Source organism: Sitophilus oryzae, unplaced genomic scaffold (genome assembly GCF_002938485.1).
Source record: "Sitophilus oryzae breed Bouriz unplaced genomic scaffold, Soryzae_2.0 scaffold_1111_pilon_pilon, whole genome shotgun sequence".
In the NCBI taxonomy this organism is placed as follows: domain Eukaryota; kingdom Metazoa; phylum Arthropoda; class Insecta; order Coleoptera; family Curculionidae; genus Sitophilus; species Sitophilus oryzae.
In genome coordinates this window covers 1,869,746-2,013,924 of record NW_022145740.1, presented here as the reverse complement: position 1 = coordinate 2,013,924, position 144,179 = coordinate 1,869,746, and the positions used below count along the sequence as shown (strand labels likewise).

Sequence of the window (144,179 nt, the reverse complement as noted above, 5' to 3'; positions counted from 1 at the left end):
AGTTACTACTGAGTGAAAAAAAAAAATAAAAAACCAAACCAAGCTTCACATCCCAGAATCTCTCGAAACTAAGCATTTTAGGGAATGTCATTGATTGTCATCGAATACTTTAAATACAACAAATGCTCATTTTTTAATTTGAAATCTAACACAAAATAATATACAGGGTGTTCCATTAAAAAAACTAAGAAAAATATTTTATATTTTTAAGAAAATTTGGCCTAGAATTTTGAACATACAGACCAACTATAGTATATTTATATATATATATATATTTACATATATTTTATATTTATTTTTTTTAAATTAAAAAAGGCTAAACAAATATTTTATGTATTTACTTATTAATATCTCTGAAACTATCAAAATAAATTTAACAATGTCTTAGGACAAGGTTAAAGTTATCCAGAAAAGGACAATAAATAGATTTGGCTTTAGTAAAGTGTGCGCAACTTTACTGAATTTTAACCATATATTTTTTATTTCTTACAAATAATAATTTTAGAGGGGTTTGAAGACAGAAACCAAAAGTCGTTTTTCACTCATGATGGAGAGTCCCCAAATGGAATCTTTTATAAAACATTTAGGTAAAAATAATGCAAATGTTTGTGATTTTATTTTCCATAAAAATTATATTCTTGTAGGCGGTAGCGTGGTAGACTCTGTGACCACTTGGCAGCAGTCCTCGTGACAGAACATGTGAAGAGATCACAAAAGTTACTGTGCGCTGTTGGATCGGGTAAACCGATTTGTTCGCCAAAGTGGATAATAGCATCAAAAAAGCTCACGAATTTCTTGGTAAGAATGATAATTAACTTTTGTGTGTTTTACAATTATTAATTTCTGTATGTATTTAATATGCATTTCCTGAAGACTTCTTTTTATTCAAGAAAGAAGATATTGTTATGATATACAAAAGACGTACTGACCTATAGTTCATATCAAATAAACTTTTGAAGATCACGTGATTAAGCTTGACCAGCACAGCGTTGCCCACTTTTACATATTTTCTTTTAATCAAAGTATTTTAGGAAACAAAATAAATTAATTATAAATATTTAAACAGTTGTTATCCTCTTGGAAAATTTATTATTCTTGAACCTTGTTTCTAAAATTCCGTTTTTTTATTTTCTTGGCATTTAGGTTCGGAAAACTCTGATTAAATTTATTTGGTTTTTCATATTTCATTTTTAAAGGAAAAAACAAGCGTTTCGGCCAACATTACAGCCTTCATCAATGTAGTGTCAAATCAAAAAAAAACAGTGTCGATTAGTTTATTAATTAATTTGTAGTAAACATTTTGTTGTGTGTGTTTGTAACATTTTGTGGCGTAATTTTTGGATTATGTTCAACACTGTTTTTTTTGATTTGACATTAAACATTATGTTGTGTATGTTTATTGAATACGTTTGTATGATTTTTGGATTATGTTCGACTTTGTTGATTTGGCCTGAAAAACTTTAATGTCCCTTTAAGGCTATGTGTTGGCAAATATCAAATTTGTTTAAACAAAAAATCAATCGAGCTATTATTTACATCAACAAAACTCACCTTCTTAATAGCATTTAGGGGAGATAAAGGCCCATTACCACCGCTTTCTCGTTCAAAATATTCTAATAAAGTTGCGATGAGTGGGCTATTAAGCTGTCTTGTACACTTCGCTGTATAAGAGGTTCTAAAAGGAACAAATGTTTGACTGCAGGGTCCGCTAGTAAAAATGTTTAAGCTTAAAAGTATCACAACATGATTCATTTAAACCAAAAACTCGTAGTATAAAACTAGTGTTAAAACGAATGACAATGTCAGGAAATAAATAAATAAATCTGGCAAGTTGACATTTTTACAGCAGAGCTACCACCTGAATCCCCAGGGAAATTTAAATTCAGTTAGTCAGCCCGGCACTGAATATGTCCGTTGGCAACGCTTGGCAACAATGAATTTAAAAATCGCGCCCTCGATTCTCAATAACTAAAAGTTTAATTGGTATCAAATATATGTTAAATTTTATTAAAGAGTCTCCCTGTATATAAAAGAATATAATTTGTCTTTTTAATCATTATAATTATTGTTTACGTCGATGGCATTTTCAGATCGCGGGATTACATTCTCTACATGATTCAGAGGCAAAAAGAAATGGAAATTTTCTTTAAAAGAATCGTTGAACAAGAGCAAAGATCACAAGTTTACTAGAAAACCATCATTTCCTTTATTCAGTTATCACAGCGGTAGATGTTTTAAGAGGTAAGATGATATAACTCTATGAATTTTATTCCATTATGTGAATTAAAGGCTGTATTCCGTTGAAAACCAGGCGAACCAGACCGGTAAACTACGGTAAAGAGCGGTTCCTGAAAAACATCGGTTTGATACGGAACGGTTTGGTAAAATACTGGAAACGTCAAATGTTGACGTTTTCTAAATTCCAATACCTCTATTATAAATTTTATCTTTTATGCATTTTTAATGTACCTATTCTCTGCTTCTTTTCAATGGAGTTTAATATTAATAAAAGTACTTTATTAATAAACTGTTAAACTCGTTAGACAGCTCAAGTGAAGATTTGCAGATCCAATATTAAAACAGATCAATAATAAATAAACAAATCTAATGAATATTTATATTTTTAGAGCTTACAAAACATTCACGATTACTTGTCTTGTTTTTCATGTTTTCTTTAAATGTTCCTGACTTTAAGAAACAATGGCTGCGTGATAAGTTTAAATGGTCCTAAAAAGTCATTATATTTAGTTAATGAAATTTATTTACCTTTACTGCCTACCTCCATTGTTTTTGGATGTAAATACAAAATATTATTACAAATTTTAGAAATTAAATGAGAATTTCACTCGAACTTCCAATATTTGCTTTATTTCTGTCACATAAATGACATTGATTGACAAACAAAATCAGAAAAACCAGCCTTCTCGCGCTGGTTAGTTTGGTGACAGTTATAACCAGATTTTTTCAGGAACCGTGTTCGGTGGTAAAAAACTTTCAGGAAACCGGCTAGAAACGGGAACATAAAATAACCGAGGTAAGCAACGGAATACACCCGTAATATCCTTTGAAACTGAAGTGACATTTCGCGTGTCTTTATCAGCATGCCATCTTATGGTATAGCGAATTAAATTAATCGCTTTGAAATATTATTGAAATGGTGGGTATGTCATAATATTTAAGTATTTTGGTTTTACTACTGCACTTATTGAAAGTAAAATTCTCAGGTACAAAGTTCGTGTGGATGCACGCTGTTTCAGGGCAGTAAAATTAAGTGAAAAAAGAATACGACCTGGCATGAAAATCCACCTTTAGTGTGGGTTTACATGCATCTGTAATGCGTCGTCGCGTTGTTGATTTTATGCAATTTCATTGGTTTATATAAAATGATTGCTCATACCTGGAATGATTGGGTGATGTAATAAGATACCTTATAAAAAGTATCTCAAATCAAGTTACAAGATACTTCTAAACAAAGTATTTGAGATGTTACAGTATCACTTTTTGGAAAAAGGTATTTGAAATACTAGATAAAATACAATACACTTTTCTAAATACTTTTTGAAAAGAAAACATTTTATTTTTATTTTAAAGTTTTTAACTTATTACATTATAGTTCAGTCATTAGGGATCAAAAAAGGGTCTGCTTGGAAAAAAAGTCCGGAAGTTTGAAACTTTGCAGGTTTATAGGTTTGGGGGTCCCTAACTAAAATCAAGCAAATGCACATTTCCAGACTTGTTGCCGCATATATCTTGCCAAGATGGCGCCCAGAAACTCATGTATTTTGTAAATATTCGAAAACTATGCATTTTCGCAAAAAATTTGAAGATAAAATTAAGAGAATTGTTCTGAACTGTCATGAAACAGTCGAAAATGTTCATAGAATCTTTTTTATAGAAAATTTTATTCTCTTTAATTTTGCTCCCCTCAAATTTTTGCGAAAAACGCATAGTTTTCGAGATATTTACAAAATACTGATTTTGGGCGCCATCTTGGCAAGATGGTGGCGCCGGCGGCAAGTCTGGAAATGTGCATTTTATGGATTTTAGTTAGGGACCCCAAAACCTATAAACCTGCAAAGTTGCAAAACTTTCGGACTTTTTTCCAAGCAAAAATCCCCAATGACTGAACTATTAATAATAATTATGAACAAGAATCGTGTAAATCTGAAAATTTATTTTATTACTTAAATATTGCAGTGTTTCGCAACACAGGAATCAGAGTCCTCTAAAAACATGTAATAGGATTGGTTTTTGTCTTTCTTTTTAAAAATTCCCCATTGTTGTTTAAAGTGTCCAATTTTTGTTTTTCATACCAATTAGTTTTACCTGTTTCAGTCCAGATAAGGTCTTTGACAAGTTCTTTGAATAATTTTGGCACCCATTTAATTTTAAGGAATGAAATGGGTGCTTATCTTTAATCCATTCGTTACTATTATTAGATAGATACAGAAGAATTAAAATTAGTGATGGGAAAAACCGATTAATTTCAATAATCGAGTACTCGAGTATCAAGCGATTGCAATAACCGCGATTGCTGGAGCGAAATATCGCTCGTATTTAAAAATACGGTTTTTCGTCCGTCGCTCGTTGTAAGTACTCGTTAACGGCAAGCGACAAGCAGTAAGTTGCGTGCGCAGGGCACATATTCTTTCGGAGATGAATGGCAAGTAGCAAGCGACGAGCGATTCGCTTGATCGCTTGATTTAGTTTATTTCAAACCATTGTCGATGTAGGTCGTAAGAGTTTGTCCCTCAGATACGCAACAGATAAATTTGCTACCTGCAATGTATGTAGAATGTCGAAATAGTAAATAGGTAACAATTAGTAAAAGTATTTTAGCAAACTATGTATTTATAAAATACTAAGATTCAAAAAAATTGAAAAGATGAAATTATAAAAGGTATTTCAAATATAAAATGAAAATACGTATTTTGGATCTTATATCTGTATTTCAAATACTTGTATTTGATATAAGTCACAACTCTGCGGACGACGCATTACGGATGCATATAAACTCGCCTTTAACTCGTCAGTTATTTAAATATCTTTGATATTTTAGGCGCCATTGAAGCTTGCGGTGGGAAATGTATAGCGAAAATACCTTCATCGCCTTTAAATAATACTTATGTTATTTCGTCACCTGAAAACCAAACCAAATATAAGAGAATCTTAAAACAGCATGCCAGTGTTAAAGTAATTGAAGCAGAGGCCATTTTTGATGGAGTTTTGAGGCAGGAGCTCAGATTCTCAAATCACTTTTTAACCTGAAAATAGTAGTAGATTTAGTGTAGATATATTGTACCACTGTGTTTATAAGTATAAGCTGTGGTTACTTATAGTACTTTATCTTATTATATATGTATAAATAAAATTTTATTTTATAACTCAAATTGTTATTTTGTTTATCTACATAACATACTGTATGTTCAAAAAAAAAGCGGCGTCAAAAAAAATCCATATAGGCTTTTTAATAACTCATTATCTAATAAATATATTCGTTGTGCACTTTTCGGCACACCCTGTAATTTTAGGAGATAAGCATTAAATGTGCAGGACGTGGCCACATTTCCAAATCTATTTAGTGGCCCTTATTCACTAAAAGGGATGCAAATACAGAAAAAAATCCGGTGGCTCTCGTTTTTTTTTAAATAAATAAATTGTTTTAAAATTTTCTTTTGAACTTGAATAGCTCAGTTATTTTGGATTTATCTGAAAAACGGTAAAGAAAAAATATAGTTCATACCAAATAAATTTTTAGTCACGTGCTTAAGTTTGACCGGCACAGCGTTGCCCATTTTTATATATCTTATTTTCTTTCTGTTCTTTTAATCAAAATATTTTAGGGAACAAAAATAAATTAATTATAAATGCAGGGTGGTCCGAACTGTATTCCGGAAACTTCGGCAGCATATCTTGCAGATAAAAATAAGTAAAAAGTTCGTATAAACGTATGTCCTAAAATGCTTAGATTCGGAGATACAGGGTGTAGAAGTTTCATTTTTTATTTCGATTTTTTCGGAAATAATTTCTGAAGTAACGTCAATATTTAAATGAAAATTGGTGTTTGGGAGTTTTTTTGACATGAGAAATTTGATTTTGATGTCAATATGACTCCTAGTTGTAGAGGCGCCACCTACTGATTTTTTAACTGGTTTGAAGAGTAATAAATTTTCGTCCGCACCTGTATAGAACTAGTGAGTAAAAAATATACATTTACGGCATTTTTTACGTAAAAAGATCTCGGTAAAATCGCTACGTGTAATGGTTCTCGAGATATTTAGAATCGAAATTATCAATACCTGTCATCATTGACATAAATTAAACATGTTGATTAAGTAGTTATTAGACTGAAATCATAAATTTGAAACGATTTTGTGTCAAAAGTTCAACAGAGATTGTTTAATCATCATTTTTTCGAAGAAAAATTTATGATTAATTTAAAAAAAATAAAAAGTGCCAAAATTTATCATTTCGGTCAAATAACTATCTACTCAACATGTTATTTTTTACCAATAATGACATATAATGACTACTTCCATTCTAAATATCTTGAGAACGGTTGCTCGTAGCGATTTTTATCATGAGACATTTTTTACGTAAAAAATCACGGAAATGTATATTTTTTCACTCAGTAGTTTTATACAGGTACGGACGAAAAGTTATTACTCTTACACAAACTGTTTAAACATATGTAGGTGGCGCCCCCTACAAATAGGAGTCATATTGACACATCAAAATTAAATTTCTTATGTCAAAAAACTCCCAGGCATCAATTTTCATCCATATATTGACGTTATTTTGGAAATTATTTGGAAAAAAACGAAATAAAAATAAAACTTCTACACCCTGTATCTCCGAAACTAAGCATTTTAGGACGTACATTTATACGAACTTTTTTACTTAGATTTATCTGCAGAATATGCCGTTGAAGTTTCCGGAATACAGTTCGGACCACCCTGTATATAAACAGTTATTTACATCAACAAAACTCACCTTTTTAACAGCACTTTTAAGGGGCATAAAATACTATTACTACCGTTTTCCCGTTCAAAGTATTCTAATAAAGTTGCGATGAGTTTTTTACGGCTATTAAGTTGTCTTGTACATTTCGCACTAAAAGAGGTACTAAAAAGAACAGTGTTCGACTGCAACGTCTGCTAGTAAAAACTTTTAAGCTTAAAATATCACAACACAATTAATTTAAACCAAAAACTCGTAATACAAAACTACAGTGTCAAAACGAACGACAATGTCGGTAAATAAATAAATAAATATGGCAACTTGACATTTTTTACAGTATAGATACCACCTGAATCCCCAGCGGTAAATTTAAATTCCAGTTAGTCAGCCCGGCGCCGAATATGTCCATGGTCGGCAACAATCAATTTAAAAATCGCGCCCTCGATTACGTTAACTAAAAGCTTAATTGGTATCGAATATAGATATTTATATTTTATCAGATTTTTTTAAGTGACCACACACCTTGATGTCTGCAGAAATATACATGCCCGAATTATTATTCTTATTAATATAACAATTGCTTTCTATAAGTTATCTGCTTGTAGATCCGCAATGTAACAGGAAAAAAATAAACATATTTTCGGATAGTCAAGTCGCGTTGAAAGCGCTTGAAGCATCGAAATGCACATCCTTGACGGATTCTTCACTGTAAAAAACTACTCAATTTACTACGATACAGGGTTGGCAAATATCATATTTATATAAATATCATAATATCGGATATATATCATGGACATATATCATATCTGATATTTTGTTCCTGGGTAATACAAAATACCTTTATTTCAGTAAAAACAAAAATTAAACTTTAGTTTCAAATCACAAAAAACAAGACAAAAAAATAATATTTTTCCTAAAATATATAATGAAAAAACTTGTCGTTTGATAAATGTTTAAGTAACTAAAAATGGGGCAACAGGAATATCATCGTCACTATTATCTTCACTTAAAGCAACTAGTTCATCATTTGACAAGATCCCGTTCAAGCTTTTGGCTTTTTTTATAGGTAATTTGATTTAAACATTTAAAAATAAATACCAGTTTACTAGCTTTTTCGTTGCCTATTTCTTAATTTAGACCGAATTATTCTTCGCTCGAAAAAAATCTTTCTAAACCATTTGTTGCCGCTATTGCAGTGAATAACTGCTCACATAGTTGTAAGAATAATTCTTTTTTAACCACTCTGAGTCAGGAATTACAACCGATTTCCATCAAATCATTGGATTTGTTTGGAATTGTGCAGAAAATAAATACTTTAGAAATGGATAACACTTCGTAGAAAGAGCCATTACAAGCGGAACAAATTCGGGGTTTAATGAATTTAGAATTAAGATCAAAAGCTTGTTGTTTTTGAAACTGTGTTAAATTTTGTCCTAAGAATCTGTGATGATATATATCATGATATATATCAATCAATAAATATCAGATATATATCGTGATATGTATCATGATATATATCACTATATAAGAGTTTCTTGCCTTGAACTGCTAATATAGAAATTAATTCCACGCTGTGTTCGACATAATGTGGATCAACCTGCTCTCACTACCGGTTTCGGGGCCCTACCCCATCATCAGGTGAGCTTAGGTCGTTTCCACAATATGTCGAGCACAGCCCAGAGTATAAACACGACTTGTCGTAAAGTAGCGGTATGATATTAAGCCCCGTATCGCGAGATAGCGGCCTACGTGCAATGGTAGTACTTTCGTACCACCGAGGCACAACTGTCGATAGTAAATAAAGGCTTTTTTTGGCTATCCCAAATTATATAATGGAAAATAAATTTCTTGCAGTTTTTAGGTATATAATAAAATTATATAAGAGTTTCTTGCCTTGAACTGCTGATAATTAATTCTACGCTGTGTTCGACATAATGTGGATCAACCTGCTCTCACTTACCGGTTTGTGGGCCCGACCCCATCATCAAATTGAGCTTGGGCCGTTTCCACTGGTTCATCGGCCCCACCACAATATACGAGCAGGATGACTTGTCGCAGCAGCGGTAAGATATTAAGTCCCGCATCGCGAGATAGCGGCCTGCGTGCAATGGTAGTACTTTCGTACCACACCGAGGCACAACTATCGATATTAGTAAATAAAGGCTTTTTTTTTCGGCTAGCCCAAATTATATAATGGAAAATAAACTATCGATAGTTGTGCTCGGTGGTACGAAAGTACTACCATTGCACGCAGGCGTGCTATACTCTGCGATGTGACTCGAATATCTACCGCTACTTTGACAAGGCGTGTTTATAGCTTGTGAAGCTGTGCTCGACATGCGATCAGAAACGAATTCCAAGCTCACCTGATGATTGGGTAGGCCCCGAAACCGGTAGTGAGAGCAGGTTGATGCACATTATGTCGAACACAGCGTCGAATTCACTTTTATATCAGCAGTTCAAGATATATATATATATATATATATATATATATATATATATCAATCAATCAATTATATCAGATATATATCGTGATATGTATCATGATATATATCACTCGATATATATCCGCCAACCCTGCTAGGATATAGTAGGTCCGCAGTGGAAGGTGCTATCAAGGACACACTCTTAATAAACACAAAAAAGTTATTACAATTTTAAGTAAAATAGTTAAAAAAAATAAAATTTATTAACTAAGGCGTAATTCAAGTACAAAAAATAAATAATGAATGTTTGCTAAAATGAAAACAGCACAAAGTAAATAATAACAAATATTTTTTTATCAACACTTATCATTTGTAATTGTTATTTTTTTTATTTCTTTGACAAAAACTTAAGTTGACAATCTAATTTCTCCAATAGCGTAGGTCTTAGTCTAAACAATATCTTTTGTTTTCTAAAAATCAAGGTTTATTCTAGATAATATTTATACAGGGTGAGTCTTAAATAAGTGCAAATATTTTCAGGGCTGGTAGATCCTGATTGTCACCACTAACACAAACTACACTTACGGCGTTTTTCTCGCGAACAAATACAGTTCTGTCCCAATTTCCAGACGCGACTGAGCAATATGTCATTATTTTTTCAACGACCGCCTAGGAACATGTGGAATTTGAAGACGACGCAACTGCCATCTAGCGGTAACGAGTGGTAGTACAGTTTTGTCATTATTTTACCATATATATTGAACATTTTAAAAGTGAATGATGAAGTTAACTCAATTTTTTAAAATTTTGCAGTTCGGTCACTATTCTACCGGAACAGCGACATGGTGTCACTGATGACGTGCACCCAAAGTTGTTTTAATTTCCCTTTATCTATGTTGCCATATTATGAAGATATATTATGCTTTTTAATTAAAAATTAAAAAAAATACTAATTTTCACAGTTTTTTTTTCGCGAAAAAAAACATAGACCTGTTTCTGGGGTCGAATATACTACCCCTAAAAAATATTTGCACTTATTTAAGACACCCTGTATTATTAATATTTTCTATTATATCATTTTTATAAAATCACTTCCCGTCAATAATATAATAAAGCTATTAATATAAATAAATATAACTTTTATAGATGTAAATTTCAATATGTTACATTTTACCACGATTTTTAAGTAAAATTTTGTGGGCAGATATTTACCTGGAATAACAGAACACACAATAATTGTCCTTGTAACTTATTTACTTAAATCTTATTAACTCCCTGTGCAACGAATAACATTTCCACCCATTGGGACCGGCACAATGTTGAACTGGACCTAAAAAAATCAACAATAGATATTTTTGTTTGAAGGTGACTTGGTTTGAAGGTTTGCTGGCAACTCTTACTTTTGGGTCGATATTTAGATGTGTGGAAGTAAACCACATACGGATCTTATTAAGTCAGAGTGAGAGAAATGCGACGGTGTGCTCTTGCGGCGTTGCCACATTTCTCCGGTACGCCTTTCACTATCAAGTAAAGTAAAATCACCATTTTTTGGAAAAGTTAACTAAATAAAATTATTAGATGTGTTTTTGAGTATCTGAAATGGAATTATAAGGATATCGTTAGGGTGTCCTTTTTTTATAACGAGAAAACGTCAGTAATCGGGATAATTTAAAAACTCAATTTTTAACATATAACAGGCGATAACTCAAGAACTACTTTAGATATTGAAACTTCTTTTTATTTTGAAGGTCAGATCGTTTACAAGATGTTTAAATAAGAAAAATTTGATAGGCTTGTTTTTTTCCATTCAAAAATTTAAAAAAAAACCGTACATTTACTTTTAGTGCATTGCAATTTTCAGCAATAATGATGTAACTTTTTTATTTATAAATATTTTCACGTATTGTCTGCGAATAAAATATAGCAGAAATATTAAGAAAGTTTTTGAAAAAAACTATAATCAATTATTCCTAATAGATTTCGAGCTATCGATTTTTTAATTCTAATAGCGCGACCACTGTCAAACACCAACTCAATTCCACTTATTTTTACCGAAAGTGCAAGTGTTTCTAATTTGCACTTAAAATTTTACAAGCTATAGGGAAAATTACGACTGTTAATAAATAAACAAATAAAGTAACAGGAGACGTAATAAATCGTGAAGCTGAACGCATGAATACACTCTTCCCGAGAATATAAAGTACTGATTGGGTCTTGGGCCGACCGCGACGAATCTGCTATATCCGCTTCCACGTCTCTTAGCAATGTGCAATAGTTTTTCGGTTTATTTCATATGTTTGGCAATGTTTTTACCTGTTCTGTCTCGTTGTTTAGTACATTAATAAACGCATTGTACTCGTCTTACATACGGAAATCTTGACCCAAGACTAACCTTTACCAGCCCTTAGTATTTGATTGGTAAACTAAATTTATGTATTCTACCTTTGCTAGAGCCTCTACAACAAATATAGCTGTCTTCGTGTGTAGGGTTATTTCGCCAACTCTTACACTTGAAGGCCCTTTCGCTATCGCCATCAGTATAATGATTTGATCTTGACTATATTCGTCCACACAGGCACCTTCTTCTATTGAGTTTAGCAGTTTTAAAGCAGCCTTTATACCCGTTTCTTCCGATTTCACATCTCTTTTGCCTAGCGCAGAAGATCCTAATATGCAACCTGTGTCAGTTTCAGCTACTAAACTGAAAATAAAAATAAATGCTGTCATACTAAGCTAGGGAGAATTACTCTAATCGTAGAAACTAAAAATGCAATAATATACAGAGTATTCCGTTTAAGAAAGTACAATATTGATATTTTTTATTTATTTGGAACACTCTGTACCTTGTCAAAATAATTTTAGATTGCATCTTTAGTAATCTTTTAGTACAATAGTTTGATAAATAAGTATTCATCATTTTATTAAGAAAAATAAAGCAGTATCTGCTGGCGGAACGAATGGATATGTTACTAGTGATTTTATTTTGTGAGGAAAATTACTTCTTGGCCTCAAGGGCTTATGCTCAAAGATATCCAAATAGGAATCTTTCTGATAAGCGTACCTTTGAAAAACTACTTGTCCTATTTCGCCAGAGCTGGTAGTATAATTTATAAAAAAAACCCTATTAGGCAGAAACCTGTCATTGGAAATGAAGAAAATGAATTTGCTGTAATTGGCTCTTTTATAGCAAATCCATATATCTACAAGTCATCGTAAAATAAATCAAAGAACTACTACTTCGTTTGTATTGATAGAATAATAGATACATATTTAATAAATATTATTTATTAAAATATTGTAGGTAAGTTAAATAAAAGTAAACTGGTATAGATTCAAAAAAAAAGTCCATAAATTAATTTCGATTTTGAAAATAAGTACTAACTGTCGCTAGAAACTTGCCATGAAGATACTAGCCCTCTTGGCTGCCATTTGACGTAGCCATTGCCATTGAAAAATCGCTCTTTATTCAAAATCTGAGCTAGATAGGTATAGGAAACCCTTAACCCCTAAGGAAACCCCTAACTTACTAATATAGTTTGAAAGGAGCATTTGAATCTGCTTTGATTTATTTTAAAAATTTTTCAGTAAAGTTTATTTCCACCACCCTGTATATATCTCTGAAGCTATCAAAACATATTTAATAATATCTTAGGATTATGTAAAGTGACTAAAAAGAAAGTCAAAAATGCAATAATGTACAGTGTTCCATTTAAAAAAAATCATCCCGATCCCCTCACACTATTTTCAGTCACTCTGTCAAAGTTAAAATATTTTCCTGAAATACATCCTAGTACTTACTTTAGGTATGCACTTAAACAAAATACCTATATTTTTTATTATAGGATCTACAGATGCCTGACGTACTGTTGAAGAAGCCTGTATGTAACAAAGTAAGTTTAAATTTTAAATGTTAAAATTATTTAGATTGCCACAGCTAGCATATAATATGTTGCCTGTAGTTTGCATACCTAATTTTATTTTTGAATACACCATTAGTAAGAGTATAGCAAAGGTGTATATTAATAAAAAAAACTCTTTAGGTTAAACTTACATTATCCCGGCACAATTATCAGGAGCGATTTCTCTGTCCTCTTTGTAGCATTCAATATGGACATTTTTGTATTTCTTAAAAGCACCTTTTGCCCCGTTTGCTGTCCTGTGAGCTAAGCTAACAGGTAAAGATCCAGCCGTATAGCTCCAACCCTGGATGGATGTTATTTGTCCTTGCTCAATTAAATTAACTCCATTTAACTGACTCACTGGTTTCACCGTAACACGTATTTCACCTCCTCCTTTTGGGAAATATCCCCTTCGAACAAGTTCGAAATCAAATGTTCCACCGAATTTTTCTAATATACCTCGAAACACCTCCGTTGTATAATCTATTTGGGGTGCCATTTCGGCATTTGTCCCTCCTTTTAATGTCATTGTTACCTCCGAGTCCGCAAATAAAGCACAAGGAAGAGCAACTTGGAGTAGCAAGCTTACACTACCAGCTGTATGAATATGTGATTTGAAAAAACCACCCCTTATATGACCGGGGTAAAAGGTGATTTCCGTTGAGCCTTTCTGGGCGCCAATTACCGTTGCTGAACACATGTCCCTAACAAGTTCAACTCCTACAAGAAAAAAACATTATATAGGTATTTTATATACCTACGTAATTACAAAAGAATGGCTAATACCTTTTAAATGTTGTTCCATTAAACCTGGTTTACCTCTTTTGGCTCTAATATTAAATATTCGTATTGGAATTTTCTTTAAACAACTTAATGTAAGAGCAACTCGTAGTATTTGTCCTCCCTAAAAATTAGAATATAAAGAAACGATAACAAAAAGAATAAAATGTAATAACCCCTTCTAGAAGAGAACCGTCGATTTCAAGGGGAGTGGACATGGTTTAAATAAATATATTAATATATTTCGAATTTTGTTATTTAAAAATAATAAAAATCCGTCCTATAAAAGTTGGCAAATTATTAAGGTTAATGAATCTTCTTCAGTGTTGCCAGCAGCAATTTTTTTTTCGTACCATATTTCGTAAATTTTCGTAATAGATCCTGATGTTTCGTAATAAATCTTTTCAAATATTATGTTTGCGTGGAGTTGGCCACGTAGCCATAGCCATGCCATAGCTACAGCTAAAAGTGATGAGGTATTTTCTGGCGGCGCAATTCTTCAAACCTGTTCAAAAAATTGCAGTCAGAAAATGACTTAGGTCTTTTTTTTTGTTAAAAATAGCTGATTAATACCTCACAATTAACATTTTAATTACTTTCAAAGACGTAAGAAAACTGCCAGTAACTTGTAGATTATTGTGATGTATTTCCTTTCAATATAAACCAAATAAACAAGAAAATTCAACTAGAAATTTTAATGCCAATGAACAGGGCCGTAACAGAGGCCGTAAACTGAAAAACTACAGCTAAAGAAACTAAAATTGCTATTGCCATAGCTATAGCAACATAAATAGCTTACAAAACATAGATATTATGTAAAATACATATTTACAATTTTTTTTTTACAAAATATCACGTTTCAGGAGAAATCCACAGAAGAAATATGTGGTCAACTTCAAATAATAATCTGCACACACCCGTTTTTTCACAGCATCAGCCAGCAGTCTCATCAGTCAACTTAAAACTAACGAAATAAATATCAGGTTAAAATATAACTTTTTTTCACAGCATCAACAGTCTTAAATTAGTAAAATATATAAGTATTACAACATAGTATCATTTTTATACTGAACCTTTTTTTTTCAAAAGATTGGTGTCTGGTACCCAAGTGTGGCAAGAATAACCTTTCAAAAGATCTTTTGATTGTAATATTGAATCACAAGTGTCAATGTTTAAACGATTTCGAACTTTGGTTTTGATTAAATTATATTGGGAAAATTGTCTCTCTGCAGTTGCAGATGAATGAGGAAGACACATTATGCCTTTGACTAAGATGGATAAATTTGGAAATAACAATTCATCCATACTATTTTTCATTCGAAATATTTTTTCCCAAAATTCTTCAAAATCTAAATCTTTAATACTCTGTACTTCTTCGGAATCTGCTGACAGTCTCCATCAGTGTTGTTACAATAGGTACAATTGTACTATTTTGGGTACATTTGATAGTCAAGGAGTACATAGGTACAATTGCAAGAAAAAATGTACAATTCTTACTTCTCAAACCCAAACTTAAACCCACGTACATATTTTTAGACGAACGGTGATACGCGATGCGTGGATTTGAAATGCAGGTTGCTAGGAGCAGAGGCACAGAATTATACATCACTTGAAATGCTGTTCAAGCCGCACGGATGTCAAACGTAAGTTTGATATCCGTGCGGTGAGTAGGAGGGGGGCTAATCACTGCGACCTTAGAGATCTATTGTGTCCCGATGTCAAACGTGACGTCACGCAATTAGTTCCCATTTAACCAATGCTATTCAAAGCTCTTTGTAGCTTCTGTATTGCTGTCCTCTATTTGCGAATTTCAAGTTCCAAAGCTTTACGCCCTGGGCTGCTCAGAAGGTTCTGAAAGGAGCTGTGCGAGATAGCCTGGTGCCTCCATATGGCGCGGAACCAGTTCTGAACTTTATGACTCAATTGAATGGAGGGAGAGTATTGCGTTCTTGAACAGTTCAGAGCTGCTCAACTGCGTGAAAGGAGGACAGCATGTGGTGTATAATTCTGTGAGGGTGCATCCACATTATCCTAAAAAAAGCGGATCGGCGTAACGACCTTGAATCGATTTCCAGCAATTCTATTGGCTGAAAAATTCATCTGTCAGAAATTTTATCTGTCAAATTCACCTGGCAAAAATTTCAGCCAATAGAATTGCAGGAAATCGATTCAAGGTCGTTAAGCCAGTACGCCGTTCCGCTGTTTTTAGGATAGTGTGCATGCACCCTACGTACCAAAACTTGGTAAAAAGGTAAATAGAGAGATCACATGACCCCACATTTTTGCACCAAAAATGTACAATCCCACTTAAAAAAGTACAATTTCGACACCATTTATAGTACAAAATTTTTTGCCCTTGTAACAACGCTGGTCTCCATTCAAAATCCAATTTTTCAATGTCAGTAACTAATTGTGGAAAATACTGAATGCTCTTAGCAGCAATAGAGTTTATATTTCCACTTACTACAGTCAAAGGATTAAATATTTTACAGAAATTCAAAATTGGATCATTGAATGAAAATCTTTTCTGAATTTGGGAGCATAGCTCAATATAAAAATCAAGACATCTTAGTCTAAAATTGTTGACAGAATTATTATTTTCCTCTGAGGATAACATTACCTGGACCCTAGCGCCAAAATAAACTTCTTCAATTGGTAAAAAATTTCTGGGATTTTTTACGTCTATTCTTTCTAAACTAGTTTGGTCAAGGTAATGTTTTTTTTAAATAATTCCTTAATATCGTCTTGTATAAGGCACTAACTCTGTCACCTTAATAAATATATCTTACATTTCTCACTTTGGAATTCAAGATTTAACTGATTCACAATTTCTAAAACATAAGATAAAAATAAAAAGTACAACTTGTACATAGGATCATTGAGGTTATTTAAAGTTGTTTGGAAACTTTGTAAATTTTCTGCTAAAACTGCATCCTGAAACACTAGTTTTAGGGAATTCCAGTGCAGTAAAATTCTATTTACTACCTCCTAAAAAATAATCTAATTATTGTTATTTAAGATAACTGTAATCAGATTACCTGTAAGGACAGCCACCTTGTCTGACTTGGATGCAGCATTTATGGGGCTTCTCATCTAAAAAAGCTTTGGCATTCATTCAAAAAACGAAGGCGTTTGCTACTGTTTGAGAAAAAATTATATACTCCCCTAGCGAATTCTTCGAGTGTATTCGGTAATTTAATTGCTGCTGCGGACGCACACAGGTGGAATGTGTGGCAAATACATCCCATAACAAATAATGATGGGACATCCTGTCTAAAAAGTGCTTGTACACCTTTAATGTTTCCCATCATCACTGCCGCATTGTCAGCAGCTAGTCCAATCATTTTTGTTAGGGGTATATTATTATTTTTCAAATGGTTTATTGTGGTTTGATCAATTTCATTTGACGTACCTTGATGTATTTCTAAAAGACCAAAAAAGTGGTCTGTCACCTTTTCATCATAAAATCTTATCACTACAACTAATGACTTTTGTGTTGCCACATCAGTGGTTTCATCCATTATCAAACTATAAGCAACTGATTTGTCAACTTTTTAAGCAATATTCTCTAAAGCGGAGGATGTAAAACAATGTTTAGTAATTAGGGTGGCTTTCGTCCTAGATATTTTAAGGTCTGCTGCAATATTTGAGTCTGGACACACTGATCCTATAAATTTTGGGAGGTGGTCCATCAATAAAAAGGGTAAATTAGTTCGTGAAGAAACATAACACATCTTAACTCTGCTGCTTTCACTTTAATGGAATGTAATTCTTTGTTAGGATTGATCGACAGCAGCTCTTGAATTTTTGGTGTTTTTTCTGCTTTCTTTATTTTTTTTATGTAGTAACGTTATACTGTGCCTTTTTATATGAGTAATTCCTCCAATTATTTTTTTGTCACAAACAGTACAGAATGCTGAACTTCCATCCGATGATGATTTGCACCAATTTGCATATCTTTTATCTTCACACCATTTATCCCGAAATTTTTGTTTATAACTGGTTGTAGTTACTTTTCGCCTTTTTAAAACAGCTTTTGTGCCAGTGGATTCATCACTACTAGAATCCGAGTCTGTAATACTGGAATGCCGCCTCCCACTAGGGCCTGGTACAGGAGAATCTGGCTGACTGCTGGAGTTTTGTATAGGGGAATCTGGCTGGCTTCTAGAGCCTGCTATACGAGAGTCTGAACAGCTACTATGTTCTGATGTAGGACGAACAGAAGCAGTAATAATGGGAGGATCTACAGATTTTGCAGCATCTATTTTGGAAACACCAGATGTAGATAACCACCTACAAATTTAATTAATTTGATATAAACATAATTAAGTTAAGTAAACTATTAGGTAGATAGGTAGGTATAAAATATAAAGTTTATTCTGTAACTTACTTCTTCATCATAATAAAACTTTCTAAAATACTTAAGTTCACAACAAAACTTACTTTGGTGGTTAGTGGTTACTGGTTAGTGATTCCCCGTTTTAGTGTTCCCCCCGTTTCCCGCTTTCCAAGGTTCCTTCCATAGACAAAGAAATAAATAATTTTGTTTCTTTGTCTATGGTTCTTTCTTGTAAAATGTTAGGTTGTACCAGAGATATAAGGTTATAATACTCACAGCAGACGGCAGTGGCTCCAATTCGGTCAACGTGCAATAATTAATTTATTATACACAAAATGTGGAATGAACATTTTAAAAGCCAGTTTATCATCTTTTTTTTTTATAGTTGAATTTTTAAATAGTTGGATTGGCTGTATCGTAAAAACGTAATAGATTGGTGAGCGGCGTAACAACGTAACAGATTTTTTTTTCCGTAATAGATTTATTACGAACGTAATAGGGCTGGCAACACTGATCTTCTTCCTCTTAAAAGTTCAAATTGGTGTTTACTGTTTAATGTCTCTCTGAGGTTAATCTAAATAGAGTCTACTTTGTTTACGCAGAATCCGAACCGCGGTCCTCGGCTATATCATTGTCAATTTTTAAGTCAATATGGCCTACTGACTTGGTGAGTTAAAATCAGGAGACTTGGTCTAATAATAAATCGACTCTTACTCACCAGATATCCGCTCTCCTCTGGCCTCGAACCAGCGTAAATGAGGGTAATAATTCTGGTCGAGGACCGCGGTTTGGATTCTGTGTAAACAAAGTAGGCCAGATTAGCCTTAACAGCAAAAAAGATGTTAACTTAAAATACTAATTTCTTGACAAAATGGTGACTGAAATTTTTAAATCAAAAATTTATTATCTGTTTATTTTAATAATAACTGCAGCTATTATTATTTATTATTTAAGGCGGGCCAGTGTATGAACAAGACCTTGAGTATTTACCCAAATTTCAATATACTGGGTGTTTGCCCGTCACTGGTCCCTGCTAAGGCCTAAGTATCTTTCGAATTTCAGAATAATTATAATTTAATAATTAATTAATTTTAATTCCTTTTATTTCTTGTTTAACATCAGAGATATATTATCTCGTTTGTAGTTATTCTAAAAATTAACCGTTTTATTTTATGTGGTTTTCGCCTCATTTGTACCTACAATAAATTAATAATATAGATAATAGTAATAATAAGGAAATAAGATACACAGTGTCCAAAATAAATAAAAAATATGAAAGTTGATTTTTTTAAATGGAACACCCTGTATATTCTTACATTTTTAGTTTTTATGATTAAAATAATTGAATTTGATTAAGGTTTAAAATTTACAATCTTGTGAAAATGCAGTAACAACTAACAACTTTAATGCTTCATTTCTCTAGGCGCATTTAAGTTTTTAAAACCAAATGTAATGAAGTTTTTCTATTTGCTAAATATTGTGTTGCAATGATACAAATTAATCTACCTTATAACGAGTGTCTAAACATTTATATTAAATAATTATTACTAGCTTTAAACGGCAATACAAATCTACTTGTCTATCAAATTGTATATAATCTTACTTGTCTATCAAATTGTATTATACCATTTTTACCCATCTTTTCAAGTTTTCGTAGAAAATGCATTTGCTTATAATTTAGACCTCATTTATCAATATACCGATGGAATATTGACATTTTAGATTTTTTTAAAAAAATGTACATAATGCACAGGTGCTGAAAACGACAAATATTGCTAGCTCGATTTGTTTAAATATTTGTAAAATAAAAAAAAAATAAAATATTTGTAAAAGAATATAATAATTAAATATGCCACTATTATTTCCGCCCAAATATTAATTAATTACCTACATACTTAATTATGTCAGTTAATAAATTATTCTTAATAAATGTGGATTTGAATCAGAAATCAATATAATAATAAGTTATGAATGTAAACGTCTCTGTTGTTATAAATAAGCATTCGTCAAAAAATGAAATAAAATTTACAAGGTGTTACTTTTTATCACACTGTTTAATACACATACAAAATTCAGTTTTTTAGTATTTGGAGCAATTATTAATCGACGCAAACAGTCCATTAATATAAATATTTCGAATACTGGCATCATATTAATTGGTCTTCTTTTACAAATTTATATAAACAGTTTTTTTTAATTTTAACGAAATAAACAAACCATATCGACAATATTAGTATACAGAAACTTGGGAATTTTGTTTAAGTACAAACCTAAAGTATCTACTAGGATATGTATTTCAGGAAATAATTTTAACTTCTATAGGGTGGCTCAAAAAGTGTGAGTGGATCAGGATGATTTTTTTTAATGGAACATCATGTATATTATTGCATTTGGCTTCCTTTCAGATCACCCTACATTATCCTAAGATATGAGTAACTATATTTCGATAGTTTCAGAGATATTAAAAAATATATATATTTTTCAGTTTTTCTTAAAAAAATATTAAAAATACAAGAACTGTCCTGAAATCCAAACTATATTAGGTATTTACTTTAGATAGTCTGCACTTACTTTGCTATAAATATCGTAATCTTAAATCATACAGGATGTTCAAAATTTTATGCCAAACTTTCTAATATTTAAATAATTTTGCTTCGTTTTTTAAATGGAACACCCTGTATATTATTCAAGAGTATTTCAGAATTTTTAACGGTTTCACAGATATTCGTGGTTTCATATTTCAAGTGGCATTTTCCACAGTAAATTTTTATCAAAGCCACCCAAAATGATTTTTCTTTCGTATTTTACCGTTGAAAGAGCCATAATATGAAATAATATTGAGTGTATCTGCGAAACAATTAAACATTTTGAAATACTTTAAATATAAAAAATGTTGATTTCTTAACTCTCCATGTAATAAAAAAAAGATACAGGGTGTTCCATTTAAAAAAATAAAGAAAAATTATTTTATATTTTAGAAAGTTTGGCGTAGAATTTTCAACACCCTGTATGATTTAAGATTACGATATTTAGAGTAAAGCAAGTATAGACTATGTAAAGTAAATACCTAATATAGTTTTGATTTTGGGACAGTTCTTGTATTTGTACCAATATTTTAAGGAAGGTTGAAAATTATATTTTTTATTTATTTATTCATATCTCTGAAATTATCGAAACATACTTACTCATATCTTAGGATTATGTAAAGTGATCTGAAAGGAAGCCAAAAATGCAATAATATAGAGGGTGTTCAATTTAAAAAAAATTATCCCGGTCCACTCACACTTTTTTGAGTCACTCTATAGAAGTTAAAATATTTTCCAGAAATACATCCTAGTACATACTTTAGGTTTGCACTTAAACAAAATTCCCAAGTTATTTATTCTAGGAGCTGCAGATGCCCGACGCACTATTGTCGAACCCTGTACAAAATTCATTTTTTTAAAGTATTTGGAGCAATAATTATTAATCATAACAAACAGTCAATTAATATATTTCGAATATTGGGATCATATATTGATTGGTCCTCTTTTACAAATATTTAAAAATTACACCTTTAAAACTAATCGAAATATGTGTCAGGACGTCAGGTCTCCAAGAAAGAAATGTTTTTGCAAACCAGTGTTTTTGATAGTAAATATTTAAAATAAATTCGTCCGGTAGTTCCGTTTATTTAATTTCGAATTAGAACCAAAAAACCGGTACGACTCACGGTTGCGCGACGTTAATATTCCATCTCTCGCCGTCTTCAGAGGAGAAGACCGTTATCAGCGGACCGGATGGACAGCGTCCAGCATCTTCGGCCGGCCCGGTCATTCCCAGCATCTCGTCGTTGATGACCGGCGGGGTCACGCAAAGGGTTCGCTACTACCGGTTCCGTTCGAATTCGCTCTCGCATCTCGGCGCTATAATTCCTTTTATTCGCCGCTTTATTAATCGGACGGTGGTGGATGCTGCATTAATTCGGAGGGGACTAGATACATAGATCTCGTTCTGTGGCTGGGCTAGTTTTAGGGAGGTTAAAGGGCAGTAACGATCTAATCTAGTCTAGTCCGGGCCATGGGAGATTTTTTTCAAGGATAACTTTATATTAATTAAGTTATTGACATACATTAAATTAATACAAATTAGTATTTTATTTTTTTTACCACGTTGTCTTCTAGCAAGCCAATAGAATGTGGAGTACCACAAGGCTCAGTAGTAGGCCCTATTTTGTTTCTTCTTTTATTAACGACATTGCTAACATAAACATCAGTGGCAAAATATGTCTTTTGTGGACGACACTAGCTTCACTTGGAGCAACAAGGACGTCACGGCACCTCATAGGATTATATCAAATGACTTAAGGTTGCCGCCCACTAGACCGCGGCGCGACGCGGCGCGGCGCCATGTGGAAATTTCTTTGTCTGCTTGCCATGTATTTAAATGGACCAACGCACATTAGAGCGCGCAGCGCAGAAGCGCGCCGCGCGATGTCCGTCAAGAAGTCGGAAGACTTCTCTAGCAACTTTTTCCGTCTCCCGCGTTTCGGCGCGTTGCAGTGTGCGTACTCACAACGGAAATAATTTTGCATTCGAGTCTTTTCAGTTGGATTTTTGACTAGGAACTAGTGATACGTATCAATGGTAGAATTGTATTTTTAAAGGTAAATTAGGCAAATCGATTTTCATAAAGGAATATGATATTTTTTTTTAGTCTTCCCTCACTAGAGACAGATGGACGAAATGCCTTTCTATCAAAGATTTAATATAATTGAGAGGTGTAGAGGTAAAACCGACAATCTCCACTTTTTAACAAAAGTGACAATCTCCAATTTTTAAATTCTAATTACCTAAATATATAAAAAAGATCAGGGTTTTTTCACCACATAACTAATATACACAGCAGAATAAATAAGAATTATCAAAAGTATTAGTAATTTGTCTCTTCTGAAAAAATATGATGAGTAGAGATATCCGGTGTTTTGCTTCTAAAACCCTCAATTGAGGAGTGCGTAAAATGTTTCCTTTATATTTTGTAATACTGAAAAAAATGCTCTTGTCTTTTATTAAATCTGGAAAATGATGGTAAAATTCTCCAAACTTCTTTCTTTTTTTGTTAATCGTATGAGTCCAAACTTTTCCTTTTCTTCTTCATCCCCTCTTCCTCTGTTAGAAGAGCACAAAAAATACGATTTCGTCCGTACTTGAACTCATTGCTTTAAAAACTAAACTACAGTAAGTAAAACACTTCGACTATAACTAAATAGCGTTTCCGCGTTTCAAAAGCGCGCTATAGTGGGCGCAGTCCCTTCGCAGCCGGAAAAAATTGTCTTCCCAGCGCCGCGCCGCGCCGCGGTCTAGTGGGCGACAACCTTTAATCGCCATTAAATCTTGGTGCGATTCGAACCTCCTCAACACGAATTTCAACATTTGTAAAACTAAAGCTTTGTCGTATAAAAACTCGCTGCAGCCTTTTGTACTTAACAACACCACCATTGACGTCGTAAAATCTGTAAAATTCTTAGGGCTTGTTGTAGACAATTCCCTGAAATGGGACATACATATCGAAGCTTTGCCGAAAAAATTGAGCTCTGCCTGTTTTGCATTAAGATCTATTTCTAAGGAGCTTAACTTGTCAGTGGCTAGAACTGTATGTTATGCACTTTTTGAGTCGCACCTCAGGTATTCCATTCTGGGGTACGTGTTGTGCGACTCAATTTGACCGCATTTTCAAGCTCCAGAAGAGAGCTGTTCGATATTCACTGGGACTAAACAGCAGAACTCATTGCCAGGACTTTTTTAAAAAATTAAAAATATTGACCCTTCCTTCCTTGTTTATATTTGAATCCGTTTGCCTAATATGTAAGCATGTATCAGCTTCTCAAGAAAGGCCATCTCACACTTATCCCCTCAGGAACGCGGAGCAAGATCTTTATCTACCTACCCCACGCTCAGAGTTAGTTAAAAGTGGTTAAAAGTTCAAAACTATACAACTCGAAAAAAATGCACAATCACCTGCCATTTGAAATCGAATCCATAACATAATGTTTTTCATTTCGCAAAGCATTGAACTCTTATTTACTAGACAAGGCTTTCTACGCCGTAAATGAATTATATTTTGAAAATCGAATTTGATCTTGTAAACACTGGTCTAATGTTTGCTATTGCTATATTTACTAATGACATCGAAATAAATTTATTTAGAGGCCATTGATATTTACTATAAACCAACTAAATATTTTTGAATATTATTTTTATTTTTTTGTTCTTTGACATTGTAAACATTTATAAATGTTTATTTTTAAAGAATAAGACTGACAATATTATTTGTATAATGTTTTGTATTATCTTTTGTTTGTTTGTTTAGTTTACCTTTGTCTACAAATTGAAAATTTTTTTGACAATAAAGGCATTTATTTATTTATTTTATTTATTTACATCGGACAACAAATTTTAGTTTATTTGTGGTATTTTGTATAAAAAGTACATTGCTTAGCCAATGTTTGAGTGCTGAATACGACAATAAGGAGGAAATTAAAAACTTAGTTGTAGTTTTCAAGAACAAGATTTATTTTAATTTTATTTCTGACAAAATAAGGGAAAATTAAACACTTCTATTTTTGGAGTTACTAAATGCATTTTTTTTTCAATCTTCTTGTGAACTGTTTTTGGAGGTTTTTGAAGGATCCAACTTCTCTGGGACCTTTCCTCCATTGTTAGCTGACTGGTGAGTTGGTGCAACTTGTAAAAGTGAATATCTTTGGAGCTTACTCAAACAGGTCTCGCAATGCAAAATCACCTCAAATATCCATTTAGTTGATCATTGGTAAGCAGACTCTCGTTATACATGAAAATAACAAAACAAACATTTACAGCTCTGAATAAAATAAGTAATTTAATACTAAAACTACTCTAGCCACTCACATTCTATTCAATATGTCATACCATATCTTATCTATCTCATTCAACTATAATTCGGATCTATTGATTATATTGATTATAAAATTGGTAGCTATCTAGAGTCACCTGAAATAGTTTGGGCTTCCCCGGACGTATAACTACCAACTCAAAATTCATATCAGCACAAAACTACAGAATACTAACTCTGACAACACTACTACTACTACTACCATTACTCGCTGGCGAGTATTTGAAATGCACCAGAAGATGGTTACGCAAGGCGTTTTCTTCCATGAGCTTTTCTGTGACTCAAAAGCGTGATGTTATCTGTCTTCTGCACTCGCAGGACATTCAAAAATCTCATTATTTTGTTGCCTCTTTACTTTTTGGTTGTCGCTGTTAACTGAGTTTATAATTCTTCTCCATTGCGTTCTATTATGCGCTGCTTTTTCCCATACAGCCACGGTACGTACTATGTACGTACCTGGTACGTAATGTTGGGACGAACGTCAGATCCCTGGTACGTACAAGTACGTACAGGTATGTATCGTATGATCGAATAATTTTTTTTTTTCGATCATACGGTACTATGTACGTACTAGAGACGTACATTTTCCAACCCTTTGTACGTCCCCGGTACGTCCTTGGGATGTGGTAAAGTACTTATTATGTACGTTGCATGTACGTACATTCAAGGTACGTACATTTTATGTTTTGTTCCGGACCAAAACTGGATGTAAAATGATCGAAAGTACGTACAATCTACGTACTATGGACGTACATTTTTCAACGACGTATACGACCTAGGAATTTAATTAGAAATAATTTAATGGAAGTCTAAAGGAAAAATATTTATTAATATAAAAACTCAGATACAGGGTCATTCCTTATGTCTTAATACACCCGTGAGTCTGGCTTCAGTCCGGCAACTACATCCTTAGCGCACTCTGTGCGTTTTATTGGATGTTGATAGATATTTCATTTCTTTTTATTGTCGAACTGCTTCTAACTAAAAAATACAAAAAGAAAACTAAGTATTCAAATATCTAATTCTTGAATCTGTTTTGAAAAAATTGAATGAGCCGATTCTCAATCATTCGAGGTTGTGACTGTGCTAGGTGAAATAATCACATTAGATGTGGCAGTGTCATGTAATTCATTTGATGATTCCCCACTATGAGATACACAACATAAGTTATCTCGAGGGTGATCTGTTTCAGTTTCGCTAATGTTAAGATGTGGCAGCGAATCTTCAGACTAAAACATCTGATGTGCTATGTCGATCATTACAAGATTGAAGGCAAGACGCCTGATTAAATGAAGCAGGCTGTCTATTTTGTTCGGAGCCTCTTGAAGAGCTCTTTCAAACCGCTTAATTTGAACTTTTGCCCTTTTGTAATATTTGCTAGAAGTATCTGTGCGCCACATTAACATTATATTTTATTAAACTATAACTTACCTTGAAACAACGAGCAACGAAGGCAACGACAAAAAAAAACAAACAGAACAACCTACGGCCACCATGACACCCACTCACACCTTGCACTCACACAACACAATCGAAAACTGGATCGGAGTAGGTGCGCACATGGGTGCGCACTCTGTGTATTGTTGTTTTTATTGTTTGACGTTGATTAATAAAAGATGGTGAGTGCGCACGTGCGCACTAGCTCTGCCAATCGAAAACGCCATTAGAAAACGCCCGACTTCCGATTCCGACAAGACTCGAATGTGAACGAATAACTTAAACTTAAATTTAAACATAGGACTGCATAATTTTCCTGTTAGGCTTGATTGCATAATATATTGCATTTTTAACTCATCAGATTTATTCAAAGGCTGTCATGCATTATGGTCATTGGATAATTTAGGAAATCATTTTTATAGCGGTCGGGTTAGATTTATTAATAAATGAAGTAGAGGTAGGTTAGAGTGACTTGAATTAACGTTAGCCTAGAAAAGATCCACTGATCCAGTCCATTCATTATTATTAGGTATATCTGACCAAAATAATCCAGTCATGATATTAAAATTAAATAACATTTTGTAATGCGTTGTAAAAATTTTCAAGATACGTACGTAGTACGTTCTCGCATGTACGTCCGTAGTGAAGTCCTACAAGGTACGTAAATAGTACATACATGGGGCACGTACTATGACGTACACTTTTGTACGTACATAGTACATCCCTAATTGGTCCCGGGACGTACAGACGTAAAATGGACATAAAATGTACGTCCCTGGGACGAAGTGTGCTGTATGGGTCGGATCGATCCTGAAAAGTGCGGCGTCATATGGCTCTGAGGTATGGCAGTTAAGCGAAAGCCATAAAAAGGAGTTGTCGACCGAAATGGACTTCTGGCGAAGATCAGGTCTAATCTTCCGTTTATACAGAATTCGAAAGGGAGAATAAGACAAAAATGAAAGTGGAAGGTAACATAGTGTACAAGAAAAATAACTGAAGTGTCATGTACAACGAATGGCTGATGAGAAAATACCAAAACAAGTGATGCAGTGGACATCTACAGATTGGCAGAATAATATAATCAAGGAATAGATAGAGCCATGTCTGAAAGGAACCAGAGGAATAACTAGAGGAGATTGGGACAACATTCTTAATCTAAGGGGACAACAGACAGAGGTGGAGCATGGCTACCGGAAGGACTATGGAGGACGCTATAAAAGAAAACGGATATACATACTATGGAGTATAGATGTAAGGAGAAATATCTTCGTGCATTAAAAATGGTTATAAAAAAGGGAAGACTTAAGATGGCTAGCAAAAACCTAAAATTTAAAATTGCGCCGAATATTTTTAGAACAGGAAATGTTAAAAGAGACTGATGACTAAAGAGATAAATATTTGACGTGAAGGTGCGAGTTTCAAAAAAATACAAATTTTATTTTCATGACACATGAAATAAATTATCGATTTTTATTCAGCAGAAATAGACTGGGCCTCTAATACATAAAAATAATTGTTTTATATTCCAATTTTTTTTGGGGTATCAAAGATTTTTGGGTAATCTTTGGTTACGTTATTTTTATTCTCTTATCTATGGTTACTTTTCATTTTTTAGATTTATGCGTCATTAGCGCCACTGTGGTAATTTTGTGAACCGTTATTCTTCCCATTTTTCTGACCACTTTTCAACTGTTTACGACTGTAACGAACTTATATTTTCCAAGTTTAACATATTTTAATTTCTTTCTATCGACCGTTACACTCGAAATTAACTCTAAGCACCCGATCCCAAAATACTCGACCACCGAGATACCCTCCTAAAACAACAACCCTCCAGCCTGCGTAAAAAACCCAATGACCAACACCGGACACCGCTATCCGCCACCCCGTGCGTGGCCCTTCGAGCGTCCCTAATTTCGGCGGCCCCACGTCCGTCATCCCTACACGGGCCGCACGTAGTGGGGACTCGGCGCTTCTACACTGGGGTCCCGTCCGAGACGCGCTCTTCGCCGTCCTCAGTCTGCCGCAACACCACCGATCGCCGAGGTTAAACCTAACCGCCTTTTTAGAGGTATCATCGCTCTCGAGAGAAAGACCGCTAAATACGTGCAACAGGTGATTTCGGGGATTTGTCGGACATGTTGGCAACGGCGGCGTTGTTTCAGCGTCGCGCCAAACGCAAATCTTCCTCTCCGGATGCGGAAGAGAAAAACAACAACACCGGCGCGTCGTCTAATAAAAAAACGCGCCTTTTGGACACCGGTAAAAATGAAATGTTGCAAACGTACCAGCCGTGGGTGGTGCGAACTTACGGCGACTTAGCTAAGACAAAAACAGTGACACTGAGGAAGTACGCGCGGATTATTAGAACGCTGAGGGGGGAGGAGGTGGCCAGTGCGGACACCAGCAAGTTTCGTTTTTGGGTGAAGGCTAAAGGGTTCAGGGTGGGCAAGCCGGAGGGGTACGAGGCAAAACCAGCTGACGGGATTGCCGGAAGGTTCAGTGTGTGTGACGTGGACGAGGGGATTGAACCAGTAGAGGGGGGTAAGGAGGGATCGGCGAGGGACCCGGCGTTGTACGTGCCCAATGTAGGAGCAAAGGTAAGAGTGAATTTTTTTTTTATTTTTTGTTTAATTAAATAAAAAAAAATCCAGCAGCGATAGTTTTTAGAAGAGCCAATTAGCTATCTTTTAGTAAAAAAAGCAACTTTCTAGAGCAAGTCGTTACTTCAGTAGAGACGACACAGATAAACATTAGCATTTTATATATGTAGATGATACCAGCGGAGAAGCTTCCATCGATGCGACTGATGCATCGCATCCCTTCAAAATATTGTAATACGTTTTTATTTAAAAAAACTCACTCAGATCTCCTAAGTATAATAAATTAAAATTCTCAGTAAATTTATTCAAATAATTAAATTCAATTTCAATTATTTAATGTGTGTATTGGTCGAGCTTTATAGGTAACGCTAAGATCTACGCTAAACGCTAAAAATAAAAATATCTCCACAGCGCAATGATGCGACTGTCTTCGTTAAGGTAGTGACTTACGCACCATTAAATCTTGGTGCGATTCTAATCTCCTATGCCTCAACCTATCAAAAACTAAAGTTTTGTCAAATAAAAGTACTATACAACCTTTTTGTACTTAATAACACCACTATTGACGTCGTGGACTCTGTGAAATTCTTAGGACTTGTTGTAGACAACTCGTTAAAATGGGACTTTCACATCGAAGCTCTATCAAAGAAACTAAGCTCTGCCTGTTTTGTGCTAAGATCAGTTTCTAAGGAACTTAACTTATCAACGTCTAGAATAGCCTATTGCGCCCTTTTTGAATCACATCTTCGTTATGCCCTACCATTCTGGGGTACTTGCTGCGCAACAAAATTTGATCGTATTTTCAGACTTCAAAAGAGAGCAGTTCGATATTTATTGGGACTGAACAGTAGAACTCACTGCCAAGATTTCTTTAAAAGTTTGAAAATACTGACTCTTCCTTCTTTATTCATTTTTTGAATCCGTTTTGCTTAATCCGCAAGCACATATCGCGCTCTGCTATTCCCGAGAGGCCATCTCGCAACTATCCACTCAGAATGCAGACATGATCTTTATCTGCCAACCACGAGCTCAGAACTAGTAAAGTTCAATACTGTACAAGAAATGCCCAGTAGCCTGATATCTGCCTTTGAATATCAAGTCGCTTTCATTCTTTCCCGCATTTCGTAAAGCTCACAATCCATACTTACTGAAGAGAGTCCTATATGCGGTGAACGACTTTTTTGTTGATGTTTAATCATGAACAATTTTAATTTTAAAATTTTGATCATCTCACACACTGGCCAAGGTCAAATATTTAATATTTTATAACTCTTAAGATTGTATACTATTTTTGAATATTATTTTTATTTTTTTGTTCTTTGACATTGTAAACATTTATAAATGTTTATTTTAAACAATAACACTGACAATATTATTTGTATAATGTTTTGTATTATCTTTTGTTTGTTTGTTTGTGTACCTTGTTTGTTTACTTTGTTTGTTTAGTTTACCTTTGTCTACAAATTGATTTTTTTTTCAATCTTCTTGTGAACTGTTTTTGGAGGTTTTTGAAGGATTCCAACTTCTCTGGGACTTTTCCTCCATTGTTAGCTGACTGGTGAGTTGGTGCAACTTGTAAAAGTGAATATCTTTGGAGATTACTCAAACAGGTCTCGCTATGCAAATTCACCTCAAATATCCATTTAGTTGATCATTGGTAAGCAGACTCTCGTTATACATGAAAATAACAAAACAAACATTTACAACTCTGAATAATATAAGTAATTAAATACTAAAACTACTCTAGCCACTCACATTCTATTCAACATGTCATACCATATCTTATCTATCTCATTCAACTATAATTCGGATCTATTGATTATATTGATTATAAAATTGGTAGCTATCTAGAGTCACCTGAAATAGTTTGGGCTTCCCCGGACGTATAATATATCACATTAGATGTGGCAGTGTCATGTAATTCATCTGATGATTCCCCACTATGAGATACACAACATAAGTTATCTCGAGGGTTATCTGTTTCAGTTTCGCTAATGTTAAGATGTGGCAGAGCATCTTCAGACTGTAAATCAAGAACTGAAACATCTGATGTGCTATGTTGATCATTACAAGATTGAAGGCAAGACGCCTGATTAAATGAAGCAGGCTGTCTATTTTGTTCGGAGCCTCTTGAAGAGCTCTTTCAAACCGCTTAATTTGAACTTTTGCCCTTTTGTAATATTTGCTAGAAGTATCTGTGCGCCACATTAATATTATATATTATTAAACTATAACTTACCTTGAAACAACAAGCAACGAAGGCAACGACAAAAAAAACAAACAGAACAACCTACGGCCACCATGACACCCACTCATACCTTGCACTCACACAACACAATCGAAAACTGGATCGGAGTAGGTGCGCACATGGGTGCGCACTCAGTGTATTGTTGTTTTTATTGTTTGACGTTGATTAATAAAAGATGTGGTGGAGTGCGCACGTGCGCACTAGCTCTGCCAATCTAAAACGCCATTAGAAAACGACTTCCGATTCCGACAAGACTCGAATGTGAACGAATAACTTAAACTTAAATTTAAACATAGGACTGCATAATTTTCCTGTTAGGCTTGATTGCATAATATATTGCATTTTTAACTCATCAGATTTCTTCAAAGGCTGTCATGCATTATGGTCATTGGATAATTTAGGAAATCATTTGTATAGCGGTCGGGTTAGATTTATTAATAAATGAAGTAGAGGTAGGTTAGAGTGACTTGAATTAACGTTAGCCTAGAAAAGATCCACTGATCCAGTCCATTCATTATTATTAGGTATATCTGACCAAAATAATCCAGTCATGATATTAAAATTAAATAACATTTTGTAATGCGTTGTAAAAATTTTCGTAAAATGGACATAAAATGTACGTCCCTGGGACGTAGTGTGCTGTATGGGTCGGATCGATCCTGAAAAGTGCGGTGTCATATGGCTCTGAGGTATGGCAGTTAAGCGAAAGCCATAAAAAGGAGTTGTCGACCGAAATGGACTTCTGGCGAAGATCAGGTCTAATCTTCCGTTTATACAGAATTCGAAACGGGAGAATAAGACAAAAATGAAAGTGGAAGGTAACATAGTGTACAAGAAAAATAACTGAAGTGTCATGTACAACGAATGGCTGATGAGAAAATACCAAAACAAGTGATGCAGTGGACATCTACAGATTGGCAGAATAATATAATCAAGGAATAGATAGAGCCATGTCTGAAAGGAACCAGAGGAATAAATAGAGGAGGTTGGGACAACATTCTTAATCACACCGGACACCGGAAGGACTATGGAGGACGCTATAAAAAAAGGGATATACATACTATGGAGTGTAGACGTAAGGAGAAATATCTTCGTGCATTAAAAATAGTCATAAAAAAGGGAAGACTTAAGATGGCTAGCAAAAATCTAAAATTTAAAATATGCGCCGAATATTTTTAGAACAGGAAATGATAAAAGAGACTGATGATTAAAGAGATAAATATTTGACGTGAAGGTGCGAGTTTCAAAAAAATACAAATTTTATTTTCATGACACATGAAATAAATTATCGATTTTTATTCAGCAGCAATAGACTGGGCCTCTAATACATAAAAATAATTGTTTTATATTCCAATTTTTTTTGGGGTATCAAAGCTTTTTTGGGTAATCTTTGGTTACGTTATTTTTATTCTCTTATCTATGGTTACTTTTCATTTTTTAGATTTATGCGTCATTAGCGCCACTGTGGTAATTTTGTGAACCGTTATTCTTCCCATTTTTCTGACCACTTTTTCAACTGTTTACGACTGTAACGAACTTATATTTTCCAAGTTTAACATACTTTAATTTCTTTCTATCGACCGTTACACTCGAAATTAACTCTAAGCACCCGATCCCAAAATACTCGACCACCGAGATACCCTCCTAAAACAACAACCTTCCAGCCTGCGTAAAAAAACCCAATGACCAACACCGGACACCGCTATCCGCCACCCCGTGCGTGGCCCTTCGAGCGTTCCTAATTTCGGCGGCCCCACGTCCGTCATCCCTACACGGGCCGCACGTAGTGGGGGACTCGGCGCTTCCTACATTGGGGTCCCGTCCCGAGACGCGCTCTTCGCCGTCCTCAGTCTGCCGCAACACCACCGATCGCCGAGGTTAAAACCTAACCGCCTTTTTAGAGGTATCATCGCTCTCGAGAGAAAGACCGCTAAATACGTGCAACAGGTGATTTCGGGGATTTTTCGGACATGTTGGCAACGGCGGCGTCGTTTCAGCGTCGCGCCAAACGCAAATCTTCCTCTCCGGATACGGAAGAGAAAAACAACAACACCGGCGCGTCGTCTAATAAAAAAACGCGCCTTTTGGACACCGGTAAAAATGAAATGTTACAAACGTACCAGCCGTGGGTGGTGCGAACTTATGGTGATCTAGCTAAGACAAAAACGGTAACGTTAAGGAAGTACGCGCGGATTATTAGGACGCTGAGGGGGGAGGAGGTGGCCAGCGCGGACACCAGCAAGTTTAGGTTTTGGGTGAAGGCTAAAGGGTTCAGGGTGGGCAAGCCGGAGGGGTACGAGGCGAAACCAGCTGACGGGATTGCGGGAAGGTTCAGTGTGTGTGACGTGGACGAGGGGATTGAACCAGTGGAGGGGGGTAACGAGGGATCGGCGAGGGACCCGGCGTTGTACGTGCCCAATGTAGGAGCTAAGGTAAGTGTGATTTTTTTTTTGTTTTTATTTTTTGTTTAATTAAATGATTAAAAAAATCCAGCAGCGACAGTTTCTAGAAGAGCCAATTAGCTATCTTTTAGTAAAAAAAGCAACTTTCTAGAGCAAGTCGTTACTTCAGTAAAGACGACACAGATAAACATTAGCATTTTATATATGTAGATGATACCAGCGGAGAAGCTTCCATTGATGCGACTGATGCATCGCATCCCTTCAAAATATTGTAATACGTTTTTATTTAAAAAACTCACTCAGATCTCCTAAGTATAATAAATTAAAATTCTCAGGAAATTTATTCAAATAATTAAATTCAGTTTCAATTATTTAATTATTATTATTATTTTATTATTTTTTTTTGTGTGTATTGGTCGAGCTTTATAGGTAACGCTAAGATCTACGTTAAACGCTAAAAAACGCTAAAAAAAAACGTCTTCGTTAAGGTAGTGACTTACGCACCATTAAATCTTGGTGCGATTCTAATCTCCTATGCCTCAACCTATCAAAAACTAAAGTTTTGTCAAATAAAAGTACTATACAACCTTTTTGTACTTAATAACACCACTATTGACGTCGTGGACTCTGTGAAATTCTTAGGACTTGTTGTAGACAACTCGTTAAAATGGGACTTTCACATCGAAGCTCTATCAAAGAAACTAAGCGCTGCCTGTTTTGCGCTAAGATCAGTTTCTAAGGAACTTAACTTATCAACGTCTAGAATAGCCTATTGCACCCTTTTTGAATCACATCTTCGTTATGCCTTACCATTCTGAGGTACTTGCTGCGCAACAAAATTTGATCGTATTTTCAGACTTCAAAAGAGAGCAGTTCGATATTTATTGGGACTGAACAGTAGAACTCACTGCCAAGATTTCTTTAAAAGTTTGAAAATACTGACTCTTCCTTCTTTATTCATTTTTGAATCCGTTTGCTTAATCCGCAAGCACATATCTTTTGATATCTGCTATTCCCGAGAGGTCATCTCATAACTATCCACTCAGGAATGCGGAGCACGATCTTTATCTGCCAACCACGAGCTCAGAACTAGTTAAAAGTTCAATACTGTACAATGCCAAAAAATGTACAATCATCTGCCTTTGAATATCAAGTCGCTTTCATTCTTTCCCGCATTTCGTAAAGCTCTGAAGTCATACTTACTGGAGAGAGTCCTATATGCGGTGAACGACTTTTTTGTTGATGTTTAATCATGAACAATTTTGAATTTTAAAATTTTGATCATCTCACACACTGGTCAAAGGTCAAGTATTTAATATTTTATAACTCTTAAGATTGTATCTATTTACAATCTTCCTATTGTAAAATTTTATTGATGCGCCTTTTTTTTTGTGCTCTGAAATAATTGTCTATTTATGTTCTATATGTCATTTTGATGACTTAATATTTTTTTTGAATTGTATGATTTGTATTGTGTATTTTTTATTATTTGTATGTTTTTTGTGCTTTTGTTTGTTGTGTAAATGCTTTGTCGATAAAGCTATTTTGGCTTTTTGCACAATAAAGCGTTATTTATTATTTATTATTTTATTACAAAAGCCAAAGCAATAACACTCGAAGTCTCGGTCTCAACATTATAATTATGATTAGTATTAAGACCGAGACTTAAGAGATTTATTGCTTTGGCGTTTGTGTTTATAAACCAGGTCTTTTTGGAATTAATGGACGCCGTTTTTAAGTTCCATTATTGAAGATGTTATGTCTATTAGTGCACGTTATAGCTTTAATATATTAAGAGGTTGTTGTTTACAAAGATATCTAAATGGGTAGACAGAACACTACATTCATACAACTCAATTTTTTAGAATCATACATGGTTTGACACTTTTGTGAGAGTTAAAAAGAGATGGGTACATAAATATGACAACACGGTTGAGTTTCGTCTATCTTTCTGTCATTTGGTTCTATCAGTGGCGCGATGTATTTTTTATCAAAAATTTATGAATTTTATCAAAAATTGATTGGGATTGCCTCAGACCAATTTTCCATTATAACTAGTTTTGCCTGAGGTCTAACTGAGGGTAACTCAAATTTTACAATCGAAAGCGCTAACAAATAAGAAAATACACGTGACTCGGTTGGCTAGATTTTGCCACGCCCACTCGGGGCCCACTGAGCGAGTATATAAACGCTCACCTTGTAGATTGTACTTTAGTTTATAATCATCTGCTGATGATGCTAACATGGTTAGCGAAACGCGCGTCCAGTGTAAAAGTAAAAGTGTTTTGGTGTATTGTGGTGATTTAGTGTTTTTATTAAACTATGCACTGACGAACCATCGTAGATAGTTAAAAACTATAGTTTTTAACTAAAAAAAATTGTTTTCTTTTCAATAAAAACTAATAATTATTAGAAAGTTGTTCAAAAGCTACAAAAACTACCGCAGAAAACTCACAACCACGCGCTGTCAAATATAAGTTGAATGAAAACAAAGATGAAAACAAATGAAAACGTCAAATGTCAGCGTAATTCCTACAGATTTCGACAATTTCGTAGTAAAGATGAATCCACAGCGATGCCGCTAGTTGTCATTGTAATTTCCCTAATATAATTTAATAAGAAAACTAAAGGTATAATCCTGGCACAATCTATGTATATTAATTAAAGTTATAGGTATACCTATACAAATATTTAGTTTAACGTTTCTATAGGTACCCAAAAAAACATTAATCACAATGATAACATTTGGAACTCGAACAGTATTCTATCACATACCGCGTAAATCTGTCATTATCGATTTTTGCCGATCACGGTTCGTGATCGCGATAAAATGTAAATTGTTTTGTCTCCCTTTATTTAGATGTCTTTGGTTGTTTACCCATCCCTGTCGAAACCATTCGACAATTTAAATACATTCGTAAAATTGACCGCGGGCACTTAAGGCAATAACAATATTTTTAAGCGCCGCCAAGCCCGAATTTGTGTCTGCCTGGGCCAGCCAGAGAGCCCGAAGCAGTTCGGCGTCCGGGTCGAGCCCATTAAGCCCAACCCGTCCTGTCCCATCGGCTGCAGGCCATCCGTTACGCGTTTCGACTTCCTGCCGCTACGTCATTGTCCCGTTCCGAGCCATTTTCATGCCGGTTTTTGCGACACGGAGATGGTTTCAAGTATCCGGGGCCGAGACACTTCCAGATAATAATGATTGTAATTTAATTAGATGTATAGTTTCTCTGAAGTCAGTTGGAATGGATTAGAACTCTTAACCTTTCGGAGGTTGCGCTTTATTTGTTACATGATAGGCCGCGCGCGGACTCTGAGTCCGCATGCTAAATTCAAGAGGTCTTAAGCGTTGCTCGTGGTGTAAAGACATAAAATAATATGATAATCAAAATAACAATGATTTATTGACTTGCTTCATTACAAATAGCAAACATAAACATAAAATATATAACATAAAACACTCAAAAAAACAAATTAATAAATACTATTCAAAAACAAAAATAATTAATAATAATGAAAAAATCAATCTGTATAACAGTGATTACAGAATATTTGCGTGTACTCAAAACATACGAAATTGTGACCCTGTACAAAGCGTAATGAGTTGGTCTGTTTTTTCCGCCTATCACAATTCTGTAGTGCCGATGCTCTGGTAATACTGTATTCGGTGCTTCACACTCTGACATTTATTTTTCAGTATCAGGATTTATTTTGGGCCCTCGGCGCCCTCGCCTTTCTATATCCACTATCCACTTCCGGTTCTTCCTTTTCATCGTCATGTTCAGTAGTTAATTCGTCATCTTCGTTCAAACAGTCCTTCATGAGCTGTTGCAATCTTTCTTGCAGAGTACATGTAGAATGTAGAATGTTTAGCACGGGAGTTAATCACCGCGACCTTATAGATTTATTGTGTGTTCCCCTTTCTTGAGTTATAACGAGTTATAACTCATCATACAGTCTCAGGGCTTTAACAAAAGCCAGTATCTGAGACGGCTCCACAGAGGCCAGCTCTCCATCCTCGACAGCAGACGTACCAAAGTTCATGGCACGAATGGTCGTCGTCTCGGCGCACTCAGTGATAAGGTGTTCTGGTGTTTCCCCATTTTCACAACAAAATCTGCATTCGCCGTTGTTTCTCAGTTTCAGCCTGCTGAGGTGTTCGTCGAGGAGACCGTGTCTTGTTAAAAACCCCGTGACAATACGAAGACGGTTCTTATTTAAATCAAGGAAAGCCTTTGATTTTTCTCGGTCGTAAGTTCTGAGGAAGTTTTTCGAGTGTCTTAGACCGTTGGAGGACACCCATTCCAAGTTACGGATGGAGTCTTTCAGATTCTTCAGTTCCGCTTTTAGTTGGTTCCCGTTTGGAAAACCGAACGGTTCTGGTCCAGTTAGTGGAGTGTTCGCTCCTTTTCTAGCTAGATCATTTGCTTTTTCATTGCCTTCTATCCCTTGGTGAGCAGGCATCCAGAGTAGGAGGACTTTATTTTCTTTGCCTAATTTGTTGTAGGTTAGGATAATGTTCAGTAGTTAATTCGTCATCTTCGTTCAAACAGTCTTTCATGAGCTGTTGCAATCTTTCTTGCAGAGTACATATAAACATTATTACTTATTTAATAAAGTCAATTTTATTAAAAAATCTGTCAAAAGTCAATTTTGACAGATATGACGCCATCATGTTTTTTTTAAATGGGACCCCCCACATATTTTAGAATGTTCCGGTAGACATATTTTAGTTAATTTCAAAAATATAAGTTTAGTATACTTTGCATTTACCCTTATCGATATACAGTGGATTTAAGAATGAAACCTTCTAGAATTATTTTAAGCGATTCATCTAGTTTACACGAGTTACTAGTTTACGAAAATCGGACACCTTAAAATATTCACGTGATTAAAAGTTTTATATGTTGTGTTCTAGTGGACCGGTTTTGATGATCTTTTAAGCAATTTGTAACTAAATTATTAGAGTTTTTAGTATCTCTTTCCAAATTAAAAATCAATGTTTCCATCTGTCAATTATACGAGGCAGAACAAAATGTTGTTATTTTGGTGAAAGTTTGGAACACCCTGTGGAATATGTTAAAAAAGCAAGGAATTCGAAAATCATTTTATCATCTAGGCGAATCTTTTCTTGATAGTCTATTTTTTGGTTCATCTCAATAGCTTTATTTTTTTTGGAGATATTCGCTTTTGAAGAAGACACTAACATTTTTTTGTAATTTCTACATTAATACGTGTTAATACCATGTCTTTGCTTTTGGTCCCAGTCAAGGTTAGAGTGGAACAAGCAGTGGATACATCTATATTGATTGATAATAATAAATTAATACTGTATTAGTTTTATTTTGTTATCTACGATCAATCTATTATAGAGCAAACTCTAATCGTACCCCCCAAAAAATTGAGGAAAGAAATAAAAAATGTCACGATCCCTTAGCATGCATTTCTATCGCCCTCGCACTTATACCAGCCGGTGTGGCGTCGATCTCTTTTCCACATCCTCGCCCCTCGCCTCCCTTATTTGCCATCCCCCCTCCGTTTTACCCTTCGACAGCCCGCATCCTGTTAGCAGGGACCGTAGCAGGGCCCGGGACCCTACCGCAGGAAGCAGCCGTAGGCCTGAAACGCTGAGGGTGGGTTGCAGGAACGGGCAAAGGATGGGAATAAAGAAGGGTGGTTTGGTTTGGAGTCGGTTGTGGCTGATGAGAATAGGTTGTCGAGCGGTAGTTTGGGAACATTTTGAGAATTTAGTGTGCTAGGAGTTGTCAAAAATATGTATTTTCTTCAAAATAATGAGAGGTATTGATAATTAACCGTATACTAAAGTTTGGAAAACAAATTGATGAAAATAATTTTATGTGTTACGTGTTACTATCTTTAAAAAATATTTTTATTAAGTAAGAAAAAATTATACAGGGTGGCTTTTCTACGATGTTCTCTATGGGTAACTCGGAAACCACTGGAGATAGAGAGTCGGTTAAATGGGGAAAGAATTGCAGTTTTGTGGGGTCATAAATATGCGTCTTTCGGATTTTTGAAGAAGTTCATGGCTTACTACACTTTTCGAAGAAAAAAAAAACAAATTTCGGCTATTTTAAAAATGGCCCAATTCAATTATATACATACATACTGCCATTACTCGCTGACGAGTATTTGACACGCATCAGAAGATGGTCACGGAAGGCGTTTTCTTTCATGAACTTTTCTGTGACTGAAAAGCCCGATACGTGATGTTATCTGCCTACCGCACTCCGGACATTCAAAAATCTCATTGCTTTGTTACTTCTTTACTTTTTGGTTGTCGCTGTTAACTGAGTTTACAAATCTTCTCCATTGAGTTCTATTGTGAGCTGTTTCTTCCCACTCATTCTGCACGTTAATCCTCTTTAAGTTTTCGATCCTTTTCCTAAAAGATCATTTTGAAAAGACAACTATTTTATGCAGTTAACAGGAAAGGAAGCATTTTGAGCATTTGATTTGTTCTAGCTAATTTTTATCACATAATTATAGGTTTATATCTAGTTTTAATTCTGTAATAATTAAAATATGTTTTGAACTTTTATCTTTTTATTATCTTTGAGTATTTTACTTTACAATCTTTAATTTTTGTTAAATTAACAAAAGGTAAGTCACACAGCCACTTAGATTTTTTCAAATAATAAAGATTTACTTACGCAAAATCATAAAAATTATAATATCTAGGAAAATCTTTGTCTGAGGGGTAGGAAACCTTAATAATATTTTGAAGATATATAAATTCCCTATTGAACATACAAAAAATATACTGGGTGTTCCATTTAAAATAAAGGAGTAACTTGCTTTAAAAAGTGACTGATGTTCCATATTAATTATGTTTCACCCTGTGTAACTTTTCGGGTCAAATTTCAGTTTGGTTTAACATACAATGGTTACTGTAATTAAATATTAGGCTATAAAAGGTCAACTAAAATTTAGGTAGCTGTTATCGAAATTTAAAATTTACTCTTTATTTTCACAAAATGTGAAATATGTCAAAATCCTTAGATTTTAGGTATATGCTTCTTTAATAAAACTCACCCTTATATTTTTGTTAGAATCCGAAACGTCACAACTTTGACGTGTAACTTTTTTTGGGGACACCCTGTATAATTCTATATATTTTTATAAAATTCTTTCAGTTAACCTACATACATAGCATAGGCTACATATATACATATAGCCAAAATTTCATTCCGATATAAACTACCGTTCTCCTTGGAGCTTCGCGGCGTATGAGGGGCGCCACCCTGTATAGAGAACATCGTAGAAAACTCACCCTGTATAGTTGAGTTGATCAATTTTTTAACATATATTTTTCTCCAGTTTTTACTAGTACCATCGAAAATGATGACGGTTCTACCCGAACGATTTTTTCTATCACCCCATCATTCGTTCTCTTCCACCCTTTTTTCTCCCTGATCCGCTCCCCATGTTACCGAAACCGTTAACCGTCGTCGTTCCGGACGACGCCCGCAGGCGTCTCGGCGCTCCCATCCCACGAACCTTTTTCACCGTCAAACGCCTAAGACCCACCCCCACCCTCTGTCGGCCCTTTTTAGTCATCGCCAGGGATGGGTAAAAGTTATAAGTAAGCGATTTTTTAAAATGTTGTTTTTCGTTCTATTTAATAAATTTACTGTCTTTTAAAGGATTTTTTGAAATACCTACTTATTATAAATACAATTTAGGTTTTAATTTTTGATATACAGGGTGGCGCCCCTAATACGCCGCGGTAGTTTCTATCGAAATGAAATTTGGGCAGCATATGTAGGTTAACTTAAAACATTTTATAAAAATATATAGAATTATACAGGGTGTCCCCAAAAAAAGTTACACATCAAAGTTGCGTTTTTTCTAATGGAACACCCTATATATTAATTGATTTTCGGATTCTACGGAAAAAATAAAGGTGAGTTTTATTAAAGAAGCATATACCTAAAATCTAAGGTTTTTGACATATTTCACATTTTGTGAAAATGAAGAGTAAATTTTAAATTTCGATAACAACTACCTAAATTTTAGTTGACCTTGTAAAGCTTAATTACAGTAACCATTGTATGTTAAACCAAATTGAAATTTGACCCGAAAAGTTATACAGGGTGAGACAAAATTAATATGGAACATTAGTCGCATTTAAAAGCAAGTTACGCCTTTATTTTAAATGGAACACCCAGTATATTATTCCGATGTTCAATGAAGAATTTATATATCTTCAAAATATTGTTAAGGTTGCCTACCCCTCAGACAAAGATTTTCCTAGATATTTTAATTTTTATGATTTTGCGTCAGTAGATCATTATTATTTGAAAAAAATCTAGGGGGTATAAATCTATGATCTGTGATATACCTAATTAAAGAAGTAGTAAAATACTCAACGGTAATAAAAAGATATACGTTTTAAACATATTTTAATTATTACACAATTAAAACTAGATCTAAACTTATAATTATGTAACAAAAATTAGCTAGATGAAATCAAATGCTCAAAATTATTCCTTTCCTGTTAACAGCATAAAATGATTGTCTTTTCAAAAGGATCTTTTCATTTTAAAAGGCATAATATGGAGTTCTCTTCCATTTCTCTCATGTTGTCGACAATAGTTGGTTGAGTTTTGTAAACACTGTCTTTAACATATTCACTTAAAAAATCCAGACTAGATAAAATCAGAAGCATTTAAGTATTCTATTAATTGGTATTATTCTATTAATTGGTATTCTATTAATTGGCCAAACGAAACCAAACTAATAGAATCATATCAATTCTCTCTGATGTAGGATAAGTTTGCATTTTCGGCAAATTTCTGAGAATTTTGTTTAAACTGAGAACTAATTGTTAAAGTTGGACATTAGTCCAACTTTAACAATTTACTTATTTTACACTTTTACTAATTATAGACAGCTATGTTGAAGTAACGTCAGACATATCACAACCACTTAGATTTTATCAAATAATAAAGATCTACTCAGATCAAATAATGTAAATGAATATATCTAGGAAAATCTTTGTTTGAGGGGTAGGCAACCTTAATAGTATTTTAAAGAGACATACATTCTCCATAGAATATCGGAATAATAGTGTTCTATTTAAAATAAAAGAGTAACATGCTTTTAAAGGTGACCAATGTTCAATATTATTTTTTTCTCACCCTGTATAATTTTTTGAATCAAGTTTTAATTTGATTTAAAGTACAATAGTTAATTTAACTACATATTAGGCTATACTGGATAAATTCCAATTTAGGCAGCTTTTATTGTACTTAATTTAAAAGTTGTTCTTCATTTTTAGAAAATCTTAAATATGTCATATACTTCTCTCATAAAACTCACCTTTATTTTTCTCTCAGAATCCGAAAATCAATTAATATATAGGGTGTTCCATTACAAAAAACACAACTTTGATATGTAACTCTTTTGGAGACTCTCTATATTTGTAAAAAGTGCTCTGAATTAACCTACGTAAGCTCACAAAATTTCATTTCAATACAAACAGTCGTTCTCCTTGGAGCCTCCGCGGCGTATGAGAGGCGCCACCCTGTATATAATGATAGTTTTTTGCGGATTTTGCTGACGATGTTTCGTTTTAACACGTAGAACAAAATTGCAAACATTTAAATAAAACAATTAACTGTTGGTTTTCGACTATTCGCTTTATTTAAACCTGTTATTAAATTGGATGTAAAACTAAACACACAAAACCAAAATAGATAGAAATGTTTATAAATTTTACCCAACCCTGGACCCGTCGGCGTCCTCTTTATCAAACGACGCCGAGCAGCCAGGACGCGGCGGGACGCTCCTCGAAAAATACGGCCCGACCTCGGCGTCGCAGCCGCGCGAAGCCCTCGCAAATTGCTGGGGCTTTCCGTCCCCCCGTCCCTGGCCCTACGCCCCACGACGGTTCGTCTAATAAGCCGGTGATGTCATCGGCTGAAAGGGCGCTCCTCGGCGGAGGGTGAAAGTGAAGGCGGCGGAGGGTCGGTCGTGTCGGTCGGTTGGTGAGGCAGAAGCGGTGAATTGCCTGGAATATGATGTGTTATAAAACAAGAAAATGCTGTTTCTTTGTTATACCTCCTACTAAAACCTATTTGATAGTAGCACGGTTCAAAGATATTCTTTAAACTGTGATTGTAGTATTGCAAGTGTCTGTGTTATTTGACGTTATCTCTGTCTTTCTTTATATTTTGACCCTAAAGACGTTGTAGATATAAATTGTTGATGTATGGCAGGGGAGAAGTTAATCACCGCGACCTTATCATAGGTCTATTGTGCTCCTATTCTTGAATTATCAGACTCATTATATGATATATATTCTCTTGAATATCAGACTCATGCAATGTGCATAGAACCAACCAATTACTTAAATTACTTAAATGCTCCTGATTTTATCTAGTATCTAGTCTGTTTTTCTATGGGGCTATGTTAAAGACAGTGTTTACAAAACTCGACCAACTAGTGTCGACAACATGAGAGAAATTATTGTAGCTGCTTTTCGAAGCAGAACTCCACATATGCCTTTTAAAATGAAAAGATCCTTTTGAAAAGATAATCATTTTATGCAGTTAACAGGAAAGGAAGCATTATGAGCATTTGATTTAATCTAGCTAATTTTTGTCGCATACACAATCTTTAATTTTTAAATCAACAAAAGGTATAGGTATCACACAGCCACCTAGATTTTTTCAAATAATCAAGATTTACTCATTTACTGACGCAAAATCATCAAAATTAAAATATCTGGGAAAATCTTTGTCTGAGGGGTAGGCAACCTTAATAATATTTTGAAGATATATAAATTCCCCATCGAACACCGGAAAAATAAACTGAGTGTTCTATTTAAAATAAAGGAGTAACTTGCTTACAAAAGTGACTAATATTCCATATTAATTTTGTCTCACCCTGTATAACTTTTCGGGTCAAATTTCAATTTGGTTTAACATACAATGGTTACTGTAATTAAATATCAGGCTATACAAGGTCAACTAAAATTTAGGTAGCTGTTATCGAAATTTAAAATTTACTCTTCATTTTCACAAAATTTAAATATGTCAAAATCGTTAGATTTTAGGTATATGCTTCTTTAATAAAACTCACCTTTATTTTTTTCCTAGAATCCGAAAATCAATTAATATATAGGTTCCGTTAGAAAAAACACAACTTTGATGTGTAACTTTATTATACTAGCAATAGTTATAAACCCAATTTTATTTACCTCAGCAATAACTCTTAAAGTAGTTGATGTGTAAAGTACACAGTTATTGGCTGCCGTGCCACTCAAACAACTATTTATGGGCCTCCGGTGAAAAGATGTGAATTTAACTGTTTCTTTCGAGTTTACACCCTTGAGTATCAATAACCGAGATTCTCGATAAGACACTCAAGTAACAGTTTTTGGTGTAAGGCGGAGCATGATCGGATACAGAGATAACTTCTTTATTGAACCTGGCAAGTTTTAGTTACTTTGTTTGTTTGTTTGGTTTGGTGCCCTGTCAGTATTTATAGTGTTAAAGCAAGAACTTTGTATAGATAGATCTTTATCAAAGTATAATAAAAATTAGAAAGGTTGTGATGTTTAATAATAATAGAAATATATACAGGGTCGCTGATATGTATGGGAACGGTGGATTAAAATTATTAGGTAAAACATACAAGGTACCGTAAAAAGTTAACTGCAAAAGTTATAAGGTTTTTAAATGTCCAGTAGCTAGTAGTTAGAGCAAGCGAGAATAATCTTTGTGAGAATGAAATCATTTTTTACAAGACGAAACCTCAGTGCGGAACTCAGAACTCGAATGGCCAGATGCTACGTCTTCTCTGTGTTACTCTATGGATGTGAGAGCTGGTCATTGGATTCACAGACCGAAAAGAGAATAGAAAAACGGATACTGCGAATCTCATGGGTACAAATTATCACCAACGATGAAGTACTTCAGCGCATGCAGAAACAAAAAGAGATACTGAACACCATCAAGGAAAGAAAAATGCAATACCTGGGTCATCTGATGAGAGGTGGTAGATACGAAATACTGCGCCTCATAATAGAGGGCAAAGTGCAAGGGAAAAGATCAGTAGGAAGACGCCAGAACTCATGGCTAAAAGATTTGAGGAGATGGTTTGAACGCTCGTCTGCGGAAATCTTCCGAGCTGCAGTTTCCAGAGCCACAATTGTCATTTGGATCGCTAACCTTCGGCAGGATTCGGCAGGTGTGATAAGAAGAAGAAGCTAGTAGTAAATTTAAGTATACAGGGTCGCTTATAAATAATGACTAAAGAATACAAGAACATGTAATGCCCATATACGGGCTGCAGCGGAATTTATGATGTTAGACGTCATTTTTTTGATTGTAACGAATGAGTCATCAGCTGATCATCGGCAACAATTTTAGCGACTTTTAATACCGTGTGATCGAATAAAAACGGCCTCAGTGATGGCTATGAAATGAAGATCGCTGTCATTTTATATGTAAAATTATATGGGAAATGTTATAGATTACCACCGTATTTATTCGAACATACGGTAGTTTGTGTGTAGTGAACTTTGTATAAACTTTATTACAATGGTGATTAATTGTTCAGCTTTCAAGTGTAAAAGTTAAAAGCAGAAGAAAGAGTCAGGAGTTTCATAGGGAAATAAACAGTCCACTCCACCTTTTTAGCGTTGTTTTTATTGAATTCGATAATTATTTTTCTGATATTATATGTACTTGATATGTGCTATACGTCGATACTAGTTTTGTTAGCATTTTAATACGTTTTTTTTCGTAATTACTTAGTATGATACCACCGCATACATCATAGGCTCAGTAGAAACATTTATCAAAAATATAAATATCTCTTCAAGCGGCTATATTAAGAAAAAAATGCGGTACGGAAGTGTTTGTTGGTTTGGTAACAATTTGGTCGCAGCAGGTGTTATTCGTCCTTGTATTCTTTAGTCATTGGTCACAGAGTTGTGGCACATCAAAATTTATTTTTTTAAATGCAGCTCCCTGTATATTATTGCATATTTCAATTCAATTCTTTCTTCAATTCTAAGCAAAAATCGAGATACGCACAATGTACCTCAAACTAACCGTACATCAGACGATCTACAAACATCCATATATTTAATTTACCGAATAATTGGCATCGCATTTCATATAAAAAATTATATATTATAAATTTGCTGTCATTCAAATTTGATTCATTTATTACTCTACTACGCTATAACACCACACGGCTGACGAAAAATATATTGCCCGTATATTTTAAATACGATAAAATCCAAAGCCTCCGATACTAATCGCAGATAACATCTACCCCGTATCGCTCCGACAAAAAAGCCCTCGTTGCCCAACTTTCCCCTCACCCTCTGGCCCTGGAATCCCTCGCCACCCCGACCGACAAATCCCTGAACCGCCGACGCTATTAATCGCACCGCGTCACAGTAGAACCAAACAACAATAAGTGTGGTCAAAATGGGTTGATATGAAAAATAAATCTTATATTTATGTGAGGAGTCTCCCTGCGAGAGATGGCACATATTATTTGAAACACCCTGGTAGTAGTAGGAGATTGAGACACAGCATATAAATCAAATGGCAGGCTAACTCTGCCTAGATCCCATTGTTTAAAATTTCTATAAAATTTGACCTTGACGACGCCATTATGAGTGCCGAGTCAGGGCCGGATTAAAACCTATCAAAAAATTTCCCAGAAAATAAACTATTGATAGACAGGGTCGTATTAAAAAAATACTGTAATTGACTGAAACTGAATTTACACAATACGTTTGTCTAAACAAATGAATCGTTAACCGCGCGTACTCACCGAAAAGTAAAAATGAATAAATCAATTAAACATTTAACTGTAGAGAATAGACAATTAAATTAAAAAAAACATGCCAGAAGTTACAAACAAGAATAAATAAAGAACTAGCCAATGAAATATCTATTGAACAATATAAAGAGGCTACGTACAAATTATGTCCATCAATGGACGTAGCAAATTTTATTAATATTCATATTTCACAAATTAACAAATCAGTTAAAGGAAGAAGATTAACTGATGAATTTAAATATAAATGTCTGGCGATATACTTTTTCCGGCCAAAAATATACAAGACGCTCTTGACAAATCTATTAGATTGATAAATCTAGCTTAGAAAATATTAGTGTATGTATTTGAGACTCTAAAAAGAAAAGTTGAAAGTTTCGATGAACCGGATGAACTTAATCAATACTGTATTCTATGTATTGATGATATGAATATCAAGTGCAATTTATTTTAATAATAGTGGTCGTGATAATATTGTAGGTTTTGAGGACTAGGAGAAGGGGAACAGAGAGTTTAAACCAGCTCAGGTGTCTAATGTTGTTATGGTAAGTGGTATCTTTACCAATTAGAAGAAATCCCTAGCTTATTTTTTTTATCACACTACTTTGTAGTGATACTTGAAATTGTATTTGACGTAATTATTAAACTTAAAAATATTGGTATGAACGATATTTTATTAATAAATGATATAATATATAATATACTACCAAACCACTGTTATATTAAAAATGTTCAGAAAAACAAAAATAAAACTACAAAAACAAAATATAACACAAAAGAACCGAAAATAAAACTACAAAAACCAAATATATCGCACTCAATAAACAAAAATAAAACTAAAAAAACAAAATATATCACTCAAGAAAAGAACGAAATAAATTAAGCCGCACGCTACTGACTCAAAGCTGCCGTAACTGTCTGTTGTCGATGGCAAAAATTACGACTGACTACGACACTGGTTAATTTGTGTTGCTGGCACCCATAATGGCGGCGTGCGCAAGAATATGCGCGTAGCGTTCCCGCCAAAGCGAGTCGGCCTGCCGCACAATGGATCGAAGCATAGGAAGATAAGGACATTGGCTGTTTTTGAAGAGTTCCAAATTTAAATATGTTTTTACATATTTGTGTTAAAGAGATATTCTAGTCTTGTAAAACACATACAGTATGTCTGTTTGTTATTTACTTATTGAGTATATGAGCACCATTTGAAGTAAATTGAAAAATCATTCAAATTGGTAGATAAAGAGTCTTACATTTGATTGTAATTTTAAAATGGATGTAAAAGATATTCGTTTGTTATATATAACGACTTATTAGAAGCGTTCTTGGGCTATAGTATTGGATTGTTAAGTTTAAAAAAAAGTCACACCAGAAGTGAAAAACTCATTTGTTTTTTATTTATGTCATTAAGACTTAAAAATATAAAGTTTTCTTGAATTACAAAAAAATGTAAGCGGATGTAAGTGGAGATATTACGTGCAATGTAAAGAGCCACCTTTACTAGCACATATTATAAAAAAATTGGCTGCCCCAAAGTGCCACTGCAAAAAATATAATGTTTTTAATGTCAAAATCCTTCAATTTATGCAATGCACGCACAGTGCACCATCAAACAATTTGTAATTTGCCGATATAGGTAAGTATATTCGTCGAAGAACATTGGAGTGGGACTGAATTACACTACAATACATAAGGCATATAGGTTGAAAGGCCCAGAAATGCATTCGTTTTGGTATTCGGTATTCGGCAATTGAATTGGTATTCGGCAATTTGTCGAGTTTGCCGTGGACGCGCATCACGCGTTGCTTTGCAGAATATATTTGCAATTTTATTTTAGATTTAGGGAGGAAATGGGTTTGATAGTCGATGTCGTTAAACAGGGATGGGGCACAACTATCGATGGAAACACTGCGAGAAGATTTTTCCAGAACTTCGAAAAGTCATAACAAATTACAGGAATCGATGAATTGATTGCTGGAAAGACTATATACATTACTCCAAGTTATGGTTTCAGGAAAAAAAAATAAATGCCGAAAAGTTTAATAAATTTGTAAAAGAGACTGCAGAAGAGTTAACCTTCATGGATGGTATTACATGCCATCTTCTCTACACAAAATTTTGATACACGGAGCAAAAATCATCAGCAATTTTTGGTTTCCGATAGGGCATCTGTCTGAAGAGGCCTCAGAGTCTAGGAATAAATATTTTCGAAAATATAGAGAATGCCGTTCAAGAAGGTCTAACAGAACTTTTGCAAATTACATAATCTTTTGTTGTCTTCCGATCCATATATAACTGATATGCGTAGCTGTGATAAAATTCGTAGCGATTTAACAGAGAAAGCAATATCTCTTTTGCTATAATATTTTTGTTTTCTTTTTTATTTAGAGATTAGTTCTTTTGTGAGTCACCCTGTATATTTTGTTAACTATTTGGTACAAAAGGCCATATTAATTTAGATTTAACAGAGAAAGTAACTTCTCATACATATGTTATAATGTTTTGTTTTCTTTTTTGTTTATAGATGAGCTCTTTTTGTAAGACACCCTGTATATTTTTTAAAATATCTGGTATAAAAGGCCATATTAATTTAGATTTAACAGAGAAAGCAATTTCTTTTTTGTTATAATATTTTTGTTTTCTTTTTTTTTAGATATTAGTTCTTTTTTTGAGACACCCTGTATATTTTGCAAACTATATGGTAAAAAATGCCATATTAATTTAGATTTTTGTTGTATTTATTGAAGTCGTACATAAAAAACAGTAAAATAAAAGTATTAATTTCCAAATAAGTCAATGTCCCTATTTTCCTATGCTTCGATCCATTGTGTGCCGGTTGATTGAGATTTCCGACCACTGCCAATTCCACTGTGCGCGTCCCGTATCCGAAATTCTCGTTTCCCGTTCTCCATTCCCCCTCTACCCCACTCGCTCCCCTCGCCTTAGGGCCGATGTCGGTGGCGTCGGCCGGCCGTCGAAAGCGCCAAATCCCCCAAGCAGCGTCCCGACGCTCGCTCCCGTAATTCCGCTCTTTTCTCGCTGCGAAGCGGGAACCTGGGTCCCGCCAGACCCGCTTGTTTTTTGTTCTCGTTCGGGGCGCTGCTGTTCGCCGCGTCTGTTGTCGATTTCGTCGGGCATCGACGCTGTTACTGGGAGCGGGCCCTAATGGTGCGGATTTGATGATGGATGATGTATACGGGCGTGGAAAGAATGGATAGGAGGTTTATATCGTTTTTTTGTGAGATACCGAAGTCAAGAAAATTGCATATACAGTAATGTCCGCCTATAACGAACCCGCTTATTGCGAACTCTTTTATATAACGAACCAAATTTATAGGTACGAACTTCGGTATTACTAAAAGTGTGTTAATTTTTTCGCAAATAACGAACCCTTTTATAACGAACCTAAAATGGTATTTTACCACCAAATACCATTTCCAAATTACAACCTATGGATCAGGGTGTCATCCATAGCTTATAGAGCCATTATCGTTGACTTCTTTCGAAAATGGTACATTTTATTGATAGTGGGGGTGAAAATTTTTCTGTCAACCTCTTGGATGCAATAAACTTCATTCATATGGCATGGCAGAGGATATAAAAACAAACATTTTTTAATTGTTTTCAACACGGTGATTTCCTAAAAGTGGAAAATTATTTGGGTTCAGACGATGACTCAACAGTTCCCGAATTGCTGAAAAAAGATGAATAAGAAGATGATAACAATATTCTAGAAAATCTTCCTGGTTCTGAAAACTGAATTTAATGAATTTCTCCATATTGATGATTATCTTGTAAGTGTCGAATACTTGGATGATGATGCAATGGTCGCTTTTGTGTCTTCTTCAGTTTATATTGATGACGATGAGGAGGCGGAAGATGAAGAACCTGTGAGTACAGAATTGAGACCAGTTCCGTCCACATCAGAGGCACTTGAGCATATTGATAACGTTCGTCATTTCCTTCAGTCAGGAAATACTCCATAACATGTTCTTAATCAATTAGCTGAAGTAGAATTACATATTAATGATATTCATTTCACAAAAAACAAAACAAACTAAAATAAAGGATTTTTTTTAATTTAGACTCTTAAGAACAGTTGTTAATGTATCTACCATATTACAAAATATATTTTATGTCCCATATCTATGTATTAATAAAAATACCACATATTTTATATTTATCAGCATTTATCGTTTATTGCGAACTTTGCTTATAACGAACCGTTTTCGCCGGTCCCATGAGGTTCGTTATAACCGAACACTAGTGTAGTTAGCGAGTAGTTAACTATAGGAGTAATCTTAGGCCAGGACCATAATAGTAAGGCGATAAGCTAAGAGGAATGATAAGAGGACTTACGAATCCATGATAATTGCCCGAAAACAATTGACCCAAATGAAAATTACCCGAAAATAAATTTCACCGAATTACTAAACCAAGATATTTCTCCACTTATCTAGAATGTAGAATGTTTAGGAGGGGAGTTAATCACCGGGACCTTACAGATTTATTGTGTGTTCCCCTTTCTTCAGTTATAACGAGTTATCATAGCTTTAACAAAAGCCAGTATCTGAGACGGCTCTACAGAGGCCAGCTCTCCGTCCTCGATATCAGCCGTACGAAAGTTCATGGCATGTTCTAATGTTTCCCCATTTTCCCCACAGAATCTGCATTCGCCGTTGTTTCTCAGCTTCAGCTTACTGAGGTGTTCGTTGAGGAGACAGTGTCCTGTTAGAAACCCCGTGACAATCCGAAGATTGTTTTTACTTAAATCAAGGAAAATCTTGTGAGGAATTTCTTCGAGTGTCTTAGACCGTTGGAGAACTCCCATTCCAGGTTACGGATGGAGTCTTCCAGATTTCTCAGTTCCGCCTTCAGTTGGTTTTCAAAACAGAATTTTATTTTCTTTGTCTAATTTGTTCAGCTTTCTAGGCATTCTTTGACCAACTTCGAATTGATGGTTACTGAGCTGATCGTGTTTAGTGCTGCTTGACTATCGGATAAGTTGGCTATTTCCTGTTTTCGATAGTTCCTATCTAAGATAAATTATACGCATGTTTCGATAGCGTAGGTTTCTGCCTGATGCTGGAATTGGTGCCAATTGATTCGGAGTATTTAGTTTTCAGCCTAAATATTCCTATCCCTGTCCCTGCTTTGGTTTTGGAGGCATCAGGTATACCTAAAAACGTTATGGTATGGTCTTTTATATGCTGAGCAAACTGATTGGAAAGGAGAAACTTTCCAATCCTTTTTATTACTCAATACTACAGTGAGGTGTTTCTCAAAGTTGTACATTCTCGGTATATGATCCACTGGTAGTTGGGGAAGTGGAATTTTCTTTTTGAGGGTGGTCCAAGCCCCTGACCTGAATATTTTCCCAGTTCTGTTTTCATCAATGACCATTCTATTCTATTCTATTATTATTCATCATTGTCGCATTGGTTTAAACTATTTTGCTAATAAGAGAAAAAAGTCAGTGGCATTCATGTTTTTTTTAGAGAAATATTCCAGTGATAACCAATATGCACGTCCCTGGTGAATATATCAACAATTTTTTAGCTTTAAAGTATGTCACATTTCTATTCTAGTAACTTTTACCCTCAAAATTTCATTCGAAATGCTAAAGGTACTTGGAAGAAAATTATAATGAATCGAAAAAGTATTAAGAGTTTAACACACTGTAGCTACGAAACAAAGCAGAATCTTATTTTTTCGTGAGGAATCTCCCAAGGAGAGATTGAACATGGTTTTTGAAAACACCCTGTATAGCTCAACTTTTCAATGGTTCCTTGTCAAATTGGATAACATAAAATCATAGTATAAGGAAACTAGTAGCTTTACTCCTTGTCAAATTCTTTGTTCTTTTTCTGCCACTTTATATGACCTTGTTCTCGCGTCCCGTGACCACTGACGTAGCTGTATAGTTGTGGTCTATAACTAGGCAAAGTATAGTCGTGGCACTCGCCATAGTTTTACAGAGATGTATTTAGGAAAATATGAGTTCACAATAAAATAAAATAAAAAAAAATTGCTTATCGAGTAAAAATTTGCTTGAAAACAGAATATTTTCACATTTCGTGTATATGAAAATCTGCTGATGGGAAGAAATGCGGAAAAAATATATAATGACATATTTTTATATTATTATCTATTTCAGAGATTTTCTACAACTTTAAAACAAGTTTAATTTTAACATTAATGTGTTTGTTTTGTAGTAATATACCTGTCGCTTAGGTGATTTTCATTGGATAACTAATACATTGAACAACACATTGTACTAAATATTAAAATAACATATCTAAACTTCAATAATTATTGCTTATAAACATTACAGAAATTTCAAAAGAGAAAAAAAGCAAGAACAGTGAGAAATAGCATCACTACTTTCTCACGTAATAAAAGAATATTTTTTTAATTATTGTTACCGAGTGCCGAAGGTACCGAAAGAACCGGGAATTAATAATTTCGAGTCCCCGTTCTTTGACGGTGCGTTCATTGCGTCTATTGGGCCCACTATCTCATTCTAATCTGTGATTCTAAGAGAGAAAGAAGCAGCCATATAAAACGTAATTTCTAAATAGAAATTAGAACAATCGCCTTTCGTTTTCGTCATCATGACAACCAAGATGACAACATCATGACAATTCGTCACGTTTGTTAATTTTTCTTTTGGTGATTTACCGTTTTTTCTAAACTCTCCATTTTATTGACTTATAAATATGGATAGGGAACAAATTCTCACGTAATAAAAGAATATTTTTTTAATTATTGTTATTATTGTTACCGAGTGCCGAAGGAACCGAAAGAACCGGGAATTAATAATTTCGAGTCCCCGTTCTTTGATATCTGAAAAGAACCGGGAATTTCCGGTTCTGAACCCTGGTTACCATATTATCAAGAAATTATATTTTTTTATCTAAAAAACTAAACAAAAATTCCAGATTTAAAAAAAAATGCGCAGAAAAATCCTCATATTTCGGGGGTCAAAATATACTACCCCTAAAAATATTTGGACTTATTTAAGACTCACCCTGTATAGGGTAATTCACGGTTATGGTACGTTATAGCGTTTCCGCAACCGGAGCTGTTTTTTGGAACTGGTAATTTCGCTACCATGCTTTTTTTTTTTCAGTATTTTCGGTACTAGCAAATTTTTGTTCAATGATGGTGCAGTGCGTTAAACAGCAAGCAAGGGATAGTTGTCAAAAGTAAAATCGATAAAAAATTGACGTTTAAGTGAAAATAATATCAAATTATTAAGTAGTAATCAGTCATTAGAAAATTAACCTGAACATAAACATGATCAGAAATGAAGAAAAGAAATAAAAAAAGGTAACTTAAATTTACACCAAAAAACATAAACCAATTTAACTAAGTTACTCATATTTTTACATAAAAAACATTTCTATAGAAAGCAGATATTTCTACAGAATTGTTTCTATAGAGGATCGGGGAAGAAAATTTCCAGATGTGGAATAAGCTTTTTCTAAACGTCAAGTACGTTTTGCCATTAATTACCATTTTTAAACTTCAGTAATTGCTAATAAACATTGTAGGAAGTTCAAAAGAACTTCAGAAGCAAGATCAATAAGAGGTCACTTCTTATTTAGAAGAGTTTGATTTTGCCCGCTAGAAAGTATCAATGGACTTTCGCATGTAACAAAAAATATTTTTGTTATCTATCATTTTTTGTCAATCCCCTCTGTGCTGGGACGCAACGCTCGAACCTCGCAGGTCGACGGACGGAACTCAACTGAAACGCTCTGCAATCTGCCGATATTCGGCAGATTGTAAAATCTGGCAGAAAATATTTGGGAGAGTGCAATTACTCTTTTCCTTCTACTATGATAAAATACAACACTAGGCCTCGACATAAAAAGCCACCCGGTACAAAATTCAAGTTGACCACCGACGGGCAAAACAAAAGCCGGTCGGAAACGAGCGCGCTAATGTACGCGATATCCGCACCGGACCGGTGGCCAGGCCGGAAGTGCGCTTGGCAACACCGCCCCGTCGACGCTCCGATAACCCTCCGCGCGTTTTTAGGGTCGCAACCCCAAATAGGCTTGGAAATTGGCCACGTGGATCGCCCGTGGCCCGTGGAACGATCTCTAATGTACAGAGCGATATTAGCCTAGATATTACTGTCTGATAGCGGTCTTTGATCTGTTGCCTTAAAATTATTTCTAACAGTATTAATTCTTGAGGACTATCTAGGTTGTGTTTTTCATAAATTCTAACAGGAAATAATTTTTACATTATTTTATTTTAATAATAATTGTACACTCAGATGCAAAAAAATGCAACGGAAAAATTTTCCCTCAAATTTAAAGTGTTAAATTTTTCTTATTTCGAGCCCAATTTTCATGATTTTTTTGGCAAACTGTATATAAATATATCAACTTTAATTCGTAATTTCACTTTTCTCAGGGTTTATCGAATTGTTGCTTTTTGCCTTAACTTTAAAACACCCTCTGCAGTAATTTCGTGAGCAAATTTTCCTAAAACATTATTTTTTTATGAGAACCATCTCTCCCGTGCATTTTATTTTTTGTCTCATGACAACACATACCTTGGTTAAATTTTAAGAGCGAAATGAACTTGCCACCAACAATTTGCAATTTTTTCAATTATCATTACTTTTTGATGCTATTTTTCAATACAACGAGGTCACTTTGGTGACTATTGTCGTCATATTATGCGGCATTGGATATTCTATACTAAATAAAAAAAAAACGTTAAACACTAGCAATACAGTCCTGATTTTAATAAACATTAAAAACGATCATAGGACTAACGATATTAGCCTAACCTAACATAACAGAATAAAAAATTGTAATATATACCCTAATAAGACATTATGTTTTTTAACTCAAAAATCTAAAAAAAATTATTTTTTCAAAAAATTCCAAATTTTCAATTTTTTTTTCGCGAAAAGACCTCATAATCGTATTTCAGGTGTCAAAATATACTATAGTCTGTCCAACGACAAGATCCTTGACAGTAATAGATCTGTCTATTATTTTAATTTCAAAGTAGTTTATTTTATTTTACAATGAAATAAGTTGGTACAATTGGAAAGCATAGCAGGAAATTAATATATTTAAAATTTGACTGACAAGTGCATACTATTGTGAAAAGTGTGTGCAAAATATTGTAAAAAACTGTATAAAACTGAAAAAATGTAATCGAGTTATTTTATTAAAAAAACTGTGTGTGTTAATATAAAACAAACAAGAATAAAACACTGCAGACCAAAAAAATATAAAAAAGAACTATTTCTTACTTTCAAGCTTCAAGAAACTTCCCGCATTTATTATTATATTTATCAATATAACTTATGTACAAATACAAATTTGTAATATTCCACAGGAATAAATAAAACAACTATTTCTTCCTTTCAAGCTTCAAGAAACTTCCCGCATTTGTTATTATATTTATCAATATAACTTATGTACAAATACAATTTTTTGTAATATTCCAGAGGAATACCTAAATTAAACAACATAAATAAAACAAACTATTTAATACTATACAATAAAAATAAACAAACTACTAAATAACCCTTACCAAATTTTATACCTTAAAGGTTGATTAATTAACTTTAATCTTAATTTTTTTAAACCAGTACCTTTTGACATTATTTTTCTGCAATAAAATCTAAAATCCATTATTTACCTATGGTGTGATGTCGATATTTTTCAGCTACTAGTTTTTAGTATATACTGTTTAGTACGATCCTTGTACCATATACGAGATGCACTTATCTACGACGAAATGGTATACAAACTTTATTGATGGTAACTTTATTGGTTTAGGTATAAGACTTTCTGCCTGGGCAGCGAGTATTAACTATAAACTGTGCTCTGTGTCTACAGCTAATTTTCCCTCGATTTTTCCTCCACTTGACTTCAAAAGACACAAAACACCACGTAATAACACGAATCAAAATGCATCATCTTCTAAAATGCGAGGTATTTGGCACAAAATTTGACACAAAATTATAACCTATAATTTGGCAAGACTTTGATAAGCCCCAAAAATCTAATGGCGATTTCATACGCATCGGCGTCCGTTTGTCGTTCATCGTTCTGTCAAACCAATAAAATTAAAATATGATCGGTCATTTTTGGCATAAACCAATAAAACTGGTTAAAAACAACAAGAGACGACGCATGACGGATTCATATTTAAACCCATCCATAGTTAACTTAAAAAATATTAGAAACTTTTTTTAGTAAAACAAATAGATTGGTATGGGACGTCATCTACTTTTCTTCTGTCATAGTGTGTCGAAATCTTACCTGAGAAAAAAAAAATATAGTATACCCCTAAAAATATTTGCACTTACTTAAGACTCACCCTGTATAAATATAATTAAGAGTGAATTTCGTTATTAAAATGTCAATTGCTCTTTTAAAGAAATAACTCTTTTTGTACCCTCACAATGAATGTGACAATGTCCCATAAGCGTGTCAGCCTCTCTACCTGAGTTAATTTAATACCTGCTGTCCTTTTGATTTCTTAAATCCGTCACGTGCCTCTACCTGGCTTTATTACCCGTACTTTAACTAATATTTGACATCCTTATAAGTGTGTTTGATGTCTACCTGCATCGGTACTGCTTTGTGTGCGTTTACGATGTGAGCGAAATGCTTTTTCGTACAGATAGGTACGTCTATTGGCGATATATCAATGGTAATGGGATAGTTTTATGAAGTTTAAATCTGTATTGGAATTCTGCCACTTAAAAAACACGAACGGGAAATTATAGGGAGTGTTAAGGCAGTTTAAAGTTAAAGTGTTTCAAGCTACAGTTTTTTTCATTATACATTACATAATAATATAGAACTATTATCTATTGTGCCCTTCTATCTTGAGTTTTAACTCATCATACAGTCCCAGGGCTTTAGCAAAAGCCAGTATCTGAGACGGATTTACAGAGACGGTTCTCCATCTTCGTTGGTTTCCACTTTTTCTAGCTAGATCGTTTGCTTTTTCATTACCTTCTATCCCCTGGTGGGCTCCAGAGTAAAAGACTATTTTGTTTGCCTAATTTGTTCAGCTTCTCTGGGACCAACGGCCAATTGATGGATGTAGAATGTAGAATGAGTAAGAGGGGGGGGGGGTTAATCACTGCAACCTTAAAGATCTATTGTGCCCCCTACTACTAGAGTCATCTAAGTCGTCTAACACCGCGCACCGGTGTGTCCCGTATCTATAATAGAGAATATGTCCGTCCTTCTCTATTGCCTCCTTGGATTTGAGGTCAATTCCTATTGTGAGGACCTGACCATGACCCTCCTCCCTCGAGTTGATGACTCGCCAATTCGATGTCCTTACATTGAAGTTCTGACCTAGGATAAGGCTCAGCAGGTAGGTGGTATCTTTCCCCTTGTTCCTCAGCAGAAAGACCGTTATGGCCACCCCTTTAGGGATGTTTTCTCCCTTCACTGCAACCAGTTCTGGCCCTTGCTAATTTTTAAGATTAGGTGCGATTTCCATCAACCAATTCGCCGATTCTTGAGATACACAATCTATGAAGATCATGCCCACCCGAAAGTGTATCTCCGCAAAACGCAGCTGACCTACATTTTGTAGATCATTGTGTTGCGATCCGCTCGCCACTACTTCGTCCAGTATAGCTTCTTCTAGAGACGTCTGCTGATCGGTGGTCAGAGCAACCTCTGGAAAATCGTTTGGCAGCACCGCCATTTTCACTTGTCCAGCAATAGCGGCAAAGCTGGTGATACGTCCCTGCTTGCCTCCCGGTGTTGGACGGCTTCTCATCCTGGCTTTTTTCTCTCCCTGCCGGAGAAGAGGTGAGAGGTTCTCGCTCCCTCTCTTGCCCTTTGATGGAGATGAATCAGGTTGTTTCTTGGTTTTTTTATTCTCTCCTTTTCGGAGGAGTGTTTTCGCTTTTGCTTCCTCTGGAGCGAGTCCTTGGTGGAGCAGTCGGAGGTATCTCCGTGCTTCTGCTCCACTAACAGATCCTACTCTCAGAGGATCGTCTAGCCCGCCTGGTTGACCCAGGCCTGGTAGACGAAGCTTATGTCGCTTATTGGGTCTAGAGGTAGGCTCCCGACCCTTGCTGGAGAAGGTGGTAGCTTGTGTGCCATTTGTGGAGGATGATCCCAAGCAAGTGTCAGCCGCCACTCCTGTAGTTTCCTTTGGATTTGGTCCCTTATTTTTAATTCTTGGTTGGTCCAGTCCAGTTGACGGAAGATTTCTTCTAGTGTTGCTGTAAACAGAGCTCTGGGGATATTTCGTCTCCCTGTCGTACTCCTTTGCCAGTTAGGAACTCTGGGGTTGTTTTATATGTCATTACTCTTACTTTGGCTTCTTTGTATATATTGACGAGAGATTCTATATAAAGCCTGTCAATACCTTAGTTTACTAGGTTTTTTATTATTGTCTTAGGATATATTGAGTCGAAAGCCTTCTTAAAATCTATAAAAGCTATGGCCAGTGGAAGTTCGTATTCTTTTTTTCGACTGATATATCAACTTATATGATCAACTTATGATATCTTTATATAAAAACAATAAGATTTTAACTACTTAAACCTTAGCACCACATGTCTGTTTCTTCCTACCTACGCTATCTTTCTTATTAACGACTAAATCCAATTAAAAACCACGTAAGGTAGTGCAAGATTACATTCTGTGTTTTTACATTCTTTTCTTAAAAACGTTTTCGTACTGATGTTCGCACACCGTTAATGACCGAACATAAGGCACTGTACCGTTGGAACTGCCGAAAAAAGGGGCAACAAAATAACGTCTAAAGAAGAAAACGGAGATGAAATAAGAAAAAAAAACATGGAAAAATCGTCGGCGTCATCGCGAAGAAGAACCGTTTGAAACGGTTGCGCTCGGCGCTTGTATAAAAGGCAGAGACAGGGTTGGGATACATTCAGAGTAGGATGGTACCTGGAACCTTTAGAGTTTAGAGTTGAAGGTTGTAGATTTTATAGGAAGGTTAATCACTGCGACCTTATAGATCCCCTGCGACCTTATAGTGTCCCCCGTTCTTGAGTTATAACTCATCGACCTTATAGTGTACGATACTTATCGACCTGTCGACCGATACTACTTATCGACCTGTCGACCTTATAGTGTTCCCCGTTCTTGAGTTGGTCTCATGGCTTTGCCAAAAGCCAGTATCTGAGACGATTTTACAGAGGTTAGTTCTCCATCTCATACATCAGTCGTACCAAAGTTTATGGCACGAATGGTTGTCGTCTCGACGCACTCAGTGATGATGAGTTCCTGAGTGACTGTTGGAGGATTTCCATTCCAGGTTACGGATGAAGTCTTCCAGGTTCTTTAAGTTAGTTTCCATTTGGGAAGTACAACGGTTCTGGGCCAGTTGGGAGTTGTTGAGGAGTGTTCGTTCCTTTTCTTAAAAAAGTTGTAGTAATTTCCGCTGATATATTAATACTTTTGTGTCAAAAATGACGCTTGCATATAAGTACAATACAGGGTCTTCAAAAATAAGACTTTTATGAAGTTGAATGTTGTTAAAAAGTAGGTACAATTTTTTTAACATTTTTCCAAAACCAAATCGGCGAGTTTTATAATTTTATATTATTTATAATTAAAAGTAAGGGTATGTTTGTGTAAGATTGTCCATTACAATTAGTAGTTTTTTGAAATCTGCCTGTCTTTTGAAAGATATAAAATTGCCAATTTTATATCTTTTATCACGATTTTCCTGCGGATTTTACGTTCAGTTAGTCGCTTAGTTGGCTATGACAGCATTATAATCAATCTAACGCTAAAGAGTTTTTTTTCGCTCCAGAAATGTTTGGTTGTCACACTTTTACATAAGAAAAAATAAAACTGTGTGATTGAATCAAGAGCTTGAAATCGAATGTCCGTTTACTCCTAAAGTGTTACTCCTAAGTAAACAAATACTCGGCATATATGCGAGTGAATACCCCCGTTGTTTAACTTCCATAGATGACAATAGCACATCATTTTTCGCATATTACACTTACCCAACCCTAGGCGGGAGTGGCAACATCGGCCGCAACACCCGGAACCGTTGTTGGGTATAGGACGGGCCGGTCCCCGGCCCGTCACAGCGGCCGCCGCTTGTCCCGGTGCCGTCGCGCCGTCGTTGATGAGGACCGACAAAAAAAAAGCGGCCGCGGATCGGCGACGACGGTAGCGCTGAAAGAGCCCGCGGTGTTGCGCGACTGGGCTTCTTCTTCTGAAGGTGCGTATTCATTATCCGAATGAACGAACGAATGAAAGTGCGGTATATTTAGACGGGGACCGAACGCATGCGGCCGTTCGTTCGTTCGTTCGCTCGACCATCCGTTTCGAGTCGGTACATCAAAGGCGTTCGCCAAGAAATGCTTACGGTCTATGGTCCGGTCTTCTCGTGCGGTTCTAACGTACGGTCCCCGTCCATACCACTAGCGAACATTCGTTCGTTCGTTCGTTCGTTCGTTCGGATAAAGAATACGCACCTTGAGTGTGCCTATCCGTTCCAGATGTTGGCGATAAGCAAAGCGTTTCGAACTTTACTGGCTGCTGCTCTCAATAATCCTCCCGTAAAAAGGGAAAACCAAGTTCTGACGTTTTTTAATCAATCCTAAAAGCAATCTACTCAGTAAGCCAAAGAAGTTTAGCCAAAAGAATGCCTAATTTGTTTCAATAAACTCAGGGAATCTGATTGATTCCAGAAAGCTTTCAAGGACACCTGATCCCTCTGCCTCTATCATACACTCCCACATTGGCCTCTTCACGTTACTTTCCTTGATAGTTCTTCAATAACGAAGATAGATACTTAACTTAAGTGTTTGTTTATCCACTAATCTTCTGCGCTGAACTCAGATATTGTTACTTTTGTAGAGAATGTAGAATGAGTAAGAGGGGGGTTAATCACTGCGACCTTAAAGATGTATTATGCTCCCCTTCCTTGAGTCATCACACAATCTATAACCCATCATACCCCTGTTGTACAGGGGACAGGGTATTTCCCATTCTTCTCTGACAACAGTTCTTCCTCCGAGGGTACACACCCTTCCACGGTTGGAAGTACACAACCTTCTACGGTTTGGCCCTCCGTGCCGCTCTTAGTCGAGGGGCTTGCCTCCGCCTGAGGAACCCGTGAGGTGGAGGCTGGAGGATCTGTCTCCATTTTCTCCACCTCTTTAACTTGGTCTCTCCTTAGACCTGATACCGGTGTTGTCCCGTATTTATAATAGAGGATATGTCCCTCTTTCTTTATTGCATATCCTTGGATTTGAGGTCAATTCTGATTATGAGGACCTGACCATGACCCTCCTCCCTCGAGTTGATAACTCGCCAACTCGATGTCTTTACATTGAAGTTCTGATCTTGGATAAGGCTCAGCAGGTAGGTGGTGTTTTCCCCTTGCTCCTTGGCAGAAAGACCGTTATGGCCACCCCTTTAGGGATGTTTTCTCCCTTCACTGCAACCAGTTCCGGCCAATTTTTAAGCTTAGGTGCGATTTCCACCAACCAATTCGCCGATGCTTGAGATACACAATCTATGAGGATCATGCCCACCCGAAAGTGTATCCCCACAAAACGCAGCTGACCCACATTTTGTAGATCGTTGTGTTGCGATCCGATCACCACTACTTCGTCCAGTATAGCCTCTTCTAGAGACGTTTGCTTGTCGGTGGTCACAGCAACCTCTGGGAAATCCTTTGGCAGTACCGCCATTTTCACTTGTCCAGCAATAGCGGCAAAGCTGGTGATATTGCCTCCCGGTGTTGGACGGCTTTCCATCCTGGCTTTTTTCTCTCTCTGCCCCTGAGATGAGTCAGGTTGTTTCTTGGTTTCTTTACTCTCCCCTTTTCGGAGGAGTGTTTTCGCTTTTGCTTCCTCTGAAGCAAGTTCTTCGTGGAGCAGTCGGAGGTATCTCCGTGCTTCTGCTCCACTAAGACCTACTCTCAGAGGATCGTCTAGCCCGCCTGGTTGACTCAGGCCGCGTAGACGAAACGGTAGCTTATGTCGCTTATTGGGTCTAGAGATAGGCTCTCGACCCTTGCTGGAGAAGGTGGTAGCTTGCGTGCCACTTGTGAAGGATGATCCCAAGCAAGTGTCAGCCACCCCTCTTGTAGTTTCCTGTGTATTTGGTCCCTTGGAACTTTCATTTGTAATGTTCCCAATGTCGCTAGGAGGCTTCTCCACAGCTTCACCGGTGGTGTTTTTAATACTAGATTTCATAGTGTTCCCACGAGTCGCTAGGGATAGTCGGTCCACTTCTACAGAGCCCCGCATGCAGAAGTACAGGGTAAATACAATGGGGTGCCCCCTGATGCCCCAAGGTTGAGGCCAGTAATAGCTAGTCCTCTATCTAGCCACGCATCTCTTTGACCTGGTCCCGCCATCGTAGGATTTAAGTTTTTAGTGAGGTTTTCTTCTCTTGGTCCATATGTTGTATATATATTCTTTCTAAGTGCATATAATACTATTTTTTAAGAGAAGGCAATTTTTGAAAATCTATTGTTAAATCTTCTAAATTCTGCTATAGAACATATACATAGATATACTGCCATTACTCGCTGATAAATATTTGACTCGCATCAGGAGATGGTTACGCAAGGCGTTTTCTTTCATGAACTTTTCTGTGACTGAAAAGCCCAATACGTGATGTCATCTCTCTTCCGCACTCCGGAACCGGCGATTCGGCCAATCTTCCGAAACTTTTGGCCTCTTTACTTTTTGTTTGTCACTGTTAATTGAGTTTACAATTCTTCTCCATTGCATTCTATTAGGCGCTGCTTCTGTCCACTCATTCTGCATGTTAATCCCCTTTAAGTTTTCGTGGAGAATATCATTGTTTTGAGTTGTCCACCCGGTTTCCTCTTACCGTCTACAAGCTCACCGTAAAGCAGATATTTTGATAGGCGGTTTTCTTGATGTTGCATACGTGACCACCCCATCTTAAGCGGAATTTTGTAATAATGACTTCAACGCTCTCGCAGCTAGCTTAGCTAGGACCGATACGTTTGAGACATGGTGGAACTATTTCATTTTTAAGACTTGTCTAAGGTGTCTCTATTGCAACTTGTTTAAAGCGTTCATGTGTCGGCGGTATTGTATTGTATTGACTAAGAGTGGGTCCAATGGGGGGATCCTCCACTGAGGCCCCGAGGGCCTATTGTGGCTTAGTTTCTACACGCTCTAATTTACAAGAGCGTCAAAGTTCACCCTCAAGACCCAGCCTCCTAATATAGGCCGTTATATCTGAGGGCGATATGTCTCCTAGGTCTGATAGGTCTAGCATGGGTTTGCCAAACATCTCAAACCTGGTCCTGCTCCCAGCGGGGCAGGTACACATAACGTGCTTCATTGTTTCTTCATCTTCCATACAGAGTCGGCATTCGGCGTCTTCCACCAGTCCCGTCCTCTGTAGGTGAGATCTCAGCCAGCAGTGGCCCGTGTACACTGCAGTGAGCACACGCGTTCCATTCCTACCGGCCTTTAGGAATTCTCCTGTTCTATGTTTGGATGGCCCTGCTAGGATTTTCTTGGCATGTTCCATTCCGGGACTGTCATTCCAGTCCCGGAACGTCGCACTCCTAACCCATTCACAGAGCCTGTCTCTTGCGAGATTTTTAGGAACGCTAAGTGTCGGGTCTGAGCCCACGAATGGCGAGCCTTCACCAATTTTGGCGAGGGAATCAGCACGTTCATTTCCCTCTAGGCCGACATGTCCCGGTATCCATATTAGCGACACTTTGTTCCTATCTCACAGTATATTGAGTAGTTTCTTACATTGAAGAATCGTCATAGACGTGCTTTTCGTTGCTTCAAGTGCTTTCAGCGCGACTTGACTATCCGAAAATATGCATATTGTTTTCCCGGTGTATTGCTGTTCTACCAGCAGTTGCACACAGGTTTCAATAGCATATAGCTCAGCTTGGAAGATCGTGGTGTGTTTTCCAAGACTGTACTAGATCTCAGTCTTTGGACTGCTGCAGTAAATTCCTGCTCCAGATCCTTTTTCGTTTTTGGATCCGTCCGTGTACCAACACATTTCCGCATGTAGTAAACCGTTTCCCGGCTTATCCCACTCGTCCCTATTCGGAAACAGGACGTTGTAGGTGCGCGTCAAGAGTTGGACTGGTGGTGTAAGATCCGAGATCATTCCCAGAATCTCATCCGACTGTAGTTCTTCTACTAGCCGGTTTTGTATGAACATAATTGTTCCTTGGCTTCCTCGTGCTATATTTAGAAACCTATATGTAGCCCATCTCGCCTCTCTTTCCAAAAGAATTTGAAGAGGAGGTAGGTCGAGTAGAGTTTCCATAGCTTTTGACGGCGTGGAATGGAAGGCACCAGTCACCGCTAAGCATGCTTGTCGTTGTAGTTTCGACAATTTATTCTTTGCCGTTGTTTGGTTGGCTTTCTGCCACCAGGCAACTGCACCATACGTGATAATAGGTCTGATGGCCGTCACGTATAGTCAGTACATATTTTTGGGGTTTAATCCCCAGTTTCTACCACAAATTCGGCGGCATGCCCATAGAGTATAGCAAGCCTTTTTTGATGTTTTTTCCAGATGAGAGGTCCAGCTAAGTTTTTTGTCCAGGTTTAATCCTACATACTTAACTTCCTCCGCAAACGGAATTGTCTCACCAAGAAGAATGGGCGGTTTCAGTTTGTCTGTTTTCCTTCTTCTGGTGAATGGTATGATCACGGCGGTACGGCACCTAGGTTTCGCTCCCTTATAACATAGTGGGGATTATAATTGCTCGGTATACTGCAAATTTCGTTTTTGTACTCAAGTCATGATTGTAAAATTCCAGAATGCTCTTGAGGCGCTGTTAAGCTATAGAACAATAATATACAGGGCGAGTCTTAAACAAGTGCAAATATTTTCAATCAAAAAATATTGCAAAATTTATACAGATTTTAAAGAAACTTATATTTCGATGTGGCAACAATGCCGGGAACGTACCCACCAACACACACACGTACATATCGAGGTGAGGAGAAATCGAGCGTAAAGCGGCCAACCCAGCGAGAGTCGACTACGGCGGTCTGGGTCTGGGTCGTCGCAAAAGGGATTTAGCGCACTTGTCTCGCCCGCAGTTAATGTACGAAATACGGACTTAAACTTGTACTAGATTTTCTCCCGTTTGGTTTTACGAAGTTTCTAATTTCTTCAAGAACTTTAGCGGCAATGTTTATTAAAGTCTTGCACTGTCTGTATTAGGGTGATTCAAAAAAAAAAATAAAAAACCTTTTTTGTAAACAGGCTCAAAAGTTTCAATTTGACGTAAAAAGATACCACTTAAAATTTGAGCCCTTAATATTAATATTAAGACTGCCCACATCACGTTTTTCTATTTTCCATAAGAATACCATGGAAAAATTTTGTTCTGCACCTTATGAATTTTATTGCTAGTCTGTCATGTATCATAAAAAAGATCCTTTTACTTATTTTTGTAGAGAATTGAACGTTCTACAAAAAAGCTCTCTTATGATTTTTCGAGAAACCTAATAGTTTAAGATTTATTTGAGGCCAAACTTCAATTCATCGCAAATTTTAAGGTTTTTGATGCATTACAGGAAATTTGATGGTTTTATTGGAACAAATCACCGAAAAAAATCATGTTTATCTTAAATTTAGTTTTTATACAATAATTGTTAATCATTTTCGGTAGTCGTCCAAAGAAAAATCGAATAGTTTGAAGATTTATTATACATTTTTTTTATGAAAACAAAAATCACGTTAAATTGTTTTTCTGTTCATCCAATAGTCTATAAATGTTTTATAAGTCATTGTAACTATATGAGTGAGCACTGATGGTACCTAAATGAGGAGTTAGCTGTTATCTCTTTATTTGATTCCAATGTTTCCGTAGATATAAAAAGAAAAATTATTAAGAAAATTGATTCTCGACTAGCTTCTACAACAATAAATCAGCGATATCAAGTACTCGATAATGAGCACGAATTATTTTTACAAAAAGAAGTGATTTTGTATCAAAAAGTTCATTGGAATTATTTTAAAAAATTGATTTACCGAGCGATTTTTTAGTTTCAGCACATCGAATGTGCCGATTTTTTTAAAACATTAAAAGTAACGAATGACGTAGCTGAAAGAGGAGTTGCTTTTTTTATTTATACAAAACCAATCGTCAGTTAATGTATTCCTAATGTAAGTATTTCAATGACTGAAGAAATTTTTTTATCTTTAGATTAAACAAAAACGAGATAAACTATGATTTCGAAGCCAATTGGTGCTAAAAAAGAAACTAAATTTAAGATACAAAAATGAATTTTTTGGGTGATTTGTTCCAATAAAACCATCAAATTTGCTGTAATGCATCAAAAACCTTAAAATTTGCGATGAATTGAACTTTGGCCACAAATAACTCTTAAACTATTAGGTTTCTGGAAAAATCGTAACAGACCTTTTTTTGTAGAACGTTCAATTCTCTACAAAAATTAGTAAAAGGATCTTTTTTATGACACACGAAAGGCTAACAATAAAATTCATAAGGTGCAGAACAAAATTTTTCCTTGGTATTCTTATGGAAATTGAAAAACGTGATGTGGGCAATCTTTTAATATTAATATTAAGGGCTCAAATTATTCGCATTAAACAAGTTGCAACAGAGACATCTTAGACAACTCTTAAGAATAAAATGGTTCCATCATGTCTCAAACGTATCGGTCCTTGAAAAAGCTAACTGCGATAGTATTGAAGTCATGATTACAAAGTCCCGCTTAAGATGGGTTGGTCACGTATGCAGAATGCAAGAAAACCGGATACCAAAATCTCTGCTTTACGGTGAGCTTGTAGACGGTAAAAGGAGGCCGGGTGTACAGTGTACAACTCAAAAGGTACAAGGATATTTTCCACGAAAACTTAAAGGGTATTAACAAGCAGAATGAGTGGGAAAAAGCAGCTCACAATAGAACGGAATGGAGAAAAATTGTAAAGTCAGTTAACAGCGAAAACCAAAGAGTGAAGAGGTAACAAAGCAATGAGATTTTTGAATGTCTGGAGTGCGGTAGACAGATAACATCACGTATCGGGCTTTTCAGTCACAGAAAAGCTCATGAAAGAAATCGCCTTGCGTGACCATCTTCTGATGCGTGTCAAATACTCGTCAGCGAGTAATGGCAGTATGTATGTATGTATATTAAGGGCTCAAATTTTAAGTGGTATCTTTTAAAAGACTCGTTCAATCTTTGCCCACCTCTATTTGGATCGGAACGTGGGGATTTGATGATATATAGTTCGTGATATTCCCTCACTGGTCTTTCTTTTGCAATATGGCTCTAGAGGTGTACTTTTTAAACAGCCGCCTGACTATTCTCATAGTCTCATTTAGTTTCTTTAGAGGAACGTTCCGATTATAGAGAAAGCGTTCCTTCTACAGACCGGACCACCGTAGTAGTAACATAGGCAGAACCGGACGAATTAGCGTATACCCGTCCGCCGGATAAAAAGCAGGCGAAAAAATGCAATAAAATAAAAATAGGTAGATATGTGATAAGAATATTTCAGAATTTGTATTTATTCGTGTTTTAATAGTCTAAACGAATACATAGATTCTCGCGACAGTTCTCGTGTAAAATTTATTTTTTAAGTAAAATAATGGATGTTTACGAAGTTCGTGAGAAAATTCAAACTGTAAAATGGTATTTCCAAAATAGGTCTTATCGGAATATACAAACAATTTTTCCACAAACTTATGTAAACAGGCCAATTCCATCTTTACCTACTGTATCAAGAGTTATTAATAATTTTGAAACACATGAGTGCGTGTTCCCACAAAAACACAAAAAGCCTGATGTGTTGATTAATGAAGAACAGGAGTTAAAGCAAGTGTTCATTTGTGCTACCGCGGATCAAAATCCCACGTTTTCAAGTAATCAAATTGCTGAGGTGGTTGTCCTGCCCACAATGCCCGTATTGTTCAAGAATATTTGAACAATACTTTTCCCAACCGTTTAATTAGTGGACATGGAACTATTTTGTGGCCCGCTAGATCACCAGATCTTTCTCCCAATGATTTCTTTTTGTGGGGTTATGTAAAATCCAAAGTGTAAATCTTTTTGAACACTTGTTATAACTTTTTCTTATTCAGAGTAATATTTTAGTTTTTTTTTGGGTTTAGAGAATTTATTTATTTTTAGTTTTGGCTTGTAAACACACTCAAATAATAAATATTTAAGTATTTTCATTTTAAATGTTACCTTAAGTGAAGGTAAACACTTAAAATGAAAATAATAAATACTCGGCACTCCTCGCGTCGTAAGTCTGTCACGACCGACCCGTCAAAGCACTACTGCAACTGCGTACTGCATGACCAGCCGACTAGCCGGCAATCTCGAGTACGAACGCAGAACGGGTAAACGTAAATTCGTCCGGCAACTTGCTATGTTACTAGTAGCCTGGTCTTCCCTGTATAGCGTTGTAATTGGTGTGTTCCAATTATTGGATGTTCCGATTAGCTGCATTGTTATTATTGTACTGCGATTAGTACGTTTATACTCATGTCGCCACGCCATCATCGCCGTGCGGGACATCGTTTGCCGGTCGTCGGCGGCGCGGCAAGGCGGCAGATGCGATCTCTAATTACGGCGTCAATTAGGGAGAGCGGCCGGAGCTGGCGGCGGCCCGTCGCCCCATACACACACACGCGATAAAAACGAATTAGAGCGACGCTATGGGGGGGCGGCTGCGGGATGGAGGGGGGCGGTAGGAGTCAGAGGCGTGTGATGATGACGACAAACGAGGACGGGGCTAGGCCGGAGGCCTTTGTTTCGTAACTCGAGTAGAGTTTGCGGGCTCTGTCAAAAGCCGAATAGTTCTACGAGCGTATTCTATGGTACTTCAAAACAGAAGCAGCGATCAGCGATAGAGGTAATTCTAGACCTAACACCATTGCGCGTTGTCATCGGTAGATCTTCCAATACGGCGTTGATTAGATTGGTCATTGACGGAAACTGGGAGAATTGTCAGCTTGGGAGCTTGGACCACCCTCAAAGAGAAAATTCACAAACATCCACTCCAAGTCCCAGTGGATGACATACCAGAAAACTTTCAGAAACATCTCACTATAGTATTGAGCAACACAAGGGTTGTGAAATTGTTTGTATTTTTCTAAAATGTCTTAAGACGGCAATAATCATTCCTCTGCATAAAGGAGGAGACAAAGATCAAGCTTCTAACTATCGCCCAATTTCACTCCTTCCAACGCTATCTAAGATCATAGAAAGGTTGGTTAAAAGAAGGCTGGTATCTTTTCTGTTTAAGTACAAAATACTTACTGAACATCAATTTGGATTTCTGAGCAACAAGTCCAAAAAACGCTATGTTTTCCCTCCTTAATAAAGTTTACTCCAGCCTAAATAACCGGCATGCAACAGCAACAATTTTCTGTGATTTTTCTAAGGCGTTCGCCTGTGTAAATCATACGATCCTAATTAATAAACTGCAGCACTATGGGTTCAGGGGAACATCTCTCGAATGGTTTAAGTTGTATCTGAGTAACAGAAGTTAACTGGTGAGGGAGGATACCACGTTGTCTTCTAGCAAGCCAATAGAATGTGGAGTACCACAAGACTCAGTACTAGGCCCTATTTTGTTTCTATTTTTTATTAACGACATTGCTAACATAAATATCAGTGGTAAAATAAGTCTTTTTGCGAACGACACTAGCTTCACTTGGAGCAACAAGGACGTCACGGCACTTCATAGGATTATTTTAAATGACTTAATCACCATTAAATCTTGGTGCGATTCGAACCTCCTGAGTCTCAACATTTCTAAAACTAAAGCTTTGTCGTATAAAAACTCGCTGCCGCCTTTTGTACTTAACAACACCACCATTGACGTCGTAAAATCTGTAAAATTCTTAGGTCTTGTTCTAGACAATTCTCTGAAATAGTTAAAAGTTCAATATTATACAACTGGAATAAAATCACCTGCCATTTGAAATCAAATCCATAACATCATTTTCTTCATTTCGCAAAGCATTGAAATCTTATTTATTAGATAAGGCTTTCTACGCCGTAAATGACTTATATTTTGATAATCGAATTTGATCTTGTAAGCACTGGTCTAATATTTGCTATTACTATATTTACTATAAACTTATTAAATATTTTTGAATCCTATTTTTATTTTTTTATTCATTGACATTGTAAACATTTATAAATGTTTATTTTAAGCAATAATACTGACAATGTAATTTGTATACTTGTTTTGTATTCTCCTTCGTTTGTTTACTTGTTTTGTTACTTTGTTTGTATTTTATGTACTTTACCTTTGTCTACAAATTGTAAAATTTTTTGACAATAAAGGCATTTATTTATATGGTCGAATTTTAAAGTTTTTCCTAGCAAATACGTCAAAATATCCAATATGAATCAAAAGCGATTATTTGGATAATTTCCCATTGGCATTGCTATTAAATGTATATATAAATTTGTCATTAGAAATTATATATGAAATGTTGTACTCCTTTTGCACTATGATATATTCAAAGAAACTGATTACATTTAAATCAGTAAGGCCAGTATAAGACTATAAAATTTCTTTGTCAGATATTATTTCAAAGATATTTTATGAAGAATTTGACAGAGGAATATGTGTGATTTTATAAAATATTGTATATTAACACTTTCAAATTTTTCTTAAAATGTCTTTTACAAAAGACCTTTGACAAAGAAATTTTATAGTGTAATAGCGGCCTTAGTATCGTATATACGATAATATTATAAGTGAACAAGTATCCGCCTATTTCTTACTTGATAAGGTGAGCGACTCGGCGAGTACCGCGTAATGAGTAGCCGGCGTCAAACCTTTATTAAAGAGATCCTTTAAACGCGCTTTAAACAACATATTCTCCACCGACAAAACAAGAAGCAAGCACATTTTTAAAATCATTTGTTAATAGAATGCATAATTTGAATTCTCCAAAATTTTATATCTAATTTCTATACTTTTTGAACTGGCAATAATGAAAATGCATAGCTTGTTTGGCAAAGTAGAACATTTTAAATCGTTGTTAGTCATCTGGGAGCATTCTTATTCGAAACATTCTACTTCAAGTTAATACTGGACGAAATAATTTCTAATTTTCTCTGATATTTTTATTATGCCTCCAGGTAGTTACTTGTAAAAATAAGCAAAAGACGAAATACAGGGTGGTCCGCACTGTATTCGGAAAACTTCGGCAGCATATTCTGCAGATAACAATAAGTAAAAAAGTTCGTATAATACGTCCTAAAATGCTTAGTTTTGGAGATACAGGATGTAGAAGTTTCATTTTCATATTGTTTTTTTTTGTAATAATTTCTGAACTAACGTCGATATTCGGATAAAAATTAGTGTCTGGGTGTTCTTTGACAGGATGAATTTGATTTTGATGTCAATATGATTTCATACTTGTAGTAGGCGCCACTTACATGTTTTTAAACTCATTTGAAGAGTAATAACTTTTTGTTCGTACCTGTAAAAAACTACTGAGTAAAAATATACATTTCCGTCATTTTTTTACGTAAAAAAGGTCTCCTGGTAAAAATCGTTAAGAGCAACCGTTCTCACGATATTTAGAATGGAAATAATCACTACATGTCATTATTGACAAAAAAATAAACATTTTGAGTAGATTTGGTTAGGTTGCAGTTAGTCTTTGAAAAAATTATGATAAAACAGTTTCTGTCGAATCTTTGAAACAAAAACGTTTGAAATGTATTATTTCAGTCTAATAACTATCCAGTCAACATGTTTAATTTATGTCAATGATGACATGTATCGATTATTTCGATTCCAAATATCTGGTCGTTAAAATCGAGATCGAATTTAAAACATGTAGATGGCTCTCTCTACAAGCTGGAGTAATATTGATACCAAAATCAAATTTCTCATATCAAAATACTCCCAGACACCAATTTTCACCCCAATATCGATATTAGTTCAGAAATTATTTCGCAATAAACGGATATAAAAATGAAACTTCTACACACTGAATTTCCGAAACGAAGCATTTTAGGACACACATTTATACCAACTTTTTTACTTATTTTTATCTGAAAAATAAGCCTGCCGAAGTTTCACGCATTCAATTCGGACCACCCTGTATATCATGATTAAGCAGAGAGAGAGAGAGAGAACTTAGAACACTTTAGAAAGGAGATAATACGGGAATTCGTACACCATATCCCGTTATCCTCCTGTACCCAACACTCCAAATTAACACTCCTCCGGTGTTCCAGTTCCCATTTCCCGGTAAAGCGTCGCAATTTTCTGGTGGAAAGTGAGAGAGAAAGATACAGAACGAATGAGAGGCGAAATAGAGATAAAAGAGAACAGCAAAAGAGGGACACAGAGATAGAAACAGAAAGTAGAGAATACTCCGGATTCGGGACGCGGACCCGTCCGAGGCATCGATGTATAAATAATTACCCAGTGGAATGGATAGGAGGGAGATATCTTTCAGGGTTGGGTTTTGGGGTGCTAAATTTCCAATTTAACAATTTTTGTTACGTATCAAATATTTTCTGTTTAAAAAATATGAGATCAATTTGTAGGTACTCCGTTGCTTACCTTGGTTATGGTTTTGTGTTCCATTTCTATCGGTTTCTTGAAAGTCTTCTTATTACGGAACACGGTTCCTGAAAAATTCGGTTATAACTGTCACCAAACTAGCCAGCGCGAGAAGGCTGGTTTTTCTGGTTTTGTTTGTCAATCAATGTCATTTATGTGACAGAAATCAAGCAAATATTGGAAGTTCGAGTGAAATTCTCATTTAATTTCTAAAAGTTGTAATAATATTTTGTATTTACATCCAAAAGCAATGGAGGTAGGCAGTGAAGGTAAATAAATTTCATTAACTAAATATATAGTCTATAAAATGAATAACTTTGAATTTTGACCGTTATTTTTTACCAACATGGCAAATATAAAGTCCCTCTGTCAAAAAAGTTACTGATATTCTTTAAATTGAGTGCCTGAACGAATCAGATAGGTAACTCTTTTTACTTTCGTGAAATAGAAAAGGAAAATAATAAAACAAGTGACAGTTCTTCCTCTTCTTGCAAAAATCAACACGAAATGTCATAATTGACAAAAGTAAAATGTTATCAGCTTTTGACATTTCTAAATATTAGACCAATGCCGTCTCTAATACAACAGCCACGGAGCGAGATTTATGACGTCACGCTAGTTAGATACTACAGTTAATAAATATGTTGTAGAATACATGGAAAACATAATTATTCCTCGTATTTTTGGTTTGTATTTTAAAAATGATATAGTTTACATGAAATATACATAATATACAGTTAATAAATACAATATAATATATACATATTTATAGTAATAAATACTTTGGCAAATAAACTATGAACCATACAAATGCAGCAAATGTTTTACAATATACAAATAATGAATAGGTGGTACATAAGATAATGGGTAAAATGTAAATTATATTTTAAATTCTGGGGTTTGAAAATCGATCTAATTTAACAAAAAACATTCAATATCGATAGTGATGTATTATTATTTGCAATCACAAATTTTTTTTTATATATTATAATGTTTACTGCAATTAATAAACTAATATAAACTTGTCAAAAGATGACCACATATTTTTTTAAATTATTATTCTTAACACAAAAACTATCTACATTGACTATGGAGTACGATTTCAGCCATATTGTAAAACATTTGTTGCATTTGTATGGTTTATAGTTTATCTGCCAAAGTATTTATTACTATAAATAGGTATATATATTGTATTTATTAACTGTATATTATGTATATTTCATGTAAACTACATCATTTTTAAAACACAAACCAAAAATACGAGGAATAATTATGTTTTCCATGTATTCTACAACATATTTATTAATCCGTAGTATCTAACTAGCGTGACGTCATAAATCTCGCTGTGAGGCTGTTCTATTAGAGACGGCATTGCTAACCTAATAAAATTAACACTAGAAAAACCCGCGGGAACTGTCAAGTTCAAAGTTATTCGGTTTACGGACTATATTTAGAATTACTTTTTAGAACCATTTAAACTTATCATGCAGCCATTGCCTCTTAAAGTCAGGAACATTTAAAGAAAACATGAAATACGAGACAACAAGTAATCGTGAATGTTTTGTAAGCTATAAAAATATAAATATTAAATACAGGGTTGTTCACCACATACGACACGGAGTATTGTAGCTAAACGATGAGATTTTTACAAATTGTAAGTTTTGGGTTCGATGAAGGACTATTAGAGGTACAATTTAAAAATAATTTTACAAGATACAGAGTGTTCCAAATAAGTAAAAAATATCAAAGTTGTATTTTTTTAAATGGAACACCCTGTATATTATTACATTTTTAGTTTCTACAATTAAAATAAAGGTAAATTTGATTAAGGTTTATTATACTTAAACCTTACCGTTTTTGAAATATTTTCAATTTTGTGAAATTGCAGTAAAAATTTTAAAGCTTCATTTCTCCAAGGATATCAATGTTTTTAATACTAAATATTTAATGAAGTTTATTTATTGATCAGTTATTGTGTTGCAATAATAAAAATAATACTACCTTATACAGAGTGTCTAAAAATTTATTTTAAATAATTATTAGCTTCAAACGGCAATAACTTGTTTAATTTAAATGGAACACCCTGTATATTTAGAATCAGATGCACAATTCAATTGTCTATCAAATTATATTATACCATTTTTTACCTATCTCTTTAAGTTTCCGTAGAAAATGCATTTTCTTGTAATTTCGAACTTATTTATCAATATACCCATGGACTATTGACATTTTAGATTATTTTTAAAGATGTACCAAATTTTTAAAGAGTACAGATACTAATATTGTCGATATAATTCGTTTATTTCATTAAAAAATAAAAAAACTGTTTAAATATTTGTTAAAGAGGATCAATTAATATGATTCCAGTATTCAAACTACATTAACTGACTGTTTGCGTTGATTAATAATAATTGCTCCAAATACTAAAAAACTGAATTTTGTATGGGCATTAGACAGTGTGATAAAAAGTAACACCTTAAAAATGATATTTCATTTTTTAATAAATGCTTATTTATAACAACAATAACAACTTTAATTTGATAACTTATTATTATATTGATTTCTGACTCAAATCCACATTTATTTATAATAATTTATTAACGAACACAATTAAGTATGTAATTAATTAGTATATGGGCGGAAATAATGGTGTTATATTTAATACTCTTTTATAAATTTAAATAGTTTTCTTTTTGCTTACAAATGGGCTATGGTACATTATGTACATATGGGCTATGGTACATATTACAACAAATGGTACATTTTGTACATTTGTTGCTTTAAAAACAATCTAAAATGTCAATATTCCATGGATATATTGATAAATGAGGTCTAAATTATAAGAAAATGCATTTTCTACGAAAACTTGAAGGGATAGGTAAAAAATGGTATAATACAATTTGATAGACAATTTAATTGTGCATCTGATTCTCCTAAAATATACATGGCATTCCGTTTAAATTAAAGAAGTTATTGCCGTTTGAAGCTAATAATTATTTAAAATAAATTTTTAGACACTCTGTATAAGGTAGTATTATTTTTATTATTGCAACACAATAACTGATCAATAAATAAACTTCATTAAATATTTAGTATTAAAAACATTGATATCCTTGGAGAAATGAAGCTTTAAAATTTTTACTGCAATTTCACAAAATTGAAAATATTTCAAAAACGGTAAGGTTTAAGTATAATAAACCTTAATCAAATTTACCTTTATTTTAATTGTAGAAACTAAAAATGTAATAATATACAGGGTGTTCCATTTAAAAAAATACAACTTTGATATTTTTTATTCATTTGGGACACTCTGTATCTTGTAAAAATATTTTTAAATTGTAGCTCTAATAGTCCTTCAACGAACCCCAAACTTACAATTTGTAAAAATCTTATCGTTTAGCTACAATACTCCGTGTCGTATGTGGTGAACAACCCTGTATATTTGTTTATTTATTATTTATTGGTTTGTTTTAATATTGGACCTGCAAATCTTCACTTGAGCTACCTAACGAGTTTAACAGTATATTAATAAAGTACTTCTCAATATTAAACTCCATTGAAAAGAAGAAGCAAACGTGAAAGCAGAGAATAGGTACCTTAAAAATGCATAAAAGATAAATTTTATAATAGAGGTATAGAAATTTAGAAAACGTCAACATTTGACGTTTCCAATTTTTTCCAAACCATTCCGTATCAAACCGATGTTTTTCAGGAACCGCTCTTTACCGTAGTTTACCGGTCTGGTTCGTCTTGTTTTGCAACGGAATACAGCTTAAGTTTCACAATGAACTATCCTGATCTGGTTTGATTGAGTAAGTTATTACTTCTTGTATGAAATAGATCGAAAATAGGAAATAGGCATCTTAGACACACAATAGATTTGTAAGGTCACAGTGAACCTCCTCCCCAACATTCAACATCCTACTTCTTATACATGGTGAGTAAATGATAAAGTTGAATATTTTATTTCTTTTGAGCATTACAATAAAATATTAAAAATAATGTGTTTTTTTCATTCTACTCGTAGATCCTTAAATTGTCCTAACTTTGTTAGTGTTTACTATACAGGGTGAGTCTTAAATAAATGCAAAAATTTTTTGCGAAAGGAACATTTTGAAAACTTAGAATTTTTTTTACTTCTTAGTTAAAAAACATAATTCCTTGATAATATGGCAACATACGTAGTAGATTAAATTTATAAGAAAAAAAAAACAGAAAAGATCCAGTGGTTCTGAAAATTTAAGCAAAAAATCATTTTTTTTGGAAAATTTCAAAGTAAAATAACTCGGTTATTTTGGAAAACGGTAAAGAGAAAAAATTTTTATTTCTTGTATCGAGATCTACCAGCCCTGAAAAAAAATTGCACTTATTTAATACTCATTCTGTATAGCGTTGTTTAAAAATTTTCCAAATAATGATGATTGTTTAATTTTCTAAAGAAAAAGTTAATTATGAATTTATACCGAGTGCGTCTCAAAAGTGGCTCATCCCTATAACTTTTTTATTTTTTCAGATAAAAAAAGAGATTTGGTATGTTAGTATATGACATAAATTAGGATTGATTGACGTATTCAATTGTTTTTGGTCACTTCCTGTTTCACCGGAAATGATTACAACTTTTGATTTTTAAATGGCACCCGTGGTATTTTTTTACTTTATGCGATAGAAAATGACATTCTGAATGGAATGACATATCATATGTCAACTTTTGACATTCTCGCTTAATAAAAAATTGTATTTTAAAATTCAACCTAGAGTGCCATGGGTATGTTAAAAACACTAATTCTTCATCAAGGAGCCTTGGAAAAATAGATTTGATCGTCTAATGGTTTTAGTGTCTTGTCCTAGCCAGTTAGAAAATGCTCAAATCGTATTTTTAATCATATCTCAATTTTTTGAAATGGAACGAGGGTCGCTCATTAGCATATTTGGAAAAAGCATTTTCTTACGAATAATTTGATACCACAAACTTGGTATTTCAAGTAAAATTTTCGTTACGAACCGCAAGTTATAATTTCAAATAAACCATATGCGAATATGTCAAAAGTTGACATATGATATGTCATTTTATTTAGAGTCACATTTTCTATCGAATAAAGTAAAAAAATACCGGAGGTGCCGTTTAAAAATGAAAAGTTGTAGTCATTTCCGGTGAAACCGGAAGTGACAGAAAACAATTGAATACGTCAATCAATCCTAATTTATGTCATATACTAACATACCAAATCTGTTTTTTAACTAAAAAAATAAAAAAGTTATAGGGGTGAGCCACTTTTGAGACGCACCCGGTATAATGCGGTCAAAATATCTTCAGAATCCTTCTCAAACAACGATTGATGAAAATTTGTAGTCGATTAGTGGATGATATGGTTACTTTCCAGGTTTCGCGGCCATACAGCAAGTTACAAAGTTATAATTTTGTCTGTGTGGGTAGTTAGTGCATGGTTCATACCGATTTTAATTGATTTTCTGAATTCTTTATCCCGCTGATGACATCCACATTTCCGCTTTCATTTGTGTTAATGATATTTCTTAGATATGTAAAATCTAAGGTTAGGTGACGAAAAAGTTCATTGTAGAATATTCGGCAAAATTTGCGGGAGACCTGATAAGCCAAGTCAGAAAGACTGTCAAAACTTTTGACAGTCTTTTGCTATAAGGATAGGATTGGCAAATGTAACCTAAAGATCAAAAGAGGATCTGTTTGACGTATAGTTTACTGCCACCATATCTGGAAAACCTGCAGGATAAGCGCTATACCCAACCCTAAAAAGATCGAAGGGTGGGATCAGGGCTTTGCCCCGGGTCCTTTGGGCTCGGGTGCGCCCAGGCGATGGCGGAGTGCCGCGACGCTACGGCCGGCGGTTTACGGATGGAGCCGCTGAAAACGGTCGCGGCATCGAGCTGCCGTCGCCTCTTTTGGAGAGGACGGGGACAAGGACAAGAAGTTATAGGCTGAGATATTTTGTTCAGGACACTGGAAGGAAATATGTTCGGTAATTTTTGTTTAGAAAATAGAGCAGATTTTCAACGGTACGAAACAGCTTTTTTAAAGGAGATATCTGATGTAAATGTATTCGGTTAACTACCTGCTTCAGACCTTTCCTGTTGATTCCTTTTGTGACATGGTCCAGTTTTATTGAGTTTCCTTTGATTTGTTGTGTGAAAATCCGGAGACTGTTCTCAATTCAAGGAAACTCTTTGGTTAATGGTCATTACCCATTCATTCAATATCATTCTAGGTTACGGATGGAGGTTATTTCTTGTTTCCGATAGTTCTTATCTGAGATTCTAAGATAACTTTCCATAGCGTAGATTTCTGTTCGAAACATGCTGGAGTATTTAGTTTCTTTTTCTTGCTTTAATTTTCGAACCATCAGTATACTACGTTATGGTATGGTCTATAAGTATCCAATTTTGGACACAAGATTTGAAGAGAAAAATAAACAGAAAGATTAATTTATACATACAGGGTGGCGCACCTCATTCGCCTCGGTTGATTATACGAAAACCCCTTAATATCTTTCTTGCAGTTAAAAATATGAAAAATTGGAAAGACACCTCAATTTTATTGGTAAGGGGGACGCTCTAAATGAATATTTTTAGCCTTTTTCTTTCAACCCCCTAGGGGGGGGGGTAAATGTCACCTTTACAATCTTAAATGGGAATGGGGGTCAAGTGGCACATCGTTTTAAAGGGCGTTTAATTCTCTTTTCAGTTGTATCCTACTTTATTGCTTTTTATCCAGAGGTTTCCGAATAATCGCGTTTCAAAGTTGCAGAAACAATTAAACGTGCCTGCATTGAGATTTTGGTTTTCAGGTTAGTGTTTACACAAAAGTTATTGGAATAGATCTCCTTGTAGTACAAATGATTAGAAGATTAGGTTACACCACTTACGCCCTATCTTATAAGTTGTTCAAAATGTTGTCCATTTTCCTGTAAACAGTAATAAAGTCTGTTTTCAAACATCTCCCTAACATTTAAAAACTTCGCTGTAACTTAAGATCATCAATATCAGTAGATTATGTTTTTATAAACAATGGATTTAAGATGACCCCCAAAAATACAAAAGTCTAAGTGATCTTGAAAGCCATTCAATTGGTCTCCTTCTGCCAATCCATGTACCCGGAAATCTTTCGTTTAACCACTATCGGACCGCAAAAAAATAATGAGCTATAGCACCGTCCTGCTGGAATGTTAACAAATTCTCCTGTGAAACTGATTAGAGGTTACCACTCATTCGAATTTGAGAAAGGAAACGTTAATGTTTATGATGTTTTCGGTTTATTAGTATTTCGAGTTTCGACTCCCTAGAAAAATGTAATACTTACGTTAACCTTTACCACCTAATCTTCTAGTCACTGTTTGTACTACAAGGAGATCTACTGCAATAATTCGACTTTGTAAACACTAGCCTGAAAACCAAAATCTCAAGGCAGGCATGTTTAATTGTTTCTGCAACTTTGAAACGCGATTATTCGGAAATATCTGGGCAAAAAGCAACAAAGTAGGATACCACTGAAAAGAGAACTAAATGCCCTTTAAAACGATGTGCCACTTGACCCCCATTCCCATTTAAGATTGCAAGGGTGACATCTACCCCTCCTAAGGGGTTGAAAGAAAAAGGCCAAAAATATTCATTTAAAGTGTCCCCCTTACTAATAAAATTGACGTGTTTTTCCGATTTTTTATATTTTTAACTGCTATAAAGAAAGATATTAAGGGTGGGAAGTTTTAAAATTGACACACTGTATACTAATCAAAAATTTTGTTTCTACATCATTCCGTTTTCGTATAATCAACCGAGGCGAGTGAGGTGCGTCACCCTGTATAATTCATAAAAAAGGAAATGCTAAGGTCTATCCGGCAACGGGACGCTTTCTCGGGTCCAAGCCTCCAACCTTCACTAAACCTTATCGCTCTCTGCGCCTCCGGCAGCGGGTGATGGGTGATCCAGCACCAGCGAGCGGCATTAATATTTCAGGCTCCGTTCCCGATTGTCTAACGAGCGGGGACGCGAGTTACGACCACGTCGCCCTAGGCCTTAGCGGGGGGAGACCGAAGGGGGGAGTTCCGGGTACAGAGATCAGAGGAACAGGGCCGCCTGTCAATTGGCTTTGTGTGTCAAAGCGTTTACGGTGTCGCGTTTCGACTCAGCGGAGAACAGTTATGGGGGATTGGGGGTTGGAGAGATAGAGAATGATGACGTTGATGATAGGGAGATGGTTGGAGAGAGTATTTGTGATATTTTTTTTTCTCAGAGTAGGAAATATAAATCTATAGTTCATATCAAATAAACTTTTTTGATTAAGCTTGACCGGCACAGCGTTGGCCACTTTTATATATTTTCTTTTAATCAAAATATTTTAGGAAACAAAAATAAATTAATTATAAATATACAGGGTGTTTCAAAAAACATGCGCCATCGCTCGTGGGGAGATTCCTCACGTAAAAATAAGATTTATTTTTCATATCAACATAGGTCCGATTCTGCTTTGTTTCGTAGCTACAGAATGTTAAAGTCTTAATAATCTTTCGATTTATTATAATTTTTTTCTAAGTAATTTTAGAGATTTGAATGAAATTTTGAGGGTAAAAGTTACTATAAGTGCTACATATTTTAATGCTAAAAAAGTGTCAATAAATTCATCAAGGACGTGCATATGGGTTATCACTGGAATATTTTTCAAAAAAAAAATCATGTGCGCCACTGACTTTTTTTTATATCAAAATTGTATAGGCTACTTAATGCCAATCAAAAGTTAACTCTTGATATTTTGTCGAATTCGTCCTCCTTGATGAGATAAACGAAATTTTATTAATCACAATAATTGATAAAATTGAAATAAAATTAAAATTAATAAATTACCTATATATTTTACCTAATTTATTATTAAATATTATTACTATTAGTTATTATAACTATTAGTACAGCCTACAGCAATTGCAAATAAAAAAATAATGGTATTTAAGGTAATTACAAAAAACCTAATTTTAAAAAGATTTAACATCCTGTAACTTTAAAACTATGCATTTTCATATCCATGTATATAGGAACTTTTTTACATATTTTTCGATGAAGAATCAATCAGTACTTATTTAAAACTTTCGCAAGTTAATGAAATTATTTTTTTTAAAGGTTACTATTTAAACTTGGATCAAGGTAAATTAATAAAATTGACATTAATGAAATAGACAAAATATCAAGAGACAACTTCTAGCCGGCATTAAACTGCTTCCACTATTTCGCTAACAAGAAAGAAAAGTCAGTGGCGTACATGTTTTGTTTTTAGAAAAATATTCCAGTAATAACCCATATGCACGTCCCTGGTGAATATGTCGACACTTTTTTAGCTTTAAAATATGTCGCATTTATAGTAACTTTTACCCTGAAAATTTTATTCGAAACGCTTTTTGTATTTGGTAAGTATTTGGAAGAAAATTATAATAAATCGAAAAAATATTAAGACTGTAACACCCTGTACCTGTAGCTACGAGACAAAGCAGAATCGGGCCTATGTTGATATGAAAAATAAATCTTATTTTTACATGAGGAATCTCCCCACGAGAGATGGCACATTTTTTTGAAACACCCTGTATAAACAGTTATTATTTACATCAACAAAACTCACCTTCCTAACAACACTTAAGGGATATAAAGGGCCATTACTACCGCTTTTCAGTTCAAAATATTCTACTAAGAGTTTTTTACGGCTATTAAGCTATCTTGGTTCTAAAAAGAACAATGTTCGACTGCAAGGACTGCTAGTAAACATTTTCAAGCTTCAAGTATCACAACACTATTTATTTAAACCAAAAAATCCTTATACAAAACTAAAGTGTCAAAACGAATGACAATGTCAGGAAATAAATAAATAAATGCGCCAACATTAGCATTTTCTACAGCAGAGCTACCACCTGAATCTCCAGAGCGAAATTTAAATTCCAGTTTGTCAGCACGGCGCCGAATATATCCATGGTTGGCAACAATGAATTTAAAAATCGCGCCCCCTATTACTAAATTGTTAATATTTAATATATCTATCGTAAGCTTTCTTTTTTATCTGTCTTTTAATCTTTTATGATATTTATTATTTTATATAGTTATGATTTCACTTTCTTTTGGAAACAAATTAAAAAACCTTTAAGAATATCCAACAATTCTCCATCTAACAGTGTAAAGAAGAAACAAGGATCAATACCGAACAGAAAGCGCCCGAAACTGGTATGTTTAGTTCAGATTAGTTCGTCTCTTTCGGTATAGATGGCGCACGAGATACTTATTGATTTTGATATTAAATATGAATCAATCAAAAGTCCTGAAGAGATTTGTCAAAATTTTATCGACTCATCAGTTATGATTAATGGAAACATACACTTTGATATTAATTTTTGGGTAATATTTAACATAAGTGAAAATTAATACTTATTTATTTTTCAGTAGATATTCAAAATATAAGGGAAATAAAAATAACTTTCGTTGCACATCATAATACGACCACCAGCAAACTCCATAAGACGACGCTTGGTGTCATTGATGACGTGCAACGAAAGTTGTTCCAATTTCCCAATATTATAATTATTATTTAAAATTATTATAATTATATTTTTTTATTATTATCAATCATGGAACTATTTTTAATTTATTATTATCATAGAATTAAACTGCTAAGTTTATAAATTATAAAAATTATTGATCTTTGTGCTTTCTGATTTTAATTGGTTTAATCTAACGACAATGACATTATGACACATTTAACATTGTCATTTGGATGTTACTATGGCTTTCATAGTGCTATTATGAATTCATAATAACACGCAAATTTTAAAATAAGAAACAAGCAAAAAAAGGTACCTAAATACATTTATTTATTGTAAACATTAATTATAATATCAGTACAATTGGTTAAATTAATTCCAGACGATGACAGTTGAGTTGAATTTTTAGAAAGTAAATTTATTTCCTGAGTGCTCGAACTTCTTGAAGACCCATCATTGCCAGAAATGTTACTCAAAATATTACATGACACTTTTTTCTTATTTTTTTGGTATTTTCTATATAGCTCTCTGCCATTGTGTTAGAGCGCCAACCACCATGTCTTTTAACAGTTAATAAATCCACTCCTGAATCTACAAGCAACGCCGCAGACGATCTACGAAAACAATATCTATTGTGTTGTTGTGGATTTGGAAGACTTTGAAACATTGCTATTTTATACGGCATTTTCCCTAAAGTGTTAATGCCAACGGGTTACTTAATACATTTTCCGTTTCTGTGCCCCACAAAAAATCGAGTATGCTCTGCGTTGCTTGGCCGCATAGCTATATATCTTCGAACCATTTCCACCATATTTATTCCTTCAACATTCCCTTTCGTAAGAAAAAAAATCTCGTGATATCTTTGTTTTCGTAAATGGAATAATCACATGAATGCATTGTCCTTCATCTTTAACATTTTGCAGCTGCAGATTTGTCAACTCGATACGCCGGCAGGCTCCCGCAAGTCCCACTATCAATGAAACTTTTGTCGGGAAATAAGTTTTATCATCGACTTCCAATAAAAAACGAGTTATGTCTTCTTTTCTTAAAATTCTCGATTTTTTTGACCGAAATCCCTCCGATTTTCTTTTTAGAAATGCAATTAAATGGACGTACTTACTAATATCTGTATTTTTCTTCACTGATATAACTGAACGTAGCATATGGAATAATATACCCAAAGTGATGAAGCCTTCCTATGTTTTGAAAGTTGTTCAAAACATGCCAGGAGAACCTTTTCGTTACAACTATTCTTGATTCCTTTCCCTTTACACCAATCTTCAAGTTTTATATAGGCTTGCTCGTACGTTTCTCTTGATTTTTCGGGAAGTAGGGAATCGACAACGTTTTGCGCAATGTCGTCAATATCCGAAGGGACACTTTCAGAATCAGAATCACCCATATTAATATTATTTTTTGCTTCTTGCTAAAACTGAACGTTTAACACAAAATTGAACATCAATAATGGAGTTGTCAAAGTCAAAATGGAAACAATCAACAAGCACGGTTACCACGGCGTCGACTAATATGGGCACCTGATAATTTTGAATTTTAACTTTTATGAGAATATCTCTGATATTTTAAATTAAATCAAATCTCTTTGGATCGTCCCTCGTGTCGCGTCGTAGATTAAATTTTGAATGATACACGTTCGATACGATATAAATACAGATATAAATAGATAGATTATACAGATATACAGATATAAATAGTCATGACCAACCTGACTGTACATAATTTATCCGATTATGATAGATATTTTGACATTAGAGACATGAAAAGTTGTGCATCTCATGCAGTGTAGGTAATATATAAAGCCACATCATACGGAATTTTTTATTGGTTATAGGCCAATAAAATTACTTTTTAAGGTCACAATTTAACACTCTTTTAATCAAGAGATGATGCACGGTGCACGCTTAGCAACACGCGTCCAGTGTTAAAAGTAACGTTTTTTGGTGTATTATGGCGAACTATATAGTGTTTTATTTTGAAATTTTTAGCCATTTAGAACCATAGATAAATGAAACAGGTTTAGATTGGAAAGTGCCCATAAGGTCAATGTAAACACTATTTGGCACTATTCTTGCAACGGTCGTGACCCAAAGCTTTTGAAAATTTCGGAGCGATTCGACTTTTTTCGGAATTATATCGCCAAATACTATTTATTCAAATTTATTATTATTTTCTTTTATTTTATAAATAAAATACAGTGTGTTGCATACAAGAGACTTTATTTTATATAAGGATATGTATGAAATATCAATGAAACATTGGAAACCGACGTTATGCCACGATCCACGATGGTTTTTGCAGTTCACAGTTCACAGCACAGCTTTTTAAGTTTTTAATGCCACTTTTTCACAATTATCACGGGTTGGAGTAAATAAAACTTAAATTAAACTCACAAGATAGCAATAATTACTTTGAAAATGGACGCTATAAACACATTTTTTTCCAATGAGAGCATTTTAGATTTTGAAAGATTTTATAATTTTTGAAGATTCTGACTTTGGCCAGAGATATGGACAAGAGAAAATTACTTCTGTTATTGTTTGGCGGTTGTTCTTAGCAACCGCTATAGCAGCGCCAGATCGCGTACAACGGTCGCGACCCAAAATAATTTCGCGACCTAAAATTTTGACGGGCTTTCCAATCTAAACTTGTTTCATTTATCTATGTTTAGAACATTAATATTAAATTTGACAGATACTTAAGAGTCACAGTTTAATTTTATTATCTCAATTTTAATCTATTTAAGTCAGATTTGATCTATTTGGTTCAATTACTGATTTTATCTGTAAAACTGTATACACAACATAAACCTAATTTATACCTATAGTGCCCAGTCGATATAAGACAATATTTATCAAAAACATGTTTAAGAAAAAGTTTAAAAAATTGTATAATTAAGTCGATGACATTTATAATTATATAAAATAAAAACGATCCCCAGTGTCAAATTTACCCTTCTTTATATATTTACTTCTGCAAAAGCTTCTTGTCGCAAATTCACTAGAGTCGAAAATTCATCATATAACGGTCTGCTGCCTTTTGAGCCTTAATTAATTCTACCCTTCACCTGCTAGGGGGTGCCGTTGTTTGTATCACGCGACAAAAATTAGGCACGAGGGGGTGAAGGTAGGTTGGTGGGAAAAAGACCGTCATAGGGTGTGACAAATGCCTCGTTCTTTTGTGGTGTTTCTTTTTCTAATTACCTATATGTTTTTGTAAGCATTTTAAGCAAACTAACGTTTTTTGTATTGTAATTTTACAATAATGCTCTAATGTCTTTATACAAGGAGCCCTCGGTTAATCTATCGTTGCTAAGTTAGTTTACTCTTCTCTCCATTGCGTTCTATTGTGCGCTGATTTCTTAGAATGTAGAATTTTTAGGAGGGAATGTTCAGGGCTTTGACAAAAGCCAGTATCTGAGACGGCTCCTCAGAGGCCAGCTCTCCATCAGCCGTACCAAAGTATATGGCACGGACAGTTGTCGTCTCGGTGCACTCACATAGGTGATAAGGTGTGTTTACCCATTTTCCCCACAGACTCTGCATTCTCCGTTGTCTTTAAGCTTCAATTTACTGAGGAAACAATGTCCTGTTAGAAGCCCCGTGACAATCCGAAGATTGTTTTTACTTAAATCAAGGAAACTCTTTGATTTTTCTCGATCATAACTTTTTCGAGTGTCTTAGACCGTTGAAGGATTTCCATTCCAAGTTACGGATGGAGTCTTCCAGGTCCTTCAGTTCCGCTTTAAGCTGGTTTCCGCTTGGAAAGCAGAACGGTTCTGGCCCAGTTAGTGGAGTGTTCGTTCCTTTTCTATCTAGATCGTTTGCTTTTTCATTCCCTTCTATCTCTTGGTGAGAGGGCACCCAGAGTGTTTGTGTGTGGTTCCTTGACCAACTTCGAATTAATGGTTACGGAGTTGATCGATTTTAATGTTGCTTGACTATCGGATAAGATGGCTATATCTTGTTTCCGATAGTTACTATCTAAAGGGCCGATTATACGTACAAGCTTTACCACGAGCTTACCTGCACAAACCTATTTGTATCAGGAACTCGCTGTGTGTAGACGGTAAAACGGTAGCACGCAAAAACCAACAAGCGTGGCCTGCGTAAACGTCGCGCTGCTAAAGATTTTAGTTTGTGCGGTGATATCATACGTGTAGACGGTATCAGCAAATTCAAGGTACAGTTTTGTGACTTTTGTGGGTTTTGTGTTGTTAGTTGTCAACTCTTAGAAAATGTCTGATATGCGTACTTATTCCAATAAGGAGTTTATTACGTTTAATTGAAATATATTGATCGTTGCCATGCCTATAGAAGATAAAATCGAAAGATTATTCCGATAGAAACAGAAAAAATGATGCGTACAAGAAAATGGTTTTCTATTTAAAAGCCAGTTTTTATTCCACTTCGATCTATACCGTTCATTTAATAAATAAAAACAATAATTTGTCACATTTCCACGAACGGAACCGCAAATTCAGAATAAAAATAATGATGAATGTACGCTCTTACTTGCATCGTGTGGACACCGCACAGTGTTCCTTCTAGTTTGCGCAAACTATACCGTGCAGGCAAGTCGCCACCGTATGGCCGCCGCTTAAGATAAGTTGTACGCATTCTTTTGCGTCCAATTCCCTATACCAATCCTTTTTGTTGCTCAATACTACAGTGAGGTGTTTCTCAAAGTTGTACTTTCTAGGTTTGGCATCTACTGGGAGTTGGAGAAGTGCAATTTTCCTTTTGAGGGTGTTTCAAGCTCTTGAGCTGACAATTATCCCAGTACTGTTTCCGTGTATGATCATTCTAATAATTGTCGCATTGGTATATCCATATCTACCGTTGACAATATGCAGTGGTGTTTGGTCTAGGTGAAACAAAAAAAAAATGGCGCCGGGAGGCACGTATAGCCGCCCATACTAAAATATGTTAATATCTCGAAAACTGCAACTTTGACTGATTTTGATGTTATTACAAATTTTGTTGCAAATATTATTCCTAAACTAACAACGGATAGACGGACAGACGGACAGACGGACAGAAGCCAGACAGACAGACAGACACCATGAAAATATTTTGTATTTGGGTCATTTATGACCCAAATAACTAATTTTTTTGCCGATCCTAATAGCCTACCAACCTATTGGTATGGTCGGCTAAAAAAAATTCTGTATTCAAGGGCGAATACCTTACGAATGAAAAGATTGAACTCAAAGACAAAACACATTCACAGCAATTAGCTATATTCTAACCATTGCAAAAAGTATAAACTTCTAATGAAAAATGTTATTTTGTGCAAAATAATTTATTAAAAATAAATTTTTGAAATTCACCTCTCCAAAAAATCCTTTATGGGTATTTCGCCACTGCAAGAAAATCTACAAAATAAAATAGTTATTTTTTGTGAACACTACTGCTTTAATCCAAACGGAAACTACTTGTCAGAAATTTGGTTTACAGATATACAAATTTTCCTAACGAACAAAAAAAGCTTAACGTTTCGGAAAGTTTATCTCTTTCCGTCGTCGGAAGCAAAAAAATACAAAGAATAAAGAATACTATTTAAAATATTTAAATTCAACTATTCGAGAACACTTTAGTTTTTAAAACAGATACGTCTACAAAAACCGTTGACGTTCTGTTAAAATGGCATTATATCAAGTTAAACTTCAAAATTAACAATTACTACCTGATAACAATTACTTAATAAGGTAAAACCAAAGAGCCCCAAACTTCCTGTATGATTATTTTTAAATTTTACGTATGTTATATTTATTTATGTTATGTTCTTTGAAAGCAAAGAAGCGATTGCCATACATTACTAACATCTACAGATGCATGAGCGATACATTTATTTATATTAGATTGTATTAAAAAATCCTCTTTTATTTTTCTTTCAGAGGCTGTCGCTATTTTTGAAAAGATTAAGCTCAATTTTGATTTTATTTTTTGCCATATACTGATAGAATTCAATCAAAGCAAATTAAAATTCCATTGAAAAACAGTATAAACTTCTAATAAAAAGTCTCATTTTGTGCAAAATAAAGGAATTCATATAGATACCTATCAGCCGGGCCTCACTATGGACATTCTTTGGCCGAGGCCGGCGAACCCGTTGCGTGTGCGTAGAGAGCCGGTCCGGCCCGTTCGCCGGCCTTTTTTTTCTGCCGCCCCGGGTTCCGGCGCTGCCGACGCCGATGCCCTCCCAGATAGCAGGAGCGAACAGCTCCGTTTTAGACCCAGGCAGGATGGAAACCTGCTGTTCGTTGCGTTTGGCGATGGTGGAGGATTTGAGGGGAATGGGTAATAGCAGCGGAAAATTTGGAAAGTGGGAAAATTTGGAAAAATCCGAGGGGTGTCTCACTTGGTTAAAAAATTGGTCAAGTGCGAGTCGGATTCGCGCACGAAGGGTTACGAAGGGTTCCGTACCATTCATTATCTATACAACATTAGACACTATATTATTATAAACTTTTTTTCGGATTTAGCTGAAATTTTGAATGCGCGTATAAGTAATTAAAAAAAAATGAAGAAACACATTACTAAAAATTGTATTAATCAATAATAAATATGTAAAAGGTAAAAATAAATATGTAAAAATTACAAAAAAAAACGATTAAAAAAAAGTCGCCTTGACTAGGATTCGAATCTGCCTTACTACGGCTCCAACGTCATAGCAGCGTAAAGTCCTCGGTAAAGTCCTAACGCTTTATCCACGCGGCCACCGAGAAGTTGAAAGATTCTATGTAAAATTCTTACTTAAAAGATAATGTTTAGTGAAAGTACTTTTTTATTTATAAACACTTATTTAATTCTGTTTTCAGTATTTGTTCTTATAGCGGCAACATAGATACATTATCTGTGAAAATTTCAACTGTCTAGCTATAACGGTTCATAAGATAGACCTTTGAGACAGACGGACGGACGGACAGCGAAGTCTTAGTAATAGGGTTCCCGTTTTTACCTTTTGAGTACGGAACCCTAAAAATGTACATGTACTGCCAACATATAATTTTACTGCCAATGACTGCGAAGAAGACTACCTATGACTGCCATGTAATTATTATACCCAAGTAACATTTTCACGACTTGCGACCACATGTTTACTAAACACAACGTTGGATTAGTTACAAAAAATAGTTAGCTCCGTACCTTGGGTATTAAAATAAATTTAAACGTTTTTATAACGTTGTGCCGACGTTGGACTAGTACTGCAGCAAAGTAGAAGCTTCTGCGACGTCGAATAAACGTTGTCTTGTAACCATTTTTGCTTAAGTGATCTTTAGGTGATTCGGACAACGTAGTTAAAACGTTGGACAATAGAAAGTTTTCCGACGTCAGTTTCAGGACCTATTCCAACGTTATGCAAACGTCGTCTGTTTTACTAATTCCAACGTTGTTTAGATTTCCTTATTCTTACGTTGGTAGGACGTCGAGTCACTACCTTTTTGCAACTGTATTAAACCATAACCTTAAATCTTAAATTTTCTCTTCATTGTTCTGTTCAGTCAGACAGTTCAGTGCTGTTTTTGTTTATATAAAAAAAAACTTAATTAAAATGGGACATAAGAAAGGTACATATAAAACTAAATTTAAATATACATCGACATATATTACCGATAGTTTATTCACTCCCTCGTTTATTTAGATTATAGAGGGCGGCGCAAGCTAGACTCTAGAATGACTAAATTAGGCAATCTTGCGACTAGTATACTACCTGTTAAGGCCGAACTGCGACTTTATAGTCCAGTACGCGACTACTCGAACTACTCCATCTTAATCTCCAAAACAACAAAGTGAAAGCCGCCATGTTGTTAAATAAGAAAATGTTTCGTTCCTAAAATAACAATTCCTGCTTTTTGAATACATTAACTTGAAATATTTGACCCTAAAAACACGCGGAAACAATTTTTTCGACTGCGAATAAATTATTCTCATTTTACTAAAAAAAAAAATTCAAGAAAATTTTTAAAACTTCTTTAATTTTAAGGCCCATTAGTATTTTTCAAAGTAGAAACAATACATTTATCAATAAAGTTGTTTGCGTTTAACTTTTTTGCCTTGGGTAACGAGTTACAGAGTCGGTTAAAGACGTGTTTCAATAATTATGATCTTCAAACATCCTCCACACTTAAATACTTTTGTTTTGTTTTCCTTCACTGCCATCTGACATATGTCTCTAACTAAATCATAAAAATAATATTTTTACTATAATTATCCCAATTTAGGATAAAACGCGACTTAAACGCCATATTAGTTTTGTATTTCTGTGAATTAGGATTTTAAACAACGTTGCAGTTTGTACTAAATTAGGCTTCTAGCCAACGTCGGTATCCAACGTCGTTTCGACCCAAAAATTATTCTCCAAACTAGTGTAGATTAGGGTTGGCACGAGGTTGTGCCGACGTTGCGCCCCGACGTTTGGTCGCGTGACACAACGTTGTCCCGACGTCCAAATGCTGCTTGGGTAGGAGTGTGCCGTAAGACTGCTAATGACTGCCAGCGACTGCCAAAAAATATACAGGTAATTCCAATAGTGAGACACCCCTCGGAAAAATCCTAGTGATGGTAAAACATCCGGTATATTGAAATATAGGTTAATATCCAAGATCTTGCACCCGGTATATACTCAGTGTGTAAATATAGGATATGGTAATCGCAAAACAATTTCCGATGCACGTGATCAACTTTGAGTGACAAGCAATGGCGACAGCGCTACAAGATTGTGATGGATTTATGAGTTGAATCTTAATTTAAGAGTGACAATATATTTATTATATCATTTTTTAATGATATTTACGTTTTATTTTTAATTTAATAACTAATATTTTAGTAATTAATTGATTTGTTTGTTTTATTGCTTATTTTATTTATTACATATTGGCAAAAACTAGTCCATTATGATTGTATTATTTTAAGCGTTATTATGGGTTATTTATTTATTTATTGATGTACATCTTACAACGCCATAACTGCTAATAACAAGTAAGAGGGTGCCTATACTAATAATCACATAATTTAATAAAATCTAACGTAGAAATAATTTTGAAAGTTGTGTAATGTGCTTATCAATCAAACTTACTTCTCTGACTGCAGTCAAGGGTAATAAAGGATCTTTATTGTCACGTTCTCGTTCAAAATAGTTTATCAGGGAAGTTACAAGCTCTCTGCTTCGACTGTTTAAATGCTTCGGCATTTCCTCTACAAGTAGGAGTCATATTAACATCAAAATCAAATTTTTCATGCCAAAAAACTCCCACATGCCAATTTTCATCCAAATATTGACGTTACTTCGGAAATTATTTGAAAAAATCGAAATAAAAATGAAACTTCTACACCCTGTATCTCCGAAACTAAGTCCATTTTAGGACACATATTTTTACGAACTTTTTCACTTATTTTTATCTGCAGAATATGCTGCCGAAGTTTCCGGAATACAGTTCGGACCACCCTGTATATCAGCATTAAAGCTAAAGGCCATACTTAGTTTTCGCTATGAGATAAAAAAAGGGCTTTAGCACCTCACACCTTCGTTGTCCGTAATCTATTAATAAAGCTTCCACCCCCATGCCCAGTCTAGCTTAAAACCATAGTAACGACAATCTACCCTGAAACACCCCCACTGAGCCCTCGGTCCCTTCAGTTCTTTTCCTTTAAGCGGGAACATCCCTGCCTGACGTTCTCGACTCGACCTAAAACTGGAAACGAGGACTGGGGGGATTCTCCCTGCTTTTACTCCCACTTTAGTCCCTTTCCTATCCTTTTGTAACTACGAACCTCTGCGCTAGTTTTGTCCTCTCTGCTGCCGAATCAACCCGAAACCCTTCAGACCAACATCCAGAGCAGGGAAAAGGGGATATGGGGTGTTTTTACCCCCGAAAGTCGATGCTGAAGTGTTCTATCTCGGGTCTGACTTGAAAAAATCGGTCTGTGGTCTTTTTTCCCCATGACCGAGCAAAAAATCTGCTGGTGGAAAGAGATTAATGGCCAGGGGATAAAGAATCGAGGTTTTTTGAGGGTGTAGAGGTCAATAGGGTGAGAAATGACCAGTATTTCTGCATGTAGTAATCAATAATTATAGTGTCTGGAAAAAAGTATTTCGCCACCGAAAGACAAATCTAAAACATGGAAATAGCTTTTTATGTAACAAGTTGCGAAATGAATGTTGTTGTCGCAAAATTGTCGAGTTGGACAATGCGTCGAGTGCTTAACCCTTAAGTACTAACACCCCGTCTCACAGACGCAACGGACTAGCTGGACATATGACATCTCCACTCCTCTCCGTTTCTAATTATCATCCAACTATGTAATTTCAATACGCATCAAAACAAGTTAAAAGCCGACAGGGCAATTTGCAAAAGTGTGTAGTTTTAAAAATATTTTAGTTTAAACTGTCGATGCCGTCTGACAGACGGAGTGTTAGAGTTAACGTAAGTTTTTTTTTTCTAATTTGTGGAATGAATCAAGCACCCACAGCCTAAACATGTGAAGTATGGCTAGCAAAATTACAAGGTTACTCTTCTAAAGTGGTTTGAAGAGATTGGCAGCGATAATAGCAAAATAGTGACATAGAATCCGAATGTGGCGAAAATTTTGCTATAGACAGCGATCATAATTCTGAATTCGAATTAGAAGGTAAAAACGGTTTTTAACTAATATCTAAAGGTATGTAGCTGTGTATGTTTTGTTATATATATGACGAAAATATGGATGTGAACGATCAGTAGACTAATATCGAAGAAAATGAAGAGAACAATTTGTTTGGAAGGCGCAAAAAGTGTGTGTAGTGTGTAACAAGCCCACCTTTAGGCATTGTAATTTTTTTATTCTTTATATTTTCTTTTGTTTTTTTTTGTGCTTAATAGATATGTTTTTATATGCTAAATATAATAATAAATATAGTTTTTCATTTTCCTTTCGTTTTTTTCTATCTCGATGAGAAACAAAAATATGTCAAAAATCCAAAACTAGTACTGTTATTTCAAAAATATAAAGCATGTTTGCATAATATAAGCATTAGATATTTTTTTCCTGTAGTTTTAATGCTAATGATTCACTCCACTTACTAAAAAAATTGTTAGACACAAACAAAATATGTATTTTTTTAATGCGTCTCTCAGACGGTCTGTTAGTATAGGCGCGACTATTTCAATATGTTAGTACTTCAGGGTTAAAACACTCTTTTCGCAATGAATTTCATACAAGATTTTTTGTGAAAGCGGATAATGTGAGATTTTCATGTTATTATTATTATTTATTTTTAAACATTTTTTAAAATGTTCTGGTAATCGGTTTCTAAAGCATTGTTTATGCATTGTTTAATGACAAAGTTCTGTCAGGTTCAACGTCGCCGTATTTCCTATAAAGTTTTGTGAAAAAATTAGTGATAATGACGAGTCTTTGGATATTCAACAAGCTGCAGAAACTGCGCTATCCACATTAGTGCCCGAGAAGTCGAAAAACTTATACGAGACCACCTACAACAACTTCGAAATCTGGGTCAAAGAAAAACATGTTGAGAATTTCACAGAAAAGGTATTGCTAGCCTATTTCCTGAAGTTATCCACTACCCTAAAGCCGTCAACTCTGAGCAGTAAATATTCGATGCTCTCTCTCCGCACCATGATTTACCTGAACAGAAACGTAGATAAATAAACAAACTAGAAACGTAGAAATTCACAAACTATATTGCATTTAAAAAAAAATCTTCCGGATATTAGGCAAAGAAATCAAAAGTATTTACAAAACTGGAAATAGAACGCTTTATGAAAGAAGCCGATGACAAAGAATTCCTGTTAGCTAAAGTTGTCTTAATCGTTGGAGTATTTGGAGCATGTAGGAGGGAAGAAATCAAGTTTTTGACCGTATATGCCATTAAAGATTGTCAGTCATTTATTAGTGTGAAGATTCCGAATACGAAAACTCATTTTCCAAGAGTGTTTACGATTACTGAGGGACCAATAGATGGTATCAATTTCTTACATGTATTTCGTAAGTATGCAAAACTTCGACCACTCAATGTGATACATCAGCGATTTTTCTTGACGTATCGAAAAAATCAATGCTGTACCCTGTCAGTTGGAATCAATACAATTGGAGGTATGCCAAAAAACATAGCGGAAGTTCTTGGACTCAGCAACACCATTGAATACAGTGGTCATTGTTTCCGGCGCAGCTCTTCAACAATGCTGGCATATTCAGGAGCGGACATAACAGTTTTAAAGCGACATGGAGGTTGGCGATAAGCTTCCGGTTGCTGGAGGGTTACATTGAAATTCCACACCTGGAAGTTTTAACCGATCAAAACGTGTTTTTTTTTTGACAAATCACCATGGCAACGGAAAAATTTTAGTGAAAATTTCACACCTCTACTTTTCAACCAATAACATGCTTTAATGTTGACTAGTCACCATGGTAACTGAAAAAATTTCCGGAAATTTTTTCGAGGCGCCACGAAACTTTAGTGGAAATTTTTTGACAGTTGAAAAGGTAAACATAAGATCTACAATCATAATGTGAATGAACTACAATGTCTATATATTGAAATATTACCCATTTGAGTTTTAGCATTTCATGTAACTAAGGTTGGTAATATTTTTTATTTAAGGAAATATGTTAGATATACCTACATATGAATTTCTTCGAAATTGCCATGTTCTAAAAATATAGTTCTGCCGCCTTTATTTAACTAAAGCTGGTATTTTTCTATTTAACGAAATATGATGGATATATCTATATGATTTTTTTAGAATTTATTTCATGTTGAATTATCTTCAATGCCAAATCTTTAATGATATCGACTAATATAGCAAAATAATAACGAAACACATTTAGTAATTATAGGTTTTATTAATATTAAAAACACAATTATTGTAAATGTTTGTAGGCTGGCTTGAATTGGTGGTTTGAATCTGGGTATTTTCTGTTTTATTTTGCATTGTGCTCTGATCATGATTGAACTGGCTAGTACTTGATGAAATGCTCCTCATGGATTCAATCATCTGTTGATGATGTTCAGCGTCCAACTGTAAGTAAGGTTTGATCGACTGACTATTACTATGTCCAGTAATTTTAATGAGCTGTTGTTCACCAACTCCTTTCTTGGCCAAATTCGAAACAGCTGTTGCTCTTGCAGAATGATTGGTTATTTTAACTTTTTTAGTGTCAATTCCTATATCTGAAGCTGCTGATTTAAACCATGAAGATACAATGTTCTTACCAACTGGGCTATTCTTGTACCATCCTTTCGAATTGGGTTGATTCCAGTATGGGTTTGGTGTTAAGAATAGTCTGTCGGTTTGAATAAGATTTCCCCTTTTTTCCATCAACTTTCTAAACAAGCGAACCGGACACATTTGTGGATTTTCGAAATTTCTAATCAACCATTTACTATCCGACAGTTTTTTAGAACCACCTTGTGTGGTTTTAGAGAAAATTGGATTATATTCTATCCGACCTTTTGGGTTTCCGAAATTATCAGTTTCTTCTTTGAAGTATTGGATACAAGCAGAATGTCCTTCCCCTCCTCTCCATGCCAGCTCATGTGAAACTATGTGAAAAAATTTACGCTGCAACCCATCTGGAGTATTTTCATCCCACATTTCAATAATTTTTTTGTATTCGTCACTGGTTAAGGCTGAAGCACTCACTTTTCTTTTTGCTGAATCTCTCTGTAGTATTTTGCGCTTAGCATCGCGTGCAGCTCTGGCGGTCACAAATTCCACATCAGAAAACGGATTAAATTTTATTTTATATTTTTCGTAATAAATTTCTTGCAACTGCTTAGCAGTAGAGTTCCACATCACTTTGACCACACTTTCCTTATAATCTTCAAAATTTTTCTTTTTCATATTAAATGCGTAGTCCTCCAGTATAGTAGCCAGCTGTACTACACTCATACACTCATGAATATTATACGACTTTTCATCACAAAATTCAACAAACTGTTTCCATACACTTGATTTTGATTTTCGGGTGTTATCTGGTTTTATATTTTCAATTTCTTCTTTAATGACTTGTTGGTTTACTTTTCCAAATCGCGACATTTCGCTATACACTTCTTACTCTACGTAAGACGTTTTAAAACTAGTAATATATCGACAGAATCGCAAACAAAATGAGATGTAAAAACATGCCAATATGTCAAAACATCAATACTTTGGCCAACTTAACAAATTGAAATTATTTTAAATGTCATGTTGGATTAATATTTTTTTCAATTTAGGTGTGAAATTTTCTTACCGAATACCACGCAAGCTTAAATTATTCCTGAAATTTTCTTTTTCGGGCAGGAATATTTTAGAAAATTATCCCTCGTTTTCGACTCGGGATAATTTTCAAAATATTCGTGCCCTCAAAAAAATTTCCGAAAATAATTTAAGCTCTTGTGATATTATAAGTGAAAATTTTTTCCTTGTGGGCACCCAACAGCGAATTATACTGGAAATTTTTCTGGTTTTTATTTGTTTACATGATAATTTTGATACATTTCAATTACAAAGCTGAGATGTTTTCTATATTCTTTGGACACCTCCTTTCTTCTTAATGGCGAAAATGTAGGACTTGGAATGGACTGAATTAAATGTCTATGTCTAATGAAATATATATAATATTTAGACACTATTTTGTTCACCTTTTTTTCCATTTAGCACTTTGAATTTTGAGTTTTATTATTATGCTTGGCTGTGGAGTTTCATAAAACTTTGATAACACTCTCCTTGTAGTCTTCAGAGTTCTTTTTTCGCATGTCCCATAGTCTTCAAGAATAAGCGCCAGTTCTTCCACAAGTATATCCGCTCTGTCGAAATCATACGATTTTTCTGTGCAGAAGTTTGTAAACTGCTTCCATACGCTTGACTTCGATTTCCTAGTATTCGCGGGTGTCAACTGATTAATCTCCTGGCGAATATATTTTCTTTGCTATCGTGACCGAAGCGAAACTTTTTTTTAAGTCGTGCCGCTTGACAGCTTCAAAACTGAAATAGTTTTTAGGTGTGAGTTGGTGTGAGTGTCACTTAGTTGCCATATTAACTAAATAATGAAGTCGACCAAAAATCGAAAAATACATTTTAATTATTTGATTTTCAAACACAATTTGGTGTGGAATTTTCTTACCGAATACCACACGAGGTCAAATTAAATCCGGAAATTTTTTGACCTCTAGTGGTATTCTCGTCTTCGACTCGGGATAATTTTCAAAATATTCATGAGCTCGAAAAAATTTCCGGAAATAATTTGCCCTCTAGTGGTATTAGACTAGTGAAAATTCAATTACACTTAAAACCGAAATGGCAAAAAGAATCATGGGACAGAAAGATACGCCAAATAAGAAATTAAAAGCAATTCACGTAGAAGCAGAAGCTACCAGCATTGCCAGTACAAGAAATTTGCATATTCCCACTCCAACAACTTGCATTTTTCTTAGAGACAAAAAGTTGGATCCCTCTTATATTCACTTTAATAATTTAAATAATTGTACCTTTAAGATTTATAATAAATAAATATTTTCATTGTTTCTAACGTTTCATTTTTTACTTTTAGGCACTAGTGCCTAAACAAGTGTCACTTTTAGATACTAGTGCCTAAAAGAATGTCATTTCGAATCAATTTCGAAACGCTTTCACAAAAAAGTTAATTTTATAAAAGATTATTTATAAATTTTGTCGTTACTATTGCTTTAAGCTAGGCTGGGCTTAAATGTGTTTACAGACCTAAAGAGACGAGAGCGAGACGAGCGCGAGACATGCCAAATTTGCTAAGCGTGGACGGGTCTTGCGAGTGTCTCGCAAGACGATCTACGGAGCCTCGTTGCTATCCGTCTTCTGTAGGTTTTTCGTTAAACACCCCGTGATAATCCGAAGATTGTTTTTACTTTTTCAAGAAAGATCTTTGATTTTTCTCGGTGGTATATTCTGAGAAATTTCTTCGAGTATCTTAAACCGTTGGACCATTCCCATTCCAGGTTCTGGATGGAGTCTTTCAGGTTTTTGAGTTCTGCTTTAGGATGGTTTCTATTTGGAAAGGTTTCGTGAAGGACATGAAGCAGTAGAATAGCGGTTCTGGGTTGCGTTATGAATCCCACATTAAGTTCCAGAAGAATGTTTGATGTAATTTCGTGGACCACAGCTAAGAGAATTCTAAAACATAATACATGGCACTCATATAAAATTCAACTTTTTCAAGTGAAGATGATAATAACCGGTCGTTTACAAATGTGAACTATATATCTTTTTAACGTTTACTTTTACACAACTTTCAGACGAATGATTTATAGCTTTGTTGGAGTTCGTGAACCGTCCTAGAACTCTGCAGCGCATGCGCAAATGAAATAATGTCTTCATATTTCCTTCTACGCATACGCATCACAGTTCTAGGACGGTTCAGAATCGGTATAGTTTGTCCAACGGCAAGATCTTTGACAGTGATATATGTGTCTGTCATTTTAATTTCAAATTAGTTTATTTTATTTTACAAAGAAATAAGTTGGTACAATTGGAATGCATAGCAGGAAATTGATATATTTAAAATTTGACTGACAAATTTCAAAATATTGTGAAAAAAACTGTATAAAACTGAAAAAATCTAATCGAGTTATTTTATTTAACAAAAAACGGTAGGTATGTGTTAATACAAAACAAACAGAACAAGACACCACATACCAAAAAAATATAAAAAAGAACTATTTCTTACTTTCAAGCTTCATGAAACTTCTCGCATTTATGATTGTATTTATCAATATAACTTATAATATGTGCAAATACAAATTTGTAATATTCCGCAAGAAAAAATAAAACAACATAAATAAAACAAACTATTTTGTTAATAATAACACTTACCAAATTTTATACCTTAAAGGTTGATTAATTAACTTTAATCATAATTTTTTCAAACCAGTACCTTTTGACATTATTTTTCTGCAGTACTAAAATCCATTATTTACCTATCGTATTATGTCGATATTTTACAGCTACTCCAGTTTTTAGTATGTGTTTAGTACGGTTCTTCTACCATATACGAGATGCACTTATCTACGACGAGATGGTATACGAACTTTATTGATGGTAATTTTATTGGTGTATAAGACTTTCTACCTGGGCAGCGAGTATTAACCATAAACTGTGCTCTGGGTCTGCAGTTAATTTTCACTCGATTTTTCCTCCACTTGACTTCAAAAGACACAAAACACACGTAATAACACGAATCAAAATGCATCATCTTCCAAAACGCAGGGCATAACGCAGGGTATTTGACAAGAGTTGACACAAAATTATAACCTCTAATTTGGCAAAACTTTGACAAACGTCAAAAATCTAAAGGCGAGTTCATACGCATCGGCGTCCGTTTGTCATTCATCGTTCCGTCAAACCAATAAAATTGAAATACGATCTGTCATTTTTGAAATAAACCAATAAAGCTGGTTAAAAACAACAAGAGACGGCGCATGACGGATTTATATTTAAACCCATCCACAGTTAACTTAAAAATTATTAGAAACTTTTTTTAGTAAAATCTATAGTAAAATAAATAGATTGGTATGGGACGTCATCTGCTTTTTTTCTGTCATCGTCTGTCGAAATCTTACCTGAGAAAAAAAACAGAGTATAATAAGAGAAACCCGAATTAAGCCTATGAATGACACTAGCTGTCAACCGAAGTAATTGTTGTTGTTTTTTTGATTCAACACGAATGCAGGGATCTTTCATTCTTAAAATTCTGAGATATTAAACTTTTGGAGTGGTATTTTTGGAGATCATATCTGTTAAATCAAACTTGTTTTGATGTCGTTTTATAAATACTAAGTTTCTGTTTATTTATGTGTTTTTTCTTCTATTTCAGACTGCCAACGGGGATCCGTTATACAGAAAAGTAGCTGTGGTGGAAAACTTCTTCGATATTATCTATAACGTGCATGTAGAACTGGAAGGGAAACCTGGGAAGCATGCCGGACAGAAAAGAACTTACAGGACAGTGAGTATTATATTTAACTTATTTAATTTTAGCTCTTTATAGGACAGTACTAATTATTTTTTAGTTTCATCAAAATTGACTGCAAAAATATATAAACTAGCACAAAGGGAGCATAATATCTTCTTAATAACATTTTTCAAAAAGTTAACAAATAAGAGAGTGAGGGGGTGGTGGTCGATTTTTCAACCAGAGACTGTTATAGCAAATAGATAATATGTAATGATCTAATGTATATAATGTATAAACTTTATGTATCCTCTAACAAGAAAAAAGAGTAAAGCTTCATTGGTTTCAATTACACTTTATACTTTTTAGTTTACGATCATTCACAATGTCTAAAAAACACAATTAATTAAAATTAATAAAATATCCTAGCAACAGCCTGCGGTAGTCTGTTGTATCCATAGAGAAAGCATAATATTTAGCTTATAAAACAATAAACTTTTGATTTTTAACCAAAAATTTTTCTTGACGGGTGATAATCAAAGGCCAAAATGACATTCCGCGCAAATTTTGAAGTATAATTAGTGGAAAAGTCAAAAGTTTGTTAACTTTTTCCACTGACTGAAAATTACTACCACTAATTATGACGTCCTGAATGCTTGCAATAAAATTAGGTGATCAAACTTCTACGGCTAATTGAAACTACTCATTTATTCCACTGATTTCGAGGTTCTGAATGAAGCTTAAGTTCATTTTGATTATCTCTGTTAGCTCTCTACTCAAAAATATGCCCACATCAAGTAAATTAAATTTTGTTTGTTGGAGGGAAACTCGCATCCTATGAGAAATGGTCGAAAATATTCAGGATATGTTAACGATTTTAGAAAATATCATCCGAGTAAGCACTACCATTGCACGCAGGCCGCTATCTCCTGTTCGGGACTTAATATCTAACCGACACTTTTCGACAAGTCGGAATTAACTATCTCTGCGCTGTGGTTGTCATTTTGTGGATCTGCCCAAGCTCACCTGATGATGGAGTAGGGCTCCGAAACCGGTAGTGAGAGCAGGTTGATCCACATTATGACAAACATAGCGTAGAATTAAATTTCTATATAAGCAGTTAAGTGGCAAGAATCCTTATATAATTTTATTATATACCTATACTGCAAGAAATTTGTTTTCTATTTTATAAGTTGGCTTGCCTGAAAAAAAAAGCCTTTTACCATCTTTTTACTATCGATAGTTGCGCCCCGGTGGTACGAAAGTACTACCATTGCACGCAGGCCGCTATCTCCCGTTCGGGACTTAATATCTAACCGAAACTTTTCGACAAGTCGGAATTAACTATCTTTGCGCTGTGGTTGTCATTTTGTGGATCTGCCCAAGCTCACCTAATGATCGAGTAGGGCTACGAAACCGGTAGTGAGAGCAGGTTGATCCACATTTTGACAAACATAGCGTAGAATTAAATTTCTATATAAGCAGTTAAGTGGCAAGAATCTTTATATAATTTTATTATATACCTATACTGCAAGAAATTTGTTTTCTATTTTGTTTTTATATTTTTAAATTTTTATCGTACGAAAATTTTTATCGTTGAAATTAGAAAATGGTTAGACGTCAATTATTACCTATAATATGACACACAGCGAACTCAATATCACCAAAATTTACTGGTCGAATAATCAACCACTTTTTCACATGTTTTTCGCGCCAATTCGGCCAATTTATTAGTTGGTTAAATTGAAGTGGTCGATTTAGCGTCCATCGACCTAAAGAGGGTTAAATATATTTAATTTAATATAAAAAAATTCTAAAGCCTGTCATTTTTCCATTTTTGACATATGACACAAATATATGTTTTTTTAAATGGAAACCATAGTTGGCCATGGCTTCATAAAAAGCGCCATTTTTTAAGCTTTTCAGCGATATAAGCTATAATATGCTTTTAGAGTTATAGCCAATTCTTATCTTTCTTGACTAATTTCACTTAGTGAGCCATGGAAACAAGTTCAATCGTCGTTGCTCTCAGAAATGTAAAACTCAAATCGTCACATCCAAATTTTGTAAATTAAAATAAACAAAAATTACAAAAATTTATTTTCAAAAGTTACTGAGTTATAGCCAATTCTTATCTTTCTTGACTAATTTCTCTTAGTTGGCATAGTGTTCTTATTTTGTTATGATTTATAACTTATAAAAAGACAAAATATATTATTGAACGGCTCTTTACAATTTACATTACACAAATAAAAACTTAAAAAAATAGTATCACTACATACACTTTCAGTTATTTTAGAAAAGTTTCAAAAAATCGGCCATAAGATATAAATAATTTATAACATTTCTATCATTGTGGGGGGGGGGACTCTATTAATGCGCGAGTATCTAAATTTAACTTTCCTAACATGTCTTGAAAACCCTTCTCTAAAAAGAACGTAAGTAACGTCCACCAGTCAACGTATCCTCGAAATTGTATGGACAAGAAAAGTTAAACCAATAATCCTATACGCTTTTCTTCATTTGAAAAATTCATATTTACAATTTTTGTTTATTTTAATTTACAAAGTTTGGATGTGACAGCTTCACATTTGTGAGAGCAACGACGATTGCACTTGTTTCCATGGCTAACTAAGTGAAATTAGTCAAGAAAGATAAAAATTGGCTGTAACTCAGTAAGTTTTGTGAAAAATGCATATTATAGCTTATATCGCTGAAAAGCTTAAAAAATGGCGCTTTTTATAAGGCCATGGCCAACTATAATGGCCAACTATGGTTTCCATTTAAAAAAACATATGTTTGTGTCATATGTCAAAAATGGCAGGCTTTAGAAAAAATTGGAGAACATAAACTCATTATGGATGTGATAATCTACAACTTTTATCTGAAAACTTTTTGTCTAAAATAGATTATAATGAAATTAGGAACAATTTTAAAAATAGCCAAAATTTGTTTTTTTCGAAATATCTAGTAAGCCATGAACTATTTTAAAAATCTGAAAGGCGCATATTTATGACTCCACAAAACTGCAATTCTTTTCCCATTTAACCGACTCTCTATCTTCAGTAGTTTCCGAGATACCCATAGAGAACATCGTAGGAAACTCACCCCGTATATCTGTTACAAAGCAACATTATATTAGTAATTATCAACAATGTTGTAATAATCATTAGAATTGTACATTTTAGTTATACTGATGGTGTTTTAATGATACCTATAGGTAATTTAATGAAATACCATATTATTATGGTATATTAACTATAATATAACGGCATTCTTTTTTCCAGATAACGGAAACTTACGCTTTTCTGCCCCGCGAAGCTGTTACCAGGTTCCTCCTCGGCTGCGTGGAATGCCAAAAGCGTCCTCGATCTGTCTCGCCCACGGTGGCCATTTTGCCCACGCCCAGCCCTAGTCCTACTTCACCCATCGTTATCCAGACACATACTCCCACATCCGATGGGTCATCTTGCGAGATGCCTATGGAGAATAGGCTCGAGCTGAGGGAGGAGGTGGAGAAGGTAGAAGAGAAAAAGGAAGTGAGGAATGGAGATGGAATGAGACAGCGTGGAATACCGAAAGTAAGTGTTTGTTTAATTTATCCCCTAGTCTGGTAGGGCATACACACATTCATGGTAGAACATGGTATCATACCCATGATATATATAGGGTGACAATTTGAAAACGAACAGTATTTAATATTACCTCTACCGATGATAGTATGAAAATTTGGCGAAATATACAATTTGGCGATAATTACATATCAAGGGGGACAATTTTTGAGGCATTTGTTGTCGTGTTACTTTTTACTTTCAACTTTTTGACCCCCAGGGCATCTACCCCTAAAATTTTAAATGGCAACCACTATTTCTTTTACCATTTTTGTGTTCCTTATAAAATTCTCAAAAAATAATGCAGTTTATGCAGAATTCTATAAGAAATACAAAAATAGGGGTTGCTATTTAAAATTTTGGGGGTAGGTGCCCTGGGGGTCAAGGGGTTGAAAGTAACACGACAACAAATGCCTCAAAATTTGTCCCCCTTGATATGTAAATTGACGTGTTTCACCAAATTTTCATACTATCATCTGTAGAGGCAATATTAAATACTGTTCGTTTTCAAATTGTCACCTTGTATATCTTTCCAAGTCTTCTAATTAGACTTGGAGAGATCAGACATCAACTAGTCTACATATATAAAATGCTAATGTTTATCTGTGTCGTCTCTACTGAAGTAACGACTTGCTCTAGAAAGTTGTTTTTTTAACAGATAGCTAATTGGCTCTTCTAAAAACTGTCGTCGCCGGATTTTTTGGTTTTTATTTAATTAAAAAAAAATAAACAGTTATAAAGTTAGTTCATTCTCACAAAGTGGTGGCCCATGGTAAAAACTTAATGTTAAAATGGAAAACACAGTCCAAACCACTATCAAAAAATTCTTTATTCGTGACCGGTTTCGGCAATTCCAGCCATCATCAGACCTTTTTCAAACCAGCTGTTCGTTTGACTTACATATATTTCTGGTTTGAAAAAGGTCTGATGATGGCTAGAATTGCCGAAACCGGTCACGAATAAAGAATTTTTTGATAGTGGTTTGGACTTTGTTTTCCATTTTAACATTAAGTTTTTAAAAAGTATTTTTTTTCCTGATGTCGCGTCGTGGCGGATGCGCCAGGCTTCAACTAGTATTTTAATAAAAATGTGTCATAAAAGAACACAGATAAATACTACACAATTTACTCTAGATGTATCATAGATCTCTCTCTTATAATGTATGGTGCATCGGAAGGCGGGACATAGGAAATCCCATGTAAATTATGAAAAGGTCTAATATTATCTCCCCAGATGATTTTATGTAAAAATTGTATTAGACTTTTTTGAAGAGGCGTTAAAGTTGTACTGTCGTCTAGAATTTCTTTTTATTTGGAATGCCTATTCCAAATAAAAATCTGCGAACTTATCGAAACGGGAACACTATTTCCAGCAAAATGCCGTTTAACCATCGTAACTTTTTCAGAAGTTGCGAAATTCATAATTATTTTATACGAAATAACTCTACTACCTTCAAATTTTTGTAAATAAAATGTCACATCGAATTTGACAATGACACAATCACGTTTTTGCTGGTATTTTAATTGCAGCGCTCTGGACCGTATTATAAATTTTACTAATTTGACGGTAGATTTTTGCAAATAACTTTTAAATGACTATTCCAAATGAAACGAAATTCTACAGAAAAGTACAACTTTAACGCCTTTCAAAAAAGTCTAATACAAATTTTGCATAAAATTATCTGGGGAGATATTTGACCTTTTTAAAATTAATATGGGATTTCCTATGTCGCGTGTTCCGATGAACCACACGGTATATGTTTAATATTGCTTTTTTTACAAAATTTATATTATTTTATTACAGTGCAGATCAAAGAAATCCCTTACCAAAGAACCCACCCCGAAACTCTGGTCACCGGTGAAATGCATTGAACAAGACAGAGACAAACTGGTCCATTTGCCTGGGAACATCGATTATTCCATGCCTATCACCACCACTTATCTCAAATATATGAAAAGTCTGGGCTGTAAAGAGGAGGAAGCGTTGAACTTTGACAGCAAGCACGTGAGTCTTGTCGTTAATCAGTTCCTCCGTGAGATTATTAACCATTATTATCATTGATTAGGTTGATTTTTGATTTAATTTTTTTTAAATTTATTACCTAGTTAGAGAATACTAAAATATTTGGTTGATTTTGAAGTAGATATATTATCAGGTTTCAGCTGGTGTTAATTTTATTATTATTATTGTAGACTTTCTGTACCTTATGTGAATTTTATTTCATTTAGTGGTGGCTGGTTTTGGTTCACCATAAAAAGTATGACTTTAATTCCTAATATACACTCACCGGCAAAAAAATCCGGCCACTAAAAACTAGTCCCAATTTCAAAGTTGGATTTCTTGCCCATCATTGATTAGATTTTGATGATTTTTTTTATTTGTAAATTAATTCCTTCTTAACGCACGCTACGTCAGAAATTTTTATTCCGAATTTATTTTGAGCATATACAGGTCACAACAATAAGACGAAGTTTTTTGCCAGAACTTTGGAGCACCCTGTAGGGTGCAGCAGCTCTAGTAGCTATTGCTAAATCAAATCAGATTATAGCCTCATCTTTTCTGACCATTTTATTTTTTTAATCACAACATTATCTCTGTTTGTATTGGAGATACGCTGCTTTAAAACAAACGCCTCGAAAAAAGCTTTAGTCCATTGCTCAATATCCCAATTCATATGTAACGCGCTAACTGGAGACGTGTTCGACGATGTCTTGGAAGTAGCTGGGATCCTGTGGCAGGCCTCTATCCTTGGAGACAAGCTGTTGTCTTTTAGTCTTCGACGGATTGTTCTCTCACTAACTTGAGTTCTACGCACGGCTTGTAGCATCAGATATTGATTCTGAAACGCTGTAATTCTACGATTTCGTAAAGTATTCAGGACAATAAAGCGGTCGTCAATTGCATTTGTCTTCCGTTTTCTTCCGGAACCCAATCGCCTGGTGAAATTTCCCGTTTCCATATTCCGATTCCAAGCACTGTTGTTCGAGATATACCCAGGGTATCGGACTCATTACATTGACTTCGGCCATCCTCAATTAAAGCCACAATACCAGCAACATCCGTCAAATAAATGGCATTTTTTAAGTTACAACCGTAGTTGTCATATTGCAAATACTCATAAATCCGTTTTCGCCTATGTCGCGTCGCCTTGATTACTTATACATAAAACTTTCTGCCTGCGAAGCATTTTTCCGAGACGTTCGTTTTAAAGCAGAGTATCTCCAATACAAACAAAGATAATGTAATTAAATAAACAAAATGCTCACAAAAGATGAGACTACAATGTGATTTGATTTAGCAATAGCTACTACAGCTGCTGCACCCTACAGGGTGTTACAAAGTTCGGGCAAAAACTTTGTCTTCTTGATGTGCCCTGTATATGCTCAAAATAAATTCGGAATAAAAATTTCTGACGTAGCATTCGTTAAGAAGGAATTAATTTACAATTAAAAAAAATCATCAAAATCTAATGATTGGTTCGCGAGAAATCCAACTTTGAAATTGGGACTAGTTTTTAGTGGCCGTTTTTTTTGCCGGTGAGTTTATTTTACATGACTTTTATGACGTACAATTGGGTCATAGGTATACATTTGAAATAGTTAAGGATTATAATTGATTATAACAATCTTCAGGATCGTACAGTCACAGTAATATAAATCATAACCAAATAAACTTTTATAAACATATTATACATAAAATATGATTAGTACTTGTAGAATTTAGAATTTACAAATTTAAAAAATAAACAATAAATGGGGTGTATTTAAAATGTCCATGTTTAATTTTTAATCATCGAAGGTACTGCACATATACTAAAGGTATTTTGACAAATAGATCAATGATAATAGATCCCCACGTTGGGCGCCAAAAATAAGAGCATAACGGTTTTTGTTATTATCAAACACTTTTATACGGCGGGTTGAACTGTTCGGAGAGTTGGGTTGTGGATTGCTTGTCATATTTTAATAAATAAAGGGAAGAACTCGGTAGGCTTCATAGCAGCAAACACATTTACCCCACACAAAATATCACTAGCCACCACTAAATTTGATTGTTATTAATTATAAACAAGTAGCTGAATACTAGATTAATTATTTAGTAACGAAAGACTGCCCTTCAGTAGTTTTTTTTATTTTGATTATTCAGTATATATGTTTTATCGTTGTCATTTATATTTTATTAGATTTATTTTCTATTTATTTTTATATTACTATTATTAGTCGTAGAACGTAGTCTAGATAAATTTTTATAGAGTAGTTTTATCAATGATAGATATGTTCATGTTTTGATATAATTATCTTCTTGAAAATAAAATTTATGATTTTATACTTTAATTAAACGTGCTTATTGATCATTTTTAAATGTTGTAACTAATATAAAGGCATACAATGCCGTTTTACCCGTTAAGTTATTTAACATTAAACCTACATAAACATATTCAGACTACTAAAACGTAATATTATATTTATATTACGTTATTAGTAGGCTAAATATTTTTTTTTCTAAAGCGTGTTTAGACAAGATTATGTTTATAATAATTAGTAAAAACTGCAATTGTGTATTATTATTGTTTATAATGCTATCTACTACACAGGGTCCGTCTTAAATAAAACTATTTTTAGGGGTAGTATATTTTGACCCCAGAAACACGATTATGATTGATTTTTTTTAAATTTCGAATTTTTTGAAAAAAAAATTGATTTTTTTTAGTTTTTAGTTAAAAAACATAATTTCTTCATATTATGGCAACATAGGTAATGGATTAAATTTACAAGAACAAAAAACAGAAAAAATCCAGTGGTTCTCAAAATTTAAATAACAAAAAATTTTTTTTGACATTTTCAAAATCAATAACTCGTTTATTTTGGACTTATTTGAAAAATGGTAAAGAGAAAATATGTTTCTTTTATCGAGATCTATCAGTCCTGAAAACAGTTGCACTTATTTAAGACTCACCCTGTATCAGAGTTAAGCGAAACGATTTTACAGATCTGACTAAAATAACTAATACGGGTCTGGAGATACAAAAGTTTTCAACTGATTATAATATTCTTAATTGTTTCATTATACTTTAAGCTGAATATTAGTAAATTAGAAAATTTTATTTAATTTATAATTAATCTATTTTATTCGTGCGACTTAAAGATTTAAAACACCAAGATAAAATTTCACAAAGACACAAACAGACGAAAGTCGAAGTAAGTATAACAACCAAGTTGAGATAAATAAAATTAATTAATAGAAGAGGTATCAGGGATTGGATGGACAAAAAATTTTGCAGATAATTTTCTGTTGGTAAAACTAAAGCAACATTTAATAAACGGAAGAAAATATATATTTCGAAGTTCTTTTAAGTTTAATATTAACTTCATTTCTCATTATACTTGTTTCATACTCTTCAATTTTAACAGATATTTGAATAATAATTTTTCAATTGTGTAGAACAATTCGAACAAAGCATAAATAGGTGAATAAAACAAATAAATATCTGTCTATACATATAGAAAAAAGAAGAATTTGATAAATAAAAAGTAACTAATCACTTCTTCATTAAACTTACCTTAACCATATTATGAAAAGTTTAAAAAAAGTAATAAAGTACCATTTATGTAGATAGATTTACTGAACAAAAACGCTAGTTAATAATTATAAAAAAGGTGGTAAGCTGGTAAGGTGGTAGTTAGTGGTGTCGGTTACATACACACTTAACCACTTTTCTTCAGACGTTTTTCCCAGGAAATTATAGGTCGCACCTGTGCAACTAACTTATCTCTGTCCACTAATCTCAACTAACACAGCCAGTGACAAAGCTTTTGGTACTTTTTCGCTACTAACACAGTAAGTATATTTGTAGTATATTGTCTTTATAGGTTAACAGGTAAAAATATATTTAGTCGAATTATTTTAAACACATTATTTATACATTGGTTTTATTACAAGTATGCGGTTTTCTTATCATCAATATGCTTACTATTTATGAAACTAAATATGGGACACACAGCTAGGGTAAAAATTGTCTATACCTATGTGGCGGATTCATCTCTCCAAAAAAATCCTTTATGGGTATTTCGCCACTGTACTGCAAGAAAATCTACAAAATAAAATAGTTATTTTTTGTAAACACTTCTGCGTTAAACCCATATACATATAACTAAAATATACTCAGCGTAATCTCCAAAAAGTGAAGCCCAAACAGTGAAAGAGAAATATGGAATTCTGCATAAGTCTATTTCACCCGGATATTCATTTAACTGCGCATGCCTTACCTGAAGAAATTTTCATTGGTCGGTGTTTTCAAAGAGAAGTGGTTGACTGACATTTCACCTAACCTTCAATTTTATTTATATTTTTATTATTTATAACACATTATCGTGGAGTTGGAAAAATATCAAAAAATAGTTGTAAACAATAAACTAAACAAAATCACTCTTTTACGGGCACAAATAAAAAGTAATCCAAATAGAACTAAAACAACAATCAATCGGAGTTTGGCGCAATCGCAGTTCAATCGATATCCGGGTGAAATAGACTTATGCAGCATTAATATGGAGCTGAGTTATGTTGTCTTTTTCTTACGGCACGAAAACAGCACACAGGGTTAAATAGGGAACACTGAGTATATTTTCGTTATATGTATATGGTTAAACCTAAACGGACACTGCTTGTCAGAAGTTATATTTAGGGCGGATTTACCCAATTCCTTAATTGCAATTCCTTAATTCTTATTTCTTATTCGCTAAATTATAAAAAAATAAAATACGTGTTATGCAGTTAGTTTGGTTATACAATGTCTTAATCCTTAATTCTTAACCACGGTTCGTAATTCTTTATTTTGAAAGTTCCCAACTTTTAACTTTTTAGCGATTACGAATTAGCGATTAAGGAAAACGTGTAGATGCGCATGCGTGAAATTTTGAAATGTTAATTTTTTGTGTATTTTGTGAACTGTTGTTCGTCCCATTCCAAGGAAGGCATGTCTTGTTTAGAGTTCCAAAATTGCCTTCCATGTCCTTTCTTCTCTTCATGGGGCGAACCCCAAATCGCCTACAACCTCGGTGGCGATTCACGAGAGTAGCGACACAACAAGCCCATATAAACAAACCCGAAAGTGCTGCAATTTTTTGTATGGACCTCATTGCACACAATAACACAGCGAAATAAAAACGATTTGATTTGATCTACTAGTGTCAGTTATAAGAATTAAGAAATAAGGATTAAGACATTGGATAACTGTCTCTAAAAAAATAAGGGATAAAGAATTGTGTATTAAGAATTACAAATTAGAGACTAAGAAATAAGAATTAAGGAATAGCAATTAAGAAATTGGGTAAATCCGCCCTTACAGTTATAAAAATTTGCCTAACAAAGAAAAAAACGCTTAACGTTTCGGAAAGTTTATCTCTTTCCGTCGTCGGAAGCAAAACAAAATATAAAGAATAAAGAAAAAACTATTTAAATTCAACTATTCGAGAACACTTTACTTTTTTAAAACAGATACGTCTACAAGAAATCGTTGACGTTCTCATGACGTTCTGTTAAAATGACATTATATCAAGTTAAACTTCAAAATTAACAATTACTACCTGATAACAATTACTTAATAAGGTAAAACCAAAAAGCCCCAAACTTTCTGTATGATTATTATTAAATTTTACGTATGTTATGTTTATTTATGTTATGTTCTTTAAATTCAAAGAAGCGATTGCCATGGGACACAAGGCACAGAATAAATTTTAATAACGCCAAAATTATAATGAAAGAAGCGATAGGCTCTAAAAGAAAAATAAAAGAGGCTTTTTTAATTCAATCTAATAAAAATAAATGTATTGCTCATGCATCTGTAGATGTCAGTAATGTATGGCAATCGCTTCTTTGATTTTAAAGAACATAACATAAATAAATATAGCATACGTAAAATTTAAAAATAATCATACAGAAAGTTTGGGGCTTTTTGGTTTTACCTATTTTATTTTGTAGATTTTCTTGGTGTACAATGGCGAAATACCCATAAAGGATTTTTTTAGGGTATATTTTTCTCTTTTCTTGAAAATAAGTATCGAGTACATTAAATTTTAGAAAATTCATAACAAGGCCAAATTAAATAAAATAATAATATAGAGGACGTCCCATTTAAGAACATATTGCCAAAAATAAAGAAGCTGTAGATACTAAGAAGTATATCAGACCTATAGTTCATACCAATTAAACTTTTAGTCACGTGATTAAGCGTGATCAGCACAGCGTTGCTCACTTTTACATATTTTCTTTTAATCAAAATATTTTGGGAAACAAAAATAAATTAATTATAAATATATAAACAGTTATTATTTACATCAACAAAACTCAGCTTCTTAACACCACTTAAGGAACGTAAAGGGCTATAATTACCGCTTTCCCGTTCAAAATATTCTAATAAGGTTGCGAAGAGTTTTTGCATTGGCTATTAAGCTATCTTACAGTTTGTACCAAAAAAGGTTCTAAAAAGAACAATGTTCGACTGCAAGGTCTGCTAGTAAAATTATTTAAGCCAAGCATCACAACCCAATTCATTTAAACCAAAAACTCGTAATACAAAACTAAAGTGTCTAAACGAATGACAATAATGACAGAAACTAAATAAATAAATGTCACAACTTTTTACAACAAAGCTACTACCTGAATCCCCAGTGGGGAATTTAAATTCCAGTTAGTCAGCCCCGCGCCGAATATGTCCATGGTTGGCAACAATGTATTTAAAAATCGCGTCCTCGATTACGTAACTGAAAGTTTAATTGGTATCGCTTATATCTTACCCTAACTACTTATTAAGCCTAACGACAAGCCACAAAGTTATCGCCCAATCGCGCTGCTGAGCACAATCTACAAGCTGCTGGAGAGACTAATCTACAACAGAGTAAGCCCAAAGATAATAGAGAGTATACCGATTGAACAAGCTGGCTTTCGTCCTGGACGAAGCTGCGTAGATCAGGTTCTGTCCCTAACAACTTACACCGAAGCAGGATTTCAACGCCAAGAAAAAACTTCAGTTGCTTTTATTGACTTGACCGCGGCGTACGATACAGTTTGGAGACAGGGACTGACCTGTAAGCTAGCTAAAGAAATCCCCTGCCGAAAAACCGTCAACCTAATCGACGATATGTTCCGAAATAGAGTCTTTCAGATAAAACTGGGAGAGAAAGAAAGCAAAAAGATGAAACTTAATAACGGATTGCCACAAGGTTCTGTCTTAGCTCCATTGCTGTTTAATTTATATATCGCTGAGATATGCCTGCTACTTCAGCTAGAAAATTTGGGTATGCGGATGATTGGGCGATAGCTACAAGACATAAAAACCTCGAGGAGACAGAGGCTGTTCTTGCGGAAGACCTGTATTCCCTCGGAAACTACTTTCGCCAGTGGAGGTTGCAACCGAGCGCGGTAAAGACAGAAGTTAATTGTTTCCATCTTAATAATAAATTAGCAAACCAAGAACTTAAAATAAGGTTTGAAGGTGACTGGCTGTCCCACAACAACACCCAAAAATATTTAGGCATTACACTAGATAGGACCTTGTCCTTTAAGAAGCACCTCACACAAACTGCAGCTAAGCTCGGAATAATATCTTTTATAAATAATGCGGCACCACGTGGGGGTCATCCGCGAGTACCTTGCGCTCCTCTGCGCTGGGTTTGGTTTACTCTACTGCTGAGTACTGTGCCCCGGTGTGGCTCAATAGTTCTCACACAGGAAAGGTGGACGTCCAATTGAACAACACAATGCGTATTATATCAGGAACAATAAAATCAACTCCCACCCAATGGCTTCCTATTCTAAGTAATATTCCTCCACCATATATACGCAGGCAGTATGCACTTTTTAGAGAATACACTAAAATTACTAACATGCCCCAACTGCCGATACATTTGGATGTCCATGACCTGGATAGGAACAGGCTTCGTTCAAGACGTCCAACATTAACAACCGCAAACAGCTTACACCGGGACGGTTTTAAATTAACGGAGTCATGGATTAGGGAATGGGAATCAGAATTACCAGGCCACGCCGGGAATATGCCGGCTATAACTCAGAACCCACCAGACTTTGACATGCCACGTAAAACATGGTCTGCGTTGAGCCGGATAAGGACAAATCATAGGAGGTGTGCCGATTCTATGTTTAAATGGGGAAAGTCAGCTTTCCCAGAATGCGACTGCAACACCTGCAGACAAAATATCCGGCACATAGTAGAAGCAGGTCCATTAAGATCCTATTCCGGTTCCTTTGATGATTTCCTGGAAGCTACAAACAGTGCAGTCGAATACATCCGTAATTTAGATGTTTGTTTGTACTTGATATATGTATATTTCTTTGTACATTTTAGACTCTACTATTATTATTGTTTGCACACATACTTATTTCCTGCTCTTTACTTGTACAGTGATTGTGATTCCATGTTTTGTTGTGATGTTTAGTCATACGATAGATAGATATATCTTACCCTATGTAAGCATTTCGAGAAATATTTCATTTTCTTTAACCTCAGTAGTAAATGGCACATACTATAAAACGATACCCTAACATATAAGCAATACATTGTATTCATAATACGACTATAAATTATTATATTATCCGTTTTTTTTGTAAATTAAAGTCAACTTAATATATACCCCGAGAAAATTGTACAAAAACGCCGCGATACATTAATTTCAAATCGTGACACTAATATCATGCAAATTTATTCTGTATTAAAGAAGAAGCCTCTGCACAAGAGGCATAAATTTATAGTTTAACTTCCGCGTAATTACTTGTCGTTTGCGTTAAGTAAATTGCTGTCATAATTTGACTTTCATTTTTAATTGCAGAAGAATGTAGAAGGCAATGTTATACGGGAACAAGTATATCGGCTTTGTAAGTTAGAACTTACAACTAAATAGATGGTAAGCTTTATCTAGTCCACAATAATCAAACAGTCTTTTAGGTACTTAAGTTCATATTTGAGCTAAATTTTAGAATATAGGGATTATATAGTATATCCCCGGTTATGTTTACAAGAGGAAACATTTTTTTATTAACTTTTTGAGAAAAATTTATTTTTCATAAAGGTTTTTGCCTCGGTTTTTGCCATTTTAGGTAATTAACCATTTTAGAACAAAAATATCCCATTTATATTTTTTCAAAATTCTATACCGTTTTAGAGAAAAAATACAGGGTGTTTTAATATTCCGTGCACATAGAACTGCTACGTATTTTTGCAATCAAAATAAGTTTATTGGACATAATTTACCGTTATCTGTTTTTTTATAACATATTTAAATTCTCTGTAAAATTTTATGAATTTTAATATTAAACACTCTATATCTAACATTGGCCGTTTTTGAGAGAGAAAAATATATAAAACTTTTGAACGAAAAAAACTGCCTGTCAAAAATGTGTATAGCCTAAACGTCAAATTTAGTGATTACCACAGCCACTGTGCCATAAAGAGAAAACATGTGGCTATCTATTTCAAAAATTAAATTGTTCGAATGTCATATAATAATGGCCGCAGCTGTCATAGAATTGTGCGATTAAAAAATTATCATAAATTATATTTTTCAAACGGAAACCCACTTTTTTTATTTCACTAGTGCTCAGTTTTAATCGCTCAGTTCCATGACAGCTACCGCCATTATGACATTTGAACAACTTAATTTTTGAAATAGATAGCCACATGTCTTCTCTTTATGTCACAATGGCTGTGATAATCACTAAATTTGTCTTTTTGGCTATACAATTTTTTTTGACAGGTAGTGTTTTTCGTCCAAAAATTTTAAAATTTTTTTTCTCAAAAACGGTTAATGTTAGGTATAGACTGTTTGATATCAAAATTCATAAAATTTTACAGAGCATTTAAGTATGTAATAAAAAATGGGGACACCCATTTAATATAAGAAAGTTGCTGTCAACTTCCGGTATTTCCGAAAGTGCCGCCATATTGAAAATATTTTTAATCGACAGATCTCGTTGTAAAACAGTCATGTGCAAAAAATCTCCGATCTAGATATTGTGGTTCTCTAGAAACTTCTAATACACGCTCAGCCTGGGACACCCTGTATAGTATTTTATTCTTTTTATATTATAAGTCGTTTATCTATGTTCGTTCTTTGATAGAACATAATTCATCTAGTTCAATGCTACGAAAAAGGTGATTATAAATTTTGTGCTTTTTTAACGTTTTAAAATAATACAATATGATCGGAAAAAATCGGCGTCAGCGATGGCTTTGAAACGATCTGAGACCGCTATTATAATAACCATAGTTTTCAATCTCCATATCCTAAATTATAAAGAGAAGTTTTGGATATTTTAGTGATTCTTGTTAATGGAACTTTCCATTTACTGCATTACTTTTAGTCCGCATTTGCCCTGTACACCCCCGACGCAGGACGAAGGGCAGCGTTAACAACCGGGCCGCAACCGTCCCTTTTCCATCAGCTACCCCACCCCCTTCCCTCTTCGTAAGCACCCTTCCCGTGCCCTACTCCCACCCCCACCCACCCCACATCCGACCGATAGGTTTCGGAGTCCTGCGACCCTTTGGCGTCGACAAACGAAACGTCCCTCTTCACTTTGTTCCCTCTCTCCTGTCGTCTCGTCTCCCCTCTGCCCTTTTTCATATTTCCACTTTTCTCTTGTTTTCTCTTTTCCCTTCATCCCTCTACCATTTCCTGTAGGGGTTTCTACGGTCGCCCTTCTGTCATCGCCACTGACGTATGTGTTTTCTGAGGATTGTGTGGTATTTTAAGACTAGTGGGAAGATATTTCTTTTTGGGACAGCTTGCTTGTTTCAGCAGTATCGCACAAAATAATAACTTTTTTTCCATTAGAATTGTTAAAATTGCCTTATATCTATCAAAAATAGTAGATAAAATAGTACTTTAACCGCAAGGGTAGATTAAATGATACTTTAACAGCGAGGATAGGTTAAAAACTTTATTTCTTCTCGCACGTTTTTTAATTATTGCTTCCATTTTTGAAAACTTTTGTATTCCTTTTCATAAGTTATTCGGGATTTAAATGGAAGTAGTTTGGATATGGCGTTTGTCGCCTCAGCCTGAATATCTGTTGGTAATTTATTTATTTCCTTTTGAGCCATTTCTGGCTCCAATTCAATCAGCAATCGACACGGAGGAGAATTAAAAAATATTGACTCAAAAGTGACAACTAAAGAGACAGCTTTATTTATTTGTCAAATTACATAAAAACCTACGCCAACCCAGCACAATATTTTTTCTACTCGTAATAAATTCCTTGAAATAATAATTTCTGAATATTTTTTAAAACGTAACTCGCTATGGAAAACATATTGTTTTATACACGACGATAAAATTGCATTATCGTCTCCCGAAATTAATTCACTCGCGATTTCATCGCTAGTAAATGAATCTTTTTGGTCGACGATGGAATACCATTTTATCGTCTTGTATAAAAAATAACTATGCATTTATGCCTTTTATGATTTGAAACACTCACATAGATAATTTTTCACATTTTATAATTTGAAACACTCACATAGAGAACATTTTAATCTATGTTTCTCCATTCTCGTTATCAAATTTAGTATACGCACAGGCAGGGCCGGCGGAAGGGCCGGGCGACCCGGGCGGCCGCCCAGGGCGCCGTATACGAGGGGCGCCACGACGGCAACTAAAATATTTAAAAACAGTAATGTAAACAAAGAGTAACAAATGACCAGATCAATAATTAATCGGTACTATCAATTTCCACATTAAAATGTTACCAATTACCACACCACATAGGGAAGAATATCTGACTAAACATTATAAACACTACAATATCCTAGACGTATCCTATTATAGTTTACTGAAATTATGCTCAAAAATCTTTTGCACGAAAGCTTTAGGATAGTTTTAATTTCTTCCATTCTATATGTTTTTTGGGTGCTCTATTCGAAACTGGAATTTGCGAATTCATTTTCGTGGAAAAATTAAACAAAATAAAATAAAAAAATATAAATTTGATTTGTTCGTGGTATTTTACTGATAATTCAAAAGCTATCAACTTTTTGTAAATAACCTTACTTTCTATAATTCTTGTTTTTATAAATTTTCTATAAACAAACTGTTTTGGGTCAAGAGTCAGCAAAATTGACAGCTTTAGACTGACTACTCAAAATCGCACTTTTTCTACTACCCTTTTATTTGTTATTGATGGCTGATGTACCCCAAAAATTATATGAGGTAAATATTCATTCGCAAGAAGTTGAAGAGGATCTCGATATCCTTATTATCCAAAAAAAGCTTATAAGTTTGCCTCATTAGTTAAATTAATTTATTAAGAGTAGTGGGAAAATACCGTATGATCGAATAAAAACAGCGTCAGAGATGGCTATGAAATGAAGATCGCTGTCATTTTATATGTAAATTTATATGGGAAGATGGGAAGTGTCATCGATTGTCATTTCATAGCTATCGCTGATGCCGTTTTTATTCGACCATACGGTATATCAATCTTTTGGTGATTTTGACTTTCCCAATTGAATGTGTAATAATACACGGAAAATGGTAGCAGAATCGTAGAATTTTCTCATTAGAGCAAGACAAAGGAATGCATCTCAAACACTGGTTGAACCTCATTTTGAAACCGACAAAACTTTATTTGATCATAAACTGATTCTGCATGAAATAATTGACCAAAAAAAATCTTAAAATTTTTATAGAAAAATAATGCAACTGCTTGAAACTAAATACTAATATTTTCAAAGATCACTTATACAGAACAGGACTGCCGAAGTTGGAATTCTATTTCTCATAACTCTATATACCGAGTGCGTCTCAAAAGTGGCTCACCCCTATAACTTGTTTATTTTTCAGAAAAAAAAACGAAATTTGGTATGTTAGTAGGTATGTGACATAAATTAGTATTAATTGACGTATTCAATTGTTTTTTGTCACTTCCTGTTTCACCGGAAATTGCTACTAAGTTTTGATTTTTAAATGGCACCCTCGGTATATTTCTACTTTATGACATATGTCATCTTTTGATATTTTCGATTAAAAATACGATTTTGGCATCTTTTCGACCGGCTAGGATAAGACACGAAAAACACTAGACGATCAAATCTATTTTTTCAAGGCTCCTTGTTTAAAAATTAGTGTTTTTAACAGAGCCATGGCACTCTAGATTGAAATTTAAAATATAATGTTTTTTGAACGAAAATTTGAAAAGTTGACATAAGATATGTCATTCTACTCAGAGTGTCATTTTCTATCGAATAAAGTGGAAATATACCGAGGTGCCATTTAAAAATCAAAAGTTTTAGTCATTTCCGGTGAAACAGGAAGTGGCCAAAAACAATTGAACAGTCAATCAATCCCAATTTATGTCATATACTAACATACCAAATCTTGTTTTTTATGTAAAAAAATAAAAAAGTTATAGGGGTGAGTCAATTTCGAGACGCACCCGGTAAACAAAGAACAACAACCGCAAACTAAGATTGAAAGAAGAGAAGAATTTTGAAGTATCTTTAAGTGAAAAAAATTATAATAACTAATTGCCAGATAGGGTACTCGCCCAGTCTCAATATTTGCCTTCCGCCGGCCCTGCGCACAGGTATACATTAATTATGTCCTTTTTTTATTTAACTTATAGTAATGACTTAAGTCATTTGATTACCTTAAAATCCTCCAGCCTTTAGCTTATGACATCGATATATTTATACAGAGTGTTTCAAAAAACATGTGCCATCTCTCGTGGGGAAATTCCTCACTTAAAAATAAGATTTAAGAACGTTGAATTTCTTTAGTTTTTGGTCAAAAAATAATTTTTTGATATTATGGCAACATGGGTAGTAGATTAAATTTACAAGAAAGAAAATCCAGAAAAGATACAGTAGTTTTCAAAATCTAAGCAAAAAACTTTTTTCCTTAATTTTCAAATTAAAATAACTCGGTTATTTTGGACTTTTTTTGAAAAATGGCAAAGAGAAAATATTTCTTTTATTGAGAGATAGCAGCTGTGCAAATATTTGCACTTTCGCTCCAGCATCAATAAATATTATATTTTCTAAAAATATGTAACTTGTGTAGTTTAACCTATCATTTAGTGGGCCAGTATTAAGGCTGATTCATGGTACACCGTGACGGGCCGGGGCCGTGCGACGGCGAAGGCACGGCCAAACATTGTCAAATGGTATTTATACCTATGCATTCATGCTAAGCCGAGCACGGGCCGAGCTTCTACTACCGTGTCTACTTTACGGAACGTGCCCGGCTCGGGTACGACCCGGTGTACCATGAATCAGCCTTTAGGCAGAGATGTGGAAGATGGGACTACGGACATCATTAATGTATACAGGATGTCCCAGACTGAGCGTACATTAGAAGTTTCTAGAGAACCACCATATAGATCGAAGATTTTTTGCATATCATTGTTTTTCAACGAGATCTATCGAATAAAAATATTTTCAATATGGCGGCACTTCCGGAAAAGCGGAAGTTCAGAGCAACTTTCTGATTGTAAATGGGTGCCCCCATTTTTTATTACGTACTTAAATTCTTTCTAAAATTTTATGAATTTTGATATTACACACTCTATACCTAACATTAACCGTTTTTGAGAGAAAAAAAAATTTTAAAAATTTTTGACGAAAAAAACTGCTAAAACTACCTGTCAGAAAAATTTCTATAGCCTAGAAGTCATATTTAGTGATTACCACAACCACTGTGACATAAAGAGAAGATATGTAGCCATGGGTGGATGGGCCATATGGGAAAACGGGAAAATTCCCGGTGGGCCGGTGGAGAGATGGGCCGGTGGGCCGGTCCCGATTAGAGCTCAAAAAAAGGTTGGATTAGCAAAAATTAAATGGTTAGTCTTCTAGCTAAAGTGACGTAAGATCCTTAGTGACTCCATAACTAACTAATCAATTTGCATCAGTATATCGTCAGTTGCTTTTAAACATAAGCACCAATTTGTAAAATAACTATTGTAAAATGTCTTTCTCTAGTACACTTATAATTTTTATAATCATCTGTTGTTTGTTGGGTTTGAAAATTTTTATTATACAAGGTGAGTATAAGTGCAAATATTTTTCAGGGCTTGTAGATCTCAATAAAATAAACATAATATATTCTCTTTACCGAGTTTCAAATAAGTCGAATCGCGTTATTAAAGTTTGGAAATTTAAAAAAATAGATTTATTTTTAAAAAAATTTGAGCCACCTCAATTTTTCGGTATTTGCATCTCTTTTAGTACCGTAATATCAGAGATTAAGAAACTATACCGTAGGAAAATTTGCCGTGAACAGGAAGTTCTAAAAAGTTTTCGAAAATATACAGTAAAATGTAAAAGAAAATGCTCGATTTTTAACATATTTTTTTTGCAAAAAACCTCATAGACGTGTTCCTGGGGTCGAAATATACTACCCCTGAAAATATTTGCACTTATTGTAGTGCTCTCTCACCCTGTATAGTTTTCTCACTATTCTTTTATTAATAACTAATAAATATGACTGACTGGCAGCAGAAAAAAGAATGAATAGCATTAGGTAAATTTAAATAGTCTCGATCTAAATCTATACTAAGAATACGGTAACGTAGAACGTAGATTGACAACTGGGGGCCTCGGTGCAATATTTTTCGAGCTCCCCTTTGTAAAAAGGTAGACGAATTTGACGCGAACTCTGTGGTTGACGGAGAAAACACATCTAAGTTTGGTTTGAATTGGGGACGGACTAAAAGCCAAGTCAGAGAACTAATAGCCAAATTGTTGTTTAAAATGTTGCTAAAATTAATTTGCTAAAAATTACTGAGACAGCAGAGAAGAGTTAAATAAGGTTTAAACTAGATTAGATAATAAAATATTAATATGTCTCGAAAATCCAAATAATCTTATTAAAGACTGTAACATAGCATTACATTAGAACACATTTATATCCACTGCCTAGGTATTGCCTGGGTTTTTTTCGTTTGAGTCATGTTATTATCATACAAGAGATTCCAAATGTAGGAAAGGACCTATAAAGGAAAAGTTTCGTGATAAGAACTATATAATAACCTAAAAAATGCTGCAGTTTTAATGGCGACCGCGGTTCATTCAGTTAAAAACACGTATACATGACGCCGACGAGGCTGCTGCTGTAGCAGAGAAGAGAGAATTTCTTTCTACAATAGTAGTTCTCTTAGTTAATTTCTACAGTATATACCCGCAGCAATGTATTTTGTCAGCTGAACTGAATGAATCAGGAAGTCTTAAATTTTCTCAAAATCGTGAAATATACTATATAAATAAATAACGATAATGGAAATAAAGCAGTAGAACTCTGTAAAACTGAGCCACTGTGTAGTAAAAATTCAGATGTCTGACCCAATATTGGTCTCTACGAAAATTTTGATCAAGACAATTTTTTTTTCAAAAACCGGAGGCAAAAGGGCTTTTTCGCACGAGCGAAAAACACCCTACATATTAATAAATAAAATATGTTTCTTCGTTATGGTCATTTTGTTTTTGTGGATTTGGGCCGGTTGCCTGTTTTTCCCGGGCCGGTTTCCACTTCCCCATCCACCCCTGTATGTAGCTATCTATTGCAAGAATTAAATTGTTCAAATGTCATATAGTAATGACGGTAGCTGTCATGGAATTGAGCTATTAAAACATTATCATAAATCATTTTTTTCAAATAGAAACCCACTTTTTTTATTTCACTAGTGAAAAGGTTTTCCAATTCGTTACTCTTTGAGTATACATGTTCCTATACCTAAAATAAATCGTTTTTAAGTTATTTAATATTTAATTTCAAAACATATATTTTTCTTGATTTTATCTAGCTCCCTTTGATATTAAGTGTCAAACAGTGAGACAATTTATTTCCATTTGTCAGAAAACGAATTATTTGAGTTTTCTATATTATAAATACTGCTGCCTTAAAAGTTTAAAAAGTGTATTTATAAAAATATCTCGAATTTTTGCTCTTTAGTGATATCTAATAGTTGATATAATTAATAATACACCGTATGATCCAAAAAAAAACAGCGGAAGGTTGGCTTGAAAATGATGATCGATAACATACTGCTTTTTGAACAAAGCATCACAATATAACATAGCCAGATCTATTGCTTTACATCACTTGACGTTTAAAGTCCACAAATGACGCTATGTTTTCCCTCCTTAATAAAGTTTACTCCAGCCTAAACAGCCATCATTCTACAGCAAGAATTTTCTGTGATTTTTCTAAGGCGTTCGATTGTGTAAATCATAAGATCTTAATTAATAAACTGCAGCACTATGGGTTCAGGGGATCATCTCTCGAATGGTTTAAGTCGTATCTGAGCAACAGAAGTCAACTTGTGAGGGTGGATACCACGTTGTCTTCTAGCAAGCCAATAGAATGTGGAGTACCACAAGGCTCAGTACTAGGCCCTATTTTGTTTCTTCTTTTTATTAACGACATTGCTAACATAAACATCAGTGGCAAAATATGTCTTTTTGCGGACGACACTAGCTTCACTTGGAGCAACAAGGACATCACGGCACTTCATAGGATTATATATATTTATTATAATGACTTAATCACCATTAAATCTTGGTGCGATTCGAACCTCCTGAGTCTCAACATTTCTAAAACTAAAGCTCTGTCGTATAAAAACTCGTTGCAGCCTTTTGTACTTAACAACACCACCATTGACGTCGTCAAATCTGTAAAATTCTTAGGGCTTGTTGTGGACAATTCTCTGAAATGGGACATACATATCGAAGCTTTGTCGAAAAAATTGAGCTCTGCCTGTTTTGCATTAAGGTCTGTTTCTAAGGAGCTTAACTTGTCAGTGGCTAGAACTGTTTATTATGCACTTTTTGAGTCGCACCTCAGGTATGCCCTTTCCATTCTGGGGTGCGTGTTGTGCGACTCAATTTGACCGCATTTTCAGGCTCCAGAAGAGAGCTGTTCGATATTCACTGGGACTAAACAGCAGAACTCATTGCCGGGACTTTTTTAAAAAATTAAAAATATTGACTCTTCCTTCCTTATTTATATTTGAATCCGTTTGCCTAATACGTAAACATGTATCATCTCAAGAAAGGCCATCTCACACTTATCCACTCAGGACCGCGGAGCAAGATCTTTATCTACCTACCCCACACTCAGAGTTAGTTAAAAGTTCAATATTATACAACTCGAAAAAAATGCACCTGCCATTTGAAATCAAATCCATAACATCATTTTTTTCATTTCGCAAAGGATTGAACTCTTATTTACTAGACAAGGCTTTCTACGCCGTAAATGAATTATATTTCGAAAATCAAATTTGATCTTGTAAACACTGGTCTAATGTTTGCTATTGCTATATTTACTAATGACATCGAAATGAATTTATTTAGAGGTCATTGATATTTTACTATAAACTAGCTAAATATTTTTGAATATTATTTTTATTTTTTTGTTCTTTGACATTATAAACATTTATAAATGTTTATTTTAACAATAAGACTGACAATTATTATTTGTATAATGTTTTCTATTATTTTTGGTTTGTTTGTTTGTGTACCATGTTTTTTTTACTTTGTTTGTTAGTTTACCTTTGTCTACAAATTGAAAAATTTTTTGACAAGAAAGGCATTTATTTATTTATTTATTTATCAAGTCAAAGGCTACTGGCTCGGCTACTGGTTAAAATCAAGGAAAATATTCGCTTTAAAACTAAATCTTAAATAACTTAAAAACGATTTGTTTTAGGTATAGGAACATGTATACTGAAAAAGTAATGAACTGCAACCTTTTCACTAGTGAAATAAAAAAAGTGGGTTTCTATTTGAAAAAAAAATGATTTATGATAATTTTTTAATCGCTCAATTCCATGACAGCTACGGTTATTAATATATGACATTCGAACAATTCAATTTTTGAAATAGATAGCCACATGTCTTTGCTTTATGGCACAGTAGCTGTGGTAATTACTAAATTTGACGTTTAGGCTATACACATATTTTTGACAAGCAGTTTTTTTCGTTCAAAAATTTTAAATATTTTTTTTCTCGAAAACGGTTAATGTTAGGTATAGAGTGTTTTATATCAAAATTCATAAAATTTTACAAAGAATTTAAGTATGTAATAAAAATGGGGGCACCCATTTAAAATAAGAAAGTTGCTGTCAACTTCCGGTATTTCCGGAAGTGCCGCCATATTGAAAATTTTTTGATCAATAAATCTCGTTGTGAAACAATGATGTGCAAAAAATCTCCGATCTAGATATTGTAGTTCTCTAGAAACTTCTAATGCACGCCCAGCCGGGGACACTCTGTATACGAATATTAGGATTACTGGACTACCGTAATTTCCGGAATGTTATCTCGTTTAAAATCCCATTTTTAGCTGACTCCATTCCTGACATCGTATAACGCGCATATATGACGTAGCATATTATATAAAATGTGCATTTTTTATCCGTTTAGGGAGGATTACCAGCTGTGATGCGAATTTTATTCCCGGAGTGCATCGTAAACCCGCGCAATATTTTCCGTGCTTGTCCCGAAGGAATTGGGCACACCGGATATACCGCAGGATACGGCTACTCTGATGGAAATCGATCATCCCCATACGAGCACGCACACATTCTCACGCGAAATATATACATCAGGACTAACATATGTACTAGTATAACAAACATATAACAAATTGCAGAGGATGACAATAATAAATATAATAATGTTAAGAATTGCAAATAGATGGAGAACCATCTAAAGAGAGCTTAACCGTTTAAAATTCGCTGATGATATAGTTCTATACTCTGTTTTTTTTTCTCAAATAAGATTTCGACAGACGATGACAGAAAAAAAGCAGATGACTTAATCCAATCGATTTATTTCACTAAAAAAAAGTTTCTAATATTTTTTAAGTTAACTATGGATGGGTTTATAAATAAATACGTCATGCGTCATCTCTTGTTGTTTTTAACCAGTTTTATTGGTGTATTTCAAAAATGACATATATCATATTTCAATATTACTGGTTTGACGCAACGATGAACGACAAACGAACGCCTATGCGTATGAACTCGAAATAAGATTTTTGAGAGTTTTCAACTGTTGCCAAATTATAGGTTATAATTTTGTGTCAAATTATGTCAAATAGAAATGATAAATATTTTGCATTTTGCATTTTGGACTGTGTTGTTACTTGTGTTTCGTGTTTTTTTAAATTAAGGAGGAAAACTCGAGGGAAAATTAAGTGTTGACCCAGACCATAGTTTACAGTTAATATTCGGTGCACAGAGGCCGCCAGACAGACAGTTTGCCAGAGAATTATATTAGCCACAAATACAGTTGTATACCATCTCGTATATGGTACCAAAAACTGGAGTATCTGTAAAATAACATCACACGATAGTTAATTAATACATTTTAGTACAGCAGAAAAAATTAAGATTAAAGTTAATTAACCAAGATTAGATTTTTTCAGTTTCATACATTTTTTTCACAATATTTTGAAGTAATCACTTGTCACTCAAAATTTAAATATCGTTCCAATTGCCCCAACTTATTTCTTTGTAACTAAACTAAAAATAAAGTAAACTACTTTGAAAATAAAATGACAGACACATCTATCACTGTCAAGGATCTTGTCGTTGGACAGACTATAATTGCCAATAGTCCTGAAGATCTGCAAGCACACATTAACGAACTAAATACAGCCAGCAATAAAGTAGGTCTTAAGGTTAGGTAAGGTTAGGTAACTAAAGTAATGTAGAACGACCTGGAACGACTTAACAAACAGAAAATACATTCTAATAAATAACAATACTGGAAATTCTAGAAGAATATACCGAGTGGAAACGTAGGAAATCCCATGCAAATATTGAACTCTCAAAATATTGCCTCTCCTTTTTTTTTTATTTTACAGCTCAGTGAATGCTGAATACACATGACAAATTTGATCAATTTTGGACAAGTCGATCTTAAGTAATTTAAAAAACCAATAACAAAAATAATTTTGTATTTCTGTCTATACAGGGTGCTACAAATTCGAGGTACGAGCATTGGTATCTCGGTAACCGTAATAGATACGAACATGGTTAAATTGGGGCAAAGTTGCGCTTTGGGATTTTCACCAAGATGCCATCAAAAAACATTTAAAAATTCCAGGGATTGCTGAGTTTTTTGGAAAAAACTGATTTTTTTGAAAATCAATTTAATTTTTTTCTTGTCGTTACTTTTTAGAAAATCAAAAAACTAATTACAGATTCTCACAGCCACTTTATTAGGGCTATCTGATAGTATTTTTAGATTTTCAAATTAGCTGATAATTTTAACGAAAGAAAATAGTTTTGGAATTAAAATAATAAAGACACAGAACCTTTTCAATATACTACAATTCAACACATTTAATCAGCTACAAATCACAAAAAATATTTCAGGAAACTTTAATAAACACAGACAGCGTTCAAACGAGCGCGAGCGTGCTGAAGTGTCTCATGACACTGGCTGTGATACTGGCGCGACCGACAGCGGTCCGTGCTTATCTTCCCAAAAATAAATCAATTTTGTTTATATAATCATATTTCTAACAATAGGTTAAATTTACAAGAAAGAAAACCAAGAGCAGATCCAGTGGTTCTCAAAATTTTAGCAAAAAATATTTTTTTTGGAAATTTTCGAAGTAAAATATCTCGGTTATTTTAGATTTATTTGAAAAACGGTAAAGAGAAAATGTGTTTCTTTTATCTAGATCTAGCAGGCCCTGAAAATATTTGCACTTATTTAAGACTCAGCCTGTATAGATTCTCTAGAGAGTATCGACTAAAAAATAAAACCGCAAAGACTTAGCCTTTTTTTCCTTTCACGTCTCCAAGCCGAACCCAGCCGAAAAAACCTCACCCTGTCTCTCCCCCCATCTACCCTCTCTTACCCTGTTCCGATCGATCCTAGTCCGTCCCGGAAAAAAGCCACCGGCCCTAATTAAGCCCGAATCCATCACGCCCATGGCCTGTCCTGCCACCCTCTCACCCTCCACCACCCTCGTCACTTCGTTCCGACCCCCCTTCTACGTCATCCGGCCGCCCGCCGGTCCCTTTAGCCCCCAGGGGTACGATGGGGCCCTCTTCGGAGCTACGGTCGACATGTGAGACCGGAGCCCGAGGTCGCTGTAACTGTAAGGATGCCGCCCTTGGGAGATGGGTGTAGGGATGGAAAAAATGTAGGGTTTCTGTGGAGGAGGAAAAGGGGGGAATGGAGAAGCGCTCCAGGGAAGCGGCCGGGATAGAGGAACGAACGAGCTCTTTGGTGCCGGGGAAATGCCGGGCCATTTTTGCGACGTGGGCCTTGCCGGTTGCGTGTGTTTTTGAAAAACGTCTTTACCTTGGTCTGTATTGTTTTTTGGTCTGATAATGTACTCATAACATCGGAACAATGAACTATTTACTTATTAATTTATCCTTGAAACAGAGTTGCCACTTACCCCACGTTTAGTGCTCGTCGGTATATCTTTCATGTTTTTAAGCAAAAAGCTGAGTCTTCCAAATGCTATCCATGATAATAATATATAAGATATATAACAAAATCCTTCATATTAATTTGACTGTTAAATTCCCTTTGCCAATTTTGATTGTTTGACCAAGATTAATGTAGATATTGCTTTATGTTTCCTAGTAATACATAGCCAATGGTAATGCCATTTTCTGTTTTGCTCATATTCTATGTAAAAATTGATTACTATATACGGTAATAGCAAAACAATTTCGGATGCACGTCATCAATTTTGATTGTATTTTTTAGTATCATTTAAAAAAAATTGGTCTTATTTTTAATTTAAGAATTAACATTTTAGTAATTAATCTATTTATTTTTTATATCATATTTTATTATTGGCAAAATCTAGTCCATTATGAAGATTATTCTACGCATTATTATGGGTTATTTATTTATTTATTGATGTACAGGGTGTGTACATTTTGGTTGAAATCATAGGGTATATCCGTTATTCGTGAAGATAGAAGTGTGCGGTTTGCACAAACCTGGGCCACTTTTTTGTCAAACGGAAGATGCTGTCAACAACATTTTCATAGCCCTCTCCGTTTCTGAGCTACAGGGTCTTTCCGAAAATTTTGCAATTTGGGACATCCCCCGTATCTCCGTTATTATGGATGATATCGAGAAGGTGAAAACTGATTCTTGTAGAACTTTTTACATAGAGTACAGTGGAGCAGTCTGTTTTTTTTACGAAAAAAATATTTTTGAAAATATGAACTGAAGTTATGTTTTTTCAAATTGAACACCTTGTATATTTATAAATCATATGATCCGCCTTGCTATGAGCTTCTGAAATATATACATATATTACTCTATATTTATTTTTACTATCATTTTTGCCATCATATGGGTACATTGGTTCCAATTCATTTTGAGAAATAATAATTTAACAAGATTCTGTTGAATGTATATTTCACGTAAATTAGCTAAAGGCAGGGGCGGATACAGGAATTTATTTTAGGGGGCCAAATAAAAAATAATGTAGAATATGCTTTTTAGAGTGCTATTTTTAACCCAAAAGCCTAATTTTAAACCAATTTATGGATTTTAGGGGGGGTCCAGAGAGCTGGGGTCCGGGCCTCATGGGAATGTTTAAAAGTTCCGATACGATAGCTTCCAAGATTTACAAATAGCGGTAGAGATTTAAGTTTCCCTAATATACAAAAAATTAATTAGTGGCTTTCAAAATAAAACAAGAGACAGATAGCAGTATTACTATTAACAATTCTTTAGTTTCTTTTATTATCAATCATGGCCTACTAATAAATATGATCTTTTAATATATTTTTTTAAATATTCCAATAAATATAGAGTATTATACATTTTTGAGAAGCTTATGGCAAGCCAGATCATATCGTCCCATTGCTGCCAAAAGTCACTAACTTACTTTTTATTACTTCCGAGAAAAATGCGTCTAAAATTGAATTGCATTGCATAAAGATGTTATAGTTAGTAACTATTCGGTATTAAAATAAAACATAAATAGCCTGAAATCGTAGTTAATGACTTTTGAAATCGATTCTCCGCTTCAAAACATAGTTAGTGATCGAATTTGGTTGTTCGGAAAAATGTTAGTTAGTAACTTTTGGCAGCAATAGGACGATATAATTTATAAATATACAGGGTGTTCCATTTAAGAAAACATAACTTTAGTTCATGACTTTAAAAATATTATTTTCGTAGAATAACATACTACGCCACTGTATTCTACGTAAAAAGTTCTACAATAAACAGTTTTTACAGTCCCAATACCTTTAACAATACCAGAGATACAGGGGGTGTCCCAAATTGCAAAATTTTCAAAAAGACACTGTAGCTCAGAAACGAAGAGAGCTATGCAAATTTTGTTTACGGCATCTTCCGTTTGACAAAAAAGGGGCACAGGTTTGTGTAAACCGCACCCTTCTACCTTCATGAATAACGGAGATACCGTATGGTTTCAACCAAAATGGGACATCCTGTACAGGATGTCCCACTAAGAATAGCTCTCGGCTGTATCTCGGGAAGTATTAGCGGTAGGGGCTGCGGAAAAAAATATTTGTAACTAAAGAGGCTATGGGAAATTGCTGGAAATTATTTTAAAGTTTGTAGAACGATCGCTAGGGGGCGCAACTGTAACAAAAGATAAGAAAATGGAGTTTTTACACAATTTTGCCTAGATAAGGTGTACTATAAGTAATAGCTTCATAATCTTCAGTAAATTTTGAATATTTTTTGTTAAAGCAATTTTCCCCTATCTACCAAAATAAAGTAGTGGGGGAAGGTTAGATCTGTTTTTATTTAAATATTAATAACTCTGGACTGGATGATCGGAATCCAACAAGCGAGGGCTCGTTTAAAAGAGCGTTTCTTACTCTATATTGTACCATATAAACAATAATAATAAGCTTTTGAACGTAGACGCTAGGGGGCGTTGTATTACAATTTAACAAACATTGCGCATTTTTCTCAAAAAAATTAAATGCTATAGTATATGTCATTTTAGCTGATAGTAAAGAGTAGTAAAAGCTTAAAAAGTCAGCGAAAACCGCATCTTGATGTCTTCTTTCAAACCGAAGATATTAGCAAAATTATAATAAATACCAAAAAATAAGCCCTTAGTTACCTTATTTTTACAACACGGTATCAGTAGCCCTCTTAATTATGCCCATTCTAACAAAAAAATAAGATAGAAACAGTTAGTTTATTTTAAAATCGACGAAATACCAGAATATCATAATACCAGAGGTATTAATATCTAATAATTAAGATATTAATAACAGTGAACAAGAAACGATGATTCGGTGAAGTCATGGTAGGCTTTGAAAAAAAGTTGCTTTTGACGTAATAGTATAAACGTCAAATTGTTATTAGATCAACATTTTGATAGTCTTATCAGCTTTTTTTTTATCTTTTAATTGCTTTTTCAAAATGCCAACAACTTCAACTATTTTAAATAATAAAAGCATTTTGAAAAAGCAATTAAAAGATAAAAAACGCTGATAAGACTATCAAATTGTTGATCTAATAACAATTTGACGTTTATACTATTACGTCAAAAGCAACTTTTTTCCAAAGCCTATCATGATTTCACCGAATCATCATCGTTTCTTGTTCAATGTTATTAATATCTTAATTATTAGATATTAATACCTCTGGTATTATGGTATTCTGGTATTTCGTCGATTTTAAAATAAACTAACTGTTTCTATCTTATTTTTTTGTTAGAATGGGCATAATTAAGAGGGCTACTGATACCGTGTTGTAAAAATAAGGTAATTAAGGGCATATTTTTTGGTATTTATTATAATTTTGCTAATATCTTCGGTTTGAAAGAAGATATCAAGATGCGGTTTTCGTTGACTTTTTAAGCTTTTACTACTCTTTACTATCAGCTAAAATAACATATACTATTGCATTTAATTTTTTTGAAAAAACGCGCAATGTTTGTTAAATTGTAATACAACGCCCCCTAGCGTCTACGTTCAAAAGCTTATTATTATTGTTTATATGATACAATATAGAGTAAGAAACGCTCTTTAAACGAGCTCTCGCTTATTGGATTCCGATCATCCAGTCCAGAGTTATTAATATTTAAATAAAAACATATCTAACCTTCCCCACCAGTTTATTTTGGTAGATAGGGGAAAATGGTTCTAACAAAAAATATTCAAAATTTACTGAAGATTATGAAGCTATTACTGTAGTACACCTTATCTAGGCAAAATTGTGTAAAACTCCATTTTCATATTTTTTGTTGCAGTTGCGCCTCCTAGCGGTCGTTTTACAAAATTGAAAATAATTTCCAGCAATTTCTCATAGCCCCTTTAGTTAAAAATATTTTTTCCGTAAACCCTACGGCTAATACTTCGAGATACAGCCGAGAGCTATTATTAGTGGGACACCTGGTACAACTTACAACACCACACTGGTAATAACAAATAAGAGGGTGACATTAATGCACAAACTAATAATCACAGAATTTGCTAAAAAGTAACGAAGAAATAACTTTGAAAGTGGTGGTAGTATAATGTGCTTACCAATCAAACTTACTTCTCTGACTGCAATCAAAGATAATAAAGCACCTTAAAGGAGGGAACGTTCTCGTTCAAAACAGTTTATCAAGCTTCGACTGTTTAAATGCTTTCGCATATTTTCAATATACAATTTCAAGAAATACAATACAAAAACTCGAAAATTTAATTATTAAAAGAACTGTTTGTGCTTAAAATTACAATTTAAAGAAAAACTATGAAAATAGGCAAAAACGAGAATTACACAACAATATAATACATTACAACAATTAAACAAAATATCTGTTACAATCATTTGCTCTATAAAACTATAAAGTAAAATAAAGAGCTGCTCGGTATCTTAAATTATACAACAAATTCAAACATTTTTGTCAAAATTTCATTTAGTCAGGTTTATAGCCCAAGCAGCATTTGGACGTCGGGACAACGTTGTGTCACGCGACCAAACGTCGGGGCGCAACGTCGGCACAACCTCGTGCCAACCCTAGTCTGCACTAGTTTGGAGAACAATTTTTTTGGGTCGAAACGACGTTGGATACCGACGTTGGCTAGAAGCCTAATTTAGTACAAACTGCAACGTTGTTTAAAATCCTAATTCACAGAAATACAAAACTAATATGGCGTCTAAGTCGCGTTTTATCCTAAATTGGGATAATTATAGTAAAAAATATTATTTTTATGATTTAGTTAGAGACATATGTCAGATGGCAGTGAAGGAAAACAAAACAAAAGTATTTAAGTGTGGAGGATGTTTGAAGATCATAATTATTGAAACACTTTTACCGACTCTGTAACTCGTTACCCAAGGCAAAAAAGTTAAACGCAAACAACTTTATTGATAAATGTATTGTTTCTACTTTGAAAAATACTAATGGGCCTTAAAATTAAAGAAGTTTTAAAAAATTTCTTGAATTTTTTTTTAGTAAAATGAGAATAATTTATTCGCAGTCGAAAAAATTGTTTCCGCGTGTTTTTTAGGGTCAAATATTTCAAGTTAATGTATTCAAAAAGCAGGAATTGCTATTTTAGGAACGAAACATTTTCTTATTTCACAACATGGCGGCTTTCACTTTGTTGTTTTGGAGATTAAGATGGAGTAGTTCGAGTAGTCGCATACTGGACTAATAAAGTCGCAGTTCGGCCTTAACAGGTAGTATACTAGTCGCAAGATTGCCTAATTTAGTCATCCTAGAGTCTAGCTTGTGACGCCCTCTATAATCTAAATAAACGAGGGAGTGGATAAACATCGGTAATATATTGTCGATGTATATTTAAATTTAGTTTTATATGTACCTTTCTTATGTCCCATTTTAATCAAGTTTTTTTTATAAAAACACAAACACTGAACTGTCTGACTGAACAGAACAATGAAGTGAAAATTTAAGATTTAAGGTTATGGTTCAATACAGTTGCAAAAAGGTAGTGACTCGACGTCCTACCAACGTAAGAATAAGGAAATCTAAACAACGTTGGAATTAGTAAAACAGACGACGTTTGCATAACGTTGGAATAGGTCCTGAAACTGACGTCGGAAAACTCTATATTGTACAACGTTGTAACTACGTTGTCCGAATCACCTAAAGATCACTTAAGCAAAAAGGTTACAAGACAACGTTTATTCGACGTCGCAGAAGCTTCTACTTTGCTGTAGTACTAGTCCAACGTCGGCACAACGTTATAAAAACGTTTAAATTTATTTTAATACCCAAGGTAGGGAGCTAACTATTTTTTGTAACTAATCCAACGTGTGTTTAGTAAACATGTGGTCGCAAGTCGTGAAAATGCTACTTGGGAGGCTTTAGTGTCAGTTTTGATATATGATTGAAGACGTGCATCGAAAATGTTTTGCGATTACCGTATTATCATCACATCTCTATAATAACGATTACGTCAAAACACCATCCAAAACCGATAAAAAGAAACCCACAAAACGTCAGCTATTGAACTACCCCATCCTCCATAAAAACTCTAGCCATTCCTTCTCCGCCTTGATTTTTCTGTTTGCGTGACGGCCCGCCAGAACCACTCTTTTCCCCAACGCGCCCCCATTTTCACCCTCCGTGGCCCGTTCGTCTGTCGGCCGGACCCTCTTACCCGTCCCTTTGCCCCCGGACCCCCAATGTGCGCTCTTAGTCGGGTAAACAGAACGGATCCAAAGGGACATACGATCCTCTGTCAGGGGTAGAAAGAGAAGGTTAGACATTGGGTAGAGATGGGTTATTGGACCAACAAAAAATCAATAAAAAAAAAATCAGAACAAATCTGAAGTTGTCTCTGAAACTGAAATCTGTCAATTCTAAACTGTGAAGTTAGACAATAGTTAGACAAAAACAATGCTATCTTTGTCTAGGCGGCCATACTTGTCGTGAGGAGAATGACAGGAATGACACTAATGACTGTTTCCAATTTTCCTATTTCACTGTCACCCCCCTGGGGTAGACTAAATGATACTTTAACAGCGAGGATAGGTTAAAAACTTTATTTCTTCTTTCACATTTTTTAATTGCTTCCATTTTTGAAAATTTTTGTATTCCTTTTCATAAGTTATTCGGGATTTAAATGGAAGTAGTTTGGATATGGCGTTTGTCGCCTCAGCCTGATATCTGTTGGTAATTTACTTATTTCGTTTTAAGCCACTTCTGGCTCCAATTCAATCAGCAATCGACACGAAAGAGAATTAAAAAATATTGACTCAAAACTGACAACTAAAGAGATAGTTTTATTTATTTGTCAAATTACATAGAAACCAACGCCAACCCAGCACAATATTTTTTCTACTCGTAACAAATTCCTTGAAATAATAATTTCTGAATATTTTTTAAAACGTAACTCGCTATGGAAAAAGATATTGTTTTATACACGACGATAAAAAAACGACCCGAAATTAATCCACTCGCGATTTTATCGCTCGTGTCATTAGATAATTATTCCTGTACCCCTACCCCTCGAATATATATGGCAAAAATAAGTGCAAATATTTCTAGGGATAGTATATTTTGATCCCAGGAACACTCCTGGTTTTTTTAGAAGTTTTCTTGCGACGAAAAAAAAAAATTGGCGCCGGGAGGCACGTATAGCCGCCCATACTAAAATATATTAATATCTCGAAAACTGCGACTTTGACTGATTTTGATGTTATTACAAACTAGGTTTTTCCCGCGACTACGTTTGCGTTACACCTCGAATAGTTCATGCATTGATTTAAATTATTTACTTTGTGTATAGAGCTAGTGAGCCTTACAAATGCCCTATTTAAACTATGTTTTTAAGAGTTTTAGAGCTACTCGTATTTCATAGGAAAGTTATCAATTGTCGATTTTCTGGGTATTATACAGGGCAAGTCTTGAATAAGTACAAATATTTTCAGGGCTGGTAGATCTCGATAAAAAACCATATTTTCTCTTTACCGTTTTTGAAATAACTCCAAAATAACTAGTTAGAGTTATTTTACTTTAAAACTTTCCAAAAAAAAAATATTTTTTGCTTAAATTTTGAGAACCACTGCAGCCTTTCGGGTTTTTTTGTCTTGAAAATTTAATCTACTACCTATCTATGTTGCCATATTATCAAGAAATTATGGTTTTTAACTAAAAACTAAAAAAAATCCAAAAGGTTTTTCAAAAAATTCCAAATTTTCAAAAAAAATTTCGCGAAAAAACTCATAATCGTGTTTCTGGGGTTAAATATACATACCTACTACCGCTAAGAATAATTGCACTTATTTAAGACTCGCTCGACAAAAAATCGATATTGTTATTTTTGACTTATTACATATTTTTTACTTAAAATTTATAAAAAGCCGTCAATATTCCAATTTCAAGAGCATTTTTATTTTCTTTAAATATTATTATGTACTTATTCAAAATTTAAAAACCGTTTTTTATTTTTTCATCGCCTGTATATGACTTTATGACACACTTTGTATACCAAAAAAAACTTTTGATTAGAGCCGTCTGAAATAAAAAAATCTTAAAAATTCTAGAAGTTATCGAAATCAAAGTATTTCAAAGAAGTTCAATTTTGGCTACAAAATGTTTTTGAAATCTTGCTTTTTTTTAACACTTTTTTTCAATTTTTTCTAACTACTTCCATTGACTGAAACTAATTATGTATGGTAGGATAGAGGGTGGATGGCGATCTTCCAGGGCGGTTTTTTATTTCGTATTTATATATAGATTATTTTCGAAATCGAACCAAAGTCAATTTCAAAGAAATTTTGCAAAATCTGAAAAAATTAAATCTCTCCAAAATAATAAATAGTGAAATGATTATTTACCCTCTAGATAGAACCCCTACCTATGGTCCCATATAAACTGTATTACTAAAATAAATAGTTTTGAAATATGAAGTTTTCAAATGAATATTTGAAATTTTCAATTGTCGCTTTACTTAATATACTTACTCCCTTGATATTTTTTTTATTTTTCATCACTTTTTTTGGTTTGTTAAGAGCACTAATACTCTATTTATAGTTATTTTTTATTCCTTGAAGGATAATTGAAGAAGAAATATTTCGTTTATATTACTGATGTGTCACTAAATAAACCTTTGTATAAAATTTTATACTGCTAGATGTTATAGTAATGCATTTTCGTACAGCAAACTTTCATTCCCTATTCTACTCCCTAAGATTATAAATTTCAAAAAATCGCTTTATCCAAATAATTAACTGATGTCTTTTAAATGATCCTTTGTGCCAATTTTTATGTGTATAATCCAGAGGTCACCAAGTTTTATATAAATTTTTACTAACTTTACACATTTGGTTGATGAATTTTAAAAATCTCTTCTAATTCTTTTTGTAGGATTTCATTCTTCTAGACCACATAGTAAGGAATTTTCATACAACAAATTGTTCCGACTTAATTTTACTCTCTACGAGGATGAATTTCCTAAAATCGCTTTGTGTAGCTAATTCACTAATGTCGTTTAAACGAACCTTTGTTCTAATATTTATGTATCTAAAGCTGGCTGTATGAACTGATCCCTAAAATATCTAAAAACTTGATATATAATCTAACTGACAAACCACTGACAATGACAAATAATTTATTTCTGGAGGTATTGTGTGTAGTTGTTTTTCAGGTATGTTTTAATATTTAGTCGATTTACACAAAGAAATAGCCATTCGACAATTTAAAAATACTTCATAACAAATCTAGGCATATATACCTTTCATTTAAAAAAAGAATCATCAAGATTGGTAAAGCAGTTTCGGCGGGATGGATGTGACAAAAAACCCTTTGAGCTTTTATATATGTATGGATTTTGTTGCACATATTATTCCTAATCTTAATTTGAAAACCGCGTTTCGCTAGCTACTGTAATTTTGGAGTTACGATTTTTTAAAATGTTTAACCCCCTCCCATACCCCCTTACCAACCCCACACCCCACCAAAACTAATGGCCAGATTCTCGGGTGCCACAGTATTTTTGTGCCAAATTTGGTTAAAATCGGTTCAGCGGTTTTTGAGTTAATGTGTTACAGACGGACAGACAGACAGACTATTTAGGTCATTTAGGATCCAAGTAACTCATTTTGAGTGAAATTAAAAAACTTTTTTTTGCCGATCCTAAAAAGATGAAAAGTATATTTTGAAATTTGTTTCGAATATCTCGGAAAACTTTTAAACTTTTAATTAAAAACATAATAGTAAACGTAATATTGTGTTGACGACACTATATTGGATTTAAACTCAAGAAACAGAAGAAGTGGGAATTTTTAGAAAAAATGGGAAATTTTAACCGTCTTCGTGGGAAAATCAATTTCAAAAATTTGAATGAAAATGAAATAACACAGGCTGGCACCCAGAGTATGAAGATGAAGACTATTTTTTTCTTTGCCTATTTTGTTCAGCTTCTCTATCTCTAAGCATTCTTTGACCAACTTCTAACTGATGACGACTGAGTTGATCACTTTTAAGGCTGCTTGACTATCACATAAGGTGGCTATTTCTTCTTTCCGATTGTAACAATTACATAAAAATAACAGATTTGCCCCTCTCTAACAAGCAGACGGGTACAGATATATGTGAAAGACAGAGATAGACGAACGAAACCCTCCTTGGAGGGTTTAACGCGTCGGTGCGTCAATTAGTGATGAGGAGGAAAGCAAGAGGAAGGGAGCTTGGATGTCCTAGTTGGATGATGGGGGACGCTGACGGGTTTGCCGGACGGGAATCTCCTGGGGTGTCCGCAGGCTAGAACCAGACGAGTGCCGGCTGGAAATGGAAAAATTGTGTTAGATGAAAAACGGGCAATTAAAAGTTAATGGTTTCGATCGCGCTGAAGATATTTCACGATTCAACTTTGAGCTCCGGCTACATGCGGTTATGGTGGTGGAGTTCTTGCGATGGGGACAATAATAGTTATTTTTTATACAAGACGATAAAATGGTATTTTAAGACGATAAAATGGTATTTTATCGTCGACCGAAAAGATTTCGGAAGACGATAATGCAATTTTATCGTCGTGTATAAAACAATATTTTTTTCCATAGCGAGTTACGTTTTAAAAATATTCAGAAATTATTATTTCAAGGAATTTATTACGAGTAGAAAAAATATTGTGCTGGGTTGGCGTTGGTTTCTATTTAATTTGACAAATAAATAAAGCTGTCTCTTTAATTGTCAGTTTTGAGTCAATATTTTTTAATTCTCATTCGTGTCGATTGCTGATTGAATTGGAGCCAGAAATGGCTCAAAACGAAATAAGTAAATTACCAACAGATATTCAGGCTGAGGCGACAAACGCCATATCCAAACTACTTCCATTTAAATCCCGAATAACTTTTGAAAAGGAATACAAAAATTTTCAAAAATGGAAGCAATTAAAAAAACGTGCAAGAAGAAATAAAGTTTTTAACCTATCCTCGCTGTTAAAGTATCATTTAATCTAAACTTGCGGTTAAAATACTATTTTATCTACTATTTTTGATAGATGTAAGGCAATTTTAACAGTTGCTATGGAAAAAAGCTATTATGACCAGTTTTTTAGTTATTGTATGAATATTTACATTGAAACTATATCTGTACTAGGAGATTCAATCCCGGACAATTTTATGTTGTCGGGATCCCAGGATTCTTAACCCCGAATCTCGGGATTTCAGTAATTATGTTACCAATGTTACTTTCAAAGAACATTTTATTAAAATTAACGTTAATTAGTTAAAACAAAAACAAAGTCTTTGGAACAGAAAATAAGTAAATATTCTTGTTAAACAACATTAAACAAACATTAAAAATCTCAAACAAAACAAAAAAGAAACTGGACTGATAATATTATTCCATATTTTTAAAAAAATAAAGTCTACTGTGCCATAGCAGAACGAAATTTTGTAACTATCAAGCCTGCTGACGAAAAACAGCTTTCCGATTCTACACTTGTAGGCGATATTGTACTTAAAAAATCAAAAGCTTGTTGTAAGTTTGTTCCACGTTGTCCACTCTTCTGGAACGTATCCATTTAATTTTTTATTTGGGCTTCCAAGTTTTCAGTTTTTGTTACTGGTGGCACTGTCATTCTATTTGACATTTTTTTGGTTAACGCTTCATCTAGCCTCTCCGAAAATGACACGTCATCATTTAAGGCCTGGTACCTGTTCTGAATAGTAGCAACTGGCAAATCTTCATCCGATTCCGAACTATCTGCAGAATCTAATATGATTTTACTTGTTATATCTAGTCGTTTTAAGAGGTTTGCTACTTCTTGTTTCAAAAGTTTTTTATTATTCCGGGAATCACCGGCGTATCACTTGTCGGCGGCGCGCGGCGGCGGCGCTATAAGGAATTCAACTAAAAGAGTTTTTGCATATACAACCTTAAAAAAAGCGTTTTACTATATTATATAAAATCCCGGGATCTGTCATTATTTTCCCGGGATCCCGAGATTGAAAAAATCCGATAAAAAACGTCGGGATTGAATCCTTTAATCTGTACCCCAGAAGCAAACTATATTAAGTCACAAAACATAGTTTTGAGAAAAACGAAGTTCTTTTATGAAGTTATTTCCTAATTACTCGGTTAATTTTACACCTATGATTGTAATATTTGGTATATGCGAACAACTTATTTTGAACTTAAATGAAATGTAAAAGAGTTTTTTTAAATAAATAACAATCAAATTACAAATAACAATGCATTTAAATTACCCTCATATAATATACAACATGATCGAGATAAAACGGCGTCAGCGATGGTTACGAAATGAAGATCGCTGTAATTTTATATATAAATTTATATGGGAAATGTCATCGATCGTCATTTCCCAGCCAATTGGACGTGGTTTTTTTCGATCATACGGTATTTTAGTGCTTTGAAACAATATATTATCGATTTCATTGTAGATATCTATATAGGTATTTTTATTTTCACGAGTGTGTCATTGATTTTAAACAATGAGAGTTCAATAATTCTCTTGCCATTGTTATCTAGAATTATCTTAAATAGAAATAATAAAAATGCATACAGCAATTCAATATTGGATCTCTTCACTTATGTGCGCAAAAACAACAAAACGATTTTTTAAAAATAGTGATAACTATACTAACTATATACAAGGTGACGCACTTCATCCGTCTCGGTTGATTATACGAAAACGGAAAGATATAGAAACAAAATTTTTTATGGGTATATAAAGCGAGGCAATGTGCATAATTTAAAATTATTTTCAAATGTACAGGGTGTGTCAGAACTAAGATCCATACCAAAGTTAAATTTTTTCTTATGGAACACATTTCATTTTTGGATTCTTGGACATAAAATAAGGCATTTATTATAAGGGTTTAATATGTTTGAATGCTTTGGTTTTTTAGATATTTAAAGATAGGTATTTAAATATGTATGCTATAATAAAAAAGTTTGTCAATACCCTGTACGTTAAATTTCGGAGTTAATTCTTGTGTTGACTTTTAAGCCAGAGAAACAAACTTTACTAAAAATTTTGATTGCTCTCTGAAATAAATGAAAATTCTTTCTTTTTGAAATGTATACAAGGGGTATCAAAACCTGCTGGTCTATTTTAAATATTTATTTTACATAAAAACTTTTTGTTATTTCAAATGCAACACTATGTATATTTTAAAGTGACTCGAAGCAGATTTAAATGCTCTTTCAAACTATATTAGGGTTTCCTATATCTATCTCGCTCAGATTTTGAATAAAAAGCAATTTTTCAATAAAATGTCA

The 144,179-nt window shown here is 34.3% G+C and overlaps 4 protein-coding genes across 4 annotated transcripts; 1 reads left to right on the top strand and 3 right to left on the bottom strand.

The window, feature by feature from the left end:
• Positions 1 to 10,598: 10,598 nt before the first annotated feature.
• Positions 10,599 to 14,378, bottom strand: LOC115881923 (RNA 3'-terminal phosphate cyclase-like). The gene is made up of 5 exons (XM_030899651.1): positions 14,242 to 14,378; positions 14,072 to 14,189; positions 13,438 to 14,005; positions 11,829 to 12,087; positions 10,599 to 10,716 (listed from the first exon to the last, which is right to left on the bottom strand). The coding sequence occupies exons 1-5, from the start codon at positions 14,281 to 14,283 to the stop codon at positions 10,654 to 10,656; spliced, it is 1,050 nt and encodes a 349-aa protein (XP_030755511.1). The 5' UTR covers positions 14,284 to 14,378; the 3' UTR covers positions 10,599 to 10,653.
• An 80-nt stretch (positions 14,379 to 14,458) lies between these two features.
• Positions 14,459 to 17,770, bottom strand: LOC115881941. The gene is made up of 4 exons (XM_030899675.1): positions 17,478 to 17,770; positions 16,436 to 16,896; positions 15,139 to 15,456; positions 14,459 to 14,570 (listed from the first exon to the last, which is right to left on the bottom strand). The coding sequence occupies exons 2-4, from the start codon at positions 16,680 to 16,682 to the stop codon at positions 14,470 to 14,472; spliced, it is 666 nt and encodes a 221-aa protein (XP_030755535.1). The 5' UTR covers positions 16,683 to 16,896; positions 17,478 to 17,770; the 3' UTR covers positions 14,459 to 14,469.
• Positions 17,771 to 17,784: 14 nt separating this feature from the next.
• Positions 17,785 to 18,562, bottom strand: LOC115881945. The gene is made up of 2 exons (XM_030899690.1): positions 18,456 to 18,562; positions 17,785 to 18,358 (listed from the first exon to the last, which is right to left on the bottom strand). Exons 1-2 carry the CDS (start codon positions 18,464 to 18,466, stop codon positions 17,842 to 17,844), a joined length of 528 nt encoding a protein of 175 aa, XP_030755550.1. The 5' UTR covers positions 18,467 to 18,562; the 3' UTR covers positions 17,785 to 17,841.
• Positions 18,563 to 33,571: 15,009 nt separating this feature from the next.
• On the top strand, positions 33,572 to 108,791 carry LOC115881560. Its single transcript, XM_030899104.1, has 4 exons — positions 33,572 to 34,033; positions 102,791 to 102,922; positions 106,156 to 106,449; positions 108,283 to 108,791. Exons 1-4 carry the CDS (start codon positions 33,572 to 33,574, stop codon positions 108,538 to 108,540), a joined length of 1,146 nt encoding a protein of 381 aa, XP_030754964.1. The 3' UTR covers positions 108,541 to 108,791.
• The last annotated feature ends 35,388 nt before the right edge of the window (positions 108,792 to 144,179 follow it).

What these genes read in the sequence shown, in the direction of transcription:
- LOC115881923 (XM_030899651.1), bottom strand. Translation starts at nt 14,283, where the DNA reads ATGTCCACTCCCCTTGAAATCGACGGTTCTCTTCTAGAAGGG. An exon ending in AATGGAACAACATTTAAAAG is followed by an intron (nt 14,006 to 14,071) that starts GTATTAGCCATT and finishes TTTTTCTTGTAG; the next exon opens with GAGTTGAACTTGTTAGGGAC. An exon ending in GATAATTGTGCCGGGATAAT is followed by an intron (nt 12,088 to 13,437) that starts GTAAGTTTAACC and finishes TTTTATTTTCAG; the next exon opens with TTTAGTAGCTGAAACTGACA.
- LOC115881941 (XM_030899675.1), bottom strand. Translation starts at nt 16,682, where the DNA reads ATGTTATCCTCAGAGGAAAATAATAATTCTGTCAACAATTTTAGACTA. An exon ending in ATTGGATTTTGAATGGAGAC is followed by an intron (nt 15,457 to 16,435) that starts CAGCGTTGTTAC and finishes ACTGATGGAGAC; the next exon opens with TGTCAGCAGATTCCGAAGAA. An exon ending in CAATCTTTTGAAAAAAAAAG is followed by an intron (nt 14,571 to 15,138) that starts GTTCAGTATAAA and finishes TTTTTTGAACAG; the next exon opens with GTTTGAAGAATTGCGCCGCC.
- LOC115881560 (XM_030899104.1), top strand. Translation starts at nt 33,572, where the DNA reads ATGTTGGCAACGGCGGCGTCGTTTCAGCGTCGCGCCAAACGCAAATCT. An exon ending in TGCCCAATGTAGGAGCTAAG is followed by an intron (nt 34,034 to 102,790) that starts GTAAGTGTGATT and finishes CTTCTATTTCAG; the next exon opens with ACTGCCAACGGGGATCCGTT. An exon ending in GACAGCGTGGAATACCGAAA is followed by an intron (nt 106,450 to 108,282) that starts GTAAGTGTTTGT and finishes ATTTTATTACAG; the next exon opens with TGCAGATCAAAGAAATCCCT.